The sequence below is a fragment of the Ochotona curzoniae genome, unplaced genomic scaffold (assembly GCF_017591425.1).
Source record: "Ochotona curzoniae isolate NIBS_2020 unplaced genomic scaffold, NIBS_Ocur_1.0 scaffold_4506, whole genome shotgun sequence".
NCBI classification, from domain to species: domain Eukaryota; kingdom Metazoa; phylum Chordata; class Mammalia; order Lagomorpha; family Ochotonidae; genus Ochotona; species Ochotona curzoniae.
In genome coordinates, this window is record NW_024467119.1 from 42321126 (window position 1) to 42465304 (window position 144179).

The window sequence follows — 144179 nt, forward strand, 5'->3', positions numbered from 1 at the left end:
AATCAACTGCAGTTGCATGCAACGGACACCCAGTTTTAGTGTCAGGTACTTCATTTTTTAATAAATGATTTATTTATTTATTATTGTAAAGTCATATATACAGAGAGAAGGAGAGACAGAGATCTTCCATCTGCAGGTTCACTCCCCAAGCAGCCACAGTGACCGGAGCTCAGCTGATCCAAAGCCAGGGTCCAGGAACTTTTTCTGGGTTTCCCACATGAGTACAGGGTCCCAAGGCTTTGGATCATCCTCTACCGCTTTCCGAGGCCACAAGCAGAATGCTGGAAGAGAAGTAGAGAAGCCAGAATATGAATTGGCACCCATGCTGTATCCTGGCACATGCAAGGCGAAGACTTCAGCCATTAGGCTACTGCACCGGCAGTATCATTCACTTTAAACTATTCAATCAGTAAGAGTTGTATCCCACCTAGTAGCGAACAGCAGAACCAGGCAAACAGGACCTTCCAATTCTGTTTACAGGAAGCAATTTAGATCAGTCAGTTTACTGCTTACTGCCTGAGCTGTAAAAAAGAAAAGCAAGATCTCATCTTGGAATGAGATAAGCACTCGCTTCTCTATCAGGAGTTTCCAAGAACCCAGATTATGGCAAAGGTCAGCTTATGGACATCCAGAAGTGTTTCAGAAGACCTAACCTTACTGTCAGCATTTTCTATAGTCTGGGTTGTCACAGACTGTTAGCCACAAAACCAAGCCCAATTTTTTTTCAAAAATCATGTATTTATTTGAAATGTAAAGTAAGAGAGAAAGGCAATCTTTGATATGTCGATTTACTCTTCAAAATGAATCTACAGGGCCCAATGCAGTGGTCTAGCAGCTAAAGTCCTCGTCTTGCATGTGCCAGGATCCCGTATGGACACCGATTCTAATCCCAGCAGGCTCCATGTACCATCCGGCTCCCTGCTTGTGGCCTGGGAAGGCAGTTGAGGATAGCTCAAAGCCTTAGGACCCTGCACCCGCGTGGGAGACCTGAAAGTAGCTCCTGACTCCTGGCTTCGGATCAGCTCAGCTCTGGCTTTTGCGATCACTTGGGGAATAAATCAACACATGGAAAGATCTTCCTCTCTGTTTCTAGACCTCCCTGTATTACTGACTTGGCAATAAAAAAATAATAATAATAAACAAATCTTAAAAAAAAAAAAAAAACTGAATCAACATCCAGGGCCGGACCGAGCCAAAATCAGGAACCACAAACTCCCTCAGGTCTCTCCCAAGGCATCTCCCATGTGGTGGCAGAGCCCCAGAAGACTTGTTTCTACCACTGTTCCCTTCCCAAGCTCAGGGAGCTGGGTTGGAAGAGCAGCTGGGACTCAAACCAACACTGATATGGAATGCTGGCATTGGAAGCAGAGGATCCACTCACTGTGCCATGACACCAATCCTTCAGTGGAACACTTTGAAAACATTGCCATATTCAGTGCTCCTAGTTTTGCTCCAGGCAGCTGATTTCTAAAAACTCTACTCTGGCTTCTGTCCATACTACCTTACTGAAAATTACAGAGTTCAGCAATAGCCTACTTATAGATACATACAGCAAAACTTCCTGAGTATTTATTTCATTGAATTTCTCTGTGGTGTTTGGCAATACAATCCGCAATCTCCTTTGACAATTTTCTAAAAGATTTATTTATTTTTATTGCAATGGCAGATATACAGAGAGGAAAAGAGACAGAGAGGAAAATCTTCCATCCATTGATTCACTCCCTAATGGCTGGAACTGAGCCAATCTGAAACCAGGAGCCAAGAGCCTCTTCCAGGTTTCCCACGCGGGTGCAGGGTCCCAGGGCCATATTTGACTGCTTTCCCAGGCCTCAAACAGGGAGCTGGATGGGAAGCAGATTAGAATCGGCACCCATATGGGATCCTGGCACGTTCAAGGTGAGTTCTTTAACCATTAGGCCGTCGTGCTGGGCCCTTCTTTGACAATTTGCTGATGTTTTCCATAACACTGTGCTCCCTTATTTTATTTTTAACTCCAATATTATTAATTCTTAGTTGTTGTCTTCTTTTTCTTTTTCTTCTTCTTTAGATTTATTTTTAGGGCATGGCAATATGGCTCAGTGACTAGAATTCTTGCTTTACATGTATCATGACCGCGTATGGATCCTGGTTCATGTCTCAGCTGCTCCATTTCTTTTTCAGCTCTCTACTTGTAGCTTGGGAAAGCAATAGAGCATCACCCAAAACCTTGGGACTCAACACCCATGTGGAAGAACCAGAAGAAGCCCCTGGATCCTAGTTCCTGGGTTCCTGGCTTTGTATCGGCCCTGCGCCAGTTATTACAGCCAGCTGGGGAGTGAACCAGTAGATGGAAGATCTTTGTCTCTCCTTCTCTTTGTAAATCCGCCTCCTAAATAATTCTTCATCTGCCCACTTAATGCAGTTGTTATATGAACAATTCCTAGGCTGGAATTCCTGCCAAACTCCCACCTCAAGTGTCTACACCACATGTTTGTTTCCCTGGTTCAACCATGGCATTTTACAACACCACAGGACCTGGGTTAGCCACTCCTGCAAGAGCAACTCACAGAGGGGAAGCCAGAAAGTAAATACTCTTGCCAGCTGCCCTTTTCAGGTGAGTAATTCTCTGGGGGCATTCTATGTTCTTCTCAGAAGTCCCCCTTTACATAGAGCCCTGGCCTTGGCAATGTACCCTTTACTGGCTCTCGCTCCGGACCTTGTCTCACTTCCTCTACTTCACCACCCTGCTTTGTGGTTATATTTTTTTTAAATATACTTAATTGTTACAGCAGTTTCCAATTCATAGCTAAATTGAGCAAAAGGGATAGAGTTCCCTTTTTCTCCTGCAGCACACACATGGAGTGTCTCTATCAATATCCTCCACCACAGTGGCACACATGTTACAATCTGTGAATCTCCATTCTCACATCATTATCCCCTGAAGCCCATAGTTACATTAGAATTCATGCTTGGTGATGTATATGTTATGGATTTAGACACATTCACAGTGGCACACATCCACTACCACAGGGTCACACAAAATAGTATCACTGACATAAAAATACTCAGTGCTCTTCATCCCTGCTTTTCCCTGGCCCCTGACAACCATCACTGTGTTTCTCACTTTGATATTTACAGAATTTCATACAGTGGGAATCACAGAATACACAGCCTTTGAGACTGGCGTCATGCTCTTACTATGGCATGATAGCTCACTGCTTATCATTGTGGAAATATGTGACTCTGCATGCACCACAATGTGTCCACTCACTGAAACACATCTTAGTTATTTCCAGGTTGTGTTAATTAAGCAGATTGTCTCTATTCCAATGATACCAATAATTCAGTTACTTGGAGTAAGCAAGGTGCTGATAAGATCTAGCCTGCTATACAATTCATTGACTAGGACTCTCACCCATAGGAAATGTGACAAAGTATGAGAAAAGGCAAAGCACTGCACTGATTAATATTGGGCAATTGTAATTCTAAGCAATATGGAACTGATTAGCTTAAAAATATCCAACAAGTCTTCATGAAATGTTAGCAGGGCTTGTAATGGAAACAGAGTTCTAGGGTGGGGCCAGCGCCCACCTCAGGAGAAGAGTCATGGAAAGGTTCAAAGAAACCTTGACCTTAGACAGCCAGATAGCCTGAATTCTGAAAGACCAAATGTTCAGACCATGTGAAGAGATTACATGTGCAGCCTTGAGAAATCTCCCAAGCTGAAGATACACTCATTGCAGGGAAATGGAAGACGGTTATTTGATGATGCATTTAGAAACCCCAATGTGCAATGAGTGTTCTGAGGGTGTTATTTGAGTGTCTTTATTTTTCAGGATGTATTTATTTTTATTGGAAAGGCTACTCCCAAACTGTGGGCCAGCGTGGTGTGTCCACACCTTCCCCACATCTCTTGAAGAGAGAGAGAAAAAAAGTATAGATGCAACTATGCTGTCATTTAGAATCAATCAGTCCTAGAATGCCTGCAAGCCACTGGCTACATTTCTCCCAGACTATAACACTTGCTTGGTACAAGGTAACCTACAGCTGGAGCCAATAAAGAGGTCTTACAACACACACACAACTAGAATAAGTATTTGGTGATATTGGTGAGATAGTTCTTAGGATACTATGTCCCGTATTAGACCCACTGAATTCTAATCTTGGCTCTGTTTCCAATCCCAGCACACTCTGGGAGATAGCAGCTGATGAGTCACTAGCACCTACATGGGTGACTTGGATGGAGTTCCTGATTCCTGATTTCAACTTGGTTCAATCCACACCATTGTAGCCATTTAAGCAGTGAAACAGTGAGAAGATCTCTCCAGTTCTCTCTCTCTCTCTCCCTCTCTCTCTCTGCAACTCTGCCTTTCATATAAATAAGTAAATCTTTAAACAAAATGAAATTAAGGATAAGCCAGAGTAAGTGCAGGCTGGTCAGGTTTGTCACAGCATCCACTGGCAAGTGCCGGGACTGGGTACAAGTTGTATCATACTAGCCTGCAGCACCACCTGAAAAATGTAAGCTCCAATGCTAGGAGTCGACCTTGTAGTGGAATTGTGGACACCCATCTGATGGTTTTCAGTTCCCACTGCTAAGCATGAGAACCAGGGTTAGGTATAGGCCTGACTGGACAGGTGGCAACACATAGCAGTATATGTGGGGACTGGATAGTGGGTTGATTGTGCTGAGTTAGACTGCCACACCAATGGACACATACAAGAGCCAAATGGGATGAGGGAGGAGCCAGATTAGTCTGCTGCACAAACTGGCATGCCCAGGAATCAGGGCTGGAGGTGGGCCTGATGGGGTTATTCAAGGTCACTCCAAATAAGTGCGCAGTTCCCACTGGTGGCCTGAAAGCCAAGTGTGTGGCAGTCAGTTAGGCTGGGCTGCACCACCCATGGGTTTGCGTATGAGATGGGGCTGGGTCAGAACTGACCTGGAAACTGCAACCACCAGTCTGTGTGTATGCTGATCTGGATGACAGACTGAGCTGGACCCCAGACTGGCTGGCACACACAGAAGTCAGGTCTGGGGTCATCTCTGGTGAGGTTTCTTTGGGAATTCCCCCCCACAAATACACATACACACTTAACCACTAGACTGAAAATTCTGACCACAGGGAAAAATCACGGGATTTGTGATCTGACCTTGGAATGCATGTATCAGAAGCAGACCTCCTCAGTTGCTAATGCCGGTGCAGTGGACAGCATTCCAGATGCTCATGCAGGACATGATAACCAGCTCATTGAGGCCTGAAGAGGATGTCTAGTACCATCTTAGAGGATGGAGGGTAAAACAGATTGGACAACTCCCCTGGTCAAGCTTTGACAAGAAGTATCCGGGAGAGTGAATGCTCTAAGGTAGACTATGTCAGCCAATGGACCTTGGAAACACTTCCTCAACCTTGGAGCAATGAAACCAATAGTATCTCAGAACTATTTAAATCACTTAAGCAATATGCTTGGAGCTTTCTTCACATTGGGGACCATAGAATGACATCAAGTGGCCATCCTCTATCCACAGGGACAGGTGCAGTTAGGCTGCTGGAAGTGGTACACTCTCCTTCCTTCCTGAAACCCAGATACAGCAGGGGAAAAAAATTAGAAGTAATCTCACCCACTTTCTCCCATACCTCAACACTCCCACTCTAATCAATGGTCCATGTAGGCATACATCCCTCTTAACTGGTAAACAACACCAAATAAATAAATAAGCAAATTTTTAAAAAATGAAATTGAGGGACCTATGGCCACTTGGCAGCGTAAGTTATTCCCTAGAGAAGAGGCCGACTGTAACTTGTTACTTGTAGGCTGGCAAATAATTAGGAGACACGAATGCCCATAGTCCCTCTATCTCATGTAGAGTGGAGCTTATGAGGAGCCAAAAAAACCCTAAACAAAGATCCACCCCATTGATTTATATAACATTCTTTAGGTATATTCTCTGTAGGTAACACTCATCCTTAATTATATAAGACTTATTCTTATTAGAAAAATCAAAGCTACAGCTTTTCGTTTTTTTAAAATGTTTTCAAAACAAATACAAATGCTGGCACTGGGAGCTAATTCTGTCAAGTTAAACCACAGAACCACCTGGAGAGTGCATAATCCGGCAGTGGGAGAGAGACCTGGGAGGGAAATAGTGGGCTCCTCCCTCTTGGGTTACCACTCCCATGGGAAGGCACTAAAACTAGGACAGGGGCTGGGGTGGCTAGACAGAGAGGCACTCAACAACATCCGTGAGGGCTGGATAGTTGAGCTGGTTAGATCGAACTAGGCTTTAATACCCATTGACATGTATGAGAGCCAAACGGGATGTGGGACAGACCAGACTAGTCTGCTACACATACTGGCAAACCAGGGCAGGGGGTGGGCCTGGTGGGGGTTATTGTAGGTCGCTCCAACTGGGTTGCAGCTCCCACTGGTTTATGTGAGGGCCAAGTATGCGCTGGGCAGAACCAGGCTGGACTGCAGCACACATTGGTTCCAGTGGAAGACAGGGCTGGAAACAGAAACAACCCAGCAATTGCAGCCACCAGCTGATGGGGATGATGGGTGCCCGGCCCTGTACTTGCTAGTGCATACAGGAATCTGGCCTGGGATCACCTCAGGCAAAGTTTCTTTGGAGATTTCCCCAATGGAACTGCCAGACTCAGAACCCTAACCAAGAAAAGACATTGCACAAAACAAGTCAAGCAACCCACCTCAGCTATATGTTGGCAGTGAAAAACTGGGCAAACAGAGACTTTAAGATGGACTATGTCAATCACTGGATTCTTCAACGACCTCATCACACTTGGAGTGGCAAGATTGGCAGCGATTCATAAATTTTGAACTATCAAAACCACTTGAGCAAGTATCTTAGAGCATGCCCCACATCTGGGACTTGGGGTGGGTGGGAGATTGAGTGGGGCTTCTCCCTCAATATCCCCTTTACCTCAGATATATGAATAAAACAATATGGAAATAATAGTTTTACCCACTTTCCTGTACCCCTTGAACCTTTTTACCCTAATTAACTATGTAAAGATGGTAAAAAACCATAATTTTAAAAAAGAGAGAGAAAAAGGAGTTAAACATGCTATCCCATTTCCCCTGCTTTTTCCTTTGAATGGGCCTTCATTTTCCCTGTTCCCAAAACCAAAAGTTTACTTTTATTAAAACTAAGTGCATTGGGCCCGGCGTGGTAGTCTAGCAGCTAAAATCCCTGCCTTGAACACGCCAGGATCCCATATGGTTGCCAGTTCTAATCCCAGCAGCCCCACTTCCCATCCAGCTCCTTGCTTGTGGCCTGGGAAAGCAGTTGAGGACAGCCTTGGGACCCTGCACCTGTGTGGGATACCAGGAGGAAATTCCTGGCTCCTGGCTTCAGATTGGCTGTGACCACTTGGGGAGTGAACCATCGGATGAACAACCTTTCTCTCGGTCTCTCCTCCTATCTGTATATCCACCTTTCCAATAAAAATAAATAAATCTTAAAAAAATTTTTTTTGCTTGAGTATTTATGAAAAACATGTAACATGCTGATCTACAGCAAGGATGTAGATTTTGGGAGAATGTAGATAGTGTGCTGTTTAGAGCCCTTGGAAAGTAGTTTACTTAAATGCGCAAAGCTTATTCTCCTCCCTCTTTGCTAACTTCTAAGGAATTCTATTACTATCCGGTACTTGACTTATGACTTCCTTCTGGATCCAAAGGAAACCATCTTCATAGTTGCGGATTAGTTTAAAGCAAAATTTCCAACCACCTGTAATGCAAAGGAGAGATTCACTGCTTTTGTTTTTAAGCATTCCCAGGAAAAGTTTCCCAAAGTCGTGTAGTTCTTCAGGCTCTGCTCCCAGCTGCTGCTTGAACTGCTGCTGCTGCTGCCGACTCTTGCTGGAACCAGCCCTGCTCCCTTACCTCAACTTTTTTGTTGTTGTTGCAATTTTATGTCCTTTTTCCTTCCTCCTTTTTAATCACTAGCTAGTTAGTACAAAAAAAAAAGTCTAGGCATTAATCCAATGGCCAACAGTTAAAGAGGAGAAGCACTCTTTTGCTGGATTTCAGGCAATGTCAAGAAGGCCACATTTATTGACTTTTGGTGTTTTCTTGTTTATGCTTTTAAGAGGGAGCCGGCTCTGGATGAGCCATGATACAGCAGGGGAAGCCTCCATTTGTGGTATCCAATACGTCTTTTTTCCCCGATTGCTCTAATTGGCATCCAGCTCCCTGCTTATGGCTTGGAAAAGTATCAGAAAATGAATGGTTCAAGTCCTTGGTCCCCTGCCACCCATTGGGAAACCTGGAAGAAGCTCCTGGCTTCTGGCTTTGGGTTGGCTCAGCTCTGGCTATTGAGGCTATTGAGGGAGTGAACCAGCATATGGAAAACCTCTTTTTCTGACTCCATTTCACTTTGTGGCCTTGTGTTTCAAATATAAAAAAAACAAAAATTCTTTTTTAAATGGTGGGAGAGGGGAGCAGGGACAGTGCCATAGCCTAGCAGCTAAAGTCCTTGCCTTGCATGCTCCAGGATCCCATTTGGGTGCTGGTTCTAATCCTGGCTGCCCTGCTTCTCATCCAGCTCCCTGGGTTCTGTTTCTGACTGCAGCTTCTTAACATTCCTGGCTCTGGGAGGCAGTGGTGCCAGCTCAAAGGAATGGACTCCTGCCACCCATGTGAAAGGGCTTGATAGAGAGACCTGGCTCTCACTTTCCACCTGGTTTTTGAGGGCAGATGGGAACTCTGGGCCTAGTATCAAGCCATGCCTTGAATGTGCTGGGATCTCATATGGGTGCTGGTTCTCATCCCAGCAGGCTCCATGTACCATCCAGCTCCCTGCTTGTGGCCTGGGAAAGCAGTGGGGACTCTGCACCCATGTTGGAGATTTGGAGGAAGCTCCTGGCTCCTGGCTTCGGATCGGCTCAGCTCTGGCTGTTCGGGTCACTTGGGGAGTTAATCAGCGGGTAAAGGATCTTCCTCTCTGTCTCTCTTCCTCTATATATCTGACTTTGTAATAAAAAAAAATAAATCTTTAAAAAAGGCAGGAATTCTGTGTTAAGGAAAGAAAAGAAAGAAATACAGATTGCATATTTTGCCTGTAGAACAGGGGCCTAAAATCCGAAAGAAGTGTTTGTTTCAAGTATTAGATAAAATTTCTGAAATAGACAACTCCTTGGTTACATAAATTCACCTGTTAGGGCAAATGAAGGATAAGTAGACTAGTTTGGCTATTCTGAGAAGAATGCTAGTTTACACCTGTAACATGCTTTCTTAGCAACTGCATTTGCTACAATCAGCTGTAGTCATGGGACCCTTCTCTTGCCACTGTAAAAGCTGGTCTTCCTCTGATTTTCCACCCCAGAGTTCCTAGTAACCTAAGACTCAAAGCTCTCTGGGATTTATAACTTAACTCTTTGAAAAAATTTATTTTATTTATTTGAAAGGTGGAGTTGGAGGAAGGAAGGGTAAGACAGAGAGAGATAAATTGAAAAGAAGTCTTCCATTTGCTGGTTCACTCCCCAAATGAATGGTCCCAATGTCCAGGACTGTACAGGCCAAAGCCAGGAGTTTCTTTTAGGGTTCCCCCTTTACATGGATGCAGAAACCCAGACACTTGAGTCATCCTTTGCTGCTTTCCTAGGTGCATTAGCTGGGAGCTTTGTTGGAAATGGAGCTGTCAGATCTTGAACTGGAACCCACACGGGATGCTGATGCTGCAGGTAGTGGATTAACTCACTTCTCCACAATACTGGCACTGTGATTGAGCTCTTAGACAGTTGGGTTTTAGCTACATTGTGGGTTGATTAGAATTTCTGAGATTCACAGAAATCAGCCATAGATATTGTGAAGCTGTATGCTTCAGTCTGAATAGCTATATTGATGTATCTGGCCGACATGATGACCATGACGATGTGTCGTTTGGTTGTTAATGCTTCTGATACAAGAACATTGGGAACAGATAATTTGTTGTTGTGTTTTGGTCTTGGGTTATCAAACAAAAATGAGAGAAACCAAAGGATCAAAGTGGCATCTGGGGACAGAGGAGATATTGGCAAAACTAGCCAGGCTATTTATGAAGACAGATGGCAGGCGAGCAAGCATGAGGTCACTATAGCTTAATTTTAGAACATCTTCATCACTCCCAAAAGATACTTGATAGCTAGGAGGAATCGTTCTCCATTCCTCACACTTCTCCCTTTGCCATCCAGCCTCATGCTGAGCAAGTACAGATGCTCGCTCTCCAGATTCGACTGTTGCAGACAGGCCACACACATGGAATCGTGCCATGTTTGTCCTTTAGTTTCTGACTTCATTCAGCTAGCAGAATGTTTTCAAGGTTCCTTCAGGATGCACCAGGCACTAGGACTTCATGTCTTTTACTGCCAGATAATGTTCTATCATATAGATGGCTATACTTATAGTATATTGGTTATTCATATATCAGTTGATCAACATTTGGAGTATTTATACTTTTTTTTAGATGGGAATCTGCACTTTCCTCTCTCTTTAATTAAGTATTTATTAGTTTCTCTGTAAAGCCAGATATATAGAGAGGAGGAGAGACAGAGGAAGATCTTCCACCTGCTGGTTCACTCCCCAAGTGGCCGCAATGACCAGAGCTGAGTCGATGTGAAATCAGGAGCGTCTTCCGGGTCTCCCATGAAGGTGAAGGGTCTCCAGGCTGTCCTTGACTGCTTTCCCAGGCCGCAAGCAGGGAGCTGGATGGGGAGCGGGGTTGCTGGGATTAGAACGAGCACCCACGTGGGATCCCCATGCGTGCAAGATGCAGACTTTAGCCGCTAGAGCATCATGCCACCCCTCCTCCCTTTTTCATGACTTATTTATTTTTATTGAAAAGTCAGATATACAGAGAGGAACAGAGATAGAGAGAGATATTTTCTGTCTGATGATTCACTCCCTAAGTGGCCGCAATGGCTGGAGCTGAGGCAATGTGAAGTCAGGAGCCTGGAGCCTCTTCTGGGTCTCCTACATGGGTCTGGCGCCCACATAGGATGCCGGCACTTGCAAGGCAAGGACTTTGGCATTAGACTACCACACTAGCCATTGACTCATCATCTACTGCTTTTACAGATGCAAAGAGCTGCATTTGAAGTGGAACATTTGGGTCCAGCAAGGTAGCCTTGTGGCTAAAGTCCTCACCTTGAACATACCGGATCCCATATGGTTGCTGGTTCTAATCCCAGCAGCCCCTCTTCCCATCCAGCTCCCTGCTTGTGGCCTGGAAAAGCGATCGTGGACATCCCAGGGCCTTGGGACCCTATGTCCCAAAGGGGGACCCGGGAGAGGCTCCTGACTCCTGGCTTCGGATTGGCTCAGCTTTGGCCATTGTGGCTGTTTGGGGAGTGAATCCTTGGAGGGAGGATCTACCTCTCTGTCTCTCCTCCTTTCTGTATATCTGATTTTGCAGTGAAAATAGATAAATCTTAAAAAAAAAAAAAAAAAAAAGGAACACATACAATTGAGAGAGGGAGTGAGAAAGAATAAAAGCGACAGGAAATGGGTTTACATGAACCTGTCTCGCCTACTGACAGGGTGAAAATTCTCTCTAGGGTTGCTGTAAGATCTGGGAACAGCACTCCTGCTCTGCCAGAGAACTTAAGCCCTTCAACTGATTAGATAAGGCCCACCTACATTGTGGATGGTGAATTTGCTTTACTCCAAGCCTCTTGACTTAAGTATAACAATCACATCTAAAAAATAACTTCACAATGCCCACTTCAGCAGCACATATACTAAACCTGAAATGATGCAGAGCAGATTAGCGAGCCCATGTGCATATTCATGACACATTGCATATTTAATAAACAAGGAAATGCACACACACACGCCTTCACAGCATTTTCTAGTTTTGTTTTAGCTGTGCAACAGAATACCATTGCCTGCAGGATGACACAGAATTAACCATTACAATTGTCTTTTCATTTTCTTTCTTTTATTTAAAACTTTATTAAAATAGAAAAAAGAATGAAAACAAACACACAAAAAAGATTTTCTTCTTTTTATTGGAAAGGTAGATCTACAGGGAGATGGACTGACAGGGAAAGATCTGTCTGTTGATGGCCCAGATGGCCGTGAAGGCGGGAGCTGAGCCCATCTGAAGCTGTGAGCTTCTTTTGGGTCTCCCATGTTGGTGCAGGTCGTAAGCAGGGAGCTGGATGGGAAGTGAGCAGCCGGGATATGAACCAGAGCCCATACGGGATGCAGGAGGTTGCCAGGGAGGATTGGCCTATTAGGTCACAGCGCTAGGCCCAGCACACGCAAGACAAGAACTTTAACCTACTGCACAATGACATTTTTTTTCCCCTTTTCTTCCTTCCTTTCTTAAGGTTTTTTTTTTTTTCCCCAAAACATTATTGGGACTGGTGCTATGATGTAGCGAATAACACCACAACCTGCGGAATTGGCATCCCATGTGGACATTGGTTCGAGTCTTGGCTGCTCCACTTCTGACCCAGCTCCATTCTAATGTACCTAAAAAGCAGCAGAGGCTGACCCATCTGCTTGGGCCTCTACATTCATGTGGGAGACTCCAAAATAAAAATCCTGGCTCCTGGCTCTGAACTGACCCAGCTCAAGTGGTTGTGGCCATTTGGGGAATGAGCCCGCTTCTGAAAGAGGTCTCTTTCTGTGTGTGTGTCTGTAACTCTGCCTTTCAAATAAATAAACAGGTTTCAAAAAAAGAAAAAAATGATTTATTTATTTTTCTTGGAAAGATCCACAGGGAGAAGGAGATATATGGAGAAATATCTTTGTCTACTGGTTCACTTCCTAAGTGACTGCAGTGGCTGGAGCTGAGTCAATCCAAAGCCAGGAGCTCCTGTAGAAGGACATTGTGACCCTAGAAGGTCAGCAAGCACAGGGTTACAATTGATAGGATAATGTTTATATGAAAACAACTGAATGGATAACATTTGCATGAGAACAGCTGAGTGGACAAAACAAGAGTTCCAAACAAAAGTATAGATACAGTTGATATGCTTTGTTGATAAGCCCAATAACTTTGGCTTTTTATCAGTCAGAGTCCACCTGTGTAATTATCATTGGCTCCCTGTATCAAATCCATCCCTGCAGGACAGCAACAATCTCCCTCACCGGATCAGGGTCCAAAGGCCCTGGACTGTCCTCTATGGCTTTACTAGGTCACAAGCAGTGAATTGGAAGGGAAGTGGAGCAACTGGGACACAAACCAGAGCCCATATGGGATCCTGGCATTTGCGAAATGAAGACTTTAGCTACTAGGCTATCATGCTGCCCCGCTTCATTGTCTTAAGAGTAACATTTGAAGAGCTTACATTGAATAGAGGCCACAAAAGAGGACATTCTGGTTTTATTCCTGAATTTAAGGTGGACTGTGCATTCGGTTTTCTGTCATCAAGTGTGTTGAGAGCTGCAGATTTTTTCATAGATGATCTTTTTCAGGTTAAAGAAATTCCCTTGTACTCCTGAATTTTATTCGGAAGTGTGTTAGTTCATTGTCTGTGCCTACAATGTCATGATGCACTTAGATGGCAGAATGATGGACTTTTGACTGTTGCTGAGGAGTAATGCAGTGGAAACCAGTGGGAGAGAGGGGGCAATGGGGAGAACGGAAGGGAAAATCCCTGAGCCTATGGAATTATACCAGGAAATACAAAATTTATATGTTTTTAAAAAACGAGTTTAGCTTTGTCAAGTATATTTTCTGGATACGTTATGATTATCAGAAGTTTTTGTTATAAGGTCAGTTAATAACTGCACATTATGATTCAAATAATATATTTGATATTATATTAATCAGTTTTGTTGATATTAAATCCACCTAACATTCCTGAAGGAAGTCCCACTGTTTACATGGTGCAGGATTTATTTATCAAGGATTAATTTACTAGTACCTCACTAAAGAGCTTCATGTCTATGTTCACAGATTTTTTTTTCTCTAGTTTTGGTATCAGGGTAATGTTGTACCCATAGAATGAAATGGAAAATCTTTAATATTTTGAGTGACTTGTAAAGGATAGCTGTTAATTCTTAAATATTTACTGTAACTCACCAGCGAAGCCACCTGGATTTCAGTTTTTCTTTGTGATATATATTTTTTTTAATTTTATTTTTATTAGAAAGTCCGATAAACAGAGAGGAGGAGAGACAGAGAGGAAGATCTTCTGTCAAATGATTCACTCCCCAGGCTGCTGCAATGGCCAGGGCTGCGCAGCTCTGAAGCCAGGATCCTGGAATCTGCTCCAGGTCTCCCGCGCGGGTTTAGAACTTTGGGCCATCCATGACCGCTTTTCCAGGCCACAAGCAGGGAGCTGGATGGGAAAGTGAGGGCTGCTAGGATTTGAACTGGCAACCATATGGGATCCCAGAGTGTGCAAGGCAAGGACTTTAGTTGCTAGACTACTGCGCTGGGCTGTGTGATAAGTTTAAAAAACTATTTATTTGCAAGTCAGTGGTTGAGACAGAGAAATCCATGTCTGTTAGTTGACCCCTCATATATCTACAACAGCTAGGGCCGGGCCAGTCTGAAACCAGGAACACTAAGTTCCATCCAGCTCTTCCTTGTAGGGGACCCAAGCACTTGGCTCAGCATCTACTGCCGTCCCAGGCAGAATCCAGCAAGAAGCTGCAGCAGAAGGGGGCGTACCTGGGACTGACACTGGCACTCTGAAATGGGCTGGCTGTAGGTGTTCTGAGTGACTACCAAGGCGTCGTATCCCAAATGCTTGCCTCTTTGTAAGACATTTGAAAATTACTTGTTGTAACTCTGTTCTGCCAATTTTGTTGTTATTGAAGCAGTTTATATATTTTTGTAAGAAACTGATTCCACTAAAATTATCTAATTTGTTGACAAACATTTATTAACGGAACTTAAAAATACAGGCCCAGCATGATGGCTTGATTGGCTAAACCTCTGATTGAGGGAGAAGCCCCACTCAATCTCCCACCCACCCCAAGTCCCAGATGTGGGGCATGCTCTAAGATACTTGCTCAAGTGGTTTTGATAGTTCAACAGTTATGAATCGCTGCCAATCTCGCCACTCCAAGTGCGATGAGGTTGTTGAAGAATCCACTGATTGACATAGTCCATCTTAAAGTCTCTGTTTGCCCAGTTTTTCACTGCCAACATATAGCTGAGGTGGATGATTGACTTGTTTTGTCTTCTGTCTTTTCTTGGTTAGGGTTCTGAGTCTGGCAGTTCCATTGGGGAGATCCCCAAAGAAACTTTGCCTGAGGTGATCCCAGGCCAGATCCCTGTATGCACTAGCAAGTACAGGGCCGGGCACCCATCATCCCGATCAGCTGGTGGCTGCAATTGCTAGGTTGTTTCTGTTTCCAACCCTGTCATCCACTGGAACCAATGTGTGCTGCAGTCCAGCCTGGTTCTGCCCAGCGCATACTTGGCCCTCACATAAACCAGTGGGAGCTGCAACCCAGTTGGAGCGACCTACAATAACCCCCACCAGGCCCGCCCCCTGCCCTGGTTTGCCAGTATGTGCAGCAGACTAGTCTGGTCTGTCCCACATCCCGTTTGGCTCTCATACATGTCAATGGGTATTAAAGCCTAGTTCGATCTAACCAGCTCAACTATCCAGCCCTCACGGATGTTGTTGAGTACTTCTCTGTCTAGCCACCCCAGCCCCTGTCCTAGTTTTAGTGCCCTCCCATGGGAGTGGTAACCCAAGAGGGAGGAGCCCACTATTTCCCTCCCAGGTCTCTCTCCCACTGCCGGATTATGCACTCTCCAGGTGGTTCTGTGGTTTAACTTGACAGAATTAGCCCCCAGTGCCAGTTTCTGCCAGCTGATACTGCTGCGGCTAAGCCCATCTAACCCTAACCCAGCATGTTTAAGTCTTAAAGGAGAATTATAGTTGCATTACAGAAAACATTTAAAAACTTTTGTATGGGGCCTGGCGGCATGGGCTAGCGGCTAAAGTCCTCGCCTGGAATGCCCAGGATCCCATATCCATATGGGCGCTGGGTCTGATCCCGGCAGCTCCACTTCCCATCCAGCTTTCTGCCTGTGTCCTGGGAAAGCAGTCAAGGACCGGCCCAATGCTTTGGGACCCTGCACCCGCGTGGGAGACCCGGAAGAGGCTCCTGGATCCTGGCTTCGGATCGGCATAGCATCGACCGTTTCGCTCACTTAGGGAGTGAATCGTCGGACGGAGGATCTTCCTCTCTGTCTCTCCTCCTCTCTGTATACCTGACTTTCCAATAAATAAATAAATCTTTAAAATAAAAAAACTTTTGTATGGACAAAATCATTTCACAGGTCCTGAATATTAGCCCAGTGGCTAAGTCCTCTCCTTGCATGCTCTGGGAATCCATATGAGTGCTGGTGCTAATCCTGGCTGTCCCACTTCCCATCCAGATCCCTACACATGGCCTGGGAAAGCAGCAAATGATGGTCCAAGTGTTGGGGCCCTTGCATCCTCCAGGGAGACCAGCGCGGAATTACGGGCTTTTGGCTTTGGCTGACCCTATCTCTCCCCTGTTTCTTAAATTTCACTTTTTATTTTAATGAACTTAAAAAGTTCTTGATTAGCAACTATACTGTAGTTATGTGTGTTTTATATACTATAATACTATGTTTTGAATAGTAATCAGTTCTTATAACCCATGCAAATATTTCAGCTGCAGTTTTACGTGAATGATTAGTGAATGGAGGGTGGAGACGCAATGCAGCCACCTAGGGAGGGACTGGTGGAAGGTTATCAATGCTTCAAGGGCTTGTCCTTTGCAAGGGTGTTCCCAGGGGCTTGGCTTACTATTTAGGCTGAGAGAGGCCCAGCTTCTCCTTGTGCCTTGTGCCTCACCGTGAGATTTCTCTCTTGGCCAGCGCTCCAGCTTCTGACCGCCGGGACAAGCCTCCAGACCGCCAGAACCGTAAGCCAGTTTGACTTTTTCTTTCCTAAAAATTCCTCGGGAAGCTGGGGTCACAGAAGGGAGGCATAACTGTTAAGGAATTTGTTAACTGCCAAGTGCGGAGGAAGGGTTTGGGAGAGATCAAAGAACGCCGAGAATCCTGTAAGCAGAGTGTGGTGTGTGGGGTGTGATTCTGACACGGCTCAAAGGCTGCAGTGCTGGTGAGAATGTGGCCACTAGGGGGTCCATGTTTCAGATGAAAATGACAAAAGTCTTGGACGTAAAGGTCACTTACACTAGTGGCAGAAAAGAACCTGGCTTTGTGTATGCGTGTGTCCTAAAACCTGGTAGAAGAGTGTGTTTTATTTTTTTAATTTTTATTGGAAAAATCAGATTTATAGAGAGGAGAGACAGAAAGATCTTCAGGCGCTGGTTCACTTCCCAAATGATCCAAACGGCCGAAACTGAGCTGATCCAAAGTCCGGAGCCATTTCCCAAGGCTTTGGGTCACACTCCACTACTTTACCAGGCCACAAGTAGGGAGCGGGAAGAGAAGTGGACCAGCCAGGAGACGAACTGGCAGTTATATGGTGCCCCGTGCATGTAAGGCAAGGACTTTAGCCACTAGGCTACTGATCAGGGCACTGATGGAGAAGATTTTTAAGGAAGAAGACCACAAAGTGTTAGGAGGCAGCATGGGAGATGTATGCATTTGGTCTTCAGGGAGAAAAAGGAGCAAAACGGGCAGAGTGCAAAGATTTAGAGGTGTCTTAGTTGGCTGGGAAAGGACTGAAGGAAGTTTGAGTACAGGAAAGTGAAGTGGAGAAATCTGTTAGTCAAGAGGTAAATGCAAGTCAGAGGAGTTGTATGGCGGGAGGGGAGGAAACCTCTGGGGGCATTCCTCACAGGGCCTCAGGGCTGGGAGGGTGGAGCTATTTCCTGAAGCCCTGGGGCCTGCTCTGGATTCAGGCTTGCTTGCATGGTTCTTGGAGGCTTCTGCAGTTATGGCTCTAGGAAGTCCATGCTGGGCTCTTGCCATTGCTAGATTGTAGACAGGGAAGAATCCAGAGATGAAGAGTCATGGTGGCTTCTGCAGAGCTTCTGAAGGGAAGCCTGGGGACACAGGCAGGGACACGTTATGGTGAGATCTCACCGAGTGCAACGGCTAACCAGACTTATTTCATAACTATTCAACAACTCATGCGTCTAAGTGACTTCAAAAAGCTAATGTGGGGGGGCGGGGAGAGTGGAAAAAAATTAATGTAAAATGGGTTGAAATTTTGGTGCACAATTAAAATCGCATATGCATGTTAGGAGAACCTCAAAAAATTCACGGACTGCATTTAATGTGTAATTATTTCAAAACCTTGAAATGTATCTATACTTAAATTATATTTTTTAGGAGCCAGTGTTGTGGCATAGTAGGTTAAGATACGATCTGTAATTAATTAATTAATTAATAACAGGTATACCAGACAGGAGCCAATTTGAATTCCAACTGCAGTTCTGATCCAGTTCTTTGCTAATATGCCTAGGAAATCATCAGAGGACAGTTCAATGCTTGGGTCCCTGCAACCATGTGGGAGACCATAGTGAAACTCCTGTCTCCTGGCTTCCACCTGGCTCAGTTCTGTCTGTTCCAGGCATTTGAGGAGTCCGCCAGATTTCTGTGTGTGGTGTGTGTGTTGTCTCCCCTGCTCTGTAACTCTGCTTTTCATAAAAATCAAATCTTTAAAAGAAATAAATCATGAAATCAATAGTCACAGTGAAAATCTTAAAGATTGTTTTAAGTTAATATTTATTGGAAAAGCAGAGTGACACAGAGAGGGAAAGACACATCTTCCATCCTCTTCACTTCGTTAAGGGCCTCTGGGAACTCCCCAGGTCACCCATGTGGCTAGCTTAGGCCAAGTACTGCTCTCCCGGGCGCTCTGTTGGGACATTATCTCAGGGTTTTGGCCTGCCAGCAGGCCCAGAGGTCAGCAAGGGTGAGGCAGACAGCGGCCGCAAGGACCACTGGAGACAAGCTGGTGAGGAATGTCAGCTTTATTATGCACAGTTTACAGATTTTTTTTTTTTTTTTGGCTTGTTTTTTCGTTTGTTTTGCGGGCATGGACCTTGCCAAGAGTCCAGCATCTCATTGTCCAGATAAATTGAGCAGTTTCATTGGGAGACCATCCTTGGTCTGAATGTAGAGATAGGTTACAGATTTTAAATGGTAAAGAAGGGGAGGGCAGCAGGAGCTTCGCGGCAGAGCCCACACCCACCAATGACACTGCAATTGGCTGTATGACCGTCTATCTCCCTAGATCTTCCGGTCATGTTAGAGGTTACTTCTAGGTGTACTTCCCTTGACCTAGCCATGTTGGAGGTCTAGGCTTGAAAGCTGAGCCTGAGGTCATGGGGAAAGTTAGGTATAAGCCACGCCCCCCAGGCAGCAGGACAGGAGCCTGGGGCAATTGCCAACAACATAAGGGTGCTTAGCACACTGCTGCAGCCTCAGCCTCTAAGAGTTAGTTTTTACTTGAAGGGGACAGATAGGGAGTTCTCATCAACTGGTTCACTCTCAATATATTCCCAACCTGTGGGATTTTTTTTTCAAAGCTTTATTTACTTGAAAGTCAGAATTACAAAAAGGAGAAACACTTCTCTTCATGGTTGGAGTTCTGAGATCAGCAGTTCAGTTGAAGGGATCCCCAAAGAAACTTCATCTGAGGTGATCCCAGACATGATTCTTGTGTGCGCTTGCCAGTACAGGGTCTACCACAGTACCTCCACCCATGAAAAGAAGTACAGGTTCCATGGTCTGACCATGCAGTGCATGTGTCAAAGCCGAGCCTCCTCAGATGCTCAGACGGACAGCATATCCAGGTGCACATGGAGGACATGGCAGTACATTGGAGCCTGCAGAGGACACCTGGTACCTCAGCAAAGGACAGAGGACAGAGCAAATCTATCACCACTAGCCACATTGTTGCCAGAGAAAATCTGGGCAAATGGAGACTTCTCAGCCAGTGGATTCTGAACAGATTTCATTATGCTTGGAATGGTGAGATTGGCAACAATTCAGAACCATTGAACTATCAAAACCACTTGAGCAGGACCCTCAGAGCATGCCTCATATTAGGGACCTGGGAGGGTGGGAGGATGGGTGGGGCTTCTCTCTTTATCTCCTTCCTTACCCCAGATACAGGGAGGAAAAAAAGAGAGAATGCTGAAACAATGGCCTTACCTACTTTCCTGTAGTCCTTGACTCTTTGTGCTCTAATCAACTATGTAAAGGTTATCAAAATAAAAATAGTAATAAGTGTTTTTTAGAAAGAAGAAGCAGAACAACCTTTAATCCTCTGGATCTCCTCAAATGGCTAAAATAGCCAGGGTGGGACCAGGCCAATGACAAAGAGCCAGAGTAGCTATCAGGTTTCCTTACCAGTGCACATATGGGATGCCAGAATTGTCTGAAGCAGCCTAACTCTGTATTGCACAATGCCAGCCCCAGCTATTTATTTTAAAGATTTTTTTCTATTGGAAAGTCAGATATACAAAGAGGAAGAGAGACAGAGAAGAAGATCGTCCCTCTGCTGATTCACTCAACAAGTGGCTGCAACAGCCAGAGCTAAGTTAATCTGAAGCCAGGAGTTTTCTTCCAGATCTCCCAAGTGTATACAGGGTCCCAAGGACTTGGGCCATCCTCTACTGCTTTCTAAGGTCACAAACAGGGAGATGATGGGGAAGCAGGGCCACTGGGATATGAACCAATGAACTCATGAGATCCCAGTGCGTTCAAGGAGAGGACTTCAGCCACTAACCATGGTCTGGTTAGTGTCCCCTAACCATTTTTTTTAAAGTTTGTTTTTGAAAGTTGCAGAAAGTTTGTGTGCTGGCTCAAAGGCCCAGCCCGCAGTGCTGATATTCCATGTAGGCACCACACATGTCCCAGCTGCTCCACTTTCAATGCAACTCCCTACTTACAACCTGGAAAAGCAGTGGAGGATCAATCAAGTCTTTGGGACCACAGGGAAAACCTAAAAGAAGCTCCTGGTTTCTGGCTTCAGATTGGCTCAGCTCTGGTCATTATGGCCATTTAGGAGAGTGAACCAGCAGATGAATTTTCTCCTTCCTTTTCTGTAAATCTGCCATTCAAGTAAAAGTAAATATGTATATTTTTAAATTGGGTTTAAAAAGAAGAAAGATAAAGCAAGAGGGAGACAGAAATTCTCCTTGGTTCACTCCCAATGTGTACAAGAGCCAGACTAGGCCCAGGTGAAATAACAGGGGCATTATCTGATTCTGCCATGTGAGCGGCAGAGACCCAGTGCTTGGGATATCTTAACTACTTTTCCCAGGCCAGTGACCGGGAGCTGGATTGGAATGGGAATAGCCATGACTGAAAATAGTGCTCATGGGATGCCAGCCCTTGAAATTTGTAATTTACACAGTACTAACGACCTATACACAATGCATACTAAAATCTCATCAGTTGTCCAAATGTTGGTGCTCTTTACATCAGCCCCACCCAACCCTGCCTGGAACCAGCCCTGGTCTCCCATGTGGGTCGCAGGAACCCAACCACTTGAGTAATCATTGCTTTTGAACCCGCCACCACTAGAGTCTACATTAACAGGAAGCTTGTCAGGGGAAAATTAGGGCACTTCTTTGTGCAACACAGGCATCTTGATGTCTGTCCTCAATTAAACAACTGCCCTTGCTCCCCAGGAGCTCTTTCAGTACTCTCAGACTTTAGTATTTGGAAGTAAAATAATAAGGCATCTCCAGTTTTCTTAACTATTAGTGGGGAATGAGGCTATAACAATCAATATGGCAAAATGTTGACAGCATGGATGAAACATCCACAAGAGTCTTAAAAAGTTGGTGGAAAAAATCTATACATGGGCTTTTATTTCATGTTCCATGCCACAAAATATTGAAGTATTCCTGTACAAGTGTGATGTCAGAGGTTTAAAGTTTCTTAAAGTATGAAATTGAACATTGTCCATGCATGTTTTTGGTTAAGTCGTGGAAAAATACATGTGTCAGTAAGCTTTTCCAGCCGTGCGAAACTCTGCATTATCTTCCTCCCTTTCAGTTTTATCAAAGAGAATGTGTGAAAGTAGCTGCAGATGCGCCTGAGCACAGGCTTTGGGGAGGTTAGCACTTTGTAATGAGAACCATGAGTTTCCTACTGCCAGCCTGGACAGGGGCGGTTACTTTGTGGTATTTATTGGGTAATAGCGAGAAGGAGAAAATGGGAACCTCTAAATGCAAATGAACCCTGTGGTCTTCACATTAAAAATTTAAAAAATAAGCTGGCACAGGGGAATTTCTTTTCCTCGATTGAAGTAACAATGTGATGTCTTGATTGGATAAGCAAGGAGGGGGTAATTACAGATACAGTCATGTTTCTTATGTGTCAGGCAGAAATGATAGAAAGTAGATGGGTGTGGGTAAATGAATTAGTGTTTTCATTAATTTAAAAATATGGTATTTCAAAGGCAAAGTTACAGAAAGAGGGTCAGAGATCTTTCATAGGCTCGTTCACTTCACAATTAGCCACAATGCTAGGCCTGCCCAAAACCCGGATCCTGGAACTCCATCCGCATCTTCCACATGGGGGGGCGGAGGACTAAGTACTTGGGCCATTTTCTGCTGCCTTCCCAGACGTATTAAATAATTGTATTGTTTTAACTATATAAAAATCTGCTCTCTTCTAACCTAAAAGGTGAAACGTGTTAAAGGAATCATCCACAAAAAGGGGCGAAAGCTTGTTAACAGGGAGTTTCTACCACATTAGGCTTCAAATTATAGTGAAGGTGCTGGCCTTGTGACCAACCCTCTTACCCACCAAGGCCCCTGGGAAGGCAGCAGAAGGTGGCTTAAATGCTTGGGCTCCTGCCACTAACATGCGAGACCCAAATTGAATTCCACCAATATAACAAATGGAAGATAAATTCCATCTGTCTCACCTTCTCTGTCATTCTGCCTTTCAAATAAATAAAAATAAATCTTAAAAAAAAAAATAGCAATAGTGAACAGAAGTGGTATCCCCATACATGCTGATTTCAGGAGCCAAAGCCAAAACCGTCTGCCATCTACCACGTGGGCGTAGGGGCACAGGGACTCCGACCAGCCTTCTCTTGATGCCCATCTGGGAAGGCTTAGCATGCTCTAGCACCACCCAGCACAAAATAGAGGGTAATTTCTCACAAGAGAACAATTAGGAAGAAGGAGCTAAGTGTTGGGAGGAAATATCAAATAAGATGGTCATCAGAATATCTATTTTACATAGAACCATAATAAAACAATGTGAGTGATAGATAGCAAGATAGACCTTAGCCTATATATGCCAGAGGAACTATATTACAAAGTTGACTATTTTTGTTTTGTGTGGTTGCATGGGAAGAAATGTAGAAGGTCCTTCTTGGAAGCAGAGCAGCATTTGCACATGAAGAGACTCCTTGTTGAATGACCTTAAAGTAGATCCCAGCCCATTCCATGGAGCAGTTTAGGGGAAATCTTCCCAGCCCTGCACCAGGGAGTATACTAGGTCCAATAATGATATGCTGACAAAAGGGGAGGATTTTAACAGATTCCAAACCCAAAAAGATCTTACAAGAAGGAGAGCAGAGAAAGGGCTCAGTTCTGAAATGCCCCCTTGGACTATCAGGTGTATTCTCTTCATTCTTCTCTCCTACCTGGTTAACTCTCTTCACTGTCTCACTTCAGAATTCCACCTCAACCTCTGATTCACTCACCTCAGATAAGAGTAGTAATAGGTAAGAAAGGGGGAATAAAGAACATTTTCAATAATGATGAACATCAAATAGTAGTCTTACCCACTTTCCTGTAGCCCTTGAACCTTTTTACTCTAACTATGTAAAGAGTGTCAAATATAATAAGAAAAAATTTTTTTAAAGAAGCAGTTGGGTCTAAACATGATCAAATTAAGGCACATGAGACTTGTCTGTAACTTCCATTATAGCCACAAGATTGGATGAGTAATATTCTTGAATACCTCTTCCATGTCCTAGCTCTATCAATACAGGAGATATTACACTTGGAAGATTTTCAGAGAGCTGACATTTTAGATAACTTAAATTTAATTTCTAGTTTCAGACAAGTCAATTATGCAATCATAACAATTGTTACAAACTTCTTATACCAACTAGTTTCATTTTCTAATTTCAGCTATAATCAGGAATGTGAGAGTGACCCTAGAAACTCTGGAACAAGCAGAATTTGTTACTAAGAAAAAAGTACACGGGTAATATTCTGCTTGTATTTGGCAAGCAACCTTGAGCATTTATACTGAACAAGGCTGCATATGAATACAGTGTACAGTGTCTTTAATCTCAATATATTATATTGTATTAAAAGATATGCATGAGTTAAATAAATTATAATGACCCAGTAAATGCATACAAAATAGGATCCAATCAGAAGGTATGTGAATAAACTCAAAATCCTAAAAGCTTTGTTTCAGCAAGGAGTATTCTTTTGGTTTTCATTAGCAACTTACGTCTTGAACTTTCAACACTTCATTAACTGAAAGAAGCAACTGGGGCAATCTCTGTTGCAATACCATGACAGCTATTTTTTCATTCCCATAGTCACTAACTGACAGCTATAAAAGCTGTAGTGCTTACAGATTCGTTGAGAAGCTTAAGGCTTAACAAACTCACCCTCTTGCTATCAGGAATGTAATTAGACATTTGATGTCACTCCCAGGTTAATTACAATGTGAGCATCTCATTGGAGTAATAAATGGAACTTGTTGCTCTTGCAATGGGGAAAGGCAGTGCAAAATAATTCAGCTTGCTCTTTCTGATTGACACTCAACAAAGCTAGCTATTTGGCAGGTCAGCCTGACCTGGGTTGTGCCATGAAAGGCCACATGGGGCAACTGTGGAAGCAAATCTGTGATCCTATCCCAAGGGTCACACAAATATTCTGAGCCCATTGAACAATTCCAGTCTTCCACATACAGAATAGACTGGTTTCTACCTGATATGAAAATAAATGATTTTCCACTTGTTTAACTGGTGAAGTATTTAATTTTGAAACATTTCGTTGAAGGTAATCTAAAATATTTCCAAAAACCCAGGAATGTGAATAACAGAAAAGTCTTACCATAAAGGGTCATAGGGCATACACAGTTTGTGTCTCAAGTGTATTAGAAAGCATTTTCACTTGAGCTTATCAGAAGTGATTTGTAACTCAAAAAAAAAACGACAGTAAAAAGTAATTTTCCTAGGATTGCCTTTTGACATAGTAACGTTTTGATAAATATTTCTTGAATAGATTTGACCGATCAACCTAGGAAAGTGGAATCAAATTAGTATTCATTTCTTGGTAGTCTCTGCAAGTTGCAGTGGATACCATTAACTTGTTTCTTAGCCATTCAAAGTTGTGTTCTACAGAGCGGCATCATTACCATCAAGTGGGAGCTTGAGATCTGTAAAATCTAATTCCATAAAAACATGAGGCTAAATAGAGAGGTTGATTTCACATGTAGAGAAGATGGGACTTGCCTATGGCACAGTAGGTTAAGCTGCAGGCTCTAGTGCAGGTGTACCACGCCCTGCTCCCTGCTGATACACCTGGGAAAACAGCAAAGGGTGGCACAGAATTTGGGCCCCTGCCACCCATGCGGGAGAGCTAGAGTTCAAGCTCCTTTCTGGACTCTGCCGCATCTATTGTCAGCAATTGTCCTTCTGTAACTCTACTTAAAAAACAAAACAAAACAAAACAAAATGGTCATTTCAAAGTTACTTCCCTTGTAAGCAGGAACAGGAACACAGAACAACAAAAATATGACTGATTACTCTCAGATTGTCTTCAGCTTGTTGGTTTGTGTCAGGTTCCAAGCAGAGGGAACTTTATTGTCATATTAAAACTAGGCTATTGAGCTATTTGTCCTGATCTCTCTGAAAGTCAGTTTTTTTTTTCACCTCAAAGTGAAGCAAAGCCATTTTGCCTCCTGTCATGCTGCCTTGTGCCAATTAGGCCTCCTGTGATTTCTGCTTAACAATATGAATGAAACACATCTGCTAAGTCAGAATGTGCACTGTGCCATGGGGCCATTGTGGCCTAGTGGGTAAAACCACTGCCTGCGACACCAGAATCCCACATGGGAACCAGTTCCAATCTAAGCTCCTCTACTTCTGACCCAGCTGCCTATAAATGGCCCAAGAGGAAACCAGAATGAATCTCTGGCTCCTGGCTTCAGTCTGATAGAACCTTGGCCATTGTGGCCATTTGGGGAGTGATTAAACAGGTGGAATATCCCTCTCTGTAGCTCTGCCTTCCTCTCTGTCTGTAATTACTTTTCATAAATAAAATAAAATCTTATAAAATGTGCACTGTGAAATTAGAGAGAATCTGTCTTTGATAGGTAAAATTGTCTTAAAACTAATGTCAAAACCTATTTGACTGGAAATACAAAGTGTGTAGAGGAAGTAAAGATCTATTTATTTTCATTGGAAAGTCAGATTTACAGTGAGAAGAGACAAAGAGAAAGATCTTCCATCTTCTGGTTCACTCCCTAAGTGGCAGCAACAGCCAAAGCTGAGCCAATCCAAAGCCTGGAGCCAGGAGACTCTTCCAGGATTCCCACGAGGGTGCAGGGTCCCAAGGCTTTGAGCCATCCTCCACCGCCTTCTCAGGCCACAGGCAGGGACCTGGAAGCGAAGTGGAGCATATGGGATCCCAACACATCCAAGGTGAGGACTTCAGCCACTAGGTACTGGGTCCTTTTTGTTTGGTTTTTAGATGTATGTTTAAGGTAAAGACAGATCTTCTATCCACTGTTTACTCTAGGATCCGAACCTTGGGAGACAGAATCTGGATCTTGCATGTATGTGTGGGGACCCAAGGTTTGGGACATCTTCTGAGTTCTCATGCCACTTAAAATATAGATGTCACAGGTAGAGTAGCAGAGACAGATCTTCCATTTACTGGTTTACTCCCCCAAATAGCCAAAACATCCAAGGTCGGCCCAGGCCAAAGCCAAGAGCCCAAAACTCCGTCAGGATCTCCTACATTGATACCATGAACCCAAATACTGAAACTATTTGAGGTTTGCCACAAGTATTAACAGAGAGGGATATAGCAGCTTGAGGTCCCAGTGTGGTATCCTTGTGGCTAAATCCTCACCTTGTAACCTCTAACCGCCAGGATCCCATACTGACACTGGCATCCCATACCGGCAACGGTTCATAGCCGGCTGTTCCAGTTCCCATCCAGCTCCCTGCTGTGTCCTGGGAAAGCAATCAAGGATAGTTCAAAGCCTTGGGACACACATGGGAGACCAGGAAGACACTCATGGCTTGGGATCAGCTTGGCTTTGGCTTTTGGCAGCCACTTGGAGTGAATCAGCAGATGAAAGATCTTTCTCTCCTCTGTAAGTCTGCCTTCTAATAAAAATAAATAAATCTCAAAAAAGAGCAGCTTGGGAGGTGGGGTACATGGATAGGGAGAAGGAGGAGTTTCTTGATTTCTTATAGTTGTTTACAAAAGAGAAAATCAAAACAGGATAAGAAAGAAATCTTCACTTATGATAGCGAAGATAAGTAACCAATGATCATAAGGAGCTAAGGTCTTCCAACACTCAAGCTGTGTACACCACCCAAATCTCCTCACAGCTGAAGGCTTGGCAGACCAAACCACCTCTTGCAGGAGACCATGACACCCTCTGGAGTTCACCTGTGCTCCAGCTTCACTCCATATCCAGCCGACTTGGCCCTATCCCGAGTACCACCCTCCATCTCCATCTGACTGGGGGCAAGGCTCCCCCTTGGGTTTGCCAATAGGCAAAGCTGAATCCGTTTTGTTTCTTTAATAAATCTTGCTTTCCCACTCACCTTTATATACATCTCCCACCTGTATTCCTATTTGAAAAAAATTAATATTGCTTACCAAGTTGAGGGATTCATGTCCATATGGGCCTCTGACAAAGTCCGTCTTAGAGTAGCCACAAACCCAGGAACATACTGCAAAGCTGAGCCAGGAGAGTGGTCCAGCCTGTTCTGCTTTGCCCCTGACGAGGTACTTGATGTCCTGCTCACATAGATGCGCTCCCAGCTATATTTCTATGCACGTGTCTTGGGAAGACATGAACCTGGACTAAATCTACCGAGCAGTCTTGCTGAACCCAGCCGCAATCCTGATACCCACAAGAGGTCTTATTTTCCACAAATTAATCAGCTGCACGAAGCCCTTCCTGCCTTTCCACTGCCTTCCTCTCTACTCCAGCAGGAACATGAGACGTGTTCCTTAGTCGTCTGTAATTTAGCATGAGCAGTATCAAAAGCATTTGTTTCGGAATACACCTTGATTTTTAGATCAGAAAGACTTCAACTGATTTCTTACTTAAAAAAAAATTATTTATTTCTATTACAAAGTCAGATATACAGGGAAGAGGAGAGACAGAGAGGAAGATCTTCCATCCGATGATCCACTTCCCAGGTGAGTGCAATGGCCAGTTCTGTGCCAATCCGGAGCCAGGAGCCAATGTCTTCCTCCAGGTCTCCCACACGGGTGCAGGATCCCAAGGCATTGGGCCATCCTTGACTGCCTTCCCAGGCCACAAGCAGGGTGCTGGATGGGAAGCAGGGCTGCAGGGATTTGAACCGGCACCCATATGGGATCCTGGCACACTCAAAATGGGGATTTTAGCTGTTAGGCCATGCCGCCAGGCCCACTTTTTTTTTTTAAGATTTATTTTTATTTTTTTCCATTGGGAAGTCAGATATACAGAGAGAAGGAAAGACGGGAAGATCTTTCCGATGATTCACTCCCCAAGAAGCCACAACGGCCAGAGCTGAGCCAATCCGAAGTCAAGAGGCCAGAGACTTTCCTGGTCTCCCACACAGGTACAGGGTCCAAAGACTTTGGGCCAACCTCCATTGCTTTCCTAGGCCAAAGCAAGGGGCTGAATGAGAAATGGGACTGCTGCAATTAGAAGTGGCATCCATATGGGATCCTGGTGCATGCAAGGTGAGAACGTCAGCCACAAGGCTACCTCAAAGGCCCGATTTCTTACTTTTTTTTTTTTAAGATTTATTTTATTTTTATTGGAAAGTCAGACTTAACAGAGAGCAGGAGAGACGGAAAGATCTTCCATCCGCTGGTTCACCCCCAAGTGGCCACAACAGCAGCAACTGAGCTGATTCAAAGCCAGGAGCCAGGCGTCTCCTCTGCGTCTCTTACATGGGTGCAGGGTCCCAAGGCTTTGGGCCATACTCTCTGCTTTCCCAGGCCACAAGCAGGGAACTGGATGGGAAATGGGCCCACATGACACAAACTGGCACCCATATGCAATCCCAGAGTATGCAAGGCGAGGTCTTTAGCATTTGTTTCTTGATTCGTTGGGACCAAAAAATATTATCTTTTACTTTCTTTCACACATTCACTTCAATTATAGTTCACTATCAATGGAGAAGCAGACAAGATTGCATTATTTTCTCGAAAGGGATTTGAAAGAAGGTTCATAAAAATCTGCTTTTAGTTTTTATGTAAGTTTAAATTTCCCTCTAATATATTAAACATCCTACATTAACTTACTAGGGAGGAGGCACAGAAAGTCATTAGAGGATTTTTAAAGTACTTATATATATCCTTACAGGGTTGTTATGACATTATTTAAGCAAAACATGCTAGCAGGCATAGTGATTTGACTTAAGGAACATTAGAAAATACCTCATTTTTCCTATCTCAAAGCTATTGCCTTTAGGAACTTGTTTGCATATTATATAAAGAGGCAGAACTACAAAGCCTTTTGGCTTCAAGACAATCTTGATGTGGTGACTTACACACATGTTATCGGAATCTTCCCACACCTCTCACTAAGGAGAGGTTTACGTCCAGTCCTTTTAAATCAAGACTGGCCCAAAGATCAAGAATGCTCTCTTGGAAGCAAGCCAGCATGTGCCAAGTGCAGCTACCCTGAGACGATCACAGAAGGAGGGTCACAAGCTGTCCTCACAGTGGGAAAAGTTCCCATGAAGGAGTACAGAAGTGTCACAGCTTCCTGGAACTTGAACTCAGTGCAACTACTGCATGCAAGTGAATGAATGACAATGACCTATGTCAAGATTAGACATAAGCTATGCCTGCTTTTCTGATCAGTAGACTCCTGAGAAAAGAATGATTGTTTGAAGGGGAATATTCTGGTGTGATTTGTTATCCATCAATAAACAAAATAACAGGAAGACTAGAACACCCAGAAACCAGCCTCATGACTGTTTCCCACATGGAGTCTCCTGCAGCACCAGTCTTACCTTCCTGGCCTGTTCAACTGACTCCTGAACCCTCACTGGTAGATGCTCACAGAAATCTCCAGTCAAAACTCATGTGGGCAGTGATGGAGGAGGGGGAGATGAATGGTCTGGCTGTTCTCATCACATTGCTCTTAATGGACAGAAGATTTTGCATTGATCTGTTCATCCACATTTGTGATGGAAAGGTCTTAGTTTCTTAGTTGAATAGGGATCAGCATAGGTCAAGGTAGTGTTTGATTCTGCAAGCAAAATGGACACAGCCCTGTGCTGCTCTCATGGGCTCATGTCACCAAGCATGGTTGGTATCTGGCCTGATAGTTCAGAATATGTAGTGACCCAACCCACCATCCTTTTGCTTAATAAATTGTCCAGAGTTAAAATGTAGGTACTCCTTGCTCACACAGTACTCTTTGCTCACATGGAAATTGAAGGACCTAAAGGAAAGATTGAAAGATAGTGAAATTTCTTGTTTGGGCAAAACAAGTAGGCCTTTGGCCTAAGGGTAGAATGCTAACTCTGTAAATATGTGGAATGGCCTGAAATACTACACAAAGGCAGAACTTTGAGCATAATATGGCTATTAAGGTCATGTGACAGTAAAGAAGGAAGAGGGTGGTGCAAGAAGATGCACATAGCATGTAAACAGGAGGTAGGTGTCTACAAAAAAGAGGAAGGAAGAAGAAATTTTGGGAAGTATAGGAACTAAAAGGCCCTTGTTCGCAGTATAGTTTGGTATAATTCTAATACTTAAAATCAGTGTTTATACAACAGGCATAGATGCATGACCAATATTTGAACTTGTCACGGTTTGTGTGCAGAAGCCTTAAGATTTTTTGAACTATCCTTTAATATGAATTGGACTGAAATTTTCTTCTGTTTTTTTTTTTTTTTAATTGGAAAGTCAGATATACAGAGAGGAGGAGAGACAGAGAGGAAGATCTTCTGTCCATTACTTCACTCCCCTAGTGGCCTCAGCTAGAGCTGAGCTGAACTGAAGCCAGGAGTTCAGAGCCTCTTCCAAGTCTCCCACACGGGTGCAGGCTCCCAAGGCTTTGAGCTTTTCCAGGCCACAAGCAGGGAGCTGGATGGGAAGCAGGGCTGCTGGGATTAGAACTGGTGTGCATATGGAATTCCAGCACATTCAAGGCAAGGACCTTAACTGCTAAGCTACAGTGCCAGGCCCTGGTCTGAAATTTTAACCAAAGGCTATAGAATCAGAAAATTCATTTGCAGAAATACTTTATAAAACCATAATCCTAAGTTTTGTCCTGTAGTTTCAAGTCTTTCTCAAGTTTTTTTTCCTAGCCTCATCATTTTACTCTTTCCTCACAAATCAGTGCTCCTAACCTGCCTTGCTTGCTCTTGTGTCTCTGTAGGTGGAATTCCTCCATCCAGCCCAGTTCTTCCTGTGGTCTTTCAGATTTCTGGTACCAATATATAATACACCTTCTCCCAGTTACTCAGTCAAATCCAGTCCTTGTTGTAGAAGGAGTTTGGAGATCACATCAAGGTCACAAATTCACTGACCCTCAAATGACGAGAATTTTCTGGGTAGAACCAACTAGTCATGAGCTCTCTTAAAACTTTTTGCCAACCACAGTAAATATCACCAGCTGCCTGTTAGAATGTATATTATCAAAAATAAGAGTTAAGAAAAATAAACCCTTGTACACTGTTGGTGGGCTATACATGTAGCCATTATGAAAGTTCTTTTAAAAAGAACCAACATGTGACTCAGCAAACCCATTTCCAGGTACATATCCAGAGGAAATAAACCAGGACATGTACTTGATTCACTGCAGCATCCGTCACAATAGTCGAGAAAATCTATCCATCAACAGATGAATGGATAACAATGCATAACTTAGTAGCTCATAGTGATTTATTGCAAAGCGATAGAAAAATAACCCTGGGTGGCAGGTATTTGGCACACTGCTAAAATATCAGAGGCCCTGGGTTGGAATCGTGGCTCAAGCTTTTTTTTTTTAAGATTTATTTTAATTGTTACTTTTTTATTGAAAATTCAGATATACAGAGAGAAGCAGAAACAGAAATATCTCAAGAAAAGTGAGAGACAGAAATAAATATCTACTAATGCAATGTAGTGACTTTATTTGCTTTATATTACTGATTGCTAAGATTTATCATGATCTAGAAAGACTGTTAAGTTCCAGGAAGGAAATTGGAGATCAATGGGTCTCAGTAGTAGTAACCTTTGGTACAGCTTTAATAGTAAAACTTAGCTTGTGCTCTTTTGTAGAAAGAGATAAGTCAATTACCTAGCTTAATCTTCAATATTTTGGGACAATTTCTTTTTTCCTTTCCCTTTTCCTTTTTTAAAAGTTCCTTTATTTGGTAGGCATAGTGACATTTCAAGATCTATGCCTTAGTAGGACTAAATTCTAACTAATTAAATGATAATAAAGAATTTCCCGAGCTACATACAGGTTTTCATCACAGTATTGATAGATAGCCTACACAATTTCTCAGACTGCTTAGATCAGAATTCTCTGTGATGCTTACTTAAGAAAGCCAGATTTGTAGGTCAGGTAGGAGTTCTGAGTGCAGGATCACAAATTTCATATGTAACCTATGAGTGGCTTGACAAACTTTGTGGTACAGTGTGCTACATCAGTCAGGTTTGCCTGGGAGAAGAATGTACTGGTTCACAAAACAGAGGAAGCTATTAGCTACTCAGTCATCACCACTGGACTCCCTCCCCTTCAACTCCCCTCTGATTCACTTTTCTCTCTCATAGCCAATTTCTTGTGCAACACCTGTTTTTGTTTTTCCCCCTCTCTCTTTCTTGGTTGCTAGTGACTCCAGCACTGTATTTCCACAGCATCAGCCATTGCAGTAAAGTTGGGTTTCCCCAACAACAGAAGCAAAAGTCCCAGCATTAGCCTTATTGGTTGGTACTCATTGGCCAGACTTGGGTGGTGTATTTCTGTCTTCGAATTCCTGTGGGATTTTACTTTCTAGCTGGTCAAGACTGAGTTAACAGTTTTGGAGGTAAAAGTCAACCTGCTTATTTTTTGGCAAAAGGAAGACTGAGTTGATTATGTAAAATAATGATTATGAAAAAAGACTTGAGGTAGCCTACTAAGTGTTGTATGATCCGCTAACTGCTTGTTACAGTTCATGTGTTCCCCAACAGGTCACACTGATGGCTAGTGGATTACTACTAATGGATTAAGATTAGAGTTAATCTAATAGCTGCATCTGAAGAAAGCCCCTCTGGAAAGGGATTAGTTTGCTAGGGGTGTAGGTCCATGATTAAACCAAGGTGATAACAAGCACTGGGACAAGGAGTTGGAGCATGTTATCTGTCCTTCTGCCTACAGGCTCCCCAAGTGTTCATATCTGCCTCATCCTGCAGCCTCACAATGAGGATATGGAGCTTTTTCTGTGAACTTTAAAGCTATAAGCTCGAATGGACCTTTGTAGCCAATTCCTTTCAGGTGTTTGTAGCAATGAAACATTGACTAACCTACCTTCCCAGCCTAATGCTGCGTTATTTAACCTCGGATCCAGCCAACCATCATCTTTTGTCATGTTTCCTTATACTTCCAATAAGCAATTCTTTGGCAGAGAACAAAACTTGTTCTCACATCCTATTTGTTTGGTTCATTTTTTGTTTGTTTTTCAAAGGTCAGCTCAACAATCGCTTCCTCAACAAACTTTTGGTTGACTCATAGAGTGGAATGTATCTTTCCTTTTATCTTCCCCCACAGCGTACAAATTTTTGTAGCTTTTTTCATTAATTATAATTATTTAAGTGAGTCATTGAGTTTAGCTCCAAGGAGAAATCTTTCCATAAATTTTCAGTCATTGAATAAATAAATGAAGTGCATGAGCAAAATTGGGAAAGCTGAAGAGTTTGATTTTGTTAGCCCCATTGGCCTATTGCACGTCCCGTTTTTCTGAAGCACACTTACTCTTGTACACGAATGCCAAGCTTTCCTTCTGTTGGTTGTTTATCATTGTTTGACAGAAATGAGTGGTATGACTACAAGGGATTTTGGAAGCAAACCTTTTCAGTTAGGCCTTTCTGAAGGTTATGTTGTGATAGTAATGGTGATGATCTCAGACATTTGCTCTCCTAATGCCTCAAACAAGGATTGGGGCAGATTGAGCCTGGGTGTGTGGAACCTAATCTAGACTGCCTTCATGATGGTCAGAATCCCAACACTTGGCCATCATCTAGCCTTCCAGCATCACATTAACAAAGCTTGAACTGAATGCAGGGCTAGGACTCAAAAACCTAGGATCTCAGTTGAGACGCAGACATCCCAACTGGAGTCCTAAGCACCACACCAGATGTCCAACTCAAGATGAGTCATGTTACTCAGTAGAAAGTATTCCCCCTATGAAATGAAATATAAGAAATAGCAATTTAGTAATCATTTGCTAACTTTATAGATATTTATACTTTCTGAGCAGAAACATATTGCATCTCCCTAGAATGTATGAGGAAGACATGAAGCATGGCCTATTAGGATCATAACTGGAACTCATGGACAACAGACTTGAATCAGCATTAGACAATAGCAAAACTACAAAGGCATATGGGGGAAATCGAGCGATCCTGACAACCTCTTAACAGGGGGTCATATGCAAAGAGTAGGGGGAATCCCAGAGTGGAGCAGGTGGACAGTAGGAGGCTTGTATCCCAACCCTGAAGACTCCTAGATCCTCACCAAGAACTATCTGTATGGGCACCAAGGACTATATCCCAACTGCCAAGGAGACCATAGGGAATTGGAGTGCTTTCAGAGGCTGAGAACTCTGAGGTCACCTCCCCCATCTGGATCTACCACATGGGATGGAAGAAGTCCAAATGCTTCCTTGTAGGATCCAAGGACATTGGAACAACAGCCAGGAGCCCTGAGCAGTCCGCAGAAACAGAACAGTAAACTTCCTTCAGGACTAGGGAGGGGAGCTTTCTCTGGTCCTTGCTTGGTTCCAACTTTGGGTCCCCGCCTTCTCTAGCAATGACCATCAGGATTGCTCCAGAAACCCCTCAAATCAAACAAACAAACAAAAAAAATCTAGGATAGAGAACAACAAGGAAAGCTTAGAATCATACAGGTAACAGTCAGTGTGGATTCACTTATACCTTACTAGGTGGAACACCAAGATTAGTTCCTTCTCACTAGGGTACTGACAATTTCTCTGCACAGCCCTCCTAAAACTGTTCTGCGCACCTAAACTGTTGACATGTCTTGTTAGAGTTATAAGCCAGTCTAGACTACCCTGAAAACAGCCAGTTTCAGTAAAATTATGCTTCAACGCTATAAAATGCTAAATACTATAATGAAAATAGACACGAGACAGCTGAATAGTAATCCACAGCCATTTTAAGGTGTTAGAACCCAGTTGTATATAAACTAAAAATGAAATGTCAATGAAGAAGTCACAGGATGTGGTTAAGAACTTGCATTTTTTTAAACATATTGGTTACTCAATACTGTGTCGATTAATTCCATAATGTTATAAATTGTGGCTGATGTTCTGTGGGGGCTTTTAATTGATACTCTGCCAGCTCTACCTTCAGACCAGAGATGGTCTCCCCAAGAAGCCGTTGAACTTATCTGGACAATAACATGCTGGATTCTTTTTTTTTTTAAATTTATTTTTATTATTTTTTTATTGGAAAGGCAGATATACAGAGAGGAGAGACAGAGAGGAAGATCTTCCACCCGATGAGTCACTCCCCAAGTGAGCGCAATGGGCCGATACTATGCCAATCCGAAGCCAGGAGCCTCTTCCTGGTCTCCCACGCGGGTGCAGGGTCCCAAGGCTTTGGGCAGTCCACGACTGCTTTCCCGGGCCACAGGCAGGGAGCTGGAAGGGAAGCAGGGCCGCCGGGATTAGAACCGGCGCCCATATGGGATCCCGGGCGTGCAAGGCGAGGACCTTTAACCACTTGCGCCACCGCGCCGGGCCCAACATGCTGGATTCTATGCTTGGTATATGCTTGCAATGAAAGAATCTCAACTGAACTTGAACTGTGGCAATGCAGCAAGGTGGAGGAATCCACCATGGGGGGAGGGTTTGGGGCGGGGTAGGGGGAATCCCAGTGCCTATAAAACTGTCACATAATGCAATGTAGTTAATTTAAAAAAAAAAAAAGATTGATGGTTCCCTACTCCCGAACTCATGGTGTTATCATGTGATCCCTTTTACACTGTCGTGCCTTCTGCTGTGTGATATAACCGAGGGACCCCACACTGTTGCAGAATAGATGTAGGTGCCAGGCTCTTGAACCTGTTAAAGTGTAACCTAATTTAGCATCCCTTTACAAGTTACCAAATTTGGGGTGTTGTACTATAACAATGGAAAATGACAACCAGTGTGGCACATCACCATACTGAAGATGTAAAAGAGCTGGAGTAGGAGCGAAGAGGGCACAATGAAATGAAGGCTTGGCCTATGGGCACAATGAAATGAAGGCTTAGCCTATGTCAATATACTAATTTTGGAGAGGTACAAGATGAGAATTTCCTTAGTCCTTGGAAGTGAAGCTTCGCTCTTGTCTAAACTATAAACCTGTAAAAGAATATCACATTGAACAAAGTAGCTCTGCTTCTTCAAAAGGCCTATCCACCACCTCAGCATATCAGAGTATTCTAACACTCTACCTGAAGCAGGGATTCAATGCCTGCTTCTAGTTTCTATCTCTGCTTTCTTGCTAATGCAGACCCTGGGAAATAGCAGTGATGACTCAAGTAGTTGAGTCTCTTCCTCCCAGTGCCCTGCTTCAAACTGGCCCATCTCTGACTTGCTGCCATTTGGGAGGTGAGGCAGTGGATGGAAGAACTTACTCTGTCTCTCACTCTCTTTACTTCAAACAAACAAACAAAATCTTACCTTTCAGTGATCCTAAAGGATTTTTCCTTTCACTGCCCACCTTCAATTTGCTGTCTTCCGACAGCATTGAACCATGCTCAAATCTTTGTCATCTTTCATTCTGTGCTCATTCCCATGTCTGCTGCAGCCACTTTATCTCTTCCTCTCATCTTCAGCTGAGCATCTGCACTATCTCTGCAGCCTCAGTTCCTGTTTATCCTTCAAACCTCAGGCCATCTGACTCCCATCATCATGACTCTTTGGACATACTTGATTGTAGTGAATACCCACATGCTGCATATCTAGGGGACACTTCTCATTACTTGTCTTAGGTGACAATTCAATAGTATGTCCTAGTCAGGGTATCCCTTCCTTGATATCTTGGTTCCCATTATACTATCTAACTTGATTCTTCATTTTGGGGTTTGTGAACCTTGAATTGTTCCTGCTTCTCTCCTGCAGTTCTAGTTCCTCCGCACCCCTCACTCAGTGTGTGATTTCTTCATGCTGGTCCCAGGCTTGCACATCCTAGTAGCCACTGAACAGCTCCATGTGGATGCCTCAAGTTTGTTCATCACTAACATTTTTTTCTCCCACACCACCCAAACTTTCACTCCTAGATTCTTCTAGTAATTTTTGTCTCCATGGAAAGTAACCATCAACCATTTCACTGGTCAGTTGATAAAGTTAGGCACCATGCTTGACCCTGTCTCTGCCTCAGCATACCCTCAGGGAGTTATGTTGCTGAATATTTCTGTTTTTCTATTTCTTATTGCCTAGTCAATCTTTACACCATTCTGACTTTTACAAAAGCAGCTTTCAGTGCCCAGTTGGGATGTCCTATATTCTAATCTTGTCACTGCAACTATAGAAATCCAAGTTCATATCTCATTTTCTTAATCTGGTCAAATATCCAAAATCTTACTGTCAAATCTTTCTATGATCTATAGGAATTCTCACAATCAGACTCTGGCAATGTGCTATGTCTTAGTGCTATGAACTCATCCTCTTGGCTTTCTATATAGGTCTCTGATTTCTTCAAACTTGTCTTGCTCTCCCATATGCTCTCAAGCAATCTTTCACTTCTTAAATTTGAATAATTCTAAATCACTTTTATATAAAATGGAGAAAGGCATACTTATTTGGAAGGCAGAGTTACAGAAAGATAGGGCAATAGAGTTCTTCCTCTACTGTGTCATTCCCCAAATGACTGCAGTTGTCTGGGCTGGGTCAAAACTAGGAATCCAGAATTCCTTCCTGATGTGGTTTGCAGCAGTTGCACATACCTGGGTCATCTTCTGCTGTTCTCTAACCATATTAGCAGAGACCTAGATCAGAAGTAGGGAAGTGAGGACTGGCACCCATATGGGATGCTACACAGGCAACAACTTAATCTACTGTGCCACAATGCCCACCACCCAAGTCATTCTCAGGATCTCAGCATAAATGTTACTTGCATGGATGCTTCCTCTGAGCCTGAAAATGTTAAACAATCATCCAGTTGCATTTGCACACTTTTCTTTATATAATCTAAGATGTTTTGAAGTTACCCTTGTATATGACTGGGAGGACAGTCAGGCATTGTATCACTAGCATATCACTGAAAGAATGAACTAAAAAGCTTGTAGAAGTGAGGCAAGTGAGTCAGAACCACCCACATTTAATTTTAAACTCAGAATAAGGCTTAGAAAATAGACTGGGAAATGCCACCGCTAAGGTGATACAAGAAGGAAGAATACCGATTCTTGTAGCATCCTTGGAAGAAAGGTCCTGTGGTGGCATTTCCATCCACTTGTGGCTCTACTGTTTCCTGAGCAGAGGAAATTGACACAATTGACTCTGAATCCGATGACACTGTTGATCACAAGTGTGAAAATTCAAACATAAATGACACATAAGTTACTTTAAACTTCACCATAAAGCCCGTGAAAAAATAGAATTCATGCTGTGGAAAATGGGGTTAAGAATCCTTTGTCTCTGAAAACATTTCTGAGAAGGTGTCCAGACTATTGCTAGTTTTCATTCATCTTAAATGCTTTGGTAACTTAGCCTTCCACCCCAATTCATAACACACACCTTTTAGGAACAAGCAATGCAAAGCATCCATACTGTAAAGTGGCACCACTCTTTTGTGTGGGTATATTATTTTAATTTTATTTTTTATGTTTATACAAAACATGATTAAGGTGAGGAGTGGGGAGACAAGGGGAAAAGCCACACCCAGCATCCCAACTGTCTCAGTACCCAGGAATAGGGAAAGGCCACCTGATGTCATCCCATGATCCCCAATTTGAAGCATATTCTGAGGGTTATGTTGAAGTGGTTTCAATAGGTCTGACATGCTATCACCCTTGCCAATACAAGAATGAGGAAATCCTACCATGGTCCATTGGCTGGCACAGTCCACCCCAGAGCCTCCATTTACTGTCACCCACATCATTCTACACACACACACTGATAATTGCAATTGCTAGGTCAGGTCTCACTCCAGCTCTGTCTTCTTCTGCAAACCAACGGGTACTCAGCCTGGCCCAATCCTGCCCATCACACAATTCCCCATGTACACCTTAGAGAGCTGCAGCCAGTCAGAGCAACCCCCAATAACTCCCAATGGGCTGTCCCCCCACCCTGGTTCTTGTGCCTGCCAGCATGTGCAGTGGACCGCTCTGGTCTGTCCCACATCCCATTCAGATCTTGTACACATCACTGGGTATTGAAGGCTAACTCAACCGAACTGACTCCACCCTCCAGCCCTCACTCATGCCAGGGGGTGCCAGGGGGTGCCATCACCTGCCTAGCCAGACCCACCCCCAACCCTGGTTCTTGTGCTCACCAGTGGGAGTTGCAACCCCTTAGAAGGATGCCCTGGCAGCTCGCTCCAGATCAGATTAGCTTTGGCTGTTGTGACCACTTGGGTAGTTAACAAAACAAATGGAAGATGTTTCTGTCTCCTCTGTAAGCCTGCCTTTCCAGTAAAAATAAATAAATCTCAAAAAAATGGAGATGGGGAGAGGGATATAGATCTCTCATCTGCTTGTTCACTCCCCAGATGGCCACAGCAACGAGGACGGGGACAAGTCCAAGGCTTCATTTGAATTCCCTATATGGGTCCAGGGTCCCAAAACTCGAACCATCTTCTGGAAGACAGTGGGTTAAGACATTTCCATTGACACCGGCTTCTGCACCAGCTACCCAAGTGAGAGACCTGTATGGACGGAGTTCCTGGTCCCTTATAACAACGGCTCCATCCCTGGCTGAAGGAAGCATCTGGGGGAATGAACCAGCAAATAGAAGACCTTAGTCTCACCCTCTCTCTGACTTTCAAATATTTGATAGAAAGCTAAGTGAGAATCGGCTTATCAGGGTCAACTTTGTGAGTGTGCCCCCTATGTTACACAGGGCCTGTGCTCAGCAGACCCCCACGTTGAATTTAACACTGTGGTTGCCATCATGCAATTGTTACTTGTAGGAAAAAGAGCCTAATTCACCCCACCTCACTGTTTCCACCCTAAATATTGTTTAGGAAGATGTATGTCTTATGATTTCTGTTCCTTACCTCTCGCTTGCTTTGTGTTCCCACTGCCCTTCATTTCCTGTTCCTCCAAGCATCAATCTTTGTAGTTTGAGAAGGGTCTAATCAAGAATTTTTAATTTTTTCATGCTTTTGAGTAATTTTGTTCTTCCTAAAATGCTTTTAAGAAATAGGCAAAAAAAAAAGTAATCTTCCCATCCTCTGATTCTGTCTCCAAATACTGGTGTCAGGTAGGGCTGAGGCAGGCCCATATTAGGGGCCAGGGGCTCCTTCTGGACCTCCCAGACTTGTACATTAACAGTAACCCTGATTAGAATGTGAGTATTTATGACTTGAAGTCATGGGACCCTGGTGTCCCTCAGGCGCTTTGACTGCTATGCCAAAAGCCTGCTTCCCTAAACATTCACCTTATTGTAACATTCTCTTTGTGAATGAGCAAAAGCAAAGTAGAAAGTCCAGTTGATCAGAGCTTTTCTGTCCCCAGGAAAGAATTACATTTGGCTCATTTGTTTCCCTTTGGTTGAAGAAAAATTGTTTAGAAAGATCTGAGTAATAGAATTGATCACCTGCTGTGTGACCCCAGGCAAGTGACTTAATCCCTCTTTGATTTTCTCATGTGTTAAAAACACATGATCCTTTGTTAAAATAAATTTCAAAAATTATAGGGGTCATATATTCTAACCTACTAGAATACTAAATACAAAAAAGGCTTTCCTTTTTTGGCAGAATATTAGCCATTCTAAACTCCAATCCTGGACTCTTGGGTACTGACTCAGACTTACATGAATCTTTCCAGCAAGTGTGTCAAGCTTAGTAAAGTACAATCTACTTTACACTGATGTCTCGGAGTCCTCACTCATCAGTGTTCTGACTTGATCCTTTCCAGGTTTTTAAATCTGTGAACATTTTATAATTAAAGAAGGTGCAGTGGGCCTGGTGGCGTGGCCTAACAGCTAAAGTCCTCACCTTGAATGTGCCAGGATCCCATATGGGCTCTGGTTCTAATCCCAGCAGCTCCATTTCCCATCCAGCTCCCCACTTGTGGCTTGGGAAAGCAGTCAAGGACAGCCCAAAGCTTTGGGACCCTGCACCTGCGTGGGAGACCCGGAAGAAGTTCTTGGCTTCTGGCTTCGGACCGGCGTAGCACCGGCCATTGCACTCACTTGGGGAGTGAATCAACAGATGGAAAGATCTTCCTCTCTGTTTCTAGACCTCTCTGAATATTTAAAAAAAGAAGAAGATGCAGGAAAGCATTATTCATTAAAGAGCACATTGCCATCACAGGAGGAGTACCACCACCACCCCTGCCCCACCTCTCACTCTACCATGGCCATCACCAACCCAGGGGAAACAATCTTCTCCAGGACTTCTCACTTCCTGACATGTCCCTCGCAGCCTAAGATCAGTGGTGGTGAAACTATAGAGAAATGAAACTCAAGGGCCCACAGTGAAATGTTCCTTTGGGACTTCTCGATGTTTTCAATTACTACGAATGTGTTTCCTTTTCTGCCTTCTACGCCAGCCTTTCTGCTAGGAGCTCTGTCTTGTGGGTCCCTGGTTGGCTACAAGTTATTCTCTTGGGGATAGATGCCACTGAATTGTGGAACAATTGCCTGGCAATCAACCCATATTCAGCTTAGAGGCCTGCTTAATTACTGAAATGCCAAGGAGGTTTTCTCTCAAATAGTAATACTGTATTCTAAGAAAGAATAAAGCAAAGTCAGTAAGGTTCTATAAATCAGTTTTGTGGGCCTCTCATTGTCTCATGGTTTCTGAGTTGGCGCTGAGTCAGATTTCATTAGCTTTTCTCACACACTTTGTAAGATTTAAAAAAATAGGTATTACATAGAAGTTACCCTCATTTCTTGTTACTTCATTCAGAATATTTGCAAAGGAAAAAATTTTTAAATTTGTTTTCCTCTCTGACTCTTCCACGAAGAACTGCACTACTGTTTAGCATGGCCTCATTATACACTCAAACTGCTGCATTTGGCATTATTTTGGAAAGAGAAATAAGACTATGTCAAGCTGTCAGGATTCTAGGAAGGCTCTCACAATATAGCAAAACTGAACAAATCCCAAAGTCCTTTACAACTTGGAGCCAGGCAACTCCCATTACTTTCTGCTGTCGCAGGGCAGCAGTTTTTCATCACTGGTCTATTCCCTCCACATCTTTCTTTTTCACTACTCATAATCAGAGTCATTCATCAGTTGCTAATTATTTGTCTCTTCCTCAAAGTTTTTTTTTCCGCTAACACTCATGAGAGTACAGAAGGATTTAATCAACCTGCACTACCAAAGGGCGCCCCCAGCAGCTTTACTGGACCTCTGCCAACGATGGCAAAGGCTCCTCGGCGCTGCAAAGAAATACACAATGTTTGCATTACCGGACGCTCTGTCTGAGGGAGCACATTGTAGTCCTATAATTAGCAGGTGCAGGAACAAGGCTTTGATATTATTTCTGCATGAAGTTGAATTGTAGATCTTGGGAAAGACTCAATCAATCCCCAGCCCCAACTCATTCCTCAGAATCTTCAAAAGAGTCCTGTGGGTAGAGGGGAGGAACTCAGTTACACAGAGTTTTAAAAAGCACCCTTTCATATCACCAATCAAAAGATTTGATGATGTCCCATTCTGAATATTTTATTCCCAAAAGTCCTATGCCCTAGGACCAATTTCAGTAGATGGCGCTCTTTCCACCTGCCTGCCGCCTTAGTTGGCGGAATGAACCCTAAGTTTAGGACTCTGATCAAAGGTGCCATGCTCTCTCAACACATCAATGGTGCACACATACGGCAGAACTTGGGTTTGCAAACAGTTTATCGGTGGGTAAGGAACATGTTAACACTGTTTGGCGAGGAGGGACTTGGTAGAATGCTTACTCATGCAATGTAATCAATCTTCAACATAGAGTTCAACCAGCCTAACTTCTTGGCACAAAACTGGAAATTAAACAAGGGAAAAAAATCCACACAAGAAAAACTAAGTCCATATAGAAAAGGAAGTCATGTATGAAGAATAATGATGGTGTCTTTATTATGGGAATAGCACAGATGTTTCTATCTGCTGACCTGGGTGAAATCAGTACATAGCTTGAAAAGACAAACCTTCCAGCTCTTTAATCCCAACAGTGTTATGCAATCCTTAATTCTCAGGAAGATATTACCTAACTTACTTGCTTGTAATAAGCATAGAAAAAAAAGTGATAATGGAAAGCAATTATTGCCATGCTTGGTACATAGCCAGTTTCTAACAATTGCCAGTTTTTAACAACTGCCTTTGGAGTGTTAAGGCAAAGTAAATGTCACGAGAATAGAGAATTACTGTGTTTTGAAGGGAAGAGTGGTATGCCAGTTAGCACAATAGTAAGAAAACAATTTAGATGAAAAGGAAAACTTTGGTATGAGGGTAAGGAAGGCCTTTGTTTCACAAAAGTTAGGTTTGGGAGGTGCTCATTTAATTTGTGTGTGGGGAGGAATTGTATTAAATGTCTTTTAATAATATTGAAAAAAATTAAAGGGAAAGTAACCAGATCATATAAGGTCAGGAAAAGCATAAATGGAAATTGTATTAAGAAACGAGATTTCTGTGGCTGGCTGCTCCATTTACAATCCAGCTCCCAGCATAAGGCTTGGAGAAAGTGACCCAAGTATTTGAGTCCCTGTCACTCTTGTGAGAGATCAGCTGAGTTCCTCCTGACTTGGGACTCTAGCCTAGCTTCGCCCAAAGCACTCTATTCTGGCCATTTGGGGAGCAAACCAGTTGATGGAAGACTTTCACTGTTCCCAGTGTGGTATCAAAATGTGTAGCCTTCTATTCTAAACATGAAACTTTATACAATGATATCAAACAAACAAATCTCCCTCCCCCTCAAAAAGCTCCTTCATATTGATGACTGCTCAGCTGTTGGAAGGTGAATTATGTTTAGTTTTTAGCAAATCTTTATAATGTTACAGCAAAATTGTTTTCAAGGAAGGAAAATAACAGACCATCATTTGTTCAACCACCATGCATTTTTTTAAATGTATTCCATTTATTTGAAAGGTAGTATTAGAAAGGGGACGAAAACAATGAAAGATCTGCTATTTCACTCCCAAATTGGCCACAATAGATAGAGCAGGGTCAGAAGAAAATCACGACCCACATTGGTGTCTCCCAGGTGGGTGTATGGTTCCAAGCACTTGGGCCATCCTGCTGTCTTTGCAGGTGCAGTAGCAGGGAGCTGGATAGAGGTGGGGCAGGAAGGATGCCAATGGAATTTGCAGTGGGATGCAGGTGTCTCAGGCCTGGGCTTTACCAGTCACACCACAACACCAGCCCCTCAACCATTACAGTTGTTACAAAAAGCCATATTGTTTCTGCTAAGAAAATCAATTCGTTAAAGAAAATTTACTATTCTATTGGTGAGGTAGAAAATAAGGATGCCCTTATTATGTTTTTTTCTGCAATAAACTACTGCTGTCCTAGTCTTTCATGGACAGGAACAGACAGAAAGCTGTCTTAGAGATGAAGCAACTGAAATGGACAGTAGGTTCCCTGGTTGATTTTCTAACACAGAACAGCATGTTGTGAAACTTGTTCTGTTAGTCTTTTCTCTCTCTTATGAAGAGGGGAGGAATTCTCTGTATAAAAGCAGTGTTATTCTCTCTAGTTGGAGGGAGAAACTACGGAATTTGATATGATTAACTATTAGCAGGAAATTATCTTTCAGTATACATTGTCCACATCTATCGCAAGAAGAAGAAATCTCAAGAATGGGCACAGTTAATAAAAGCTGGCTCTGAATTATCTGTACAAATGTGCCCTTAATGTCCTATGCACACTTTATCCTTCCTAGTTTAGAAAGAGGCTAAGAAAAGTTTTAAACAACACAGTCTGCGTGTTTTACCCTGAGACCTTCCCAAGTTGAGTTTCTACTGCTGTTAAAAAGTCACAGCACCAAACAGAAATAATCTATCTTCTCTTAAATGAACAAATGTCATGGTGGTTAAAGAAATGGTAGGGGTGCAGAGAAGTTGGCAAGAAAATGCTGTAAAATTAGCTGCAACCCAAATATGATGCCAGATCGACAAGAGCCACCTGTTACTTCAGGAAGGGCTTTGAAAAGCTGAAATGAGATGGAAGTGACCTTAAAGATCAGTTTCCTGATTATAAATACTTAAAATACATGTATAAAGTGTAGGAAGACATGTAATTACTCATTTCTACAGGCATGGAAGTAGGTGCTTTGTAACTGATCATGGTTAATAACTACCCGGACTTATCTAGTGTCTTAATGTATCCTCACAACAACCCTGCTGTTTTATTGAGTGTTTAAGGGAAGTCACACAATAAGAGACACATCAAAAATCACACAGTCGGCCCTACTCAAGCTCATGCTTTCAAAAGCTTTGCAAAACTTCGCAGCGTAAATGTGTGTTGTGGTCTCTGTAGAACTTGACTTTTAAAAGTTAGAATAAATCACAAGGAACCTTCCAAACAGTTTAGAATTTGCCATTGGAAATTGCCAAGACCTCAAATGACCCATTAGTGTGCAGCAGAAAAGATGGAAATGTATGTTTACATGAAATGCTAAGGTGGAAAATGAATGATTTTGCTTAGTCTATGCAAAATCGGAGACCTTAGTCAAGTTTGTGTCAAGATGGACTAAACAATGTTTTGCTAGGTCACACTTTGAACTTCCTTTTTGGTAAAAATGTGATACATGTTAAGGATTATCTTCAACAAGTCAAAGAGGAAAGGCCTCCCTTCACTGAGCCCCCCAAATTGGGTTATGCAATAAAACTAGAGTATTGTGGCTACAATATTGTGCCTCCGATACAAAGAAATGTGAATGCCTGCGAGGCAAAATTGGGAGTGCAGATTCCAAAAACTACTGCGACTTCAAGTGATTTGTTTTGTGATCTTCAAATGAAAAGTTGAGACATAAGAAAAGAATCTGTAAAAGAGAAGTAAAACAATCCAGCCATAGAAGAGAAAGCTGCAGTGGATGCGCGCACTAGGTTCGGGAACATGGGGGGGGGGGAGGGGAGCGCACGTTCTTTACTGGGAATTTAGATCAACGCACGGGTGTAAATTTCCTCGAAAAAGGGAGGCGAGATTTGAAAGTGCAGGTTTCTTACTGGAAGAGGAGAGGGGTCATTGTAGGGGGGGAGGGGAACTCTTTCCCTCCCCTTCCCAGCCCACGTGGCCAAAGTAAACAGAAGGTGGGCAGGGGCGGAGAGAGCGGTCAATTTCCTAATTTGTCAAGTCTTGGAAAACACAGGCCCCCAAAGCAGAGGGCAAGCCCTCTGTAATGGTGCCGGTGCGCAGCCACCAGCGTGCTAGGAGAGACAAGGCAGAGGGGCGCGCAACACAGAACGCGATGGGGATGCAGTTAGGTGCAACTGGGTGGTCGAGGGCGGGTCAGGGCCAGACCAAGGGCACAAACAAGTGAGGCCCTACCTGCAAACAAGGGCAAGGCTGGCGCGGACGCCGAGGCCCTGGTGCGCATGGGGTGAGGAGGGCAGAGGTGTGAGCCGAGACCTCCAATGTGGTTGGGCAGTGTGGAACTTACTCCCGCAAAGTTTGCAAGGGAAATTTGACATCAGCTGTCCTTGCCCAGGAGCCCACACCAACTTCCGCTTCGGTGCCTGGCCCGCCGCTCCCTCTAACCCGGTGATGAACCCTAGCTGGGGGTCCCCGGTCCCTGGGACCTAGCCGGTCCTCCCGCGCTCACTGGAGCGTACCGCTCTCCGCCCTCCACGCCGGGCTACACGCTCGTCCAATTTGTACCGCCCGGCGTGCTGCGGCGCCGGGTGCCCAGAGGCTTGCCGCCGATTCCCGGGAGCTGGAGTTGAGGGACCCCTAGGGCGGCCGCAGGAGCTGGGCGGAGAAGCAGGAGGCCGTGGTGGAGGATGAGCGCCAGGCAGAGGAGGAGGAGGAGGCGGTGAGAGGAGAAGGAGGAGGAGGCTGGTGCGGAGGAGGCGGAGGCGGTGGCGGTGGCCCGGGCGGAGGAGGAGGCGAGCCAGCGGCAGCGGGGAGAGCTCGGGCGGCCGCCGCCGCCTCCTGCGAGCGCCGCGCGCCCAGGCCCGGCTCGCATGCGAGTCACGTCCGCCCCCTCGGCGCGGCCGCCCCGAGACGCCAGCCCCGCCGAGTGATGAGAACAGACGTCAAACTGCCTTATGAATATTGATGCGGAGGCTAGGCTGCTTTCGTAGAGAAGCAGAAGGAAGCAAGATGGCTGCCCTTTAGGATTTGTTAGAAAGGAGACCCGACTGCAAGTGCTGGATTGCTGCAAGGCTGAGGGACGAGAACGAGGTCAGAGCGCTTCTCTTTCGCTGCGAAACTCTCCCTTTCCTCCCCCGCTTGCTTTCTCTCGGGCTTCCAGGGACCGGGGAGCCAACCCTGGAGTGTCACCCACAAATAATACCAAGAGGGAAGAGGGAAGCTTCACAAATTACTGGAGCCTCCTCAACATGGCTGACAAATATAGTTTTAATCCCCCCCCCCTTTAAACCTGCAGTTCAGTGTTCCCTTCCCTCCTCCGCTCCTGCTGCCCCCTTCCCCAAAACTTACCTTTGTGCCCCCCGACTCGCCGCCTGCCCGACCTTTTTAAGATCTGGAAAGTGGGGTTTCTGGGTTTCCCTCTGAAATAGTTCCCTCTGGGGGAGGGCACTACTTTTCCCTTTAATCCTCTCCCCCCTCTGCTGCTGGCGAGTGGAGCGTGGTTCCCCAACCGCCCCGGAGAGAGCACTGACGGCTATGTTTGGTGTTTCTTTTTTTCTTTCTTGTTGTTGAAAGCCCTTTTTCTCGGCTTCAGGAGCTGGGACTGGGGCTTGGCTTGCGTCTGCCCCTTCCTTGTCCCCATTTTTGGGGTGCTCTGGGTGAGTGTCACGGTGGCAGAGTGGGGAGACGCACAGGATGGCTCTGTGTGTGTGTGACTGTGAGAGTGTGTGTGTGTGTGTGTGTGTGTGTGTGTTTTCCTGGAGTCCGCGCGTTTTGTTAGTTGCCGCTGAGTGCGCTAGGAGAGAGGAGTTGCTGGGCTCCCCCCACACGCGACGGGGATCCACTTTTTCTTCAGTAGACACGAGATCTGATCCGGGCTGCGCCTGCTAGCCTGAGCAGTGTGCGTTCTAGAATGGGTGGGCAAATCTGTGTCTTGGCTTTGTGCTGCTCCCCGGTCAGTGACAGGCAAAACACAAAGGCAGGCGCAGGCCCGGGGAGGGGGGCTAGCCGCCAGGAGGGAGAGTTGCAGCAGACAAGGTCAGGGGTACCCAAAGCAGCGAAACCCAATCCTGGCACCCAAGTGCGGGATAGTTTGCTAACAGTCCCCTCCAAATTCCTGCCTCCTTTCTTTGGTCTGTGATTGCTCTGTCTGTTCTCTACTCTTTCCTCCCTCTGCAATCACCCCCCTCCACACACACACACACACACACACACACACACACACACACACACACACACACGCGCAGTCATGCCTGGCTAATGTTCTGTAGTTACCTATGACAATCAAGTGTGGCCTGGACTCCTGGAAAAGTCGGTTACATTTTCTGGCTTACAGTGGCTAGTTTGTGCGCTCGTGGTATACTTTTAGTTGCATTGTTTTCCTCCCCTTTCTGATGCTTAGGAACTGAAATAGGTTCCTGTCGCTTCCCTTTCCCCCCGTTATTTGCTTGAATTTTACTAAAATGTTTGCATGACTCTGGAGTACATGCTATCCATGAATTTGAAAATCCCTCGTCACACGCTGTACTTTTCTCTAATGAGGGACTCTAGTGGCAAATGTGATTCAACTTTTCATCAACGAAATTAGCCAGCATAGGAAATAAGGTTGTATGTTGGGATAGTTGGGAATCCCAGAGAAAAAGACAGCGGTTTGGCTTGGTTTAAGACTGCCTGTATTGTTGTCTGTCTAATGAAATTCCATTTGCATCCTAATAGTTGAAATACTGAAAGCTAGTTATGGGTTTTTTTTGTATGTTTGTATATACATCTCTAATAGGTTTGAAATAGAATACATTCTTCTTTAAAAATGTTAGTGAAGGATTGGAGGTTTAGTGAAGCATAGCGGTATTTTGACCATTTGAAGACAGATTGAAGTAAAAGAATAGTAATGGACAAACCTGGACCAAAACACATTTTTTTAAAAGTTATCCTCAATAGTTTACTGTGTAGGGACATCTTTCTTTTGATCCTTGGAAAAGCAGTTAAGGCTTTAGTCATTGATAGGTTCTTACTCATCATTACGAGGAGAAGCATTACTCATCTCTGGAAGAGAAGCAGGTCATTGGTGAGTTCTTATATGCCCTAAAATAATAGAACATGTAGCATTTTAGCATAACTTCTGGCTACTGGTTGGGAAAACTAGTTACCTGTCCAGCTACTCAGGATTAAAAATAAAGCAGTTGCTTTTGATACTAGCCTATTGTTGATCTAACTTGTAAGGGACAACTTTCCAAATGTTATATTGTCTTCAGGTATTCAATTAATAATTGATACAACATTTCTTAATCAAGTGGATCTGAGTTGCATAATATTCTTAAACACTGAACCACAACAATAATGTTCATTGTTAAATTAATCGTTACTGAGGAATGATCTTGGAGTGAAGAAAGTCTCCTGTTTTACCAAGCCCTTCTTAAAGGGTTTTGTTAGAGCTGGAATTGTGCTGGTCCCTGTCAGGAGCCAGAGGGATTGATAGGATTTTGATGTAGTGATAGAAGGATGTAGAAATTGACAGGTCAACATCACTTCCAGAACAAGTGAAATGCACCTGCTGAGGAGTTTGGACAGACTTCCAAAGTCCTTGTTGCATACTGGAATTATATTGGGTAACAAAACCTGAAGTCAGTGTTTTGGTTTCACTTGTGGAAGTTAGAATTTCCCTATCAATTCCTCCAAGACTCCACCCACACACAATATTGTTAGAAGCCAAATGTCACCATTGAAATGTGTTTCCTTATTTGCTGACCTCATTAACAAGTTCTTGTGATTCACTCAAAGACACACCTAGTACAAATTCTTACTTTCCGCCCTGCCCAGATCCAAGTTAGTAAATTCTTGTGTATCTTTTGAAATACTTTCAAATATGTGTAACATTGTGAAATGTCAGTGCTTTAAAAAGACTAATCTTTAGAAAGTATTAGATTTGCTTTTTAATGTTTTTCTTCTAGTGCAAGTTCAATTGTTGTATCAGAATTCCGTAGGCTCATAGCTAGGCTTTTGTTTACTATCACACAAGTAGACAAAAACCATTGCACCAGCTGTTTGCATTGGTACATGAAAGCAATATGTTCTCAGTAGTAATGAAGCCAGTACCTGCAGCAGGAATATATACCACCCATGCCACCCTTATAATTAGAGTCTAACTTTTGGAGAGTCCAGTTGCCAGGTAGAGCTGGTGGTATCTTGCACTGAAGAACAGAACCATGATTTTGCCAAATATATCTCCCAATTTCCACTTGTTCAAGGAGGTTGTATGGAACCATTTGGTGTATAATTGGAAAGAAGAGTACCAGAAAGGGAAGACATGCAAATTATTGTGACTACAAACCAAAAAGAATTGTATATATCTGGCATTATCATAACCCCACATTGTATACTGCAAAGAACCTGTGATTTGAGAGATATTTGTAGGGGACATGTACAATGGCTCCATTAGTTAATCTTCCCGCTTCAAGCGCCAGGATCCTATATGGGCTTCAGTTCCTGTATGGGTCCTCCACTTCCCAACCAGTGTTCTGCTTGTGGTGTGGGAAGACAATAGAAGATGGCCCAAAGTCCTGGGACCCTGCACCCACATGGGAGACCTGGAGGAGGCTCCTTCAGATCATCTCAGCTCTGACCATTGCAGCCACTTGGGGAGTGAACCAGTGGATGGTCTGTCTCCTCTGTGTAGATCTGCCTTTCCATAAAAATAAATCTTACAGGAAAAAAAGAGCTTATGTGTGTTCTGATCATTCCTCCACTGTTATGACATAGTTCCAAGTGTCCTGCTTCAAATAGACATACGTAGTAGGTGAAGTTTCAATTTTGGAACTCGGTGTTTTACACTCAATAGAAAGCTAAATTGGGATGAAAATTTTTGAAGGACAATTACAGACACAATAGCAACTGGGGATATCTTAATTTTGAGATTCAGTCAATGGCATAGAACTAGTCTAAAACACATTGTCATTAACTAGAAGATATGATTCTATCATGTATAGTCTTGGTAATGGTGATAGTGACAGTGACAAAGTCCTTAAAAGTCATCCACTGAAACTATTGGTTCTCAAATTTACGCTGGACCTTATCATTTGAAAAGCTTTGTGAAACTGTAAATGGAATAATATGATGTATCTCTTGCCAAAAAAAAAAAATCCAATGTACAATCCAAATGTCCTCAATGGTAACCTTTTGCAAAATTTGGTGTAAAATCACACCTGGTCCCTGTTACTAACAATCTCTCCCAATTTTAATTATCTAGTTCTTTTTTTTAAGGACCATGATTGTCTATCAGTATTAACACTGTCAGAATGGTAAACGATACTAATACATCCACAGAGTGGAATACTGCACATCAGTAAAGGAATTCTTTACTGAAACAGGAACATGTATGATTCATATTTATACGACTAAAAGTAGCTTATTCATATTTTGGGGCTGAGGGAGTAGGAAGGGGGAATTGTATTACTTAAAAGGATGATTTACATAAGTTGTGTCAGTAAAACTGTTGCAGAACTGCTTATCATTTGGTACTTTGTAGCCTTGTGGGGCTATGGCTGCAGTGAGTTATGCACTTGGGTTGCCTATTTCTAAATGGGTCACATGAAATTGCTCTCCTGATCCCTGGACAAAGTGGGAAGGGATGTAGAATGATAGTGGCACTCTCATGGACACTCCTTTTTGAAATTTTGAAAACAGTCTTTACAGTAATACGAATGAAATGGCCGGTGAGTGAGAATTTTAGCACCAGTCCCTACGAAATTATGACTTGCAGGTCAAATGTTGGGTTCGTAATACTTGAATTTGTAAGCTTACTTAATACTAGATAACAGGCAAATGCTGCAAATGTTGGATTGCTGCACATTATTCTGTATCTTGAGCATGACTGATAACTGGGGTGGGGAGCAGTCACTGAGCTGGATGCATTGGACTTTAGGGTTCAGGGACAATTATAACAGATTACACTCAATAAGGAAGTATTTTGGCTTCATATTACAGCGATTACCACTTTATGTACTGATTTCAGAATTCTACTTTTATGATTGATCATGGCCCTTACTTGGAAGTTCATTGTCTGCATATGTACATGAAAAGCACAAGCTGATTGGTGATTGTTAGCAGAAACAGGTTCCTAGCAGAGAAGGGAGAAGCTCACTTGCTATTATCCTTTTTTGTTTCCTCTAATACTTCTGTGAGCTGCTTCAGCTGTCAGTGGCTTTTGGTATGAGTTTTCAAGTTTATTCATTTTGATGGATTGTGATATCTTTGTTCTTTGATTTACAGTCAAGAGTCCCTAAATCTGTTCACAGAAATTAGTAGTATTTTGATAAACTGATTTTTAATTTTGCTTTTTATAGATAGATTTCTGCACCATATGCAGAAGGAAAAAAATTTAGGTCACAGGTTTTGCTGGTGAACTGCTACAGAGAATTGCCTGTGGTCAGGTCTAGAGCTGCAGGCAATCTGCTGCTCAGGTGTGCCCTCTGAACATCATACTGTTGTTTTCCATTTGCTACTGCCATCATTCTGTGGGTGCTGGAAAGTCATGATCATTGTAATCACAATTGTCATGGCTTATTATCCATCACCACAAACACTCTCACTTATTTTCATAGCAGGTTATTAAATGAGCATGGTATTAAATGTATGTCTACGTCCAGAACATATTTAATGGAAACCATTCACACAGCTCTACGGTGGACCTGTATTACGGTCCATTCTCCTGAAATTGGTATGTTTTTGGTTCTACAAAGGCTTAAGTAATGGTAATGAAAGTCTTACACAACATTTTATAGTTCTTTTTTTTTTTTGATTGAAAAAGATATACCAGTTGTAAGAAAAACTTTAATTATTAGTTGTGCTGCTTCTAAAGGAAGACACCAGAATCTGAAAATAATACAATGCCACACCTAGATTCCACTGTCTTGTTCCTAGTCATTTATTTTTTTAAATCTGTTTTTTCCCTTTCAGCACTTTTCCCACTTATGTTTGAAGTCTGTTTGAAGTCATAATTTTCATATTTGCCATTGGCTAGAATGTTCTCAGGTCTTTTATAACCTTTTATGATTTTTTATATTTTTAAAAACAGTGCTTCCATCCACCCTCTAATTAGTTTAGATGGTTATTAACATTTTGCTTTACTGTACACCTCCTGATGTAACAGGGAACTTCCTGCAAATATTTCTGGTAGTTTGTGAAATTACCTTGAGCATTTTAAAAAGTGAATTCTGTTCTTAAAATTTCATTTCTACTTTTAATAATGTTTATTCACTGGAAAGACCTTGTTGGGAATAGGAGATGTGAGATGTGCTGGTTCAATCCCCCAATTGCACTTAATGGCCAGGGCCATACGAGAATCCCACATCGGTGTCAGGAACACAGGTACCATCCTATACCTCCCAGGTGTGCTAGCGGGATGTTGGGTCAGAAGGTAAAGTAGCCAGAACTCTAACAATATGGGCTGCATGTATCTCAAACTGCTGTTTACTTCAGCGTGCCACAATGGTTACCTATAGATTCTTAATGTTCCAAAAATAAGTGAGGTGCATCTGGCTTTTCCCCTTTGGGGCTACTTCCTGCTTATATGTCCCATGGCTGAACTGTTTGGTTATTGGGAGTCCTCTGCCAAACCTGGTCTCTAGTGTTCCAGGCTGCTACCTGGCCCAACTAGGGGAATGAACCACCCTTTAAACTCTCCCACTGCCATACTCTCTCCTTCTCACCCCCTCTTTTATTTTCTGGTCTTTCAGATGAAAAGAAACAGTTTTTCTTTGTAAAAAAAAAAAAACCTATGGTTTTGTAGGTATAGGGATTCCTCTCTTTCCCTACACCTGCTGCTTATTTCCCCTCCCACCATTTGAAAATAAAAAATATTTTTTAAAAGGAAATGAAATTGAAATTATTTTCTCTCATTGTAGCTTGTAGAAAAACACTGGCTAGCCTTGTTAATGACTAAGATTTATTTATGCTGTCTGTAATTAGCATTGGAATAAGTGGTACTTTGAAAATCACATTTTTTCATATTTTGAAATTTAACTTGTTCAATCTTAAGAATTAGGAAATCTTACAGGCATCAGCTAATTCAATGTCATTTATTATAACACATGTAAAACTTACACAATTTAAATTTACTGCTGACAGTTTTTGCTTCATTTGTTAGTGTGTTAATGGAGCATCCTTTGAATACTGTATCAAGTTATAAGGATGTTTTCACATCTGGGGTAACAAAGGAGATATTGGCAACTTCGTTTCTGCAAGGAAGATACTTCCTTGCTCTCCAGTTGCACAGGCTTCTGGAGCAGCATTGGACACGTGGGTTCTGGGAGCGTGGCAGTGTTATTTACAAACACCATCTGGGAATTCCACGGACACTTACCTAACAGGCCAGAGGGAGTCAGCCTTGTGTGTCTGTGGGCATAGAGATCAGCGCAGTGACAGGCAGGGAGTGTTTGTCTGGCTTTGGGGTCATGATCAAGGTGTCAGGATCCAGCCAGCAGTGCTAGTGTCCTGCCAAAGCCTCAAAGGCTGTGCCTAAATACAGGATTCATCTTTTTATTTCCTCTGCAACCAACAAAACCACGCATGCCAACTCTTCCTGGTGGTTCGAGGAAACTGGTGCCCTGTCCATGAGGATGAGTTACTTAACTAGGATGGCCTGATGTGCATTTTTGCCTGCACCCCTGTCTCCCTCCCTCTTCTCCTTTGTAATTCCCTTTTACTACATTCCCACAGCACCACCTTCCTCCGCACCCCCATTAAACACTTAACAGCCATTAAGACCTGGGGTGAAACAATAGGGTCTGAGGTCTCTATACTTAGGGGCCTGTTTCTAGTTACTAGTGTTTTGTAGGTTTTTACTTAATTTGCATAAAAAGCATAGCATTAATTTAAATGTAATCTTTTGCAGGTATACATTTGGGTATTATCAGTTGTCAACAAAGTGGCTAGAATGTTTAAAATCTGAGCATGTTTTGTGATTTTAGAAGCCATCAATGGTCATCTTAGTAGCTTTTTTGCTTAACATGAGCGAAATTAGATCATAAAGTTGCCCTGCATAACATTTTTAAAAAAGAAAAATATCTGTCTTTGTGGTGCTATAGATAAGATTTTCTGAAAAAAAAAATTTTTTTTACCAAGAATAAAATCTAATTTTCAAGATAACATTTGCTAAAAGAGAAAAAGAGACAAATTAATATTACTCAGTGCTACATTTATCAATACAATGAGATCTGGGGAGGTTTTTGTTTGTTTTTGTTTTGTTTTGTTTTATCCACTGTTTCACTCCCCAAGTTGCCACAATAGCCAGAGTTAAGCCAGTGAGGAGCCAGGAGCTTCCTCTAGGTCCCCCACGTGGGTGCAGGGTCCCAAGACTTTGGGCCATCCTCGACTGCTTTCCCAGGACACAAGCAGGGAGGTGGATGGGAAGTGAAGCAGGCAGATCTCAAATCCCATATGGATTCTTGGTGCATGCAAGACAAGGATTTAATCACTAGATTATTTTTTTGAAAGGCAGAGTTATAAAGGAAGAGACAGAAACAGAGATCTTTTCCCAAATGGCCAGAATATTAGCCCTATTTTCTCAATTTTTAATGAAATTTATTTTGTATTTAATAGTTAAAAGCTTCCTATTTTCCCAATACAATGAATTATATCTGTTGTAGGTTACTGGCTTTTTTGAACTAGAAATGGCTTACTTCTCAGTCACTCTTCACCCAGTAGTGTGTATAAAATTACTTAAGGAGTGTTCTTTCTTGAGTAGCAGCACAGGGCCATGTCTAAACACTTGCATATGTTACACATTATGTTATTTTAGAACACCCATTTTTCTCTCTTCCTAGAACTTTGGACAGTAAATCATGAGGCTAGAAGTGTTCCGCATTTACTCTTCTTAGTTATTGTATTTTTTTTTTTGCATAAGGGATGACTGAAATACTCTGTTTTATCATAGAGCCAGCATGCAATACACAGGGATTCATTAAATGAATGAGTTTCTTCATAAAGATGAGACTGAGTGGCCATTTTCTTTGTATTATAAAATGCCAAAAATGATAAATGTGACAGATGGACACCAACAGTTATGGTACATTTTAGGGCATTTAATCCCTTTCCGTTTAGTACTAAGTATTTTGATCTGTAAATTAAGTCCTGTTTTGAGTTAGAAAAGTCTGTCAATATAATTATAAAATGAAACAGTCATATTCCAAATACCATCAAGGTACACATACTTAACGGTCTTTGATACAGACTGTTCATAAGGTCTTACGGATATCTAAGGTGTTAACTACTCTACAAAAACAAACTGCTGGCCTTCACCTCATCGCTGCAGTGTTGCCCAGGAGTTTAGATTGTCCATGTGTGCAAACACGGTTCTAGAATACTGAGGACTAGGAAATGGAGTGAATTGGTTCATGAATATTGATGCTGATTACAGAGAGCATGCATTTGTAGTGGGGAAGGGGAAGCCTTGTCTATTTCAACTATCATTAGTATGGGAAAAGAGCTTTCCACTTTGAACTTAAAATAGTAACTTTTAACCCAGACAAGTGAGTAAGCACTGAATTGTTCAAGGTGTAGAGGTGAGAAAGCCCTGTTTTCTGTTCTCACCAAGCTGACTCAGCTGAGATAGCAACTTACCCATTGCTAACCCTCTGTTACATAGCTGAACAGAAACCAACAGTGGGTCATAGAGCTGCATTGGTTTTTCTGGTTTTTCTCACCCAGTGATTCTGTCCATATTTTAAAAATATGGTATTCCTATTATCTGTAACACTGTCTACACAGCTTCTTTACAAAGCTCAAAGGAAATAGATATTATAAATAATTCATAGATTTTGAATAAAAATTTTTTTTTAACAAAAAAAGATTGACTTGCTTGAAAGGCAGAATTAACAAAGATTCTTGATAGAAACCATTCCCCATCTTGGGCGATATTAGACACTGCATCAGAAGTGAAGTGCTTTACTCCCCAAATGGCCAGGATTAGACATAAACCAGGACCAAGGAACAACAACCTAGCTGCAGGTATTCATATTGAATGCCTGTGTCTTAGGACTGTAAGACCCCTACATGCCTGTTCTTTTTGCATCATGTAGTGTTCTTGTTGCATTAATATAATAAAAGTGTAATGTCCTTAACCAGTTTACTTTATTTACTCTGGACATACTTCATCTATAATACATCATGAGCTACCAAGAGAATCAAATGAAATAACATTCATAAAACATGCAGTATATTACTTGGCAAAATTATATTGAATATGTATTTGTTCATTTCTACAAACTGTATGTTGAGTAGCTATAGATCAGGAAAGAAGAACAATTGCCACTGACTATATATGAATTGTTCATAGTAAGCTACCCAACAATAAATATTTTCAAAGCAGATTTCCAGGCCACTAGTTAAAGGTATGATTGATTCCTTGGTTGTTGGGGTGGTCCTATGTAAAGTTGGGTTGCAATTCTTAATATTGATGTGATAGGCATTATGCAAATTACTGAAGAAAAAGAAAAGGTGAAGATTTTGTTTCCATTGTTTTTACTGTTTTGAAGAGCTCATTGTCTTCTGTTCAGAGTAATACTTGTCTTTTTGAGGTACAATGAAAGGGCACATTTCCATATCAATGGTAAATGATTTCTAGGAATAAAAAAGATAGCTTGCCATGCTTTACTTATCCCATATTCCATGATAATAATTATGCAATCAAATGATTGATAGACCCTTGATTGTAGGAGGACTGCCAGGTTAAAGAGCATATATTGTTTTGGAAAATAACATAAAAGACATTGTGATTGGTTACTTCTATACAGATTTATCTTATCCCCAAAGCAATATATTTGGCTTTAAAACTATTAATGTTTCAGAGTATGCTGACATGTGAAAAACAATATTTGTCACATCCATCTACCATTCTGACTTCTGCTGACTTACGTCTAGTTTGTCTAGAGCTAACTTGCATGTTACTGTGTTAGTAACATGTTACTATGTAACATAGTGACTATGTTACTCAGTTTTGTGGTTGCCTATTAAGATTTATGTTATTTATTTGAATGGAAGTATTACAGAGAACTCACATAAGTTGTAATGAGATTATGATCATAGAATTCACTTTCACACCAAATAGTGTGGTTTAACATAAAAAGGAAGAAATGACCCTCTGATAGCCACTTATCAAATTAGTTCCTTAATCTGATTTTTTAAAAGATTTATTCGTTTTTATTACAAAGTCAGACATACAGAGAGGAGAGACAGAGAGAAAGATCTTCCGTCCGATGATTCACTCCCTAAGTGACCACAATGGTTGGCGCTGTGCCAATCCAAAGTCAAGAGCCTGGAGCTCTTCTGGATCTTCCACATGGATGCAGCGTCCCAAGGCCACAAGCAGAGAGCTGGAGGGTAAATGGAGTTGCCGGGATTAGAACCAGTGCCGATATGGGATCCTGGTGCATTCGAGGTGAGGACTTTAACCACTACACTGCCACGCTGGGTCCCCTTAATCAGATTTACAGAGAGAAGGAGAGACAGAAAGATCTGTCTGCTGGCTCACTCTGCACGTGGCCACAATGGCTACAGATCAGCTGATCTGAAGGCAGGAGTCAAAAGCTTCTTCTGGGTCTGCCACATAGGTGCAAGATCCCAAGGCTTTGGGTCATCCTTTAGTACTTTTCCAGGCCACAAGCAGGGAGCTGGATGGGAAGTGGAGCAGCTGGGACACAAACCGGCACCCGCATGAGATCCTGGCACATGCAAGGAGAGGACTTAAGCCACTAGTCTACCACGGTGGGCCGAGCTCACAATTCTTAAATTCTAAATGTTTCTTTTGTTCTTGATTGAAAAAATAGATTTTCTTCTCAGATTTCTAAATTGTAGCATTGCTGAATGAATTTTACTTGGTCTACTGCTTCTGTTTTCTCTTGCTTGGATCAGTATTGCTTTGCTCCATTGTTTTTGCTACTGTTTTTTTCCCTTATTAATTGGTGTACACCCCTAAGCTTTTTCTTCTTTCCAAAACTGGTGTGTGTAAAGAAAACAAGTCATTACCTGTCAAGTGCCTGTCCATTGTTGTATCTACAATCATAATTTCAAAGGCATTTTAGGAGATGCTGAGCTTGTTAACTTATGTAGTGTTGTTATGATTGCATTGCATTAGGTCACATTCTTCTTAGTCAGATGGTTGCTGGAGCCCTTATCTTTTCAGATGGGGCCAGAATGTTGCTCTTTGCAAACGCTTCTCTCTCAACAGTCAATGCTTTGGTCACTGCAGCAAGTTTTGTTTCTTCATCTTCATTGTGTCTTGGATCTTCAGATGAGTTTTTAGTGAATGGTCCTGTCATCTTGATGTCTTGTTGACTTTGCAATTCTAGTCACTCATTTTGATTTGTTTTCAAAAGTAGTACTTTTTTGTGGTCAGATCATGTAGTATGAATTATATTATGCAGAAAAAATGTGGAATTAAAATTTTGTCTTCAGCATCACTCATAATCCAGAAATCCAACCTCAAGAAAAGTATGTGTGTAGGTGTACAGTGTGCAACGTGACTTTTTCTTTATTCTTAAATAATAAGAATGCTAGAGTCCATGACTTCCAAAATTTGGCAGTACAAAAGATTTTCCGAAAGCTGATTCATAAAGGTGCTTTTTTTTTCCCTCCAGAACCTAGATACAGGGAATGAAAGGTCTACAAGAGAAGCAATAGACAAAGGACACCCCATTGTTTGCAACCTCTTCAAGCCACCTTCAGGTGTGACTTCAGTGTCACCAGAGCCCTCTCAGAAGTCTCCCTGTCTCTGTCTGTGCTCTTCTTTTTCAGTATAGTCATTCACCCACATCAAAGTTCAAACAAGAATGATAGAAGTCTTTTCATTTGCAGAAAATATTGAGGAAAATGCCAGAGCAAAATAAATACTGCATATACTTCTTTGTATGTGAGAGCTAAAATTAAAAGAAGCAAAACAGCAAAAAGAAATGCGTATGTATTGGATGCAGTTCTCAACCTGTGTTCTTTTATATTTTATTTTTCACATAGTTTATACAAATAAGAGCAACACATGTCTGTGTGGTCCTCCGTTAGGGTGGAAGGGTTGAGGTATGGCGCAAGGGGGTACACAAACGTTTCGTTATTTTCTCCTGTGTCAGCAGGGATGGAAAGGGTGGTGCCCATTCCATGTTATAAATCTACATCAGCCTTTTCGGGGATGGGAGATAGTCATTTGATGATGCCTTAGAAACATTGTGGGGGAGTGTGTTACTTATGTCGTTTTGATAGCTTTGGTTGTACCAGGGTTGAGAAGCTTCCTAAGGTCTGCTGGCTGACCAAGTCCACCTCAGTATGTATCACATTGCAAAGCCTGGACAGGAGTGGGCCAACCACAGGCCCAGCTCTCACCCTCTCCAGTGGGAGCTGCTAAGCGAGAATCCCCAGAATTCTCCCAGCAAGCCTGTTCCCAGGCCTGGTGATTATGCTCTGAGGCAGGTGCTGCATCTTAGCAGGTGGGTTTCCTGAGATCTCCTGCGAGGGCCCTGCTCTGCATGTCTGCCCTCAATCCTGGCCTCTGTATGCCTTTGGGTGCTGCCCACTAGCCTAGCCCAGGTGAGTTCCACGTCATTGCCCCTGGCTCTCCACAGAAACTGGTGGTGCAGCAGTCCCACAGAGGCAAGCCCTCAGGTCCTGTATAGAATCTGCCTCCAGATTCTGTTCTTTGGCATTCTCTTGTGCACTGTGGCCTAGCCCAGCCAGGCATGCCTTCCAGCCCCAGCTTTTGCGTCTGGTGGAGCATAGGTATCCCACGTGAACAGATGCCTTGGCTTGACCCAGAAGTGAGTGGCCTCAGTTTCCCCCATCTAACTCCCTTTCTCAGTTCCCTCACCTACCTGTGAGTGAAGTTGGTGGGAGCACCTCGGAAAGTTAGTCCTCCCCAGTCAAACAAGCTTTTATCTGCTCTCACTCCGATGTGTTCCCAGATCTCCTTCCTTGGGCAGTCTGCAACCCTGAGACCAGAATGGCGTGTCTCAACCAAATTTTCCCTGCCTTCCTCACCTATTAAAAAAAAGAAGGCAATGATGCTGGCACACTGGTATAATCAACACAAATTTGTCAGTAAGCAGGTCCAGAATGCCCACCCGTCTTGGTTGTTTTGCCCTCAGCAGTGAAGCACCTGTCTAGGTACAAGGCAACCTAGGCAGTTGCCTACAGCTGGCAGGGGTGGAGGTGGGGGAGGGGTGTCAAAATTGTTTTACATCTCTGTTAAATTAGTAGAAATTATAATTGTGTGGTTCTAGTGGTTTTGTGATTTTATTTTATGAGTGAAATTATGCATCTTTATAGCTCTTGACTTTTCTGGGTGGACTATGGAACCAGGCATTCTTTGAGTGTAATATAAATGAAAAATATAAAGTTGGTAACTTACACATGTCATGGTGCTTCTCTTGCTTGACCATTCATACATCCTCATTTTGCTCGCAGTACCATCCAATGTCCTGAAGAACTGGCTGCTCTATAGATTTCTTCTGATTCTTCTCATTCCAGTAACTTGACTTGCTTGTCAGGAATAAAGTCAGGCTCTTTTTCCTCCAGGTCTTTGTACTTTGCACCAGTTGCTGGAGATATCCATTCCTTGTGAACTCTCCCTCGTTTTTAGATTCTGGCTCTTCTAATGGAGATCCCATGTTGTTCACTGTCAATCTTCACTGCCAGAATTAACTCGATTTTAAAAAAGGAAAAGTTGGACCTGGTGTGATAGCGTATTGGTTAAAGTCCTCATCTTGAACATGCCGGGATCCCATATGGATGCCAGTTCTAATCACGGCGGGTCCTGTTTCCCATCCAGCTCCCTGTTTGTGGCCTGAGAAAGCAGTCAAGTACGGCCCAAAACTTTGGGGTCTTGTACCCACGTGGGAGACCTGGACAAAGCTCCTGGCTCCTGGCTTCGGATTAGCTCAGCTCCAACTGTTGCGGCTGTTTGGGGAGTGAAGTAACAGACAAAAGATCTTCCTCTCTGTCTTCCCTTCTCTCTGTATATCTGCCTTTCCAATAGGAATAAATCAATTTTTTAAAGGGTAAATTATTTTCTTCTCTGCTGCCTTCAACAGGTGTGAGTTCATGGAGTTCAGAGACATGGCTTAGTGATTTATATCTTCCTGTGCACACACATGTACACATACAGTGATAGCCACACACTCAGTATTTGTGAGCTTAGATATGGATAAGGGAATACAGTTTTATTTTTTTAAAGCGCAGTAATATAATTATGTTCTGATCCACATTGCACGCTTTATAAAACGTTAATTTGGTGAGTTATTCACTGATTCTCAAATGCTTAGTGGGGCCAGGCAAAGTCCAGGAAACAGCAACTGAATGTGTTTCTTGTATGGATGGTGGGCCCCAGGTGCTCTTTGCACACAGCAGGGTTGGAGAGCACAGCCAGCTAGGACCGTAACGTAGTTACTTCAATATAGGATGTAGACATGCCCAATAGCATCTTGGTGAAAATTTGTAGCATAGCTGTGATATTCTCCCAGAGATGAAGCATACACAGCAGCAGCAGTACTCTTTTCAGTGTGATTTGTAAGCCCCCTGAATGGGAATTGGGAATTCCAGTTTTGCTTGGTTTGATGTGAGGAGTCCCCTTCTTGCCATCTGATTTTCATTTAGAAAGTGAATGCTTGCAATAGAAAGTTATATGTAGTCAGATGTTACATTTGGATGACCTGATTTCTGATCGTGCATGACGTCATGCACAGCTCTGGAGGTGACGTAGCTACCTGATGATCTGGCATAAACCTGGAGTGTGAAGTCATTTTATCTCAAGTGGCACTTGGAAGGAGGGTTGACAACCCACTGCGGTGAGTCCCCGTGAAGCAGTGGTCTCTTTCAGGTTCTGTAGGATTAGAGATTTTCCTTCCCGGCACTCTGACTGCTTAGGTGAAACAGCATGCATGAACTAACCATTGTTCATTTGATTGTTACCTTTCTCCTCTCTTGTTCCTCTCTGGTCAACTGACAATACAAAGACATTGTCCCTGCACATCTGCAAATATAAGAACTAAGATATTGCAACATTTGCTTAACATGGATTAGAATGTTGATTATACATGGCTTACAGACTTGAACTTCCCCCTCATGGTTCACTCCCCGAATGGCCTCAATGGCCAGGGCTGAGCAGATCAGAAGCGAGGAGCCTGGAGCTTTTTCTAGTGTCCCACAAGGGCGCAGGATCCCAAAGTTTTGGGCTGTTCTCGGCTGCTTTCCCAGGCCTCAAGCAGGGAGCTGAATGGGAAGCAGGGCAGCCAGGATTAGAACCGGCACCCATATGGGATCCCAGCACGTTCTAGGTGAGGACTTTAGCTGCTCCCCACGTTTTGAGTCGTTTTTTGGTCAGACCCTACATTTATTGATTTCCCTAATTACCTGTTAATTCAACCTACCTTCCTTGGATGTTAGTGTTAAGATACAGTCCCTAATCCTATGACTAATCAGGCTTGTTTGTATTTTACTTGGGTTATTTTGAAGCCTGGTCAATCATCTGTTCTAAACCCTGATCTACCTGTTTTGTTTAGTGGATAGTATGTTTTGTGTGTGCACTTGTGAACATGGCAGTGCCCAAAGGCAATTTAGTCACAAGTAATGTACTTTGAGAGGAGTTTGCTTTCCCAGGAAATTCTTGGTGATGTTTACTTTGCCATGCAATAAAGATTTTTTTTTTGTGAAAACACCATAGCATACTTTATGTGTTTCTATTTACTCTGTCACTTTAGAACTGGTGGTTCACATTTGAATCTTCATTTTTGTTTCTAGAATTCAGAAGTTGCTAAGTAACTTTAATCCTTTTCAACAAAGGACAGTCAACCATTTCCTGCTGTCTTTAGATTCTGTCTCACCTGGAAGATCCAGCCAATCAAAGATGATGAACAAATTTCTTAAATGTGCATGTCTGCTGGTTCATTTGCCCAGAGGTCCTCAGTGCCCTAGCGGCTAAAACTGCTGCAGTAGAACTCAATATGAACACTTTGGTGGCCAGAGCCATCACCATTGCTGGCAGAGTACACATATCAGAAAGCCAGAGGTGTGAACCCTCCCTTGGATACAAAACTAGCACTATGATGTGCAGTGTGTCACTATAGTGGTTGAGCAAGTGCCCACCTCTGCTATTCTTAAGCATTTCTAAGAAGTCAATTTTTAAGTAGCAATTGTTTCATAATTTTTCCAGGAAGTTTTACAATATGAAAATACAGTATAATGTAATGATAATTACTTTAAGACTCCACTATTAATTGCATGTGAATTTGCACTTTCTCATACTAAATGTCTCCTGGGGGGGAATATATAAAGTAATCATCTCATTCCTTACATAAAGACTGAACTTATTTAATGTTGCTACACATTGCATAATTTTCATCTTTACATTTTCATTTCTCCCATAGTGTTGTTCTCAAGCCATACACAGTAGATTTAAAAGGGCTTGTAACACTGCTTTGTTCCTTTTTCAAGAATCCCTTACTTAAAGATTCTAGAAGCAGTGAGAGCTGATGCATGGCAAGAATGGCTGTGCTGGCACTCCCGGAAACAGTTCCAAGGTGGCTGTCATTGTGGGACCATGAATACCACTATTCTTTCCTAAGGACTCCATGATCCTTCTCCAGCAGGACCCTGTGCTTTGAAATATCACCTGTTAAATTATCATTCGTGTGTATGTTAACAATTATTTATCTTAACCTGGTGATCACTAACCTCCTTTAAGAATTATAATAGGACCTGGTGCGGTAACCTAGTGGCTAAATCCTCACATTGCATCCACCTGAATCCCATATGAGCGCTGGTTTGTATCCCGGGTCTTCCACTTCCCATCCAGCTACCTGCTTGTGGCCTGGGAAAGCAGTTGAAGACAGGCTAAAACCTTGGGATGCTGCATCCACGTGGGAGACCTTGAAGAAGCTCCTGGCTCTTGGCTTCGGCTTTTCTTGGAGAGTAAACCAGAGGACAGAAGACCTTTTGGTCTCTCCTCTCTGTTGGTCTGCCTTTCCAATAAAAAAACAAATCACTTAAAAAATTATGATAGAGGTATTTTCTGAAGTCTAAATGACACTTCCAATTTGGGGAAAGATATTTGTTTTTAGTAAATGATATATTCACAAAATACTAATTTGACTTAATATCTTAGTTCTGAGTTACCTGTCTCAGAACATTCTTATTTGAAATTATTGGTTAGGGTATAGATGATTTATAATGATCACTTTCAAATAATTCTTTTTACTTCCTGGAATAAATTAAAATGGTAGGATGTAATAAGCCTAAATACAGAGAAAAGAAGAAATAGAGAAGAAAGATCTTCCATTCACTGGTTCACTCCCCATATGGCTGCAATGTCTTTGAACCAATCGAACACAAGCTTCCTCTGGGTCTCCCATGTGTGCAGGGGTCATTTTCCTCTGCTTTCCCAGATATGTTACAGGAAGCTAAATGGAAAGTATAGCAGCCAAGACTCGATGCAGGCCATAAGCAAGGATTTGGACTATAGGTGAAGCAGTCGAGGTACAAACCAGCACCTATATGGAATCCCAGCCATGCAGGAAGAAAGCTTTTAACTGGCAGCCTTATGCTTGATTTTGGTGAATTCTAAGGAAACCAAATGTTGCTTTGGATTCATTCATGAGTTTTATTTGAAATAATGTTATTTGTATTTAAGCTACTTGTGTTATAAAACAGCATATATTGGACAGTATCTGAAACTTCAAAGCCTGGAAGCTGTGTTGGAGCAGAGGTGATACAATTTATCTTTTCTGGTTACAAATCATGAATTTATCAGTCAACCCTGAGTGGCTTATATTTTGATAGCTCTTTGTGTATACTGCCTGAGTTTGCTGATAGGACCAATGGAATAGAAGGTCTTCTAAGATGAGTGGAATCAATGTCAACCTTATAAACTTTAAAGTCAGTGTAAAATATCTTTCCCACTCTGTTACTTAGCGAGTCTCAAATGCTTAAGTAGTGGGAATGACAATTTCCCTTTTTAGTACACAGTTCAGCCTGGCATTATCTCAGAGATCAGATAGGAATAGATTGTTTCTGAATTTCTTTTCTTTTTTTTTTTTTTAAGATTTGTTTATTCGAAGGAGGTGGGACAAGCTGAACATAGGAACCAGGAGCTTTTTCCGGGTCTGCCACATGAATGGTCCAGAGACGTGGCCATGTTCTCTTGTTCTCTAGGCCATTAGGGTGCTGTATCAGAGGACAGGCAGTTGGGACTCACAGGTGAAAACATAACCTACAGCATCACAGTGCAGTCACCTGGCCTGATATTTTCAGTTTCCATCTATTGTGGTTTTCAAAGAGGCCTCTTTTAAAAATGCCCATTTATTCAAAATTTACTATATCGAGTGAAAATCTAGATAATAGTGCTAATGGAATTGAATACCTGTGCCCGTCATGGTCCTGTGATTGTTCAACAATTCCATTGTGTAATAGGCATTCTATGCTACAGGGTTTGTAACTGCTTGTTAACATTTCTGCTTTGCTGAGCAATTTTAGTTCTTTGAGACTGTTTATTGGAAGTCCCCCTGAGTAGAGTAGATTTGTTTTGCAAAAGCTTACTAAAGACTTCCTTGAGTCACTATTTTGAGAAACGAGCATGGAGTAGATAATCAAGGATTTCTGGTTTATTTGTAGAGTTTAGCTTCTATGTAGCAAGGTGTGGTAGCCTAATTGGTAAAGTCCTCTCTTTGCATGTGCCGGGATCCCATATGAGTACTGCTTTATGTCCTTGACTGCTCCACTTGCCTTCCAGCTTCCTGATCGTGGCCTGGGTAAGCAGTTGAGGATGGCACAAAGCCTTGGGACCCTGCACCCACGTGCCCCTGGCTCCTCACTGGCTTGATTCTGGCTATTGTGGCAACTTGGGGAGTGATGAACCAGCGGATGAAAGACTCTTTTCTCTGTTTCTCCTTCTCTCTACAAAACTGACTTTAATAAAAATAAGTAACTCACCAAATATCTGACATTCTGCAAGACCACTTCTTGTTGGGCCCTATTGGAATCATTTACTTGCAGAAAGAAAGATGTTTGTATGTGAAAGAGTGTGTATGTACATTTGTATGCTAGTATGCAGAACTCTGGGCATACCTTGCTGACGTCATAAGCTGCTGTTTTAGAACTTGGTAAGTCATGTGAAAGGGCATTACGGTTGATGCAGCATTGCAACAGGAAGGAAACACCTATTGATAGGAAACTTTGAAGAGGCATGCATGAGGGCACAGGAGAAGCATGAAAGGGAAAGACTTGATTCAGCACTTGATTCATAGCCCAGCTCTTAATGGAAGAGGTTCATGATATTTGATCTGATGTAGGGGTGTATTGAAAGGAGAATTTATTTATTGCCCAAACAGATTTCACTGCAAGATAGCTAACTATTACTGAACACCAGTTTATATGTAGAATAATAAGTGCCTAGGATAACTGTTTCCCCCTTTCCCGGCTCTTTACATGAATACGGTAGGTAAGAACCCAGGCACTGGTTTCTATACAGTGTGTGTTAACCAAGGTTCACAACAGAGATTCAGTGATTGAGGATGTGTTACATTAACTGTTTGTTTTTTGAAGGTTTATTTTTATATGAGAGGCAGAGTTACGGAGAGGAGAGACACAGAGATCTTTCTGCTGCTGGTCAGGTCCTGAAGTGGTCACACTGGCTAAAGCTGAGCTGACCCAAAGCCAGGAGCTTCTTCTGGGTTTCCTACATGGGTACAGGGGCACAGGAAGTTGGGCCACCCTCAGCTGCTTTCCCAGAGTGCTGTGTGGGAAGGGGGGCCACCGGGAAATGAACTGGAGTATTATTTTTGATGTTGACATTGTGGAAAATTGCAGAGAGCAATGAGTTGCTCACTGAATAGCCTATTGTTACTGTTTTCAATAAATATAGCACATGTGGGTTGGTTGGGCTTTACCACAGCATCAGCTGGCAGAAGCTGGCACTGGAGGAATGGGCCCAGTAGGGAAACTGTTGGTACCTCCTTCTTGGGTTGCCACTCCCATTGGTGAGCATGGAAACCAGTACTAGGGGCAGGCATGGCTAGACAGAGTGACACCAGCCAGCAGGTGTGTGGGCTGGATGGGTTGAGCTAGGCTTCAGTGGTCATTGACATACACAAGAGCTGGATGGGATGTGGGAGGGACAGGATCAGTCTACCGTACATACTGGCAATCATGGGAACCAGAGCAGGAGGCACTCCAGGTGGGGACTATTATATGTCGCCCCCTACTAGGCTGTAGCCCCCCCACTGCTTGATATAGCTAAGTGTGTGGTGGGGAGGACCAGGTTGGACTGCAACACGCATTGGTTTGCAGTCAGGACAAGACTGGAGACAGAACAATTGCAACCACCAGTGTGTGCATAAGCTGATTGGGGCAACAGACTGTACTGGACCCTGTATTGGCAAGCACACACAAGAATCAGGTCTGGAATCACTTCAGATGAGGTTTCTTTGGGGATCCTCGAACTGAATCGCTGTGCTCAGAACTCCAATAATGGAGAGAATTGCAGGTACTATGATCTGATTGTGGAGTTACCTGTGTAAGAACTGGGTTTTCTCAGTGGCTTAGATGGCACAGTGGACAACATAGTCAGTTGCACATGGAGGATATGACAGTTGTTAGAACCTGCAGAGGTCACTTAGTACCATAACAGAGGATGGAGGACAGAACAAATTGATCAAGTACCTAGTCAAGTGTTGAGCAGTGACAAGATGGGCAAACGGAGATTCTAAGGTGAACTATGTCAGCCAGTGGGTTCTGGAGAGAGTTCATCGTACTTGGAATGGTGAGATCGGCAGCAACTTAGAACTGTTGAACTACCAAAACCACTTGAGCAGTGCCCTCGGAGCATGCCCCACACTAGGCACCCAGGGGTGGTTAGGAGGTTGGGTGTGGCTTCTCCCTTTATCTACCTCCTTCTCCAGATACAGGAAGGAAAAAGGAGAAATGTAGAAATAATGGTTTTACTCACTTTCTTGTAGCCCTTGACCCTTTGCACCCCAATCAGCTATGTAAGGATCATCAAAATAAATAAAAATTTAAAAATGTTTTTCACAATACAATTCCATAGGCACAGTGATTCCTCCTTCCTGTGCATTTACTTCCTGCCCCCATATTAGTACAATAGTACAGTTTTTTAGCAACAGTCCCAAATCCCATTCTGTATCATGACTTGTAGGTACAGGCAATGGTAGAACATCTAGTATATTAGTTTTATTGGGAATCCTCGTTTTATCTGGGATTAGAGATGCATATTGCAATGTATCCTCACTTCCTCACGGTGATCTGTGAAAATGTATACATATGCATGTTTATCTGTACGCTTTTAACTTGTATTTTGCATAAAGGTTGGCTTATTTCACTGAGAATAATGGTCTCCAGTTGAGACCATTTTGTTTGAAATAGTAAAATTGCATTGTTATTAATCGTAGAGGAGTACTCCATGGAATAGATGTGCCATCTGGGTTTTTTTCCATGTCTATATAGATTGTGCTGCTATAAATATAGTGTTACGGGATGCTTTCTCACACAAATTTTACTTCCTTGGGATCTGTTGGAGGGATGGGATAGCTGGGTCGTGGAGAGCTCCATTTTCAGTTGTCTGAGCACTCTATACTGATTTCCATAGTTGCTGCACTAGCCCATATTTCCACCAATAGTGGAGGAGGGTTCTTTAGATGCTTTTTTCTTTTTAATTCTAGACAGGACAGAAGAAAAATAAAGATAAAACACTACTGCCTTTTTCCACATTTGTTCCATAAATTGATGAACATACCTGCATCTTTAAGACATGAATGTTTTCTTAACTTGACCTGCCTCATGCCTGTTTGGTATATAATATTCCTTTCTGGAATTATTTAACTGTTTAATCTCCTCATTCCTTCAGGCACTGAGTACTGTAAATGAGACTTTCTCCATTGTTGCTTCCCTGCTTTCTGTCATTGCCTGTACCATTCTCTATTTCAGGCTGATATAACTTTATACATAATCCAGTTTATTGCATATGATTAATTGTAATACCCTAATCTTCTACCAATTCACACTTACCAAGATGGTTATAATAATTCAAAGCATGTGAACTAACAAAATGGAAGAATTGGAACCCAGATAAATTACATAAGATAAATTACATCAAAGAGGTACCTAGAGAATCACCATATGATCCAACAATTCTCCCAAAAGATTTGAAAACATGTCTGTTGAAAAGACAAATAAACACTCTTGTCCATTATAACCAGGGCTTATTTATGGGTAGTTTAATATATATAGTATGCACTACTGCTATAGCAAGATGGGTATCCCATATGGGTCCTTGTTTGTGCCCTGGCTGCTCCATTTCCAATCTAACTCCCTGGATTTGTGCCCCCCCCCCCATTTTATTGGAAAGGCAGATATACAGAGAAGGAGATACAGGGAGAAAGATTGTTTGCTAGTTAACTCCCCAAGAAGCTGCAACCGCCAGAGCTCAGCTGATCCAAAGCCAGGAGCCTCGAACTTCTTCCAGGTCTCCCATGTGGGGTGCAGGCGCCTAAATCTTTGGGCTCTCCTTGACTGCTTTCTCAGCCACAAGCAGGGAGCTGGATGGGAAGCGGGGCCACGGTACACTGTCACCGATATGGGATCCCTGTGCATGCAAGGCAAGGACTTTAGCTGCTAGGCTACTGTGCCAGGCCCATAGTTTTGTTTCTCAAGTTTTTATTCAGTGATCAACAAATTAATGTTCAAGGGCTTGCACTAATGAGTCTAAATCCTTTTTCACTTTACATTAGTAGTACCAGTGAGACAAAATATGATCCTAACCTTTAAGTTGGAATCCCTGAGCAGAGAACCTCATCTCGGTACCCCATATTTTGAAACCCAGGTTGAGAAGTAGCAGATGGCAATGATGAAATCGGTGGTCCTCAAGCCTAACTGATGATCCACAGGGATGCTTAGGACAGAGAAAGCGGCTATACAGGTTACACAGTAACTATATGCTGTATTGATTTGACAAAGATTATCTAACCATAAATGTTAATAATAGACAAATACCCCATTATGTATCTAAAACAACCTAACCTGAACAGACTAAGTATGTGCTTTCCTAGCAGGTGTCAGTGTTTAATACATTTTGCTAACTTTAAGATTCAATTTTTTTTTTCAGGCTGGCAAACATTCAGCAGCAGGCCCTCTCAATTGTCTTCTCAGCCTTGCTCCTGTTGAGTTGCCACACTTGGAGAAAGCAGGAGATGGGCTCAGCAGTGGCCAACAGGACATGATCCAGGAGGAGCAGTGAGGGATAAAGCTGCTGGTAAGGGGACGGGGACACTTGACACATGGTTTATTTACTATACAATGTGAATCTCTTCCAACCTTCAGTTGTTGCCTGAATGTTTATTGAAGATTTTCATTAGAGTGCCAATGCCTGTTAATATCTTTTTTTAAATCCCACTGGGTATTTTTATTGGAAAGTCAAATATACGGAGAGGAGGAGAGACATAGAGGAAGATCTTCAATCCATTGATTCATTCCCCAAGTGGCCACCATGGTCTAGTGCTGTGCCAGTCTAAAGCCAGGAGCCCAGATCCTCTTCTGGGTCTCCCACACAGGTTCAGGGTGCCCAGGCTTTGGGCTGTCCCCCATTGCTTTCCCAGGCCACAAGCAGGGAGCTTGATGGGAAGCAGGGCTACCGCGATTAGAACTGGTGCCCATATGGGATCCCCACACATGCGGGGCGAGGACTTTAGCCACTGTGCTAACATGCCAGGCCCTGTTAATATCTGTAAAAGTAAGGATGAAACCAAACTGTAGGTACAATCTATAAGCACTTGCGATAGAATCTCCTTCTACCCCTTACTTGTGATGAGCAGGGTTCAGGGTGGTTTGCTGCTCTTACAGGTAGGCAGGTCTCATCAAATGTGTGCCTTTGAGCCAGCAACTTGATCAAGAGGAAATGACACCCCCTGTGTGGTTTTTTTGGTATGACGTTGTGAAAATACACAGAAGCAGTGACAGGCAGATAATTGAGCTTCAAGTTCAGTCTTTATGTGTTTGGCCTATGAAATATTTTCAACGTGCCAGCTGTCTGTTTCTGGGTCTGTTCTGCCACCCAGCACGACCCTGGTCCTGAGCAGTCCATTGCAGCATGTCCTCAGTTAAACTCCCATGATTCCTAGATGGTGCCAGTTGGAAGCCCTGGGGCCAGTGCATCTGCCTAGATTACCTTTGCCCCGGAATGTGAAGTCACTCTCAGACAAAAAGAACTCAGCACATTTGTAACTCTCAGAATGAATATTTTCCCTTGCATGTTAATATTTTTAGAGTAATCATTGTCACTGAAAATAGACTTCCTCTTTCTCCCCTAAAGCTGGAAAATCTTAGGTAATTATGAATAAAACATCTTTTGCTTTTCCCCTCCTCCCCGAGTGACTGCTTTACCGCACACCGTGAAGATCATGGCTACTCATTCAGTGCTTGTTCTTTTGAAGATGGAATTTTCATCTCTGTAGTGAAGATTTTTCTCTTGGAACTGAACGGTGGAAAGGAAGTGTCAATATTTGTTTAAAAAAAAACCCTACAAAATAAATTACTAGCAGAGTTCAAGAAATCAAATACTGCTTGGGAAGAGCATTTTGCAACCCTTCTTTCTGATTCTTTGCCTGTCTTCCCAGTTTTTCCCACCTCTTGCAAAGGCTTGGTTTTCATTGAGCTTTTGTCAGATGGGTAATCTAAGCTTTATTTATTTTTAGGAGCAAATAACCACAGGAGTTCTTTTTTGTACATTTAGGAGGGGTTTGCTTTTTGACTTTCAACCCAGCCAAAAGGAAAGCAGATAATAGTAAATGATTGGAGTGTGTGTGGAGGGCGAATATTTGGCCTAGTTTTTAAGACACTAGTTAGGATTCTCGTATGACATTGGCATGTGTTTGTTCCCCTCCCAGCTTCCTCTTACTACGGACCCGTGCAGGTGGGGGTGCCGAGTTAGGTGGGTGACAGTGACTCAAAAAAAAGTTGAGCTTTCCTCTGCCACCTCTGAGGTGGTGCATTTGCAGGAAGTCAGAATTGGAAGCCTTGATTCTAGTCACACACAAGGCATCTGAAGCAGTGTCTAAGCCCATCGAACCATCCTGCTTTCTGTTTCAACACAGAAATTCTTTCAGGAGTCCTTTTATACACGTATGAAATTTCAGGCACATTTGCAATAAGTGGGGCTGTTAAGTCACATAATTGGGTTCCTGCCACACCCATGGGGGTGTCTGAGTCCTGGCCTGCTGGCTTTTTTGAGCAAGCATTTGCGAATTAAACCAGTGAATGGAAATTAGCTGAGTATCTCTGTCCTTCTTTCTCTCTTGCTCTATGTGTGTGCCTCACATAAATAAAAAGCATTTTTAAAATCTTATTAATGCAAAGAAAATTTCCTAGAAACAGTCCTTCCTTCGTTGTTTCAATTATTTTGATGAGATTTTTAAAAATGGGATTTTTAAAAATGATTATTTGAAAGGTAGAGAGAGAGTATGGACCAGGACTGAGCCAGGCTGAAGCCAGGAGTTTCATTCATAAAGAGTCCCAAGGACCTGGGCCATCTGCTGCTGCTTTCCCAGGTTCTTTATTAGGGGTCTGTGTATAAGTCAGCATGAACCAGTTCCTGCGTGGGCTTCCGGTATTGTAGGCAGAAAATTACGTCTCAACACTGGCCAATCCTCTTGACAGAGCTGTCTGCAACCCCTGCTTTTCCATGGTGTTTCTGTAAGAAATGTTATTTCTCCTGTGATGTTTTGGTGGTTCGTGTGTAGAAGGTTTAGTTGTTCCTCATGATCTTTTTACATTTAAAATACAGAATGAAATTAGTGTGTTCTCCCCCCCCCCCCCTCCCCCCACCAACCCCCTTTGGTCTTTCACACTAAAAGAAGCTTTTCTTATTGGCCTGCAAAATCATTTGCAAAATAGGATGGCGTGATTGTTAATCCTGATCAGGTCATTGATTAATCCCCAACATTTAAAATCCCACCTTAGCTTTAATGGGAACTGAAACCCATAGCCATGAGCAGTTTATCCTTGAGTCACAGAGTTCATTGGATCCAGTGGACTTCATGTTTTCTGCCACCTGCATTTTATTTTTACTAAAATGTAATTATCATGTGAGCAGAAATATGTTTAAACAATAACATTTTTTGGAAATAGTGCTACGACATTGCTTATGTATCTACCTTTTCTGTGATACATACCACAGCATGAGACAAGTCGAAACTGAAGTGTGTGAACGCTCAAGCTCTCTTCGTGGCATCTTGTGTGGTCTCAGTAATCCGTAAATCCCAGGAGGCCCATCCACATTCTCTCATGGTTCAGCTGAGAACTTTGGCAATTCCGGAATCCACAAATAGCTCTATGGCATTTTTTTAAATTAATGCATACCCTCATGTGATGTGACCTTTGGGTCTGAAACAAGTAAGCGGTTCTAAAATAGACTGCACCCTATGAAAGTAATTTTCATCACTCTTATGTTTCAGTTTCCTCATCAAAAGGTGAAGTATCAGTTGTGTTTATTGATCTCATAGGATATTTTCAGCAGAAATGAGAGTGATGGGGAAAATACTTTGTATTGGGAAAGTGAGTTACAAAGCCAGTAAACGTTTTCAGATGTGTATCCGGCCATTCTTTTCCTCAGTTATGGAGAGAAATGGGTTCTAAGGATTTTTAATGTTTGGAAAATAATTGTCATTTTCTAAAGCAGTTGGTGAGTTGTCAACCAAAGGTTTGTGTAATCCTTTGGAGGTGTCTCATTGGGAAGTTTAAAATGTAGTGGTCATCATAAGTTTTGAGCCCGTCTTCAGATAGATGCGGTTGGCGTGCATGTGTGCGTTCACACGCATGCTGTCCATCTTTCTGTTCTCTCCAGCTTTTTTATTGATAGCTTTGAACTTCCAGTATAAAAACTATTTTTTCTTGCAGTGCCTCATGCCTTCTGGCATGCATGCAGAAAGAGAAGGGCGAGACAAGAGAAAGGTTTTTGTCACTGGCTCACTCTCAGAGAGGTCTCGGTGGCTCCCCCAGGGCTGCTTTCACTGGCTCACTCTCAGAGAGGTCTCGGTGGCTCCCCCGGGGCTGCTTTCAAGCCAGGAACCAAGGATCTCCATCTGCACTTCCCAGATGGATGCAAGGGCCCAAGCACTTGGGCAGTCTTCTGCCACTTTGATAAGAAACCTTATCAAACCTTAGCTGGAAAGGTTGGGGTCATCACTGCACTGTTGCAGGAATTTTGCTGCCTTCAATGCTTGCATTTCCATATGCGTGCCCACTCGAGTCTTACTGCTCCACTTCTGATCCAGATGCTGCTAGGGCACCCAGGAAACAGTGGAAGATGTTCTATATATTTGGACTCTTGCAGCCACGTGGCAGAATTAAAAGAAGCTGTGAGCAGGACATTTGGGAAGTAAGTCAGTGGATGGAAGATTTCCCTGCAACACAGGCCTTTAATGAAAAAAAAAGTTTCAGGAGAGTGAATATAAGAGTTGAAATGTGTGAAATGTAATTTCAGGTAAAAAATGTGCAGTTTGTAATAATTACTTAGCAGGAACTGAGGACAACAGCATAACAAGGAGGTTAAGGGATGACCAGGATACACAACAGGAATATTAGCTGGTGTTCCTTTAAACTAGTGGGTTTTTGCATTATGTTCTTTTGATCTCTAGAGTTCACAGAGCTGCTGTGGGTCACTGTGAAGAGCTGTAGTTGGTTATAAACATGTTAGGTCATATTCAGCTCTGCACTGACCAGATGACCTTCATTGATGGATACTCATCAGAGGATTTTAAAGGATGTACCCAGGCAGAATAAAAAAGTAGGATGCCAACACTGTGAGGCAACAAGTCAAGTAGCCGGCATCCACAAATGCTAGTTCAAATACCAGTGGCTGCATTTCCTATAATAATTCCTGTGAAAATAGTGTATGATTGTCCAAGTGTTTACTACCCTTGTTTTTAAAGATTTGTTTACTTATTTTTTAAATCAAGAAGTAGATATACAGAGAGAAATATTTTTCATCTACTGGTTCCCTCCCCAAGTGGCTGCAACAGCTGGAGCTGAGCCGATCCAAAGCCAGGAGTCAGGAGCTTCTTCCAGGTCTATCACATGGGTGCAGGGTCTCAAAGCTTTGGGTCATCCTTTCTTGCTTTCCCAGGCCACAAGCAGGGAGCTGGCTGGGAGCAGCTGGGGTACAAACCAGCACCCATATGAGAGCCTGGCAGATGCATGATTAAGATCTAGCACTAGGGTATTGCCCCAGGCCACCTTGTGCCATTTTTGTATCTCAAACATAATACTTAAGTGCAGTCATTTGCTTCTGTGTTTTATTTGAAAGGCAGGTTTACACAGAGAGAGGAACATTTTCCATTTGCTGGTTCGCTCTCCAGATGAGCCAGTGCAAAGCCAGGCACCATTCTCTGCTGCCTTCCTAGCACATTTACATCGAATTGGATGAGAACTATAGTAGTCAGAGGGAAAAAAGTAGCCATGCTTAATTATAGACACAGGCAAAACTCAACATACCGAGGCACCAGCCTCTCTGAAATCCTTTAAGGTTGGATTTTTTCTTTCCTTTTTTTCTCCTAACAGAGTGTCTGAATTCTGCCATGTAAGAATGAGTTCAGCTTATGATCATTTTCAAGCCTTTTATTTCTCTTTGCATCCTACCTTTCCCTTCTTAAAATACATTAAGAACCTGCCTTTGAGTGGGTTTTCAAGAGATAGAGGCCTTCCATTCACTGGTGCACTCACCAAGTTGCATGCAATGGCTGGTGCTGGGAGCTTCCCACTTTTTTACAGGGACCAAGGATCTTGGCCATCTTTTGCTGCTTTCCCTGGTGCAGTAGCAGGGAGCTGTTTTGAAAGTAGAGCAGCCAGTTTTTAAACTGATGCTCACATGGGTTTCCATAACTCCAGCACCAATTATTGCTTAGTAACAGGTTTTCATAGATACACATCACTTCAGTCATTGCCAGTAATGTAGAGTTGATGATGTAAGTGAAAAAGTTTGTGTAGGTGCTCCTGGTGCTCCTGAAGATTTTAGATTCTGGAACTAATTCCACACAGAAACAGTGTAAGATGCAGTTGGACTGAAGGATTGTTATAGATAACTTTTGGATGATTACCTTTGCTTTAGTGGCTATTATCAATATCAATAGCAATTTAGCTCCTTTGAAATATTTTCAAAGAAAATTTTAAAGGAAATTCAAGGAAAAATGCATGCCATATACAGATGCTGTGCTTCATTAAGACTATTTTAATTGTTACTTAGGTTACATTTATCCAGTATAATTTGTACAAATTAGTTAGTTAGGTATTTGGGAAAAGAAATAATGGGCGATGTTTTGCTGCTATTTATTTCCTGACAAATAATCATAATCACTTGGGAATTGAATGTGCTTTGGCCCAGAGAAAAGTCTTTGTATATGTACCACTGCATGACGCCACCGAGAAGGGAGTGCCTTTCTTTAGGAAGTACATTTACCTGATTCATAATTACAATGCTGATGCTGCCAAACAGGAAGAATCAGAGGGGAAGGCGTTTGGCAGAGTGGGTTAGCCTGCTCTTAAGTTGCCTGCATCCCATATTAGCTCGAACTCCATCCAGCTCCCTGATTTGCAACATCAGAGGTAGGAGATGAATCCCGGCTCCATATGGGAGTTCTGGGATTCTGTCCATTCCCAATGCGGGTTATTGAGGGCATCTGAGTTGTGATCCAGTAGATGGGAAATCTTGATAAGGAAATTTCGAATGTTTTGGGTGAGTTCAGTTTAATTGTAAGAATATACATCCTCTTCTGCTGTTTTCACAAGCACATTGAGAAGGGAGCTTGATTGGAAATAGGAAGTCATGACTCGAACTGGGATTTTTGCACCATAGGTGAAAACATAGCCTGCACTATTGAACCAGCACCCATATAGGATGCCAGTGCTGCTGAGCAATTGCACCAGTCCCTAGTCAGAACAGTATTTTTAGGGGTCAGGTATTGAAGCCCAGCAAGTGGGTTTCCCTGGGACTGGAGACACCTGCATTCCATTTTGTAGTGCCAGAGATTAAGTACCATCTCCACATCGGTTCTAGCTTTGTGCCTATGTGCAACAGGTTACCCCAGCCCTTGGCCTCAGGCTAGGAGACCTACGTTGTATTCCAAGTGCCTGGCCATTTGCTAGGTGAACCAGTAGGCATGGGATTAGTCAGTCTCTGCCTCTCTCCCTACCTTTCAATAAATAAACTTATCTGATGCACTTGTATCTATAATAGTATTAGTGCTTTCTCAGAATGCTTATTAGCATAATTGTTTAAGACCTCATTGTCTTTCTGATTCCTGGAAGGTCTGGTTGTGTGAAATGAGCCTGCTCTGAGCAAGAAGCCTGGTTAGCAAGGAGTCCAGGCGCCCACAGGCATTCTGTTTGAGTTTGTGCATCTTTCCCTTACCCAGCACTGCTGCTCCTGGATTACGTTATTTTGGTTTCCCATCTCTTAGCATTAAGGGGGGGCAGAGGACTAACACATGTTGCTCAAAGCAATCCCATGGCACTGCTGAATTTCTCTTCAATGTTTTCATGTCCCTAACAGCTATGGTGCAGATTTGGTAGTTTCAATTGCACTGTCTAGTCGTGTGTGTTTTTTGTATGTACCCCAGTGTGTGCTCTCAGATTATGGTGCTGGAACACCAGCTGGAACTTTCTCTCTTTTCTGTACACCATGCCACAGTTGGCTTTATATGTGATTTTGCATTAGTAATGCCCTTTTATGTGACTTCATCTATTTTTTTTAATTCTTGAAAAATTTTGTATCTCAGTTAGCAATTTTGCCTCATACTCATTCTTGTGCTAATATGCTATGGTTTTTGTTTACTTCTATAGTTATTAACTATTTACTTGAAAGGAGGACTTGGATATCTGCTTTTACGCTTGCATTCCTACAAGTTCTGTAACTTAATTTATTCATGAGCATGTTAGAAATTAGCACCTTAGGTGGCTTTAATATTGGATAATGCTTTCGAGGAAATTTAAAATAGAAGACAGGCTTTCACTAAGAGAGAATAAATTAACACCCAGTCTCACAAGGACAAAAATAAGCCAAATCTTTGAAGCAGGTTTTGGGAAGAACTTTTTCTACATTGCAAATTTGAGTTCTACTTAGCACACACAATTATAGAGCCAGAATCCTTAACTGGTAAGTATTACAAGCACTATCATACCTCATATGGAGAGGTGTCATAGTAATTATTGCTTTCATACATGAAGAAAGTCATATAATAATTCATTTTGTGACTTCATGAGTCACATAAGACCCTAATTGATGTGAAGTGGAGAGAAAGAGATCTATTTTTTTCAAAGAAGATTCTGTTGTGTACAGTTCTTCTAGAATGCTGAAGGAACAAGTGAGACAGAGTTCAGATCATGTTCTGTTTTGGCCACAACTTCAGTTAAGACATCATAGAAAAGAACTAAATGATCGGTCATGGTAGTCTGTTTTGATGCTATTACTTTTTTGGTACAGAAATCGTGGATACCAGCATTATATAATTGTGCATTAGAATAAGAATAAATTTCACAGAAGTAGAACAAATTTCCTGTTTCTCTGCTGGCTAGTAATATTTTCTGTTCTTAGGGGAAGTTTTCCACTGTAAGAATAGTCTCAGTGGCCAACCATGGCTGAGATGCTCATCTTCCTTTTAGTACATTTTGGGTCCTGAAGAATTAATTCCACAAGCTAGTAATTTGGAATTTTTTTGGTTGTTTGTTTTTCTGGTTGGTTTTTTTTTTAATTTGTTGTTGTTTATTTTGGCATTTTTGTAAATGATAAGAGATACACAAGGACTATGGATTTCTATGGGAACTAGTTTTATCTGTCACTTAACCTTTTTATATTTCCTGAAAGTTTTTAGTCATTGAGAAGTTGCTGAACATGCCCAATTTTGATTACTAGCTTGTAACAAGAAGACTAAAATTGGAGTGGGTGACTTGGTAGAGTTTCCAATTAATTTCAAAGTTGAGGATTAATTTAGCATGAATTCTGTCCTTTAGTGTCATTCTTCTTTTTGACATCTTGACCTGCCATTAGAAGGAGGAAACTGTTGGAAACTTGTTACCAATTAAAACCTTCCACCAGAGACCTCAACTGTCAGCAGATACCATCTCAAATTCAAGCCGTGAGAAGTGTTTTTAGAGTGAAAAAAAAACCCAAAAAAATGGGACAGAGCTATTACATTTTGCCATCTGCTAGAAAACATTCAAAGTTTCTTGCCAGTTTAATTAAGTTTGTTGTTTAATGAGTTAGAACCTGCTCAGTGGTTGTAGAGGTCTCAGCCATGTTTGGGCAAGGACTTCTGCAATACAAACTGAAAATATAGAATGAGGATAAACGTTTCCACTCCAAGAGGCAGAGATATAGACCGTCCACATAATGGTTTATTCCTGCAATGTCAGCAACAATGAGCTGTTTTCAAGTCTCCCATGTGAGTAGCAGGGACTCAAGTAATTGAACTGCTCCCAACTCAAAACTTCTGCACTGTGATATCCCTCCTCCCCCCCCCCCCCCCCCCCCCCCGCTGGGATGAACATGTCCATTCCCCCGGACACTTGTCCAAACAAGATTAGTGACAGGTTTCTGTACGAAAATTTAGATAAGGAGGAAGCAGGAAATGTCTGCTTGCATTGACTGAAGAGATGCGGGCTTCAGTTGGCTTTTATGCTGAAGAATAGATAATAGACAAGTATCACTAGAGGCGAATCTATGTAATGCATAATCTCAGTACACATTCGTAGAGTAGGAGTAGTATCAGCCAGCCATGGGGATTTCTGGATCTGAATACGGATTCCAGCAACAGTAAGAATGTAGAACCAGTAGTGCTTGGTGATTGACATGTTTCTAAGAAGGCAAGAAGCCATATAGATATTGCCACTCATTTTGATAGGGAATATAAAAGGTGGGTCTGAAGTAAGAAATGATCTGGATTTGGGTCATTTAAAGTGGGAAGAGCAGTGACGTGTACCATTTGAGTCCATAGGACTAAAATGGGTCATCCAGCAGCTGGTTATCTTACTGTCTGGGCCATCTTTGAGGTCATTCGAACTCTGGGTTTTGAGACCCCAAATCGGAGCCAGCTTCTCAAATTGTACTCTATTGGAATTATTCCATTGTGTCACTTGGCTTTAAATACTGTCCATCAGCTGATAGAACTTCTTTGATTGCATATGAAATAAAGCTAATTTAAAAAGTTAGACTGTCTGAGACACTTATGAGCTACTTCAGGGATGGAGTGGACCAGGAGGTTAAGGACAGAAGACCATCAGCATCGCTAGGATACCTATGAAATTGTCAAGGAGTGGGGGTATGTATACTTCCCGGAGCAGGGGTCATTGGACTGATGGGCAGGTTAAATTTACAAATGATGGAGCAGTGGTTTCCCCAAGTTAGCTATGCCATTTCATTCTTTCCTCAGAGATTTCTGACCCTTAATTTCTGTGGTTACTTGCTGCTGATTGGGAGTTTGCTTGTTTTGGCATCAGGAAATCTCATGGAATGCATAACTCTTGTGAACTATAAAACCTCCATTCAGTGACTCTCACATCGTTGTCATTATTCTGAGAAGTTGTTGGCAACAGATGTGTCGTGATAATACGGTGCATGTACTAAGGCCAATCTGTGTACCCCACATGTGCTGGCCTGCATGCCCTCTCCCTACCACCTCACCCAGGAAGCTCCCAATTTGGCCCACTCCTAGGGCCATTGCCCATACCAACATGTGTATTGGCCTTAACTGCAGAGGCCTATGACAATAGCCTTTCAGGCTGTTCAGGCCCAGCCCCCAGCCCACCAGCATAGGCAGGATCAACAGTGGCTACGGGGCACAGAGTAAGAGAAATATCTTTCATCTGCTGTTTTACTTTCTAAATTCCGGCAGAAACTAAGAGCTTAAAACTCCACCTGGGTCTTCAAGTACATGAGTAGGGCCCAAGCAATTGAGCCATAATCTGCTACTTTCCCTAATGTACATTAGTAGGAAGGTGCTAGGAGTGAGCAGAAGCCCAGTAGTCTGGGCACAAGCATCCCACTGGTACAGCACCTTCCCACTTTCCCCCAGGCTTGCCCACTGTAGCTTAAAACCACGTGTTTTCTTGCTGATTGAGAATTATTTATGCATTACTTAGATATTCCAAATCAATTTATATGTCAATGCTGTTGTACTTTACTACCCTAACAGAAATTCTTCCAGCTCATTTTTATTTGAAAGGCAAAGTTACACAGAAAGAAGAGAGAAGTCTTCCATCCACTGGTTCTGCTACCGAAACGGTTGCAATAGGCAGCGATGAGCCAATCTGAAGGAAGGCAGGGAATTGAATAGTCCTCCTTTGGTTCCTCTGTACTCTTGTCAATAAAGTTTATTTCCTAATTAATGTTTATCAGCTCTTGTCCCTACTTCATTGTCTTTGAAACCAGACTGTCTTGTTCACCCTCTACATCCCTAACCCTGGTGATCAGATGAATAGATGGCTGTTCGCATCTAAGTTTCCAAAATTGGGGCAACCAGACCAATCAGCATATCCAGGAATTTCCTGATGATCAAGGAATAACAAGCAACTCTTAAGAAGATAGATCCGTAAAACAAGTCACAATGAAGACTTAATAGCTAAGCTAGAGCTTTAAATCTGTGTCTCAATAAGTATATCCTAAAGGGTTGTCCTTTGTAGAACTAGAGGGAATGAAGCTGACTTTCACAGAAAATGCTACAGGAGACCATTTTATGAAATTGAATTTTCTTCAACTGAGTAACATTTAAGTGGAAATGAATGACTTATTTCAGTGTTTTATGATCATTTGCCAGGCTATGAAATATATGTTCTAGAAAATTACTGAAAAAGGTTTTTAAGTTTGCATTTGATATATATATCAAATATATATATATAATGGGAAAGCCGGAAATATTACACAGCACACTTTAATTTTAATTACTTAAAATTTAGCTGGGAGGAGCTCAAAGATTGGGAGTTGTATGGCCGGCTTCCAAAAAAAGAGGGGGGAGGAGCTCTGTAAGATTCAGAGTTATGCAAGTATTTTTGATAGAGAAGCAGAAAGAACTAGAACATTTTCCCAGCACTGCTTCAGTCTCCTTACTTCCAGCATGGTCTCCGAACACTAACTGCAGTGCAGATGGCATCAACTGTTTTTGCTTAGCTGCAGTGGTTTTCTGCATCTCTTCATGCTTCAGCTTTGTCACAAAGAGAACATCTAAACGTGGGAAAGAAATTGCGTTAAGTTTTGAAATGGAATGCTAAATAGTTTGGGGGATTCTAATGCACATCAATGAATGGCCTCAGTAACCTGTTTTCTGAGACAGTACTCTTCAGTGTAAACGTCTCAATTTTTTGTTCATGTGTGTGATGTGACTTTCCCTGTTAGCTACACACCAGCTTTTTGTTCTCCACTCAGAGAAGCTGGATTTTGAGCCTGTATATATAAATTAACTGTGTCAGTAACAGTATAGAACTTCACTGTGCTGTGTGTATTTTGAAGTAAGTGCACATGGAGATAGGAGTCAGTCCTCTGATGCTGACAAACAGATCCTAATGTGAGGAAGAGTGCTCTGAGGGGTGCTACTTGATAATTGTGAGGCAGCACAGACTTCAACTGCAACATAGCTGAGAAAACCTTTCCAAGGCCTATTGGCTAACCAAGTTCACCTAGTGCATTCACAGACCTTGAGACATGTTGCAAAGCTTTGCCAGGAGAGTTGTCCAACCCAAGACAGGGCAACTTGATGTCCTCTTCTGGCCTAGACAAGCTGGCTGTCACATCCTTTGTGTGCACCTGAACATGCTGTCCACTGCACTGTCATGAGCAACAGAGGAGGCAGGACAAAGCTCAAAGCCTGGGACCCAAATACATGTGCTATGAACCCAGGTGTGTATCAGCATTCTGATATGGGATTGACACAACTCTAGCAGCATTGGCACAATAGCATTGTGATACACTCAGAAAATAACCAAAATACGAATTGCTGGTAAATAGGAGGAAGACCAATGAAAGGTTGTCATGGTAACAGTTGATTAGGATTGCACAGATCAGCATGAAGATGAAGTTGTTCAAGCTTGTGCAGAACTTCTCAGAAACACATTGGCATGCCTTTGCACTTCATGCTAGGGAACGAAATATTTCTGAGAATCAATTCATGAATACAATATGGCACATAGTTGCCAAAATATTTGTTTCAAGAATCTGTGGTATGGAGTTTGTTATTAGTTTGCTTCACACTAATATATGGCAGCACTCGCTGTGAATGCGACACCTTCTTTTTGAACTTTTGTATTAATGTTAATGCTGAGCAGACGAGCATTCACACAGATTATAGATCATCCACAGCATCTTAAGTTAGAACAATTTCATTCCAGTCTGCATTCTGGTCCTTGCCCTAGAAGTAGGGAATGTCACACTGTGTATGTCTTCCCACTCTGAGCTTTTTGTGACCTTTCCCAAAGATTGGGCAGGAAGGGGATAAAATGGACCTGGAGTTCCTTGTGTGAGAATGTGTGCGTGTGTTTGTGTGTTCATATTTACAACTGCAGTTTAGTGGAATAAGTCATCTTCGCCACAAATTCTAAATAATGAGAATTGGAGGAAAAAAAGGACAGACGCAGAAGATAGGATTTCAAGCTAGTTTCGTCAGGATTTTAGAGTACCATCCACATGTGCATTAAGCTTGTCCCTCACTTTCCTTGAACTAAGGATATAATTGACACAAATTATGACCTGTTTTAGTAGGAAGCCAATAAAGTAGTTTTGAGAACAGTGTCATTCACATAGGAGTCAAATATATTATCTTTGTTCAGTGTTTTGCGTGTCTATGTAATTTCTACCACCCTGAGTTAATAACAGGGTCATAGCTGCCAGGAAGAGTGACAGAGCTAAACACCAGTTGACACAGAAATGCTTTGGCCTTATATGCTGCGGTCTTCACAATGACCCTGCCTGCCACTCTTTGCATTGATCAATTAACAGGATTCACCTCATGATGGTATTTTATAAAAACTGGAATATTGGAAGGTACAGGGAATGATTTATCACAGAACAAATCCCTTACAGAATGGCAACTGTATAAGTTTGTTGATTGGCCTTCTCTTATTTGAAGGAAGCTAACATGAGATTTAAATCATTTTTCCTCCTATAGCACTCACAAAAACCAACAATATTAAAAATGCAAAAACAAAAACCCCTCTTTGCAAATGTTGAGCTTCATCTAGGGTTTTATGTGGCGAGAGATACAGCTTCCATTCGTGAGTAATTCAAAGAGTCAAATGGTGCTGAGGTAAATTACGACCCTCCGTGCATATTGGTGAAATGAGAGGCTGATCCATTTGCACACTAATGTGCTATTTTTAAGTCATGCATCATAGCATCTTCAAAGAGGCCTGTCATAATTATGATGGATTAGACTGCAGAGTCAGTCCTAGTTGCAGTAATTGTTTCACAGATGCTGCCGATGCGACTTGAATTCATAACAAATTGTCAGAAAAGCGGGAAAACTGCCGTGGCTGAAAAGTAGCTACCTTAGTTCTGGCAAGCAAGAATGTTAGCTGGTACTTGGTCAAAAGGCCAGTAGTTTGAACTGAAAGAAACGTGTTTCTTCATGATGTAGAATATACGGGTTGACATCAGTTTCTCCTCACCTTGGTTCCCCTCCTGGTGCACAGATGATTATCCTGTGGTATTAGCCGAAACCACAGACCCATCATGATATCATTATGTTACATTGCTATGTTAAATTACCTGATTATAATTTGACCTTTCAAATTTACAAAACAATTGGTTGTGTTTATTGAAGATTTATTGGAGTTCTTTTTAATACTCTGCTTTATAAGGACTGCCAGACTATTAGGGTAAAAGGATAAACATAAATAAATGATATAACTTGTTTCTGAGTTATGACCTTTTCCTCAATTAACATTTAATTAACCTCTGTCATTTAGGAAGAAGATGATTTTTATAACTCTCTTCACGTTAAAAAAAAACCTCAAATTGTTTTTTCAGTTACACATCTAGAAGTTTAATTTACCTTGTTACCAGGCAATATGGGTAGATATCCTCATGTTAGCATTTTATCACAGCACACTAATGCTAAATGCTATAATTGCCTTCAGATGTTTTACCAAAAGCCTGATCATTTTCCTCTTACGAACTACATAGCTAAATAATGAAGAATAAGTAAAAATGCAACAAAGGAGGCAGAAATAAGGGCAAGAATATCATTTTTATAAGTATCATTTATCTATAAATCATATATTCCAAATTTCAAATAAGTAAAACATGTTTCGATTATAACTAAAAACAAGCTCATAGAATGAGAAAAATAAAAGCCACCCGCAGGATTATGCAGTGGCTATCATGATGAGCTCCTAGACGGTTGTGGGTTTAACACTGTGGTTCTGTTCCTTTCATGCTTGGTCCTGGCTTCCCAGGACCCATATGCCTGGGTTCATATGTAACTCTGAATCCTTACTGAGTCCCTGAGATAATCTTATACATCATTAAAACACATCAGTCATTTCGTGATCACTCAGGTCAGTGTCATTTAGGATGTCTCAGCCATCGAAAGTTTAAAGTGCTACCTAGTGATTTTGTCAGCTGGACAAGGCTGGGTATAAAAAAGGTCAGCAAGTAATCGGCATGCATTGAACCTCACAACGGAGAATAGCGAGGAAATCTGTGATCCCTCCCCTGCAGCCACACGGACACCTGGGCGTCTGATGCCGTTCTGACCCTGTACACCTGGCAGCAGTGGGGGCTCCTCCTGGTGGAACTCCCAGGCCAAATCCCAGCTTGTTTCACTTGTACAAGCTTCCTACTACTGCTTCATTGCGCGATTTGACTGAACAACTCAGGGAAAACACACACACACACACACACACACACACACACAGCCTTACACGCTGCTTACTTATTTAATATAAAGAATATACAAAATAATGCTGGTGCAGCTTTGTGTGTGAAAGGGGTGCTCTTTCTAAGCATACCCACTTCAGTGATCTCTAAGTATATTCTAGAATCTGCCTAAACCTCAGAGAAACTTTTGCTGCAATTCTGATACTAATAGACTGAGTGGGAAAACCCAGCAAGGCTTGTCTGTTCACATTCTTCTTGACCTCCCTGTATCGCATTTTTCTCTCCTGGGTCTCAGGCAGGAGTCTTATCTACCATAAGAAAAGTTAGGTCAGTGTACATTAGGATTCCCAAAGACTCATATTGGGAAGGAGTTCTTAGAAGCATGGATGGAAACATGTAACATCACAGAGAAATTTCATATGAGTAAGAGATTAATAATCTTCCAGTAGATCTTATTATATAATTAGAAACAGATCTTGATAGCTCTGAAGAGCTTATTGTGAAATCTTTTTTGAAGTTTAGCTGGAATTTGGCCCCTGGTGCCAGCCCTGGCCTCTCAATGAATATGTCAAATAAGAGCCTCTCAAGGAATATGTTAAAAACAGCCTGTGCCTGTTTGAGATGGTAAGTAAATGGTTCAGCATGCAATATTGCCATAAAGACTCTTCTCCCTATTTTTTAAATATAACTTTTGATCATTTCTTTTAGAAACATAATGCCTTATTATGATTGCAAGTCTATATATTTTTTATTTTTTCATTATTGTTATATAAACAGCAAATTTACAGAGCAAAGTGACCCTCTGGTTTACTCCCCAAATGGCAGAAACAGCCAGAGCTGAGCCCATGTGACACTGAGAGCCTGGAGCCTCTTCCTGGACTCTCCTGTGGGTGCGGAGTCCCATGGACTTGAGCCATTCTCCACGGCTTTCCCAGACCAGAAGCAAAGAGTCATATCAGAATTTAAGCAGCCAGGACATAACTCAGTGTCCATGTGGGATGCTGGCACCACAGGGTGGAGGAGTAGTCTGTGAAGCCATGGTGCCAGTCTTACCAGTTTGTATTTTAAAATCACTTTTTGTTCTAAATGAAAATAATGATTAGTGAATCATTGGCATATAATGAATTGCTATGTATAAATCTCATTGATAGGCATTACTTTCATCAGATTTATTTGTACAAGGATTTTCTGTCCTTTCACCTCTATACAAGTTTAATCCCTATTCTTCAGGTATTGAGAGAGTAGAAACTTAAATCTGACTGAGATATTTGGAGGTGAGGCCCTGGGGAATTGATTAAGACCTGATTTCTGGTAACATTGAGTGAAGAGGGGAAGAGACCAGCACGCTGTCTCACCATATGACAGTGTGCTGTGCTGTCTCAGGACTCTGTCAGCAAGGAGCCACCAGCAGGTGTAATTCTTGTGACATCTTAGAGAATGGTGTATTAGCTAGCTGAAATAGTTTATGTAGCATGAAGGACAATATATCGAGAGGGCTTATGAATTTTTTGTAATTATATAATAAATCTGCATATTTGTGGGCATTTTTGTGGGGCATAAATTTTTTGCAAGGAATTGGTTTATGTGGCAAAAGAGCATCTTTTTTAGCATTTGGAGAGCTAATTAGTCTCTTTCAGACTTGTGATGCTCTTTACTTAGGTAGTAGTGCCCTCATGTAAACAAAAGCCTCTTAAATCAAATTTTCCTATGTAGTATATCCACAATAGTATAATTTTAAATATTCCAAAAAATTTTAATCTTTAAAATGCTATGATGGGTCACACTTTCTGCACACAGGACTGAATAACTGTTTGTGGCTACTCGCTGTTATGTTGGATGATGCATATCTACCTTTTTTCCCAGATTTATTTATTTTTATTGGAAAGGGAGATATACAGAGAGGAGGAGAGACAGACAGGAAGATCTTCTATCCGGTGGTTCACTCCCCAAGCTGCAGCATCAGCTAGAGCAGAGCCAATCCGAAGCCAGGAGCTTCTTCCTGGTCTCCCCCGCAGGTGCAGGGTCCCAAGGCTTTGGGCCATCCTTGACTGCTTTCCCAGGCTGCAAGCAGGGAGCTAAATGGGAAGCAGAGCAACCGGGATAAGAACTGGTGCCCATATGGGATCCTGGCACATTTACGCTCCAGGCCTGCATATCTACCTTTTAATGTTTAGAAAGAAGCAGATATAGTAGAAACATCATGTTTTCTCAGTCAATTAACCTATTATTTATAGCGTACCTAAAGCCTATTGCTATTAGTAAAAAATTGTTACCAGTTTATTTTATAAATCATCATTTATATGAGGGAATATTTCACTTAAAAAAAAGGTTGATGAAAGCGTTTCTGAAATTTGTTCTTGCTGTATAATTGTCCTACATAGGATTTACAGTTGTATTGAATTTTGTGGGCTGTCCCCTTGCCTTGCATATTTTCCTGCTTTTATTGTCAATTTTTAGGAATGGTGTGTGTTAACTTTTATTTTGCAGGCATACTTTTAGCCATTAGTACATTTTTTTTATATCAGGACAAAAGACCTTAATCAGTCATGAGATTGTTAAAATTTTCACGGACTTTCTTTATCTTTTGCTTTTTCTTTTAATTCAGAGAGAGATATTCCATCTCCTGATTCACTTTCCAAATGGCTGCATCAGTGAAAGTGTGTTTCAGTATTTCTAAGATGTTGTTGTTGAAGTACAAAATGAGAGATGGTTGGAGCAGCAGCTAGCTAGAAAGCTGCATAGGAAAGTCTTTTTATATCAAGCAGGAGTACTCAGTGGAAGTGGACAGCTGGCTCTTGAGGAAGAGTCACCTACGAAGGGCATGAGTCAATGAAGGACTTGGGAAATTGGTAAGAATGAAGGCAGTGTGGCCTAATCTCAGCTAAAAAGGAATGCAGGCAGGGCGGGGGCAGTGAAAGGAGATAAGGAGTAGTAGCTACCAGGACATTCTTAATTAAAGGGAGCCCCAAAGGAGTAGGCAAAAGTGCAGTTGGCTGGGGCGGGGCGCTCATCATGAAGCAATCATCTAAGGTAATATATGTAACAGACCTTTAGCATATGAAGTGCTCTACCCAGTGATTTTAATTGTTACTGGCATTTTACAGTTGTTAGGGGAATGCAGTTAATGTATCAGTTGATGACATTGTCCATTCCTGCTCCCTGTGTTTATAAATGTTTCCAGCCTGACTTGTACATAAATAATTATCAGTATACATACAATGTGTATGTATTCCTATACTATTTTTCATAAGATCTGTAATTAGTGCTTGCAGTGTACTAATGCATTTCCATTATTGTTTCTCTGTGTTTTAGGATTCATTCAGAGGGCAGCCTTGTGGATGGCCCCGAAGTAAAGCCTGATGGAACAGGATAGAACCAACCATGCCGAGGGCAACACGCTAAGTCCATTCCTGATACCGTCACCTTCTGCAGTTTGCCAGGCAGAACCTCTGGCTTTAAACCTCCAGAATGGCAGCCCGTTACCCGAGAGAGCTCCTCCAGAGGTCAACGGAGACACCCAGTGGCAAGCCATCAGAAGTCGCCAGGGAACAGCCAATGTCAAGGAAAGCCAGAAGAGTCCGGATTTTATGCAAGGGTATTCCACGTGTTTCCAAAATGGAGGAATAAAACACACAGTTAGTGAATCCTCTCTGTCTGGGCTCCCTCATGGCAAAAAACGAAAACTAGACCAAAAGGCGAATGAAGAAAGAATTTACTTCGGGGAAAGCCATGAACAAAATCCAGGGGAAAGCAGCAGTCAACCAAATGTCTCCGCTTTGAATGATCACGTCGAATCTGCAAGCTCTGCAGCCCAAGACAGTATCGTTAAAGATCTGGCCAGTTTCTCATCACGCAACACCAGTGGGTCAGAAAGACCAGAGCTTCAGATTCTGAATGAGCAAGAAGGGAAAAATGTTAACTTGCAAAACCAGAACATGGAATTACTTGTTAAAAACAAGGCAGTGCTAATGCCTAATGGTGCTACAGTTTCTGCCTCTTCCGTGGAAAACACACATGGTAAACTCCTGGAGAAAACACTGTCTCAATATTACCCAGATTGTGTTTCCATTGCGGTGCAGAAAACCACATCTCATCAAAATGCCATTAATAGTCAGGCTCCTCATGAGTTGTCCTGCGAGGTCACTCAGCCATTGCATACCTCAGGGCAGTTCAATTCCTCACAGACCTCGAAATCTGAGCTGCCTCCAGAGCCAGGTGCAGTGGAAACCGAGGCCTGTGATGCTGATGCTGGCAAACCAGCTGCGATGCTAGGGACCTGTCCATTTCAGAAACCAGACCAACCAAAACAGCCAAAGGCCATGCTTGAGATATGCCCATCTCCTGCAGAAAACGAGGACATTCTAGGAGCCACAAATCTGTTATCTGAAGAATTCGGTTCAGGTTCCAGCAGCAGTTTGCAAGCTCCTGGTAGCAGCTCTGAGTATTTAAAGCAAAATGAAATGAATGGTGCTTACATGAAGCAGATCTCAGTGTTCACTAAGGACTCCTTTTCTGCCACTACCACATCACCATCACAATTGCTTTCTCCGCCTCCCACTCCACTTCTTCAGCTGCCTGCAGAACGAAAACAGAGTCTGAATGATGTAAATTTGGAAGAACACCCTCACCAGCCTATCCGAAAGAAAAGGGCACTTTTACAGGAAGTAAAGCTAGAGCGTCAATCTGACACGCCAATATGCCCGAGTCCTATTCCAACTACACACACATCTAATTCCTCTCTGATACTTGCAGAAGGGCCTCAGAATAACTGTGTTATCAAAAATGGCAAACAGACCCCTGGGACAATGACAGTTCCATTGAATTCTGAAAACATAAGACCAGTATCAGAACATTTAAAACATAACCCAGCCTCTCTTACTAGCAGTGGGGAGCTACAGGACCACTGCTGGAAGATGGAGCAAGAGATTCTGACAGGTCGAGAAAAGGGAAAAACACAAGATCTTGTGCTTCCGATGCAGCATTATGTGAAGCCAGGATGGATTGAGTTGAAGTCCCCTCATTTTTCTGCATCAGAATCTCATCCAAAATGTGATGATACATCCCTGCGGTCAATTCTTCAGTATCAGTGCAACTCCTCCAATCAGATGGCCTCTACACAATACACTGGAAATTCCAATGTGCCTGGGGAACTCCCCAGGCACGCTTACATCCAGAAATCAAGGCAGCGAGAACAGAAGTCACCAATGTACCCAGTTGAAGTGAATCAGTGTCAAGGTGCAGCGGACCAACACCTTCAGTTTTCAAAAGCCTCACAGCAGGTGCCCTTCTCCAAGACAAACCTTTCACCTGCCACTCACCTGCAGTCACAGTGTGACCCAAAATTTCATTTTCCACAGAAAGGAGATTTTCTCACCGAAAAACTCATGTCACCACTGTTAAAGCCACACTTGAATCAACGGGCTTCAGTGACTGAGCCGTTTTCAAATTCACAACTGTTGCCTCAAAAGCAGGCAGCACAAACACAACCATCCCAAAATTCACATCTTCTGCAATGCCAACAGCAACAGAAGTTACAAGTAAAGAATAAAGAACAAACGCCCCAGACTGTGGCTCATCCACAGAGCAACAATGATCAGTCGAGAGAACGGTCATTCTTTGCCCATGTTAAAGTCGAGGAATGCTTTCATGGTGAAAATCAGTATTCAAGATCAAGTGAATATCAGATTCATAATCCCCCAGTGGGATCGGAGCATGTGCAGCATACGAACAGTAGAAATTCTCCCTATGGACAGGTGAAATCAAGTGCAAGTAACGTGCAAATTTCTTATTCACACAGTACACACACAGTTCCAGAGAATAAAGGACAGACTGTTTCAAACTTGGCCCAAAACGAGGCCCAAACCTTGGATCACATGCAATATTTTCCAAATAATGTGACTGCAAAGCAGAATGCTCTTCACAGGTGCTTTCATGAACAAGAGCAGAAACCTCAACCAGCTTCAGTTCTACAGGGATATAAAAGTAGAAACCCAGATATGTCTGGTGAGCTAGCCACACAACTAGCTCAGCCAAGGTACTCGATGCATAACCAAGCTAATGCTTTTCCTGTTCCTGAGCAGGGAGGAAGTCGCACTCAGACCCCTCCAGAGAAGGACCTGCAAAAGCATGCTGCTTTAAGGTGGCACCTGTTACAGAAGCGGGAACAGCAGCAGCAAGCGCAACAACCCCAGACGGAATCTTGCCATAGTCAGGTGCTCAGGTCAATTAAGGTTGAACCTGGATCCAAGCCTCATTCCTGTATGCGTTCCCCATCAGCACAGGCAGACAGTAAAACGTGGAAAAAGATAAGTAAGCAAGAAAATCTGCCTTCAAGCTGTGATAACATGCAGCAGAAGAGTATTATTGAGACGATGGAGCTGCATCTGAAGCAGTTTCAGGTCAAATCACTATTTGACCATAAGGCTCTTGCTCTGAAATCACAGAAGCAAATAAAAGTTGAGATGTCAGGCCCGCTCACGGTTTTAAGCAGGCAGATCACTGCTATGGATTGTGAGAGCCGCACTGCAGCTTCAGATCAGCTAGTTACTGCCTCAGAAAAGACTCCAACCAAAACAACAGCTGGTTCTCTTCTCAATAGTTTCTTAGAATCACCTTATACATTTCTAGATACTCCGATAAAAAATTTATTGGACACACCTGTCAAGACTCAATATGATTTCCCATCATGCAGATGTGTAGGTAAGTGCCAGAAATGTTTTGAAACACATGGTGTTTATCCAGAATTAGTAAATTTATCTTCTGTTATGGGATTTTCTTTCTTCATATAAATCTTAAATCTGGCAGCAATTTGAGAAGGCTCATGAAAAGCTGACTCTTACATATAATTTTATTTTGTTTGTTCTTTATAGTACAGATGCTTGTGCCATGCAAAAGAGAACTTAGCTTACATGCAGCTTTTCAAAAAATTTGTTCCTTTTTCCCCTTTAAAACATGTCTATTTCTAGTCTAATCTCTATCTGATTCTATCTACATCATTTTCTAGAAAGATAAGTAAAAAAAAATCACAGTAAAATGAGATGACTGCCATATGTAGGAGCTTTTTTCACTACATTGTTTTTATTATATGTTTTTGCATTAATGGGATAATGTTGTTTTCAGTTTTGCTGGGTTGTGAAATTACAATGTGAATGCTTTAGAGTGACTCACAAGAAGCCTTTGTAATTTATAGGCATTTCCAGTTTAAAAACTTGTCTTAGCATATGGGTGCAGATGTCATTGTAGGGAGAAGATATTGAGTTAGTGAGCATAAGGCTCCAATCCTTTGTCCATTGGGAGTGAAAGTGGGAGAATAATCCCCTACTTCCGTAATTTGGTGCATGGCTGTTCAGTTGCCACACATTGCCATCATAGATAACATTAGGTAAGTTACAGTCCTCTTCACCCATCCCTGTAATCCTGCCCTCCCTCTTTGTAGAATACACCAGGCGCTTCCTTTCACCTGATTTCCCAGAATTTTTTCCTCAACATAAAGTGCTCATATTGCACACAAATATGGATCTGGATTGATTATACTCATTTTCAAAATAGAATAATTAATTTTTTAGGAAACAACACTGTTCAGGGGGTGATATAGGAAAGGAACAATTTTTAATCTTTTAACCTCCCAGCAGCAGTCATGGTTACCTTAAGTAAATTTTTTTTTTCAATTTCAGAATTGGGTTATAGTTCATGCTACATGTAATATCTTCTAATACTCTCCCTCTCCCTGTTTTCTTTAATTCTACTCATTTTCTTCTTTCACATCTAAACCAAAATGTTTTTATCCAACACCTAGCATGTACATATACTTAATTATTTGGCACATTTTCTAATCGATCAGTCCATCAATTTACTCATTTTAAAGAGAAGAAATTTTGAAAGTCACTTAGGGCCCTTTATGTGCAGTTGGGGGATACGCTTTGTGGATGTAGCCTTTATATTTAGTATAATTGAGGTCTAAAATAATAATCTTCTATTATCTCAACAGAGCAAATTATTGAAAAAGATGAAGGTCCTTTTTATACCCATCTAGGAGCAGGTCCTAATGTGGCAGCTATTAGAGAAATCATGGAAGAAAGGTAATTAACGCAAAGGCACAGGGCAGAGTAACGTTTATCCTTTTGTATATGTCAGAATTTTTCCAGCCATCACACACAAAGCAGTAAACAATTGTAAATTGAGTAATTATTAGACCCAGCTCTTCCAGGGTTGCCAACACTACACACTGTGCTATTCACAGAGTCACAATATTTGACAGGCCTAATAGTCTGCTAGCTGGCACAGGCTGCCCACTCGGAGATTGAAGCCAGAAAACGCAGGCATGAACAGGAACCAGCCAACCAGCCTGGTAAAAGCTGCAGAGCGGACTCGCTCTGGCTTTCCTACTTGATGAGAAAGTGCAAGGGGGAAAGTATAGCATGAAGAAAGGAAGCATTGATTTACATGCATCTACAGCTGAGTTAACTACAGAGTGCAAGTGTGGAATATTGAATAAAGAGAGAATTTCTGTTGATAGTTCCTTTTCGCCCCATATCAATCATAAATCTTCAACTGTTTGCCTAAATGTACAGTTGATCCTGCATGAAGAATCTACCAGTGAGATAAGCCTTGTAGACAGGGTTTTCAGCTAGGTATCTATGTTTGCAGGTTACTTTTTAATTAAAAGGCAGGTAGTATGTTTGGTTAGTTATTATAGGATACCTTCAGATAGCAAGGGTAGTGTCTTACTCCATTTGCAAATGATTGATTCCTAGAGCACCATGTCTGAATTGGTCATCTAGCACCCTGGTCAGAGTAGTGAATTAATAGTGAGTTAATCTAAGCAGTAGCAGTAAGTAGTGCTTTGGTCATAAACAAGGATATGGAGTATTTCAAGAACTATATCCTAGATTTTCTGAATGGCTGGCTACTAATTATTTCCCAGATTTATTTACAAAATGAGAGAACTTTTGAGGAATAACTAAATAAAATCTGTATGACTTCTTACCTTTTAAAATAATTAAATTTAGTAAAGGGCATAAATACCATAAATTTTAGTAGACCGAATTTTGCAAACTAATTTTAAAATTTTATGTTTTAAATTATCTATAAAAATAATCTTTCCCATTGTTTTTCATCCAGCATATAGTTTATAAAGGAGTTTATTACAATTACCAGCATATTAAGACTGGGAAAAAGGGCTTAACAGATTTTATCGGGTTCGCCTGCGTGAGATTTCTGTTGGACAAAAAATAATAATATAATAATAATAATAATAATAATAAAACCTCTCATGATGTGGTTATAGAATGCCTCTCAAATTTGATTGCTAATTTTGTGTATGTGTGTGTGTGTGTGTGTGTGTATGTGTGTGTGTGTTTCTGTGGGTTTCTTTAAGGTATGGCGAGAAGGGAAAAGCTATTAGGATTGAAAGAGTCATCTATACTGGTAAAGAAGGCAAAAGTTCCCAGGGCTGTCCTATTGCCAAATGGGTAAGTGTGACTTCACAAGGCCCCTTGTCTTTCAAGCTTGGGCATTTTGATTCATGGGATGACCATGAATGGAACATTGCTTGTTTATATCATCTTCCTTCTGAAGATGAAACTATCATTGGAAAAACTGATTGACAGGAAAGATGCTTATTTTAGTGACTGCCCGAAGTCTAATGCTTGAAATGTGAAGATGTCTTTAACCCCTTATGATACCGTTATTTCTATATTTTACTATTTAAGAAAACCTTGAGCTGAGTCCTGCATCTATTTTATTAAGCTCAGGTCCAATAAGTTGCTCTTGTTGTTTCCAAGTATTTGCTGAATTTTGAGGATTGCTTTTGCTTCTTTGCAGAAACCAATGAATGCCCCCACTGCATAGATGGGCAGTGGGAGCCAATTGCAGGTGCCAGTAAATGTTACTCTAGATGTAGTGATATACACTGTTGTTATCTGCTGCAAGTGACCCTTGTTTTCTTTGGGGCGGGCCGGGGTGTCTGGGTCCGACCGAAATCCACACAGGTGATTCGCAGAAGCAGCCAAGAGGAGAAGCTACTGTGTTTGGTGCGGAAGCGTGTAGGCCACACCTGTAACACTGCAGTGATTGTAATTCTCATCATGTTGTGGGAAGGAATCCCGCGCTTCCTGGCAGACAGACTCTACTCTGACATCACAAAAGTCCTGAAGAACCATGGCACTCTCACCAACCGTCGGTGTGCTCTGAATGAAGAGTAAGTGAGGCCAGGATTCCTGCTCTTTGAGCAGCTGCTGATGGGAAAGAGTTGATGCTACATTTGTGCATTCACAAAATGAGCATCGAACTGCATGTTTCATAGCCATGTATTATGAATTCAAAATTGATTTACCAGTATTTTGCACACTCACACTATAGCCATTTGTTACCTGTAGCAAAATAGCCTCAATTTTGCCATAAACCTGAAAGTATTTGCATGCCATGAAAAAACTGTTGATGGCTATGGATGCATATTTTCAAGGATCGCAAATGAGAAACATACATCTCCATGTCCTGCCTGTCAAAATGCAGGAAATGTTACAATGGAACACTGCTCCTAAATAATTCTGTTCAAAAATAATTTTTAATTTTAATGTTTTGATACATGCATAGTAATTTAGTAATTATTAAATGACGTAGTAATCATTGTCAATTTTTAAATGTTGATTACAAAATTTAGCTGATAGTTCTGAATTTTTTTTTCATTTATTATCTCCTCTAGCCTTATTAAGGTTATTTGATACCTGTCTATTTAAAAATTTTGCTTCCAATTGTTCATTCAGAAGTGTTTATCAGTCTTCATACATGTGTTTTTCAGAGTATAGTAGTTTTTACTGTTAGTTCATTGTGGTCAGAAAAAAATGCCTTGCTTACTTTTTTAAAAAAGACTTATTTATTTTTATTGGAAAGTCAGATTTACAGAGAGAAGAGAAAGAAAGATCTTCCATCCACCGGTTCACTCGCCAAGTGGCCGCAATAGCAATAGCTGAGCCAGGAGCTGGAAGGGAAGTAGAACAGGCAAGATGCCAACTGGCGTCCATATGGGATCCCGGGGTGTGCAAGGCGAACATTTTAGCCACTAGGCTACCATGCCAGCCCCTGATGACTTTGTTTTAAAGCTTTCATGAGGACTTATATATACTTAACCCTTGACAATATTCTGTATATTGATGAAACCAACATGTACACAAAGGTTTTTAAATGAATTGTTCTTCCCCTCCACCTCCCCAGTGGGACTGTACTGTTGCATTATTCTAACTCTATTTCTTTGGCTAATTTTTTTCTCATTTTTTTAAACTTGACTGGATGACATATCTATAAATGGAAAGGAAATTTTCCACTATTCTATAAAATTGGATGTAACTGTGCTGATTGTGAATTGGTGACTATCTTTGGTTTTTATAATGAAAGGATTATTTTTACTGGAAATAATCACAGAGAGAAGGAGAGACAAAGATCCAAAGCCAGAAACCAGGAGCTTATTCCAGGTTTCATGCTCTGGTGAAGGGTCCCAAGACATTGGGCCATCAGCTGCTGCTTTCCCAGGCCATAAGCAGGGAGCTGAGTGGGAACTGGAGCGGGCAGGATATGAACCAGTGCCTATATGGGATGCTGGCTCTTGCGGGTGGAGGATTGGCAAGTTGAAATAATGTGCTAAGCCCAGCCATCTTTGTTTTCCAAAGATGTTAAAGGCTACTTTTTGTTACATAAGTGTGTCTAGTTCTCTTGCTTTGGGCTTCTATCTACCTGCGGTAACTTTTTTCCATCCTTTCACTTTCAGTCTGAGTATCTTTACTGGTCAGTGTTTGTGTCTTGCTAAATCATGCAATGTGATTTAACTGGGAAATTTAGACTATTTACATTGAGGTTTGTAATGATAGACCCGCAGTTAAATATTATAATGATTTATTTTATCTTTATGATTTGTCAATTTGCTCTGTGATATGGCTTCATTCTGCTGTATGTCTATTTGACATTGAAACATAATTCAGAATGGTAGCTTTTTTTCAGTATGTAAGTAGGAATTTTTTAAGTGCATTAGTGATTTTTTTTGACATATTTTAATTTTCAATAAAATGATCAAAATATTACCATCGTAATTCTAAAAAGTTCCAATCAGAGATGAGAATGTAAAGTTGAAAATGAGATCGGGGCTAAGTCACAGACTTAGAATATCAAACAGGATAGAAACCCATGATCTTGTTAATATTTTCCATTTTAGCTATTGAAAATTGATTCAGTATTGGAGGACATTACATTCAGGGAAATAAGCCAGACGTAGATGGGCATTTACTCTGTGCAATCACCTAGATGAGGAGGCTGAAAAATGTAGACTCAAGTAGTGACAACTAGGACATTGGAGTGAAATGATCAAGGATGCATGTTAAGCCCTCAAACTGGTTGGAGAAGCCAGTTTTAACATCCCACAGTATGGTAAGGTGACCAGGGTTAATATTGGCCCTTTACACACTTTATGAAGAAGCAGAGAAGAGAGTTTGAAGGTTGTAAATATAAAGAAATAAAAATGAGATGAAAATGCAAACTGGGCCTGGCATGATAAAATAGTAGTTAAAATCCTTGCCTTGAATGTGCCAGGATCCCATATGGGCACCGGTTCTAATCCCGGCAGCCCTACTTCCCATCCAGCTCCCTGCTTGTGGCCTAGAAAAGCAGTTGAGGACAGCCCAAAGCTTTGGGACCCTGTACCCGTGTGAGAGACCTGGAAGAAGTTCCTGGCTCCGGATCGGCACAGCACCACTGTTGCGCTCACCTGGGGAGTGAATCATCGGACGGAAGATCTTCCTCTCTGTCCCTCTTTCTGTATATACGCCCTTCCAATAAAAATAAATAAATTGTTTAAAAAAAATGCAAACTAACTTAAGTTTACCATTATATACTAGGTACACATTTTCAATGATTAGACAGTGCCTTATAAATACAACAGCCATTGACAATGTTGGGATCTGTAGAAAAATTAGTGCTAAGCCACTGTAATGGAAAATTTAGTTGGGTTTTTTTTTTAATCATGTCATTTCATGCCCTACTACCCTACGAGGTTTCTCCTGAATCGCATCCTTGGCTGCAGGTGTTAGAGCTCTTGCGTACTGAGCTCACTGCTTTCCAGGCTCTTTGTTGGGGAAAAATTGGAACCAGAGCTAGGAAGCGAATGAAGGATGCTTCTGTAAGGCAATCCATCTCTTCCCTTGGTAATCTGTTAACTAAAACTATTTAAGTTCACTATTCTTTCATACTTTCTAGGCAGATCAGTTGTTTCACCTTTGGGTTTTGTCCCAGTTAGATGCTCTGGTTTACTGCCCCTGGCACCTGGCAGAGAGTATGCTGATGGTTTCAGTAAAAATACCAGCAAATGTTTTGTTTTTTTGGGCAGTGCTCTGCTGAGTATGAAGTGTTTATGAATATTTTCAAACTACAAAACTGCATATTCTATATATATTAAATGTAATAAAACCCTCTTGCATAGTAAAAATGAGGTGAAATTTTTTTGTATTTTATGTGGTTATAACACAGCTTAATGGAGTTAGATTCACTTAGTTTTTGTTTGTGTGTGCATACATACACTCCACATGTGAATAGCAGCTTAATTAATGCTATCCATAGCCATGAACTTGATCCTTTGACTTCTCAGGAGAACCTGTGCTTGTCAGGGGCTGGATCCAGAGACCTGTGGTGCCTCCTTCTCATTTGGTTGTTCATGGAGTATGTACTACAATGGATGTAAGTTTGCCAGAAGCAAGGTCCCAAGGAAATTTAAGCTGCTTGGGGATGACCCGAAGGAGGTGGGTACACTTGTTGACGTAATCTTTTTGTTACTCCTAGAATTAAAAGGCTATTGATGAAAGGAACAGTGTGGTGTATTTTGTGATGAATCAACTTAATTTGAAGGCTCATAACTTATGAACTTATCTCAATACAGTAAACATGTTGTGTCAAAGTTATAGATGAAATTTCAACGACAAATTTTGGCCCTTTTATTGATTCCTTAAATGTTTAAAACTAAACCATATTTGTAATGCTTATAAATGTTCAGCAGAAGCACTTGAACATTGATTTCTCATTAAGTCACTAGTTTCTTAAAACGCTCATACTCCCTCACTGACCCTGCTCAATAATGTTCTTGTGAAATTGGTAGATGATTGCACTCAGTGCTCCAAACAGCTGGCAGACATGTATGTATTACCAAGCGAATAGAAATGTGTGCTGCTAACTCAAAGAAGACATTACCAAGTAGTTTTTGGGATCTGGCTGTATACTTGAAATTCATTCAGTGTGCACATTCAAGAGCATGTTAAGATAACAGTTTAAGAAGCATTCATGAAGTGCTATTATTTCATTTATTTTTTTTACCATGTTTATATATGTTTTTATGTTTATCACTTTTACATGAACATACTACAAGCAAATATAGGTTACAGAAAGGATGGAAATAGTAACATTAAACCATAAAAATAATTTTTGAAGTTTATGTTCTTTGCAGCTGGTTGGATAATGAGTGTCAAAAAGTAAAGCCTTCTATATGAAATGCCATTATTCTCTTACTTCCAGCTAAGGCCTAGTATTCTTAAAAATTCCAAACATTTGTACTCAAAACATAAAGTCAGTTACATCTAATAGAACAACCGGAATAGCACGTGGTAAAATAAGTGATTACCCAACTTTTCACTTAGAACTAATCTAAGATAGTCTATGTAGAAAGAAAACTCAGTGCTGTGTATATGAATGCAACTGTATGTGAAGTATTGTATAGATTTTAATATAATTATTCCTTTCACAAAGGAAGAGAAACTGGAATCCGATTTGCAAAACTTAGCCACTCTCTTGGCACCAACATATAAGAGACTTGCACCTGATGCATATAATAATCAGGTAAGTTTAAATCATCATTACTGATGACCTTGTTATCTGCAAAAAATAGTTTCAAACCAACAATTTCCCTTTGTTTTTCTATGCTTTCCTACTCATTTGGAAGCCACCGTAAAGTTCTGGCATGTGATAATTTTACTCTCCAAATGAGCATATTGGTGATCTTTTTAGCTATATATGTATAATGCACTCACAAATTTTATCTTCCAATTTTGTTTGGTAATCATTAAAATTAACTGGTGCACACTATTGATCATAAATTTTTCTACTTCCTACGAAGTCTATAAATAGTAAGTTCAGTATGCATATGTTGTTCAGGATAACTGCATTTTGTACAGGCATCATATTTCTGTATTTTCTGTTTGGCCTTGGCTTTGTGTGGTGCTTTTGAACAATACCTAACAGATAAGTAGTTAATTTGGTCAAAACTCTCTAGTGATGGAAGCAAAAAGATCATGTGTTCTTCACTATCAACAACAAAATGTCTTGAATAACAGCCACAGCTGGGCTCATCAGGAACCAGGACCTTCTTCATTGGTCTCCCAAGTGGGTGCAAGGATCCAAGAACGTGAGCCATGTTGCCGCCCTTCCAGGGCATACATAGGCAGGGATCTGGATATAAGGATATAAGCATGCTTATATTTCGCTATTCAATGTTTGTCAGTTATACATCAGTAATGCTGTAAAATAATTAGTAACACTGGAAAAAAGTGCTAGGTTCCTGCAACTCACACTGGAGACTGGGATGCAGTCTCCCCTTTCCTATGCACTGTTTTGCAGATTGAATATGAACACAGAGCTCCAGAGTGCCGGCTGGGTTTGAAGGAAGGCCGTCCGTTCTCAGGGGTCACCGCATGTTTGGACTTCTGTGCTCATGCGCATAGAGATCTGCACAACATGCATAATGGCAGCACCGTGGTAAGTGGTTTGACAACAGCTTGCCAGCACTTCCAACTCAACAAGTGTGCTTAATGCGGGTTGTGTGGTACAGCAGTGTTTTCATACTGAACTGCTGTTGCAAGGCGTCCTTCAACCTAAAAACATGAGAATCATGGAAATTTTAAGGGCTGATCTTAACCAGTGACCACATATTGCTAGAAACATGATTAATTAAGCAAAATCCATACAAAACCCAAAGTTGCAGCCTTTTTTTGGAAAAAGGCCTAAATGGAAAAATATGAAGTCCAAAAGAAGTCAAGTACAATAATGACTGGCAGTTTCTTAGTGCAAAGCAGCCCATGATGGAGACATCTCACAGTGGACAGGTCTTAGAATCGATGGCCAGTGTGAGAGGAGAAAAGCAGTGAGGATGTTTACGTAGTTGATCGAGGGTTAGTGAAAAATGGGTGTGATCGTTGTTTTCAAATTTTCTATTCCTCTCTCTCTGGAGGAGGAAGGGAGATGAGGGGAGAAGCCATATCCAGGTTCCCTACCATTGAGCAGGGTTCTGTCCCACTTCACTGCCTTACATCAAGGTGGCAGCAAATAGAGACATAAGAAAGATCTTTAGACTCAAGAGGAATTTGCCTCTGTTGGATCTCGTGCTCTGTGAATTAAATAGGGATTTACCTACATAGTAAAAGGTAACAAGATACTCAGAGGCCTGGATTTGGTAGGATTATTTTCCAAGTCAACCTATCATGACAATGTTCCATTCCATTGTTTCTTCCTAAGATTTCATCTCACTTTATGCTTAAGTACTGATTTTAGCTTGTCAGTGACATGTGACCAAGTCTCCTTTCACCACCTAGCTATCTTTCATGGAAATGTGCATGTCATTGATTTAGTGCATCTTGGCCACCAGCAGAAATCTGCCTAGTGTGTGTCTTTCCTTTTGGACCTCTACCTGAGATAGCTATTCTTCCCCATCAGGTATGCACCCTCACTAAAGAAGACAATCGAGAATTTGGAGCAAAACCTCAGGATGAGCAGCTCCATGTTTTGCCATTATACAAGATCTCTGATGTGGATGAGTTTGGAAGTGTAGAGGGTCAGGAGGAGAAAAAACGGAATGGTGCCATTGAGGTGCTCACTTCTTTTCGACGCAAAGTCAGGATGCTAGCGGAACCCGTCAAGACATGCCGACAAAAGAAACTTGAAGCCAAGAGAGCTGCCGCCGAAAAGCTTTCTGCTCTAGAGAATAACTCAAATAAGAGTGAAAAGGAAAAGTCCTCACGTACAAAACAGCCTGAAAATGCAAGCCAGGCTAAACAGTTGGCAGGTGAGTGTAATATGAAGCTTTGTGGATATGTGTTGTATTAAAATAGCCATTGCTAAATATTGGAAGGTAGCTTCAGTCACAGTTCTAATTCTGTACCTTTGGTGTTGAACTTAGTAACATGATACTACACCACCAAGCCAAGCTTGATGAAAAAGCTTACGTTTTATCCCACAACGGACAACAAAGCTTGAAGCTAGCAATGACTGGTGGCCCAAATCAGTTATTGTGGTGATAAACCGAGACCTTAAATTTTGATGAGCTCAGTGTTCTTAACATGTGTTAAACTTCCACAAGTGAAAATATCAATATAATTGTCTCTCAGTATCTCGGGTGCAACGAGTTCCTTATGTCATTTGCATTCTTCCATACCATAATTTGAAATGGCTTATAACACCTAATACAACAAATGCTATGTAAATAATATACTGGTTAGGATATTTTAACACTTACAGTGGTAGCAGTGGAACATTATTTAAACAAAACTGTTTAATCTAGGACATGCTATGCTAGTGAAATGTAGTAAGATTTTTTTGTTTTTGCACTCATCACCAAAAAGTTATAAAATCTATAGCCTTGTACATTTCTTGTCTGGAATACTTGACAGGCAGCATACTGTAGACTCCGATGTTTCCAGTAGCTGAATACTTGAGCAGGTGGAGAGACTCCTGTATATAAAACATTATCTGTTCCCAGGCATGTAACAGAAAATTAGATCAGACGTGGAGTAGCTGGGTTTCAAACAAACTCTCAAGTCTTCTATAACAAATATAAGAAATATGGGTGCATTTCAGGCTGTGGAGAAAAATGTGTATGCCATTTTTCTAGAAGGTTAGCTTTGGGAACGGGGAGGGTGATACACACCAATCATTACATTGTGACCATTGCTTCATGAGTCAGCATCTGCATTAGGGCACTTCTAGGCAATGTGATGGTCATAGTGACATGGCAGCATATTTTTTACATTTTTGTTCATTAACCTGGGAACGTTCCAGATTTTATTTCTAATGCTTTGATCACAAAACAATTCAGTGACCAATACTCTGACTTGGTCCTTGTCCTTCCTTAATTGTTATTGAATAATCTTGTTGGTGTTTATCATACAGATTTAAGCCTCCTTGTTAGCATTTAGAAAATACCATAAATATATGTGTTGTTATTCTCTTGCCCTTTTCACAGAACTTCTGCGTCTTTCAGGACCAGCCATGCAGCAGTCTCAGCCCCAACAACAGAAACAGCTCCCATTGCAGTCACAGCTGCAGCCTCAGACCCAGACCCAGACCCAGACCCAGACCCAGCCCCAGCCCCAGCCCCAGCCTCAGCCTCAGACCCAGCCTCAGACCCAGCCTCAGACCCAGCCTCGGACCCAGCCTCGGACCCAGCCTCAGACCCAGCCACAGACCCAGCCTCAGCCTCAGCAAAAGCCTCAGCCCCAGCCCCAGACCCAGTCTCAGACCCAAACCCAGTCTCAGCCCCAGCAGCAGCCGCCTCCACTGCCCCCACCGGCACATCATGCCTGGACCAGTAACCCTCCATCAGAGGCCACCAACTCTTACTCTTCTTCCGGGTCCACAAATGTGTACATGAGACGGCTCAACCCAGTGAGTGCTCACCCTAGTTCTTCACACACTTCAGATGTTTATGGAGGTGCCAATGCTATGAACCTTTATCCCACCTCATCCCAAGCCACAGGTTCCTATTCTAATCCCATGAATCCCTACCCAGCACTGTTAAATCAAAATAATCAATATGCATCCTTTCAATGTAATGGAAATATACCCATGGACAATTGTTCACCCTATTTGGGCTCCTATTCTCCCCAATCGCATCCCATGGATCTATACAGGTATCCAAGCCAAGACCCTCTCTCCAAGCTCAATCTGCCACCCATCCACACATTTTACCAGGCAAGGTTTGGAAACAGCCAGAATTATTCTTCTAAGTACCTGGGTTATGGAAACCAAAATATGCAAGGAGATGCTTTCAGCAACTGTACCATTAGATCAAATCCACACCACCTAGGTGGATTTCCTCCTTACTCCACTCATGAAATGGATAGCCATTTCATGGGTGCCACTTCTCGACTACCACCCAATTTGAATAACCCAACTGCAGAGTACAAAAACGGCGAACATCATCCATCTTCTCACATGGTTCATAACTACGGAGTAGCTCCTGGCATTTTCGACAGCTCCCCGCACGCTCTGCATCTCCAGAACAAGGAGAATGATGCTCTTCCCCACACGGCTAATGGGATGCCCAAGATGCTTCCAGGACTGAACCACCACAGAACTGCTGCTGTCCCCAGCAGCTCACATAAACCCAGTGATGCTAACAGTCAGGACAAGCAGGCCTTGGCACCAGTTCAGGCTGGGACTCCTGCAGCAGCAGAAAATGATGAGGTGTGGTCGGACAGTGAGCAGAACTTTCTGGATCCTGACATTGGGGGAGTGGCTGTGGCTCCAGCACATGGGTCCGTTCTCATCGAGTGTGCAAAGCGTGAGCTTCATGCCACCACCCCTTTAAACAATCCCAACAGGGACAAGCCCACCCGGGTCTCACTTGTCTTTTACCAACATAAGAGCATGAATGAGCCAAAACACGGCTTGGCTCTCTGGGAAGCCAAAATGGCTGAGAAAGCTCGTGAGAAAGAAGAAGAGTGTGAGAAGCACGGCCCAGACCACATGCCCCAGAAAACGCATGGGAAAAAATGCAAGCGGGAACCCACTGAGCCACACGAACCTTCCGAGCGCAATTACCTGCGCTTCATCAGAACTCTCGCTGAGAGGACCATGTCTGCGACCACAGACTCCACCATAACTACATCTCCATATGCCTTCACTCGCGTCACTGGGCCTTACAACAGATACATATGATGTGGTTGCTTCTGTCAGTTACCTCACTTGATAAGTCCACAACCAAACCTGTCTGTAGTTTCGTTCTCATGATGTGGGCAGTGGGGAAGAGGTCACAGTATTCCTGATGTGGTGGGAAAACCCCTGCTCCCCAGCAACAAAGGAGGGGATCTTACCACAGCACTTCATTTGCCCAAGTGGTCACAGATGGTGTCTAGGGAGAAGACCAAAGCATTCTATGCAAAAAGAAGGCGGGAAAGAATGTGTTCCACAATTTACATTGTTAACACTGGTTCTATTATGGGATGAGAAGAGATGTAAATGTGATTTTTTTCCCCCCTTACTACTCTACACATCTGTGACCAACTTTTAATAATACCAAGTTTGCATAGTCATAGAACACAAACAAGTACTGTAGAATCACAGTTGCAGGAATCATACAATACCATCTGGTGCTGAATATACAATGTACTGAAATACTGGAATTATGGCTTTTAAAATATGCAGTTTTTACTGTAATCTTAATATTTTATTTATCAAAATAGTTACAGAGTGTAAATGAATAGCAGCAAAACACTGAATTTGTTTGGATGTGCTAAGAAATGGTGCTAAGAAAATGGTGTCTTTAACAGTTGAAAATTTAATGCCTTTATTGTCATCAAGATGTTATCTGTGTATTCCAGTACCCTTTCAGTAATACGGGGTACCTTTTCATTCAGATTTTTACCATTGCAGATTCTTCACATTTTTAAAGGACTCTGGATTGCACTCATCCAGCGATGTCCTTGTAGGACAATAAACATATGTACATATATGCACACATGTATATGTGCACACACATGTACAAATATAAAATGTATAAATATTTTAAATGGTGTTTTAGACGCACTTTGTCTACCTAAGCTTTGACAACTTGAACAATGCTAAGGTACTGAGACTTTTTATTTTTAAAGTTTACTTTCATTTTAGAATGGAAAGTTGATGTTTTTTTTTTTTTTTAATGAACCAAGGCTTTTAAAGTATATTTTGCTTTTACCCATGCATCTGCTGATGAGCAACATGTTCATTTTTTAACACAGCCAGTTAAATCCTCCGTGGAGCTTACTGGATTTAATGGAATACATTAGTCCACACAACTTGTTTTCTGGTGCTCATCTCATGCTATACTGTAAAACAATTTTATACAAAATTGTATGACAAAGTCATTGCTCGAGTATTAGACTTTTCAAGAGTTTTCTATCATCTGCCAGTCATAATTAGCATGCTCCAGACACAACTCATTCACGTAAGCGTGTGCCATTTCATGGGTCTGCGTGCTGTAAACAGAACCGATGGCTGTCTGCCTTGGTGTTGATAATTATGTGCATTGTGCGATTGTCTTTTCTTAGCTTAAGTGTCCTCTTTACCAGAAAGATGGAGTGGACTGATGCCTGCGTCAGATGAATAAACAGGGTTAGTTCCATGTGAATCTATTGATTTAAAGAAACAGGCAGCTGGTTTGCTGTGGTGGTTTTGAATCATTCATTTGTATAAAGAATTGAAAGAGATGTATAGTAAATTAAATTGTAAACAAAACTTTTTTAACGCAATGCTTTAGTATTTTAGTACTGTAAAATTAAATATATACATACACACACACACACATATATATATATATATATGAAATTGAAGCAGAATTCAGATCCTGATGGTGCTACTCAGCCTGCTAAAAATATAATGTGAGCTAAGAATTCATAAAAGGTTTGAGTGACGCTCCTACTTGTCATATACCTCAGCACTAGTTTGGCAATAGGAGAGTGAGAATGACAGCTTACAGCATTGTGTACCATCACTGCTTTCCAAGTCTTTTTGTTTGTTTGTTTTAATTATTAAGAAAGCATACTTTTTTCAATACTTGATTTCTTAGCAAGTATAACTTGAACTTCAATCTTTTTGTTCTAAAAATTCAGGGATATTTCAGCTCATGTTCTCCTTATGCCAACATGTCACCTGTGTTTATGTAAAATTCTTGTAGGTTAATAAATACATTCTTTTTCAGGGATTTAACCCTTTTATTTTGAATCCCTCTTGTTTCACTTATATTTTTAATAATGTAACTAAAGCTAATTTTGTAAATTTGTTGGCTCTTTGTTAAAAGCATTTTAGAAATTCGGGGAATCTTTTGACTGTGTCAAGCAGGACAGAAACATTAGTGATTAGTAGAAAGCACTGAGTTGATAAAAGGGATAATTGTAAGGCAGGAGTCTGGCAAATGGCTGTTGGCCAGTGTTTTAAATCTCTGAATAAAGCTTTTTTGATCTTGTAATTAATGCAAGTGAATATTCCCTGGGTACTTCTCCAGGCAAAACACTTTTTGAGGTCTCGTGTGCAATAAACTGTACAATTACACTTTGGTTAAATACATTTTTGCTTAGTAGCATTTCACATCAACTCATCAAAGGAAGCCATTTGAGCTTTTCCTGTTTTCCATATACCTAATCCAAAGTGGTTACCGGATGTGATACAGAGTTGGTCATCCCTAATGAATTTTTGGTTTTTACATCATCCACTGTCATTTGTCAAACTGCTAGCAGCAAGAGCAAGAAGTGTAATTTGGCGAGTTGGGAGAGGTTAAGTAGGAAAGAAGAAAGGAGATTAAATGGCATGTTGTAAATATCCCATCTGTAACTGTATATAGCAAACCTGCCTCAGAATGAATGGAAAGCAGATGTACAGTTTGCTTGTATAGGAATATCAGGTTGACTATATAGCCATACTTGAAATGTTTCTGAGTGGTGTCAACGTTACTTGAATGAATTTTCATCCTGATTGACGCACAGTGGTGTATAGTTCACTTCTAAAGCTAGTGGTAACTTGTTAGGAAACTTTGCAGTTTGACACTAAGAAAATGAACTTCTGTGTGCATTTCCTATGCTTTATTTTTTTAACTTAGTTCACTTCATTTTCATTTTATAATGAAATCTAAGGATGGTTATAAATAATGTAAGTATTGTAATGTTATGGATGCAGGTTATTTGAAAGCTGTTTATTATATCATTCCTGATAACGCTATGTGAGTGTTTTTAATAAAATTTATATTTATTTAATGCACTCAAAAGTATTGTCTGGGAGTTTCATTACTGCCTGAATTAGTGTTACCTTAAAAAGAGAATGATTTGAAAAATATTTACTTTTTCTGTTTTGAAAGACACATCTCAGTGGAATTCAATGAACAGCAAGGTCCACTGAGCACATGCCTTTGTACAGAATTGTCACTGAAATACAAATTTGGTTGTTGGTGGAAACTTGAGATGCCCATGGTACCCTATCACTTTTGTCATGCATGGGCTATTTGTTTCTTGAATTTCTTTCACTTGAAACATGAAACCTTAAACATTTAGGGAGTGCCCTAGTGGCTAATACTCAGCCTGCAACAATATCAACCTATATAAGCACCTTTTGTAGCCAACATGAGGCTCAATTGGCTAATCCTCCACCTGTAAGCACCAGCATCCTATACGGGCTCCAGTTTGTGTCCTGTAGTGGAGAATGGCTCAAAGGCTTGGGACCCTACACCTGCATGAGAGATCCTGAAGCTCCTGGCTCTTGGCTCCAGATCAACTCAGCCCTAAGCATTGTGGTTATATGGAGAGTGAGCTAGTAGGTGGAAGATCTTTGGCTGTCACTATAAAATCTGCCTTTCCATTAAAAGGGGGTTATCGTCACAAACTATATGATAAATGATTATTATTCCAACTATATCAAGAGTTCAATAAACCACAACAAAAAATAACAATCCAGAGAGGAAACAGTCAAAATGACTAACCGAACATGGCAGAAGGGATACAAATGACCAACAAGTTAATCAAACAATTCTCCTTATTCAAGCACACAGGACAGCATTGAGAAGGACTGCTCCCAAGGAAGGTTTAAGGAAGAGGAGAAATCTCAACAGAGCTTTCAAGTATTTGGACAGGTGTAATGCACAGACTACCCAAGGGCTGTCTGTCTTGGAGCAAACTCCTGAGAAACTGTATGGGATGTACTCTTCCCCGTGTGAACAGCATTCTTCTGTAATTATCAAAAATAAAAGAACTTAGAGGCAATAGGGCAGAGGAGACAAAGAATTCTTTTTAATTATTTAATCTGATAAAATCACACAGAGGGGGAGATTTTCCATCTGCTGGCCTACCTCAACATAGTTGCAAATGGCCATAGTTGCAAATGGCCAGGCTAAGATTGAAGTCAGGAGCCAGGAGCTTCATTCACATCTCCCATGTGAGAGAAGTGACCCAAGCACCTAGGCCATCTTCTGCTGCTTGCCTAGGTGCAAGAAGAAAGAGATGGATCAGAAGTGGAGCAACTGGGAATTGATTTGGCACCCATAAGGGAAGCTGGTGCTGCAAATGATGATTTAACTCACTGCACCACAGTACTGGCCCTCCTGCCAACCCTTAAGATATATTTTTTTCAACAATCAAGATTTATTTTGGTCAGATTTAGGAGCACAGAAGAGCAGAGGCCTCACAAATGGAGAGCTTGCCACTTGTCCAAGGGACCACGGTTGGGGATGTATTTGACCCCACAGCCATCAGGGATGAGCCGCTTCTCAGCCACCATGTCTTCAAATTCATCCACATTGAACTTAGTAAAACCCCACTTCTTGGAGATATGGATCTTCTGGCAACCAGGGAACTTGAACTTGGCCCTGTGTAGGGCCTCAACCACATGTCCTTGTTCTGCAGCTTGGTGCAGATTGACATGACTTCGCCATGTGAGCCCTGGCGACTGTGCCCTGCGGCTTTCCAAAAGCACCCCGCATACCTGTCTGCAGCCTAGATGAGAAACAGTATGAGGTCAGAACCACGATTGGACACTTTGAAGGACTATCTCCAAGGTCCCTTAGAGCAACCCATACAAGGAAAAGGTAGCATACACTACCAAGGAGAATTACGTTTGCAGCCATTGCACACCAAGCACCCATGACATAAGGGAGCTGGTCGGCTTAATTAGCCGCAGGAAGATGTTTTAAAGGAATAATTATAAAGACAGGAGGAGAAACAGACACAGACACAGAAAGAGAGAGAGAGATCTTCTGCTTGTTTACTCTTCTCCCCAAATGGCAGCAATGGCCAGGGCTGTGCCAGGAGCCTAGAGTTTCTTCCAGTTCTCCCTCATTTATGCAGATAACCAAGTGCCTGGATTATCTTCTGCTTTTCCATGCACATTAACAGGTAGCTGGATCAGAAGTTGATCAGCCAGGGATCAAACCAGTGCCCAAAAAGCACATCAGTATTAACAGTGGATGTTTAACTGGCTATACCACATTATTGGTCAAGACAAAGTTTTTCTTTCTTGCTTGCTTTTGTTTTTTAAGGATTTGTTTGTTTGTTTGTTTGAAAAGATCTCTACAAAGAGATGAGTGACACACAGATCTTCCATTGGCTAACTCACTCCCCAAACAGCTGCTGGAGATGAGCCAATCTGGAGCCAGGAGCCAGGAGTGTCTTTCAGATCTCCCATTTGGGTGTAGGATCCCAAGACTTTGGACCATCTTCTGTTGCTTTCTCAGAGCATAAGCAGGGAGCTGGATTGAAAGTGGAGCATCCAGGTCACCAACTGGTACCCATTATGCTTGCAGGTGGAGGGTTGGCCTTTTGACCCATAGTGCAAACGCCAGTTTTGACTTTCAATGATTTCATTTCTGCTCTGTCTTCAGGTAAGTTACATATGCTCTTGGACACCATTGTTTATCAACCTGGAATAGTCACGTCTATCCCAAAAGTGGCCGTGAAAATTATATGAGCCAAGCATGAGAATGTGCCCAAGAGAATGCCCAGAGAAAAGTAAGTTTGAGTCTTCCAAATCAATTACAGGAAGCTTGGGGGACTATAAATTTTGCATTTATCCAGTTTAAAAATCATTTTTAAAGAGGATGCAGAACTGAAAAGGGAGAGTTGGGTGAAAGATGCCTTGTAAAAAAAAAAAGGGAATTACATCTGCAGAAGAGTAAAGGCCATGATCTGAAACCCCAGAGAGTGTGTATCTTTGAAAGCAGCAGAGACCTACAGTAAAGAAGAAACCTTCAACTGACAGGAAATTCACAACACCAAGAGAATTTACCCCACAGGATGAAAGCTTGAAATAAGAGAAGTGCAGAACATAATGGAAATATAGAGGGAAGGTTTTGTTCTCCTCCTGAACTAGGAAATTGAAAAATCTAAACCGAGCATGAAATTGTGGCTGAATCTGCCAAACTAGGAAGTAAGTAATTTTTTTCCCTTCTAAAGAGAAAGAGAGAGACACACACACACACACACACACACACACACACACACACACACACACAGAGAGAGAGAGAGAGAGAGAAAAGGAGAATTTGGTTGAGATTTCGAGACAGCACAGTGTGAGTGCAGACTTGCTGCTGCAGATGGTCGTCCCTGGTCTTGCTAGCTGATGTCTTCTGCAAACAGATACAAAAGAGTCAAAAGAAGTTAAGAGCGTTGAAAGGCTGCAAACCCTGAAGCAGGCCACATGTTGGCTCAAGGAAACCCAAATCAGAAAAAAAAAAAAATGTTGTTTATGAAGGTATATTTATTACAGCTGAGAACTAGGCAAAATAAACCCCAGGCTGAAAGATCTTTGCCTCCTGAGAAAAGTTCCGGAGCTGTAGCTCACAAACTGACAAGGCCATCCACTTTTCAACTGAACTGACTCAGACCAAAGTCACCACCCCCAACCAAAAAAAATTGAGCACAGCTGGCTGGAGCTGACCTCTAGCCGGGGCTGTGTCCTGTGACTGTGAGAGCCCATAGGAAAACAGGCTGTAACTGGAGCCAATCCTTTCTGGCTCTATTCTGCAATGCAGAAGCAGGGCCAGGCCCAGTTGCTCAGCTCCTCCAGCTCTGCTTCCTGACTCAGCCTCAGGCAAAGAACTGCAAGCAGTCTGGCTGTCCACAGCTCCAGACAGCACAGAGGTCCTGGGAAACTATGCTGTCACAGGGCACGGATGACCCTAAAAGAGCAACTCTAAATCAATTCCAGTCCCTCCTTCCCTAGTTGACCTAAATGCGCACTCACTTAGAGAAGCCTCCTAATGAAGTGTAGTGTGGAAGAGAAGAATTACAGTAGAGGTGAATCAAGCAGAAGCAAGGCTCATGAAGGGACTGGGATTCAGATGAGATCTCTTCAGTTAGGAGCTGGTCATTTAGCAGTACTCTAGTTAACATCTCTCCAAGTTTATCAGTGTGTGAGGCTAACGATGCTTAGCTCTCAAGAAACTGTTGAGAGAATTAAGTGACACCATTCATACATGTCACTTCTCAGCCACATGTCTGTCATTGTGTGCTCAACAAAATGAATATTGTTACAGGTTTTCTGTAGACGTGGGGTTTCCCCCTGTATTGATTCATTTCAAACTATTGTGTTTTTACAAAGTTTCCAAAAGCAACAATGTTTCAACTACAATCTCACTGAACAATCTGGATATATGGCAAAAAATGTTGAGCAAAAAAACCCAAACCGGAAGCACCTTATATTTTTCATCTAGATGTAGTTCAAAAACAAGCACAGCAAATTCATGGATTTATTCGGCATACTTGGTTCCATTTGCTGGGTGAGATGCAGCTTGGTGGTGAGTAGCAGGTGGGAGAGGGCATCTAACAGGGGATTTCTGCTTCTAGGTGCTGATCAATGCTGCTCCCATGTCTCAACCTGATTACTTCACTGCACCGACTCAAGAGGGATTGAAGGCATACAGTCACATGAAAGCTACCTTTTGTGTATCTCTGTCAAAGATTTCTAAAGATAATAATCTTCAGCTTTCTTCTGATAGGAAACCAGCCCCACTCATTCTGGTGCCAAGCACCATTTTAGTTGTAAGGAATTTGTCACCAAACTGTCATCAAACAAGTTAGAGATCCTGCTTTAGCTCCCACATTCAGGGAGATGGGCGAGGGTAACATAGCAAAGCAGGAAAAGGGATCCTAGGTAAGGCTCCTATCTGGGCTTCAATTTTCTTTATTTCATTAACATTTACTTATTTGCAAGTCAGAGTTATGCGAAGCAAGATGGAAAGGAATAGAGAGATCTTCCACCTGCTCATTCACCTCTCAATTGGCCACAACGGGTTGGGCCTGGCCAGAGCCAGGAGCTAGATAGAACTTTCACCCAGGTCTCCCACATAGGTGGCAGCACTTGAATCTTCCCTGCTTATCACCCAGACCATGAGCGGGGAGCTGCATAGGAAGCAGAGTGGCCATGACATAAGCCAGTTCCTATATCCTACTGCACCAATGAAAATGGCTGCTGTTTCCTCCTGAGGTTAGTGGACATGAAACATGTTCTGCCTGCTCTGGACGTACACTTGTGTATTCTCCACCCTATCACGAGGAGAAAAACTTCCATGGGCTCTCAGAGAAAACACATTGGAGTAATGTTCCCAGTGATGTCCTCATGGCAGATACCCGAAACTCTGTCTTCTCAACTCCCAATACAGCTTCCCACAAGTCCAGTTTCCTATGTTTCCTAGTGGGATTTAGTAATTACTTTCATAGTTTCAAAAATCCAGAAATCTTTAACAGTTCCTAAGAGTAATTTCAGTGCACAGAATAGTCAGAAATCTGACTTTCCTGGAGCAGGCAGTTATCCTGGCTGTCAAGAAACATGCATCCAACCTTGGGTTTCCAGTCTTCTTTCATTCCTAGGGCTGACTCCTGACTCCAGCTTGCTGCTAGTGTGGAAATGGAGAGGCAGTGGTGATGCCCACGTGATTGGGTTCCTGCCAATCAGAAGCTCTGGACTGAATTCCCAGCTTCCACTTCAGTCCCAGCTGTTGAGCTGTTGCATGCATTTGGGGAATAACCCAATAAAGAGCTCTCGCTCTCTCTCTCTCCTTTCTCCTATGTTCTCTCTCTCTCAAATAAGTAATTTTAAAGTATGAATTACTCACAACACCCCCAAATTATTCTGAAAATACTTTTCATGACCTAAGTTGAGGAATAATGGCAGACTAGGAAATTCTACACCCCATTTCCCCATAGAACATAAAACAATAACAACTAAACCCAATAATAAAATCTGCCTAAAATAACCTTACAGAAATTCCAGGAAATCAGATATACAGCATGCAAAAAATGCTACATAGGGAATAACTGGAAATTTAGTGGTATTTATGCATTTTGTCCCACCATGTCATGAGTGTGGAACAGGATTATGGCGTAGTGGGTTAATGCCATATGGGTACTGGTTTGAATCCCACTTGCTCCCATTCTGATCGCTCCCTGGAAATATGCTTGGGAAAGCAGCAGAAGATGGCCCAAATCCTTGGGTCCTTGAGCCCCAGTACAGCTCTGGAAGAAGCTCTGGGCTCCTGGCTTCAGCCCTTGTCACTATTTGGGGAGTGAATCAGTGGATGGAAGAACTCTCTCGCTCTGTGTTTTCCTCTCTATCTCTGGTGGCAGGTGTTTAGCTCAGTGGAGAAACTACTGCTTTGATGCTTGTGTCACATATCCAAGAGCCTGGATTCAAAGTGTAACTCCAGTTCCTGACTTTAGGTTCCTATCATTGTATGTGTTGGAAGACCACGAGTGATACTCGAAAATCTGAGTCACCGCCACCCAAGCAGGAGACTTTGGTTGAGTTCCTGGTTCCTGCCAGTGGCTTGACCAACGTCTGGACATTACGAGCTATTAGGGAATAAATCAATTCAAAAGGCAAAGCAATAAAGAAATAGGAAAAAAAAATCTTTATTGTGGGTTTCTACCCCGAATGCCCACAATAGTCAGGTCAGGGCTATGCTGAAGCTAAGAGTCCAGAATTTCATGTGGGTATTTCCCATGGATGGCAGGGATTCATGAACTCAGGCAGTCACCTCCTGCCTCCTGGGATGCACTGGCAGAAGGCTGGAGTGAAAGTGGAGTACTGAGGACTTGAACTGACACTCTGGAAAGGAATGCCGGCACAACAAGTATTCATTTAACCTACTGCATGGCAACATCAGTCCCATAAATGAAATATTCAAAAATTATTTTTAAAAGATGCTTAAAATTCTATCATTAATTGATTATATTATTTTAGAGATAACTACAGAACAGGCATTTGGTGTGGCAACTAAGACATTGCTTAGGATGCCTTTACTTTGTATCATACCTCCTGGGTACAGGTTCAGGCTCTGCTTCTGATGCAGCCTCCTGTTGATGCACACCCTGGGAGGCAGCAGGTGACGGTTCAAGTGTTTGGGTCCCTGCCACCCAACAGAAATCCATACGGAGTTTTGGACTGCTGGCTTCCATCTGCCTCAGTCCCTGTGATTTGCAGCCATTGAAATAGTAGATCAGTAAATGAAGATTTCTATCACTCTTTCAAATGAATTGAAAGCTAAAATTAATTTTAAAAGATAGATGCACAGAAATTATAAGTCTATAGTAATGATTATAAAGATATAATCTATGTCAATAAAAATGGAGGAAGCAGAGCATTAGAGCATTATATTTCATATATTACTGAAGATGATACTAATTAAAAATAGGTTGCTATATCTGTAGAATAACATATTCTCAAATGAATAATTCTCAAATGAACCACAGAGACAAATATCTATAAAATATGTGAGAAAGAAAATGAAATATGAATCAAAACTTCTCACTTTAAGAGATCATGTAAACACAAAGGAAGATAGTAATAGAACAAAAAGGGATAGAACATTAGAATACATACAGAACCCAACCTAAAATGCTGAATATCCTGTCCTATTGGTAATTATAGAAAGAATAAGGAAACTAAACTCCTTACTTAAAAGATACAGACCAGCAAAAATATACAAAAATCATTAGAATCTAATTATATATTTTCTTTAAAATTTTTAAAATTTTTTATTGGAAAGCCAGATTTATAGAGGAGAGACACAGAAAAATCTTCCATCTGCTGGTTCACTCCCCAAATGGCTACAATGGCCAAAGCTGAGTTGATCAGAAGCCAGGAAGCAGGAGACTCTTCTGGGTCTCCAGTGTGGGATCAGGTTCCCAAGGCTTTGGGCCATCCTCTGCTGCTTTCTGAGGTACAGGCAGGGAGCTAAAAATGAAGTGGAGCAGCTGGGATACGAACCTGCACCCATATGGGATCCTAGCACATGTAAGGCAAAGACTTCAACCACTGGGCTACTGCATCAGGCCCTAATTATATTTTCTGTAAGAGTTTTACTTTATATCTCAGGACACGCAAAAGTTGAAAGTAAAAGCATTGGGGCTGGCATAGTAGGTTAAGACACTGTCTACATGCCTGGACACACACGCCGGCCAACACGTGCATGTGGTGGGTGGCTCCTGGGCCCGCCAGAGCCCCATGGACTGCCCTTTAGTGGGGTAAGTCTCAGGACTTTGTGAAGGGGGTCCAGCCCCTCCCACTGCTCGCTAGAAGCTTGAGCCAGGGACAGGACCGGGAGGGGGTGTGACCTGGACCTGGGGGGTTAGACTTCCAGCAGCCACCTGGCTGTGGGGGGAGCTCTGGGACCTGGGGTGTCTCATGCCTGGACACACACACTGGCCATCACATGCACGGGGAGCCAGAAGCTCTGGGATTTTGATTCTTTGAATTGCTGCTTGGGTAGCTCCATACTCAACCCACAGTGCTATGGGGACTTGAATCAATCCTAAAGATTCCCAATGACAGTAAATCTTCCTCTGAAGAACGTGTAATTAATATTATCTCAACCTCAAATAGCCTATGCAACAAGATATTGTGAAATAACCAAAGAACCAACAATCAATGCGAATCAGACTGTTTATGACTAAAACAAAGAACTGTAAAACTTAATATACTTTTAATACCCTATGTTATTCCATAATGGAGCGGGAGAACAGAGAAATCTTCCATCTCCCTAGAATGTGTAAGATAGACGTGAAAGGGCCTGGCGCGGTGGCGCAAGAGGTTAAAGGTCCTTGCCTTGCACGCCCGGGATCCCATATGGGCGCCGGTTCTAATCCCGGCAGCCCTGCTTCCCTTCCAGCTCCCTGCCTGTGGCCTGGGAAAGCAGTCAAGGACGGCCCAAAGCTTTGGGAACCTGCACCCGCGTGGGAGACCCAGAAGAGGCTCCTGGCTTTGGATCGGCATAGTATCGGCCCGTTGCGCTCACTTGGGGAGTGAATCGTTGGACAGAAGATCTTCCTCTCTGTCTCTCCTCTCTGTATATCCGCCTTTTCAATGAAAAAATAATAAAAATAAATCTTTAAAAAAAAATTTTAAAAAGATAGACGTGAAAAATAACCTACCAAGATCATAACTGGAAACTCATAAACAGCAGACTCAAATCAGAATTAGACAATAGTTAAACTACAAAGACACATAGGGGGATTTAAGAGCGATCCTGACAACATCTTAACAGGAGGTCCAATGCAAAGAGCAAGGGAGGACCCTGGAGTGGAAAAGGGGGACAAGAGGAGGCTTGTATCCCAACCCTGAAGACTCCTAGATCCTCACCAAGGTCTATCAGTACGAACACCAAGGACTACATCCCAACTACCAAGGAGATCATGGGGAACTGGAGTGCCCTTGGAGGCCAAGAACTCTGCAGTCATCCACTCCCGCTTGAATCTACCACATGGGATGGAAGAAGTCCAAATCCTCCCTCACAGGATCCAAGAGCATCAGAACAACAGCCAGGAGCCCTGAGCGGTCCGCAGAAACAGAAGGACAGTAAACTTCCTTCAGGACTAGGGAGGAGAGCTCTCTCTGGTCCTCACTTGGTTCCAACTTTGGGTCCCCACCCTCTCTAGCAATGACCATCAGGATTGTTCCGGAAACCCCTCAAATTAAATAACCAAAAAAAAAAAAAATTAGCTGGGATGGTTGTTGCTTGTAGTCTAACTATTGTGAAATTCAATATTTGGCATTTCTGGCCACTCTCTGACATGTCTTCAAGAAGCTCATGAAAATGTATGTTAGGAAAAATCAATGTTTGGATTAAAAAAATTAACAACAAAAAAACCAAACAAGCAAACAAAAAATCTAGAATAGATAGACAGAGAACAACAAGAAAAGCCTAGAATCAGACAAGAAGCAGTCAGCGTGGAATCATTTATATCTTACTAGGTAGGACACAAAGATTAGTTACTCCTCACTAGGGCATTGAAGATTTCTGTGCACACCCCTCCTAAAACTGTTCTGCGCACCTAAACTGTTGCCATATGTCTTGTTAGAGTTATAAGCCAATCTAGACTTCCCGAAAAAAAAAAAAAAGCCAGGTTCACCAAAATTATGCTTTGACACTATAAAAAGCTAAAAACTACACTGAAAATAGACATGAGACAGCTGAAAATAATAATCTATAGCCATTTTATGGTGTATAGGTCCTGGTTGTATATAAACTAAAATCGGATTGTCAATGAAGAAGTCACAGGATGTGGTTAAGAACTTGCATTTTTTTTTTTTAACATATTGGTTACTCAATACTATGTCAATTAATTCCATAACATTATAAATTGTTGCTGATGTTATGTGGGGGCTTTTGATTGATCAGGATGATACTCAGCCGGCTCTACCTTCAGACCAGAGATGGTCTCCCCAAGAAACCGTTGAACTTATCTGGACAATAAGATACTGGACTCTATGCTTGGTATATGCTTGCAATGAAAAATCTCAACTGAACTTGAACTGAGGCAATGCAGCAAGGTGGAGGAATCCACCATGGGGGGGATGGTTTGGGGCGGGGTAGGGGGAATCCCAGTGCCTATAAAACTGTGTCACATAATGCAATGTAATAATAATAATAAAAAGACACTGTCTAGAGTGCTGGCATTCACATGGGTGCTGCTTCAAGTCCTAGCCATTCCACTTCCTATCTAGCTCCCTGCTAATGCATTTGGGGAATCTAAGGAGGATGGATTAACGTCTTAGAGACCCTAGAAGATAACTCTTAGCTACTGGCTTTGGATCAGCCCAGCTTTGGCTGGTGTGGCCATTTGGGGAGTGAACCAGTGGTTAGAAGGTCTTTCTGTCTCTCCCTCTCATTTTGAATCAATAATGAAACCTTTAATGATAAAAAAAAAGATACTTTTGGGCCCGGCGCGGTGGAGCAAGTGGTTAAAGGTCCTTGCCTTGCACGCCCGGGATCCCATATGGGCGCCGGTTCTAATCCCGCCAGCCCTGCTTCCCTTCCAGCTCCCTGCCTGTGGCCCGGGAAAGCAGTCAAGGACAGCCCAAAGCTTTGGGACCCTGCATCCACGTGGGAGACCCGGAAGAGGCTCCTGGCTTTGGATCGGCATAGTATCGGCCCGTTGCGCTCACTTGGGGAGTGAATCATTGGACGGAAGATCTTCCTCTCTGTCTCTCCTCTCTGTATATCCGCCTTTCCAATGAAAAAATAATAAAAATAAATCTTTAAAAAAAAAAAAAGATACTTTTTACAAGCAAAAATAGAGCACACAAACTACACAAATAATCTGCAAAAATCTATTATAAAAGATAAATGGTACTATATAATCATATAATCACTTTGCCAAGAAGACATGGCAAATGTAAACACATATGTAATAAATATCAACATTCCAAAATATACGAAGCAACACTGACAGAATTGAAAGGAGATATATGGGACCAATTAGTAATGGCTGTACTATAGAACACAGAACCCCAAGAGTGAACTCAGAGGTAAACACTGGGCCTTGAGTCATACCTATATGTCAACATTCTTCATGGTGGTGGCTGTTGCTCATGAGCAAGGCTGTGCATGTGTGGGGGCAGCATCCATATGGAGAATCATCGCAACTTCCACTCAATTTTACTGCAAATCTAAATTTGCTTTAAACAATAAAGCTTTTTTTAAATTATTAATTATTTTTACTTTTGATGATTTTTACATAGTTGATTAGGGTGAATAGGGTCAAGGGCTACAGGAAGGTGGCTGAGATCACCATTTCCACATTCTCTTTTTATCCTTCCTGTATCTGAGGGAAGAGGAAAAACAAGGAGAGAAGCCACACAAGCCTGTTATTTTTTTTTAATTTTACTTCTTCTTATTATTTTATGATACAGTTCCACAGACCTGAGATTTCCCTTATCCGCTACCCAGATCTCTCCCCCCTCATTGGATTCACATATATTATTACTATAGTATAGTTCTTCATAATCAGTCATATGTCCGTCATTGTAGGCATGACAGTGGCAGAGAGTCCAGCATCCTATTGTCAAGATATAGTTAACAATTTCATTGGAACTCGATTTTTGTTCTGAAAGTAAAGATGCATACTGCATTGTATCCTCACATCTGGATATGACAGTCTCAATTACACAGCGACTATACATCCCCTTAAATGAAAAACCACAAGCCACAAATTAGTGTGAATATCTGTATGTTAGCAAATTAGATTGCTTAGTTGAAATAGGCAAATTCCTAGAAATATATACAATGTACCAAGACTAAATCATGAATAAAACGATTGAACAAAATCTTGAAACCATTTGCTGTCACTAGTATTTCTACTAAACATTTAAACGATGATTACCACCATTTATCTCAAACTCTTCCAATAAAACTGAAAACTAACTCACTTTAGGGAACCAGCATTACCTTGATAATAAAGATATCACAAGAAAAAGGATAGTTTGATATCTTCACTGCATATGGATGTAAAATGCCTCAGAAAATTATCACCAACCCAAATTTAACAGAATATTAAAAAACAATTATCTCACAACTAAGTCAGATTTAATCATGTAATGAAAGGATTGCTTAGTATACAAAACTAACAGAAGTAATGGATGACATTAGCAGAATGGAATGAAAGAAAATGTAATAACAGTCAAAAACAAATAAACAACAATTAAAAATCTTTGGCAAAAATAATATTCAATGATGGAAGACTGAAAATTCTTCCCCTATCAGGAACAAGACAATAATCCTGCCTACACTGCTTCTATTCAAACCAATGGTAGATGTCTACTTCTAATCAGGCAAGAGAAATAGAAAAGGAATCAAAATTGAAAAGGAAGAAGTAAAAGAATCTCTGGTCCTAGATAATATAATACTGTTTATGTAAAACCCTGAAAATTGTACACACAGTCCAATTAGCACCAATAAGTGAACTAAGCAAAATTTTTAAGAAACAAAAACATACAAAAGTCCATTGCTTTTCTTAATGGAGGGGAAATAAAACACTAGGAAAGTTGAATGATTCAAAATCCATGAATCAGAAATCTTCTGCAAGCTCTAGAATCCCAAATATTGATGTGCCAGCATAGACAGACATGCAGACCAACGGGCTTGATCTTACAAACATGGGCAAATCTCCAAGAGTGGAAACTCTATTCAAGGGAAAGAGGATAGTCTTTTGAACAATGATGGCGGAAGACTCAATATTGCCACATAAGAGAAAGAAGTTGAATATTTTTATTATACTCTATTTAAAAATTAGCTTAAAATGCATCAAATATTTTTAAATATTTAAAAAAAAATTTATTGGAAAGGCAGATTTACAAAAAGGAGAGACAGAGAGAAAGATCTTCTATGTGCTGACTCACTGTCTGCAACAGCCAGAGCTGAGCTGATCCAAAACCAGGAGCCAGGAGCTTCGTTGGGTCTTTCTCACAGGTGCAGGGTCCCAAGGCTTTGGGAGCGGAACTAAATGGGAAGTGAAACAGTTGGGACATGAACTGGGTCCAAATGGGATCCACACACAAGGAAAGGATTTAGCAAGTAGGCTATCACACCATGCTTAAAGTTCATCAAATTAGCCGTAGCAGTTAAGGTCCTCCCCCTTGAACGCTCCGGGATCCCATATGGACACTGGTTCTAATCCCAGCAGTCCCACTTCCCACCCAGCTCCCTGCCTGCGGCCTGAGAAAGCAGTTGAGGATGGCCCAGAGCCTTGCGACCCTGCACTCACGTGGAAGACCCGGAAGAAGCACCGGGCTCCTGGCTTCAGATTGGCTCAGCTCTAGCCGTAGCAGCCACTTGGTAAGTCAACCATCTGATGGAAGATCTTCCTCTTTGTCTCTCCTCCTCTCTGTATATCTGCCTTGGTAATAAAAATACAGATTTTTTTAAAAGGTGCATCAAATTTAGTATATATGCTGCTGAAGTGAGCACAAATGCATTAAATTTAAATATGAGTTGTCAGACTGTGAATATAATAATAAAAACGTATTTGTTGGATTTGGCAATGAATTATGGGAGAGAATTGGCAAATCGTATATCTAATGAAGTTTTAATATATAAAATATGTAAAAATAACTTAAAAATGGAATTAAAGGATTTTTCTTTTGTTGCAAAAACATTTTGGAGTGTATGCAAAGTTTTTTGATGATGCATCTTTTACCAAAAAAAGAGATTGATTTATTTATTTTTATTGCAAAAACAGATTTACAGAGAGAAAGAGAAAGATCTTCCATCTGCTGGTTCACTCCCGAAGTGGCCACAATGGCTGGAAATGAGCCAATCCAAAGCCAGGAGCTTCTTCAGGGTCTCCCATGTAGGTGAAGAGTCCCAGAGTCTTGGGCAGACCTCGACTGCTTTCCCAGGCCACAGGTAGGGAGCTGGATGGGAAGTGCAGTAGCCACGATATGAACCCCCACTCCTATGGAATCCTAGCACACGCAAGACAAGGATATTTCCACTAGGCCATTGTGCATGCCCAAGCTGCACTTTTACAAAGAACTTCTAAACAATAACAACAACAACAAGAAATCAACAATCTAACTGAAAAAAAAAGAGTGCAGAAATTGAATAAATGGTTCAGTGAAAATAAACAAGTGGTCAATAAATAAATGGGTGATCATTGCTGATTCATTAGGAAGATGCAAGTCAAAGTCATGCACACCACTTCATGACCACGTTAGCGTGCTGCTTACTTTAAAAAAACGCCAAACTCCTGCCTCCCCTCCCCTCAAAAGAACCAGAAAAAATAAATGATGAGGATATAGAAAATAAATTGGAACTCTTGCATATTTTTGGGGGGAATGCGAATTCCTGCAGCTGCTATGAAAGATGGTATGGTAATCCCCAAAACACTAAGGATAACATTAGCATATGAGATAGCAAGTCCACTCGGAGAATATACCCCAAACTCTGAGAGCAAAGACTCCAACACTGATGCATTCATGCTAATGAGAGTATACACCACAGCCAAAAGGTAGCAGCAACTAAACTTTCCACTAGTATGTTAATAAGCAAAATACAAGCCTCTAAAACGGAGGACATCCTGATGTATGGTACGATACAGACAAACAAATAAGTGGGGAAAATGAAAGGATGAAGGGTATGGGATTCCACTAATGAGATACTTAATGAAATTTATAGACCAAAAAAAAAAAAAAATAGAATGGTGGTCACCAGGTGCTGATACTGGGAGAAATTGTTAATATTACTGGATATAGTGTCAAGTTGGGGAGATGAAAAATTTTTGCAAGTGGTTAGTGATGATGGCTAAGCAGTGTGAAAACACACTCAAGTAAGGATGAAATAATTCAGTTTATCATATACATTATATATGTAATTTATTACTACTATTTATATAAAATTTGCTACATACTTGTTTTATAATATATAAATTGTAAATTATGTGTGCATACTTTTTTATCTTTGTTAAATTTTTGCTTTGAATTTTTGAACTTTATTGTACAATTTCGTATAGACTGGATTCTTCCTCAAGCTCCCACTCCCCCAACATTTTTTCCCCATGTTACTACAATAGTATAGTCCCTTATAAGGAATCAGAATTCCATCAGTCTCTTATTTAAGTGTGCCCCGACACTGGTGGTATGGACAGTGTCAAACAGTCCAGCATCCCACTGCCTACACATTTCCAACAGTGTGTGGACACATTTTAAATCATGGGTCTGGCATGGTAGCCTAGCAGCTAAAGTCTTCATCTTGCATGCACCTCGATCCCATATGGGCACCAGTTCTAATCCTGGCGGCCCCACTTCCTATCCAGCTCCCTGCTTGTGGCCTGGGAAAGCAGTCGATGATGGCCCAAAGACCTGGGATCCTGCATCCGCGTGGGAAACCTGGAGGAGTCTCCTGGCTCCTGGCTTCAGATCGGCATAACTCCAGCCGTTGTGGTTGCTTAGGGAGCGAATAATTGAGCAGAAGATCTTCCTCTTTGTCTCTCCTCCTCTCTGTATATCTGATTCTTTCCCCATTTTTTATTATAGTTTTGATAATCATTACATGACTTTTCAATAAAAATAAATCTTAAAAAAAAAACTGCAGTGGATCTGGGGTCTAGCACAAAAGCCTAGTGGCTAAATCCTCGCCTTTCATGCACCAGGATCAGAAATGGGCACCGGTTTGTGTGCTAGTTGCTTCACTTCCCATCCAGCTCCCTGCCTGTGGCCCGGGAAAGCAGTCGAGGACAGTCCAAAGCCTTGGGACCCTGCACCCGCGTGGGAGACCTGGAAGAGCTCCTTTCTCCTGGCTTCGGATCGGCACAGCTTCAGCCATTGTGGTCACTTGGGGAGTGAATCAGCTCTTGACTTTAGCCTGGCCCAGCTGTGGCTGTTGCAGAAATTTGGGAAATGAAGCAGCAGGTGGAAGTTCTCTTTCTCCTCATCTCTCATTCATCTGTCACTCAGCCTTGTAATATATTTATATACATATGCACATATATTATATGTAAAATCCTATTGGCACATTGACATCATAGTAAACACGGGGATTTTAGAGGTATTTGATGCCTCTAGGTAATCCGCACCGTGCTACAGAGCAGGCAGCTGTGCACCAGAGCAGGCAGCAGTGTCCAGTAGGATGGCCTTTTTCCTGACAGGGCTCAGTGCCGACTCCGTCGCGTGTCGACCACACAGCCAGGAGAGCTGGAAACAGCTCTAAGTACAATTTCATTCCAACTTGTACAGGCTTCCCAAGTTCCACAGCAGGTGGCAAGTGTCACTTTAAAGGACTATTTGATTGTTGACAGACGGTGACGGTATTGATGTCCGACCTCCAATCGCAGGTCAAGGCACAGAACTTTCCAGTGACTGAGCGCTCACCTCCCAGGCAGGCTGTGTTAGCCCTTACAGACTTGCCACTTATGAGACTTCCAAACATGTGGCTTAGGAAGGGTATTACTAACCACTAACCTAATGGGCCAAACACGTTTTATTTTATTTATTTTAATTGAACTGATCGACTGAGTTACAGAGAGGGAGAGAGATCTTCCATCTGCCGGCTCAGTCTTCTTGGGTCCTTGCAGCCAAGCAATTCGGTTATTCTCTGCTGATTTTTCAGGCATATGAGCTGGGGGCTAGCTCAGAAGAGGAGCATCCAGGACATGAACCAGTGCCTGCATGGACGCCAGTACTACAGGTCCTGGCTTTATATGCTATGTCGGCACTGGCCCCTGAACCAACTGCTTCACATGTATTAACTCCTTCAACCTCCACCAGCGATCCTTAAGGGGAGCACTTACAACTTGATCTTTTTTAGTTGAGAAAAACAGAACATTTAAATTATGCATTTCTGAAATATTTATTCATTTTTAAATCAGAGGAATAGAGGGAGAGAGAGCAAGAGAGGTCTTCCATTCACCAGTTCACTCTCTTAATGGCCACCACAGGCAGGGCTGGGCCAGGCTGAAGTCAGGAACCTGGAAATCCATGTGAGTTCTTCACTTCAGTGGCAGGGACCCAAGTACTCGGGCTGCCTTTTTAATATGGGATGTGAGCGTTACAGGCGGCAGGTTAGCCTACTGTGCCACAATATCATCCCTAAGTGAAAGGATATTTTGACTTAGATTTTAAATTAGGTTCTGTGAGAGAAACAGAACTTACGTGTTATCCTCAGGATTAAAGAACTAATCAGTGGCATGAGAGCTCGGCGGGAAGCAAGGCACATGTGGACTTTTCTGGCTGCTGCTCAGATGTCTTTTGCTTGAGCGGCTAATCCTTCACAGCGCCCCCAGGCGGCCACGTGCATATTGGTTTCAGCTGGTCCTGCGGCTCCTGCCCAGGGGTTCTTCAATGAAGTAGCTAAAACATAGGCCATTGTTTCCTCGTTCCAGGCCACGGAATGCGGGTCAGTGAAAACAAGAGGGTAGCCAGGAAAAGCCACACAAAGCCTCCCTCAGCTCTTGCCACAGGGATTCCTTGGTGATGGAATCGTATTGTAACTCCCTGAATGGGCGGCTCCTTTCTGACTCAGAATCTTCAGTGGAAAACCTTGCACTTGCGTGTTCCAGTACCTGGATCCAGCGCTGCTGAGCACTTCCAGCTCTGACTGACAAAAGTAAAAGCACGTGGGCGTGGGTGGCTCTGCGTCTGGCTGCAAGCCCTGGACAGCCCAGAGCCTCGCCCATGCCTTGGTGAGTCACTCACTCTCATGGTTACCATTCATAACTAGAGTTTTGGGAGAGGGAAAACCCCGAGGGCTGTACGGCGTGACATTCTCCAACGGAAGGGCAGAACGTCAAAAGGCGGCTCACCGAATCGGGCCGTGAGATACTTCCGCGCCGCCTCTTCTGAGTCACTGTTAATGTGAGCCATCTGGAGACAGAAAGAATGACTCAAAAGAGTTGATACCTATGCTGGAAAACAGTGCCAACCACGGAGGCTGAAGCAGGGAGCAAGGCAGAGACCAGAAGCGCCTTTCCTCTAAGTCAGAGCCGGTCTCCTTCTCCATCATGTAATAGAGACACCAAGAGCTGCAGGGAGCTGGCCACCCAACAGCAGCAGCTCCCTATCACTGGGTTTAAGAATGAGCCCAGACATAAAAGCACTCACTCTCACAATCCAGGATGTTCAGCATCTGTGCTGAAGAAAAATTTGAGGTGAGAAAAGTTGACTGGGTTAGAGGAGTCATCTTCCACCCTCTCGCTGTTGGCTCTCCTACTTGTGGATTCCATATGCCAATTACAAGGGAACCGGAGTGTAGGAGAGAAGAGGGGTGGAAAAGAGAGAAAGAGAAACAGGAGTAGCTCCTTTTCAGCTAGGAAGGCAGGCCATTCCTAACACCGGGAGGGCACAAGTCCCATTCCTCTTCCTCTTCCAATGGCTGCTGATTTGATAGAAGGCATCTAATCCTGACCAGGCAAGCACAAAGCTATGGATAGAATTATGCTGGAAGTTGGCTGCAGAGTGCTGGAGACGGTCACCAAAGAGCAAGCAGCAGCATCTGTGCAGCCAAGCACACCTGGGCTCAGATGCGACCCGCCACACCTTGAATGTGAACCCATCACTGGAGTTGAGAAGCCTTCATGCCTTCACTCTGACAAAGGAGGAATAGTGACAACCGTGGTGCAGGCTAGAACAGAATCACGCAACAGGAGTTATGGGAAGCAGAACACCAAGCAAAGGCCGACCTGAGTTTAGAAGGATGTTTCTATTCCAGTGTCAAATAAAAGCCACCTACACCTTCCTGTTCTCTGTTCCACCCCACCCAGGAACCGTCAAAACAAGTAAGCAGCTGAGACTCGAGACTCACATTTTCTGTGTGTTGCTTGCTTGTTTATTTTCCAGGCTAGGATAAATGAAACATGATGGAGTCGGGGGTGGGGGAGTTAGAGGGACATAGAATACTTCCATGCCAGCTGGTGGTTCCATTCTCCTAGGGTGTCAGACAGGTGGCCTCAAAGGTATGCTTTAACTGCCTTGAGGGGAAGGGCCATTTCTGTGGGTCTGGGCATAATTGTGCACATTCAAGGAGAAGAAGAGCCTGTTTCTGGCTCCTTGATGATGGTAGCTTGGATTAAGGAGCACAGAAAGCCTGGTGCTAAAAAGGCAAGCCCTGTCCCATTCTCTTGGATGGATGACATCCAGGGTCAGCTCTTGGCCTATAATCACTGCAGCCACACCAGGGCCATGCTAAGTGGAGTTTAAGGCTCTGCTCTCATCCTCTTAAAACTCTGAATGTCTTCCCTTTGAATTTGTATTTGTAAGTGAAGTCTGATGAAACCACAGAATATGTGCTGTGACCATGGAACCTGGCTCATGCCACCTGCCAAGGGTCAAAGAGTAGTGTGTTCAATCTTCCACCCCACTGCCCCACTAGGGCTTCTCCTGCCCTTTTCCTGCACTGCAGCTTCCTTCCACCTGCTGTGGGGAGGACATATGGGCTGGGTCTGGCAAGTACGGCAGGAAATATCCTAGTGCAAGACTCAGCTGAGGGTGGCCTCATTGACCTGATGTTCCTTAGAAGCAGCTGCCATGGGCTTGGTTTCGCATGGGGGGATCTCTCCTCCATCCATCCCTGACCCAAGGGAGAAGGCTCAAGATCCTCGGAGACCTCCTGTCTGTCACAGGTCAGGGCACCCTCCCTGGGAAAGACACAGACCTGGTCCGATCCTCCCAGACCCTGCCGCCTGCAGTCTGACTGCCCACTGGAATCACAGCCTTCTTGGGTGGCAGGTCGCAGTCCCCAAAACCTGTGAAGTTGTGTATTCGTCCCTCCAATGTGGACACCCAGGTCTGTGGTAGACGGCAGGTGTGTTTGTGTGGGAGACTCCGGGAGGAGACTCCTATCTCCTCTTCCTGACCTTTCTGGATCTGGCTGGCATTCATTTCTTCCAGGTAGATTGAGACATTCTTTGAAGGGGATGAGCCATGAAATTCCACTTGTATCATTTGGATGACCATACCTATGTGTCAGATGCTCTAATATTTGTATTTTACACCAGCATCACATAATATAAATGCAGATGACAAAATCCAGTGTGGATAATTCTCAGGTTTTTTTTATAACACTGAATGACAAATACAAAATATCATGCCAATCTAAGAGAGTTTACAAAAGAAAGGAAGTTAATACAAACATTTAAGGAGTATTTCCCCCACCCTGGCCTGACTTTTGGAACAAGGAGCTGCAGATTTTTCATGTTGCACAGCATGTATGCACCCTAACTATACCATCCAGACAAAGAAGTACTGGAGTCATTTTATGTGCAATTATCATTGGCTCACGCAGATCTTTAGAATTACAAAAATGTCCTATACCCCCAATGTCACCTCTCATAGCATTACTTATGCACAGATTCAGTGCTATTTATCTAAAATGCTTGGGACCAGGAATCATCCAGATTTTGGAATGTTTGCAGTTACATAATGAGGCAAGGGGATATTTCTGATGGCCCACAGAGCCTGAAGGTAACCTTACATAACGTAATAGTTTTAGTGATCCTGATTTTAACTCTGATCCATCACACGAGGTCAGGTGTGACACTTTGCACTTGTAGCATTATGTTGGCATTCAAGAGCATCAGATTCTGAAGCATTTGGGATTTTGATTTTTCAGAGTAGAAATGCTTGATTTTGTAAACTTTATGTAGCCCTTAATCAATATTTAAGTTCACTTACTTCATTCCTCTAAAACAGTACAATACTTCAAGCCTGAAAGATCCTTAGATTTTACTGCACAACTAAAAACCAGAGAATTACAGAATGTTTGAAATGCCCTCAAGTAGCACATCATCTTTTTAAAAAAGATTTATTTATTTTTACTGCAAACTCAGATAAATACAGAGAGGAGGAGAGACAGAGAGAAATATCTTCCATCTGATGAGTCACTCCCCAAGTGGCCGCAAAGGTCAGTGCTGTGCCGATCCAAAGCCAGGAGCCCAGATCCTCTTCCAGGTCTCCTACATGGGTGCAGGGTCCCAAGGCTCTGGGCCGTCCTCGACTGCCTTCCCAGGCCACAAGCAGGGAGCTGGATGGGAAGTGGGGCTGCTGGGATTAGAACCAGCGTCCATATGGGATACTGGCGCATTCAAGGCGAGGACTTTAGCCACTAGGCCATGGCACCAGGCCCACATATCATCTTGTTATGGATACAAGGATACAAGGAAAACAAGGGTGAATCCAAAATTCATGTCCTAATTCCTCTTCTGAACTTCATGCCCACAGCTCCTTCTGCTTGCGAGCCAAGCGCCTTTATTTGAGTGTCCAGGTACATCTGAAATTCAACAGGTTCAGTGCATCATCATTCTTTATCTTTTTTAATTTCGTTTTTTAAGATTTATTTATTTTTATTGGCAAGTCAGATTTACAGAGAGGAGGAGAGTGGCCACAACGGCCACAGCTGAGCCGATCCAAACCCGGGAAGCAAGAGCCTCCTCCAGGTCTCCCACACAGGTCCCAAGACTTTGGACCATCCTCAACTGCTTTTCTAGGCCACAAGCAGGGAACTAGATGGGAGGTGGGACCTCCGGGACATGAACCAATGCCCATATGGGATGCTGGCACATGCAAGGTGAGGATTTTAGATGCTAGGTTACTGCACCAGCCACATGTATCATCATTCTTATACTTTGAGTTTTGTTTCTTTGCTTGAGAAGCAAAGAGAAGCCAACACCCACTGCTGATTCACTCCTCAGCAGTGCAGCTAATAGCTGGAGCTCTGCCAGGTTGAAGTTGGGAGCTGGGATCTCAATCCAAATCTGTTTCAAGAGTGGCAGGGACCCAAGTACTCGAGCCATCACCTGCTGCTTCCCTGGGTAGCACGGAATGGAATCAGGAACAGGAATCAGGGCTTCAAACCAAACACTTCCTTATGAGATATCCCAACTAGGGACTGTATCCCCTAGACCGGTCTAGCCTCACCTCAGCACCTGTTACTCAAGCTAAAATTCTGAGCATCCTCACTGACTCCTTTTTCTATCCCCCACGTCATTTGGTTTTCATGTTTATTCATTACTCACCCACTAAATAGCAACTGATTTTATTTCTGCATTTCCTTTTCCTACCACTATCAGACAGTGCTGATGCTTACATCATGAATACAAATATATCAGTGAGTTGTACATTTAAAAACAGTTGAGATGGGAGTAAGCACCATGGTATAAAGGCTAACCCTTCAGCTGTGATGCCGGCATCCCACATGGGTGCTGCTTCTGATTCACTTTCCTACTAAAGGCCTGGGGAAGTAGGGAGGATGGCCCAAATGCTTGAGCCGCTGCACCCATGTGGGAGACCCAGAAGAGGCTTCTGCATCCAAAACCCATTATCAGCCCTCCTTCTTTTCCGCCCCTACTTCACACCCAATTGTCCTTGTTGTATATGTTTTAATGTCCTAGGCTCCTGGCTTCAGCTTGGCTCAGCCATGACTTTTGTGGCCAGGTTGAAGTTGGGAGCTGAAACAGGGACTGAGTCAACAGATGAAACATCTGTCTTGCTCTGTGTGTGTCTCTTTCCTTCTCTTTCTAACTCTATCTCTGCCTTTCCAATAAGTAAATGTATATATTTTTAAGAATAGGTTAGGGCCCGGCGTGGAAGCCTAGCGGCAAAAGTCCTCCCCTTGCACATGCTGGGATCCCATATGGGCTCCGGTTTTAATCCCAGCTTCCCAACCAGCTCCCTGCTAGTGGCCTGGAAAAGTAGTCGAGGATGGCCCAAACCCTTGGGACCTGGCACCTACATGGGAGACCCAGAAGAGACTCCTGGCTCCTGGCTTAGGATTGGCACAGCTCGGGCCATTGCGATCACTTGGGGACAGATGGAAGATCTTCCTCTCTGTTCTTCCTCCTTTCTGTACATCTGACTTGCAATAAAAAAAAAAATAATAATAACAAATCTTTAAAAAATGGCTTACTGGAATAGAGTTCTGCTTGAAGCATCTGATAATACCAATATAATCTGGCAGTGCTTATCAGATCTAATGAAAAATGCTATTTCATAGATTAAGAAAAATGTATTTTCTGCTTGTGTACACATTGAATTGCTATCACACATGGTTTTCATAAAAATACTCAGTATTAGAAAAAGACCTTTTTTTTTTTTTTAGATTTATGTCTTCTGGTTTTCATTTGGTTAACATTTTATATAAGTCATCCAGCCAACCTCAATTTTCTCAAACAAAATAATTCACTAGTTACTTTTTCATTGAACATGTGTTTTTGATTTTTTTTTGAGCTCAGGACTACTGAAAAGGTTTACTGCTAAGCAAAAGATCACCATCAAAAAATAAAATTAAATAAATAACTGTAGATTTACACCATACAGCAAATGTTGAAACTACTAACGCACCGAGATTCCTTTTTATGTTCTACTGCAAGCCCACCCGGCTTCCATTCCCAGCTCTTACTTCACGTCTGTTTTGCACTGACTGTGGCTGTTTTTTGTGTGTCACTGTCTCACCTCACTGGCCGGCACATCGGTCACTTCTTCCACTACCACAGACCAAGAGGACCCGGACATGCTTTCCAGCCGGCTGTTCTGTTGCGAGTGCCATGCATCCTGGTCTGGAAAGGGTAATGTCTTTCAGAGTTACCCGTGTGTTAATTCTGTAAATTGACAAAAATTCCAAGCGCAACAAAGAGTTGGGAGGAAGCTAGAAGTATAAGGCAGAATCCTTAGCATGTTAAAAATAAGACAAAACCACTGAAGTGGACAGGTCACTGGAACTGGCAGATCCTATTGGTCATCTTATTAATGATATTGTCCCACTGAAGCCAGGGTGATGCTCTTGAAATGAAATTTTATATTGTTCTTGGCTCCTTCTAACACTCCAACACCTCGGTGTAGCCAGTGATAACCAGCTCCCTCATCTTTCACCATTTCCACTGCACAGTGTAGTCCACCTGCTTAGAATAAGGATAAAAGAGAAAGCTGGGCAAGGAATCAATTTACTAGTGTTAATAAAGCATCCTGCCCCAATTTCTTTGTGGTAGCTGAGACCACGCACTGGTGGACCTCTGGCTTTTCTCCTCTCTGCAGCCTGTCTTCCACCAGGAGGCCTGCCCATGAACTTCGCATCTGGGCAAGGAGACCTTCCCAGCTGTCTGGTGGTACTTCCTCCTCTATTAACAATTTCTGCACTCTGTTATAATCTTGCCTGTTTCCTTCCAGGATTCTCTTGTTGAAACACAAAAACATGTCTGAGTCACCATTTGATGACTGAACATTAGATATAGTGCACATAGTTGGACTTAAAACTTCATGTAGGACCCGGCACAGCAGCCTAGCAGCTAAATCCTCACCTTGCACATGCCAGGATCCCATGAGGGTGCCAATTTGTGTCTTGGAGGGCCTGCTTCCCATCCAGCTTCCTGCCTGTGCCCTGGGAAAGCAGTCGAGGACAGACCAAAGCCTTAGGATCCTGCACCCGTGTGGGAGACTTGGAGGAGGCTCTTGGTTCCTGGCTTCGGATTGGCTCAGCTCTGGCCATTGTGGCCACTTGGGGAGTGAATCAGCAGACAGAAGATCTTTGTCTCTTTTCCTCTCTGTATATCTGCCTTCCCAATAAAAATAAATAAATCTTAAAAAAAAGAAAACTTGATATAAAATAAACTATAATAAAAGAGTACAGAAATAGTGCCAGATTTGCAGAAGATAAAGTAGTAAGAGTTAGACACATTAGATTTCATCAGATGTAAATTGGTTCTGAGTTCAAAGGATCTCAAACTGGAATGATCAGGATTTGGGTAGAGCTAAGGATAGGATTAGGATGAGATGACAATGTAGAGCTTGGGAAATGCATCTGGATTGAAACAGATACATAACCATATACATAAGAGTATGGGAAGGAACCGACAGCATAATGCAGCAAGGTAATCCTTTTTATGTTTTTTTAAGATTTATTCTATTTCTATCGGAAAGTTAGATAAGCAGAAATGAGGAGAGATGGAGAGGAAGATTTTCCATCTGTTGATTCACTCCCCAAGTGATCGTAACAGCCAGAGCTGTGTCGATCCGAAGCCAGGAGCCTGGAACCTCTTCCGGGTCTCCCATGCAGGTGTAGAGTCCCAGGGCCATTCTTGACTGCTTTCCTAGGCCACAAGCAGGGAGTTGAACGGGAAGAGGAGCTGCCAGGATTAGAACTAGTGCCCATATGGGATCCCAGCACATGCAAAGCAAGGACTTTAGCTACCAAGCTACCATGCTGGGCCCCAGTAATCCCATTTTTATATTGCTAGCATCCCAAGTCAGAGTGCTGTTTTTAATTCTGGCACCTCTGCTTTCAAGCCAGCTTCCAGCAAATGCAGCTGGGAAAGCATCAGAAGATAGCCCAGGTCCTTGGGCCCCTGCCACCTGCATAGGAGACTCAGATGGAAGGCTTGGATTCTGGGTTCAGCATGGGTCACACTTGGCCATTTGGAGAATGAATAAAATTCTGCATTTCATATAAATAAATTTAGGAAAAGAGAAAGGGAAAAGTAGGGGTAGAAAGAAAGAAGGTGGCGGAGAGACAAAGAGAAAGGAATGTATCTGTTAGAGATCCAAAAAGCATGACACAGAAGTGAATTAATGACTTATCACAGACCTGTCACCAGTCACGTCATTAAATACAGCATTCTAGTAATGACTGTCCCACTCCCTGTCTCTCTGTTGCTCCTCCCACTGACCTGGGCTGCCTTTCATTTGGAAATGAAGCACCCATTAAAGGCAGCCAAAGTGTTTCTTTCCTCATTAAAGCAGGCCACATTTTATCATGTGCTATCTGGTTGGTTGACCACGTGTATCTCTTTCCAGCCGTAATACAAAAGTTCATGCGCACATCTGTCCTTACTAAATACAAATGCACTTGACAATTTGGGAGGAGTACATTTAGCCAATTCAAATAGCAAAGGGGATAAAAAAAAAATGGTGAATTTCACAGTTCAGCAGTAAAAGAAAAGTACCCTGTTATTTAACTGACATGGCCAACAATTCTGTCTTGAAAAATATGCATCTGACAATTTTCTCTTACACCCAAGGATTCCACTTTCCACAGACCACAACCAGTAATTTTGCTCCTTCAGTGACACTGCTGACTATTGTGACTCCCACACACTAGATTGACACTTTGTTTTATTGGAAAAAAAAAGGTGAAGGTCACAGTATTGCATCCATCAGTCACCACTAAACCTTGACACAACTGAGATAACACAACTTAAATATTTTCCCTATTTTTAAATCAGGGCCTTTTCCCCTCAACTATCTTTTGCTTTATTGCAGTAAGAGAAAAAGAAATCTAGAGATGTCTGCCTCTGATCCCCAAATGAGTAATTCTTACAGCTTGCTTTCATCAGCTGTTTCCTATACCCACTGCTAGGACACCACTGTGAGTTATCTGAATGTGAATGATATGTTGATCACACTTCAGGAATGATTCCCAAGTATTACAGCAGAATCACTGGGAAATCCTGGTTTATTTTGACTGGGATAAAAGCATTTGGGACCTTGTGAGGTGGCAAAGAGATTTCTTTGGTTGTGAAAATTCAAATCTAGAAGACTGATGACTGACTACCACTGGGAAAATGTAATAGGAATGCAATCATGTGCTGTTAGAGCATGCAGACTGGATTCCCGCTGTAGCAGACCTAACGTTCTGTATGGTCCAGAGGACAGAATCTGGGAGCATCTCACTTTGACACTGACTTTCCTTTCATCTCCTACCCCCTCATTGCCTCTTAAGGCCATTTGGGGAGTGAACCAGTGGATAGAGATCTTTCTGTCTCTCCCCTGTAAATCTACCTTTTTAATACAAAAATAAACAAATCACTAAAAATAAAATTAAAAAAAGAAGAAGATAGAAGATGAAGGGTTTCTAGTCCTTGATTTGCTTTCTCAAGGCATCTACAGACAAAGGCAGTAGCTAAGTCTGTTGTGGGAGCCTGATGTGGGAGCAGGAATTCCATCTCTCAGACAGGAGCATTCTACACTGCGGGAGAGCTGCAATATCATCCTTGCTGTTTTGAGCTGGAAGAGGCATTTTGTGGCTCTTCAGCCAGAGGCAGTGGAGGGAACCTCAGTGACTGCCCTGAGGGCTCCTTTGTCATGGCTGTGATTGGGTCCCCCATGGTACTGGGGGTTAGCCACAAGGATGAATGGTCACTCTGTCAGTGCTGGCCCAGCAGACTCCCTGGAGCTAAAGACTAGGTGGCTCTTGAATTGCTCTCTCATAGTGGAATCAATTGAATCCTGCATTGTGACCATCAAATCCTGCCACCGTACATCAGGATCTCGCATCACCATAAAATATCAAGTGAAATTCTATGATTCACAACTTAACTGGCTCTATAGACAAGCAGGAATGGAAGGGGAGCCCCATTCCCCATTCCTCAACTCACTACTGCAGATCTATTTCACTTCATCTCTTAGGATAAAATGGAAAGACTTGTCAAATACATCCCTTTTAACAAATCTATCCTGATCTTTTAAAGTTTTGTTTACTTGAAAGGCAGAGTTACTCCCAGCTGTAGGCAACTGCCTAGGTTGCCAATTGTCTAGGCAAGTAATATACTGCTGGAAAAAAAGCAACCAATAGCTGATGGGCATTCTAGGCCTGGTTAATGCCAAAATTGTGTTAACTATACCAGAATGGCGATGACAGCATGGCTGCATATTTTTCTCTCTTCTCTTCTCTTCTCTTCTCTTCTCTTCTCTTCTCTTCTCTTCTCTTCTCTTCTCTTCTCTTCTCTTCTCTTCTCTTCTCTTCTCTTCTCTTCTCTTCTCTTCTCTTCTCTTCTCTTCCTTCCTTCCTTCCTTCCTTCCTTCCTTCCTTCCTTCCTTTCTTTCTTTCTTTCTTTCTTTCTTTCTTTCTTTCTTTCTTTCTTTCGATAAGTGGGAAGGCAGAGAACTCACAGACAAGATATACCACTCTGGTCCCCAAGTGAACCATATCAGTCCATAGCACAGACTAGCATGAGGGTGAGCCAAGATAAGGTAGGCCAGGCTGAGTTGGACTGCAACATCTGTCAGTTCGGCACCCATCAGAAAGAGCTATGGGTGGGTTGGCCTAAGCCAGGCTGTCACACCTGCTGACAAATGCCGAGACTGGGAGTAGTCCATCTCAGACTTGGCCTTAGCATCTAATGGCGCAAGCAAGATCTGGATCTGAGAGAGGGCCTGGTAGGGAAACTCTGGGGATTTCCTTGCTGGACTACTGCTTCCACTGGTAAGTGTGAGAGCTGGCATTAGGGGTGGACTACTCTGGGAACACACCAGGCTGGTCCAGGCTGCTGTACCTGTTGGCACACATGAGAGCCAGAATGGATGCAGGCCAGCCAACACAGGCTGTAGAAATAGCTGGCAAGTGCCCACAGTGAGTGTGAGTCATGTCAAGCTGGGCTGCAGTAACCCCTAACAGGTGCAAGATCCAGTGCTAAAAACACACCTGGTGGGGAACTGTGGGCACTACTCTGCTGAGTTGTACCTAACACTGGTGAGCACAAGAACCAGGGCTGGGAGCAGGCTAGGCTTAATAAGACAGCGGCATCTGTCAGCACAGGTAAGAACCGATTCTGGGGCGGGGGAGGGAGACAGGTCAAACTGAGCTAAGCTGCAACACCCATAGGTGTGCAGGAGAACCAGATGGGATATGGTTGGGTTGGTCTAGACCACAAAGAGACTGGCATGCACATAAATTGGCTTTAGGGGTGCAATTGGTAGGGGATTACTGAGGGTCATCCCACCTAGGCCATGGTACCTACTGGAATGCCTGAGGATTGGATCTGTGGCAGGTTGGCTTGGCTGCTCTGTAGCACTAGCTGGTTTGAGAGAGATATGGGGCTGAGGTAGAATTGATGAGGCAGAACTGATTAGGCAGCTGCATCCACTGGCATGTGCCTTGGCGAGTGCAGGTGACAGACGGACCTGACACTGCACCAGCTGGCACAGAAGAGTCAAATCTGAGGTCACCTCAGGTGAGGTTTCTTGGCGAACTCCCCAACTAGACCGCTGGACTCAGACCCTGGCCACAGGGAAAATCACAGGATGTGCAGCCTAATCTTGTAGTGTATGTATTGGGGCTGGACCTCCCCAGTTGCTGATGCCTGTGCAGTGGACAGTGTGTCCAGTTCTACATGGAGAAAGCAGGTAAAGTTCTACATCTAGGCCAGCAGGAGACATTACTTGTCATGTCAGAGGAAGGAAAGCAGAACAGGTTGGACAATTCTTCTGATCAAGTGTTGAAACATGTCTCTGGGTCCGTGGATGCACCAACTTAGACGTTGTCACTAGTAGACCTTGGAAAGATTTTCTTCATCCTGGTGTAATGAAACTGATAATGTCTCAGGGCTATGGAAATCACTCACATCACACCCTCAGAATACTGTTTCCCACATTGGGGTCCTCAAGGCATCATCAAAGGACTGTCCCCACACTGGGATCTCTAAGTGTCATCAAAGAAACATCTCCCATGTCTAGGTGCTGATGTAATTTGACAGCAAGGAGTGACCCAATCCCCCTCCTCCCATGTGGACACAGGAGGGGGAAAAAAGACTGAAACATATGTCCCACCCACCTTCCTCCCTATCTGATCCCCCTCATCTTAATCAGAGGCCCACATGGGCATGCATCCCTCTCAATTCTGTACAAAGTATTTAAAATAAAGTCAACTAAAAAATAATTGTATGAGGAAATCCAGTAGGCATATATCAGTACAGTGGCAGAATGAAGAATGGTACAATGGAAAAAAAAAAAAGGAAGGGGCAGAGTTACACAGAGAGAGAAGATGTGGGGAGGGGGAGGCAGAGAAGGAAATAGTGAGAGAGACAGAGAGGAGCCTTCATCTGCTGATTTACTCCCCACATGGCAGCAATGCTGGAGCCAGCAGTTTCATCCAGGTTTCTGACATATGTGGCAGGAAGCCAAGCATTTGAGCCATTTTCTGCTTTCCCAGGAGCACTAGTGGGAAGCTGGAGTGCAAGAGGTTTAGTGGCGACTTAAACTGTTGCTCATATGGGGATGCCAGCATTGCTGGTTTCAGCTTTATTCAGTTATATCAGTGTGCCTATCCTGATTTTGCTTTGAATTTGGGCCACTTACAAATATTAGAAGTTGGGGCTGGCACTGTGGCATAGTAGGTAACGTCCTGGTCTGTGACACCGATATCCCATATGGTCGCTGGTTTGAATCCCAGCTCCTCCACTTAACAATCCTGTTCCCCTCTTCCCTAAGGGCTTGGGAAAACAGCAGAGGATGGCTCACTTGCTTGGGCCTCCATATTGCCATGTTAGAGACATAAAAGAAGCTCCTAGTTTTAGCCTGGTCCCGTCCTGGCCATGGTTACCCTCTGCAGAGTGAACCAGCAGGGAACAGATCTCTCTCTCCTCCTCTCCCTTACCTCTCACTTGTCTATTGAAGAATGTTAGTGTATCAGCAGCACACTGGTTAAGCACTGTGGCTGTGGGCATGTGCAGCTCTGGATGGCGGGCCACACATTTGCAGTGCTTTTAACTTCTCATGGTCTCTGAGGAGCTCCAACATTTTTTACCTCTCAAATACTCACTAGGAGAATCTGAATCCCCAGTCAAAAGACTACAGGAAGATGTTTAATGAGTTAGAAAATGTGATTAATTTACTTTTCAAATCCATGAGCTTGAAAAAACAGAGATCTCAGTGTCTGGACTTCCTCAGGAACAGCAGAGCAGCCCTGAGTGGCTCGTGACCACTTCCTCTCTAAACACAGCTGAGATGACCAACAGTGGATGCAACAAAAAAAGCAAAGTGGCAAACAACACAGTGAGCCAGATCATCCCTCCAGAATTCAAGGCACAAGACAGAAGACAGATTCGGTACCATGATGGGTATAAAATGGAAGACAGGTGATAGAGAGTGGAACATTGGTAGCTATAGTGGACCATATGTTGATAACACTATTTGGAAAGAGATATACTAAGTAGCAGTGACACAGTCCAATGCTAAAGTGTAGTCGGTAAAGCCACTGCCTGCAATGCTGGCATCCCTTATGGGTGCTTCCTGTTTTTAACACACTAGGGAACAAACATCTCAATAGTATTTCCATTCTCCTCATCCTTACTTACAATCTGTACTTGTGAAGTTTCTGTATCATGGAAAATTGTGCTTTATCTGTGTAAAAGGCCTCTGAATTAACACTGTCACAATTTTACTAGATGCAGATCGTCACTGCTCCTGCCATCAAAGGGTGACATCACAGGAAATGTTACATATCAGGGCTGGGGAAGCACTGAGTTTCTGCTTTTTTGCCACCCAGCGTCACCCACACCCATTTTCATTCTCCGGCAGACACAGCTCAGCTTGCTGGTGAACAGCTTCCACTTGGCTAAGGAAGCCTACCCCTGCCTGTGACCAGCTATTCCCTGCCTAGTGCGTTTCCTCCTCTCCTCTTACATTTACCCCTCGATGTTTTTCTAGCATGTCTCACTTGTATCCTTACCATCATCAACATGCTCTATGATGCCAGGAGGAAGAACTGGACCGAGAGATGAAGGGCATGTGGACCAATCTCAGATATGTGTCAGTCAATCATGTCTTCTTTCCCCCTGGCTTTCTCATCTCTGTAAGAGTGAAGAACTTCCAGAGATGGCCTGTGAGAGCCTGTCTAGATGTTAACTTCATATTTCTCAATTGGAAAGGGTTTTTGCTAAATGTTTCTCTCATTGTATCTTATCTACGTATCCTTAGTCCTTAGTAAAATGCATAGTTGAAAGGCAAGAACATCAATGCTACATTTCAGTGTTCACAGTATAGTAAAGTGAAAAAGAAAACGTTGATTCTCCAGAATTCCTGGAGACAGAAGCAGATAGAATGACCTGAGGAGGGTATTCTGCCTTAGAGGAGGAGGGGTCATGCCGAGAGGACTGTACTATACTGTCCAGGGCATTGCCCGTGACACATAGACACTCAGATGGCAACAGGGACAGACAAACAGGCAAGCATGCTGGAGGAAGACTGTGTGAAAGGATCTCTCCTTCCACACGTCAAGTGTTCAATAATAGTGCCCAATCTACAAAGCCATGATCAACTGGACATTCTCATGGGAAATAAAAATGAAATGATGAAGGTGTCCTTATTGGCTGGTGTGGGTTAGATGAGCGCAGTAGGACTATGCTAGGATTGATGATGAGGCCGGGTGACCCCAGGAAAATAAGGTGACATAGCCACAGAAATGCCTAAGAATCTGCATGCATAAAACCTGGCATACTGGAAATCTGAACTAGATTCATGTACACCTTCCAAAAGCACAAGTCACAAGTGACATCTGGGTTATACACCTATTTCTGTATCAATAACCAGAGACACCACCAGTCTGTAATAAGCTAAATGTGTTGAATTATGAAGAGTTCCATAAATTTATACAAAGAGTTAATGTATTAATACTGTATATAGAAAATAAACAAGTACATAATAACTAGGGCAACACCAATTATAATGAAAACACTTCCCCTGAGTAAGGCAGAATGCCTAATGACACACCTCATGAAAACCTCTCTCTGTACATTAAGAAATAATTTGCTTTAACAAAAGGACTCAAAAATTATTTTTAGATCTATTCCAAAGCATTAACTACCATTAAAAATAATCTATAAATCTTTGCCTTTTAAACAGTTACAATATAAAAAAATTTTTACAATATCAGTAATATTGAGACAAAGTTGTCAGTAAAAGGAAATGAAAAAGAGAACCACTAAAATAGGTCAGCAATATTTGGGGCAACAGAGAGATTGAGTCAGAAGATGTTCCATGCATCTAATGACTGGGCAGTTTTTAACAGTTCAAGTTCACCTTTAATATGAAGTCTAACATTCCGTGTGACATCAGCCCTGTACCCTAAGCTTCCAACTACCCTTTCATCAAGAACCACTTGCAATGGCATCTAAGATGATTCATCTCACGATGCACCGACTCATCAGTAAAATTTCCAGGATGGTAGCCATTATCTTCCTATAATCATAAAGGTGGCTGAAAGGTGACAGCCAGCAAGGTGCAGAGAGGAATTATGCTGAAATTAATTTTAAAGAGCACTCCTTCAGCCCCTCCCCCAAATGAATTCTTACTTTCCCTCTAAATACAAAAGAAA

At 42.3% G+C, this 144179-nt stretch overlaps 1 protein-coding gene, 1 long non-coding RNA gene and 1 other non-coding gene across 3 annotated transcripts; 1 reads left to right on the top strand and 2 right to left on the bottom strand.

The window, feature by feature from the left end:
- Positions 1 to 37650: 37650 nt before the first annotated feature.
- Positions 37651 to 48168, bottom strand: LOC121147452. The gene is made up of 3 exons (XR_005882388.1): positions 48052 to 48168; positions 42882 to 43039; positions 37651 to 38290 (listed from the first exon to the last, which is right to left on the bottom strand). It is a non-coding gene; the product is annotated as an uncharacterized LOC121147452 (long non-coding RNA).
- Positions 47553 to 110611, top strand: TET2 (tet methylcytosine dioxygenase 2). Its single transcript, XM_040967315.1, has 13 exons — positions 47553 to 47793; positions 71843 to 71989; positions 90899 to 94285; positions 95574 to 95664; positions 96963 to 97056; positions 97576 to 97784; positions 101214 to 101364; positions 102362 to 102451; positions 103229 to 103366; positions 104321 to 104669; positions 105846 to 105886; positions 106070 to 106143; positions 106192 to 110611. Exons 3-13 carry the CDS (start codon positions 90946 to 90948, stop codon positions 107540 to 107542), a joined length of 5928 nt encoding a protein of 1975 aa, XP_040823249.1. The 5' UTR covers positions 47553 to 47793; positions 71843 to 71989; positions 90899 to 90945; the 3' UTR covers positions 107543 to 110611.
- A 1773-nt stretch (positions 110612 to 112384) lies between these two features.
- LOC121147632 lies at positions 112385 to 112519 on the bottom strand. Its single transcript, XR_005882447.1, has one exon. It is a non-coding gene; the product is annotated as a small nucleolar RNA SNORA70 (small nucleolar RNA).
- Between the last annotated feature and the right edge of the window lie 31660 nt (positions 112520 to 144179).

What these genes read in the sequence shown, in the direction of transcription:
- TET2 (XM_040967315.1), top strand. Translation starts at nt 90,946, where the DNA reads ATGGAACAGGATAGAACCAACCATGCCGAGGGCAACACGCTAAGTCCA. An exon ending in AGAGAAATCATGGAAGAAAG is followed by an intron (nt 95,665 to 96,962) that starts GTAATTAACGCA and finishes GGTTTCTTTAAG; the next exon opens with GTATGGCGAGAAGGGAAAAG. An exon ending in CTGATGCATATAATAATCAG is followed by an intron (nt 102,452 to 103,228) that starts GTAAGTTTAAAT and finishes ACTGTTTTGCAG; the next exon opens with ATTGAATATGAACACAGAGC.